A 124,829-nucleotide genomic window follows, 5' to 3' on the forward strand; every position below is an offset into this window, starting at 1 on the left:
GGAGGATACAGAAGCCGTAGGAGGTGACATTCAGCGGACAGGAAAAGGAAGAGGAGGAGAAGACAGAAGAATGGTCCAAGTTCCCCAATCATTCGCCAAATAGCTACTGAGCTTCAAAGATTTCAGATTCTGAGACTTCTGCTTTGCTTTGTCAGCCTGCTTTCAGACTCAGCCAGTGCTGGGGTTCAGGGAATTCCATAAGGACCCTTTTCTTGTGATGGGGCTCTATTCTGCTGCCTTACACATGTCCACCTGGTAACAATGGTCAAAGCAAGGACCCCTTGGGCTTAAGGCAGAAGAACAACCCCATTATCGCTTCTTCATGGGTCTTCTACAGCTACTGTGTGCCCAGCACACGGTGCATGGCGTGATTCCTAGATTTTGGAAGAAAAAGGAAAGAGAAAGTAGAAGAATAGCCCAGCTATACCTCATTTTCTAGAGCAGCACTGTCCAATAGAACTTTCTGCAGTGACGGAAGTGTTCTTCCTCTGCACTGATCAATACGGGAGCCATTAGCCACCTGAGCCTAGAGGTTCTGCTTCCGAGGTGGTCCCTTACATACCTGGTGCTGTTATTGGCAGGAGGTCATGTGACCTCTCTACTGAGCTGCTTAAGCATCCTCACAGCATAGCTTCCCTTGCAGCTAGGACTCCATGAGAGAGCAAAGAGAAGCCCCAAGGGTCTACTAAGCACTTGAAATGTGGTGCCTGCCATAGAGGAGTGGAATGTTTAATTTTATATAATTTTAATTAGAGTATAAGTTTAGGTCGTCATATATGGCTAGCAGCTTCTGAATTGCATGGCATAGCTCTTAGGCCTTGCTTTGGGTTTATAAAAACAGTCTCTCTAAAGATTCATTAAAAACTTTTGGCAGGGCATGGTGGCTCACGCCTGAAATCCCAGCACTTTGGGAGGTCAAGGCAGGTGGATCACCTGAGGTCAGGAGTTCGAGACCGGCCTGCCTAACATGGTGAAACCCCGTCTCTACTAAAAATACAAAAATTAGCCAGGCATGGTTGCGGGCACCTGTAATCCCAGCTACACGAGAAGCTGAGGCAGGAGAATCGTTCGAACCCAGGAGGTGGAGGTTGCAGTAAGCCAAGATCCTACCACTGCACTCTAGCCTGGCCTGTAGAGCAAGACTCCATCTCAAACAACAACAACAACAACAACAACAACAACAAGCTTTTAAATTGGCCAGGCACAATGGCTCACTGAGTGTAATCTTAGTACTTTGGAATGCTGAGGTGAGAGGATTGCTTGAGCCCAGGAGTTCAAGACCAGCCTCGACAATATAGTGAGACCCTGTCTCTACAAAAACCAAATTTTTTTAAAACTAGCCACAGCTGGGTGCAGTGGCTCAAGCCTATAATCCCAGAACTTTGGGATGCCAAGGTGGGCAGATTACTTGAGGCCAGGAGTTTGAGACCAGCCTGGCCAACATGTTGAAACCCCGTCTCTACTAAAAATACAAAAATTAACTGGCATGATGGCTAGGGCCTGTAATACCAGCTACGTGGGAGGCTGAGGCAGAAGAATCACTTGAACCTGGGAGACAGAGGTTGCAGTGAAATTAGATCGCTCAGACTCTGTCTCAGAAAAAAAAAAAAAAAAGACTAGCCGGGCATGGTGGCAGGTGGCTGTGGTCCCAGCTACTCAGGAGACTGAGGTGGGAGGATTGCTTGAGCCTGGGAGGTCGAAGCTCCAGTGAGATATGATCACCCTACTACTGCACTCCAGCCTGGGTGACAGAGTGAGACCCTGTCTCAAAGAAAAGAAAAGAAAAGAAAAGAAAAGAAAAGAAAAGAAAAAAGAAAAAGAATAAATCCACTATAATATTTTTGCATAAGTTTTTGTGTCAACATAAAGTTTTCAGTTCACTTGGGTAAACATCCAGGAATGAGATTGTGGGATCCTGTGGTAAGTGTAGCTTAACATTATAAGAAACTGCCAAACTGTTTTTCTTTTTTTTTTGAGATGGAGTCTTGCTCTGTCGCCCAGGCTGGAGTGCAGTGGCACAATCTCAGCTCACTGCAAGCTCCACCTCTCCCAGGTTCCCGCCATTCTCCTGCCTCAGCCTCCCGAGTAGCTGGGACTACAGGCGCCCACCACTACGCCCGGCTAATTTTCCTTTTCTTTTTTTTGTATTTTTAGTAGAGATGGGGCTTCACCGTGTTAGACAGGATGGTCTCGATCTCCTGACCTTGTGATCCACCCACCTCAGCCTCCCAAAGTGCTGGGATTACAGACGTCAGCCACCGCACCCGGCCCCAAACTGTTTTTCAAAGCTGCTGTACCATTTTGTTTTGTTTTAATCTTTTAAAAATATTTATTTATTTATTTATTTTCAGGCAGGGTCTTGCTCTATTGCCAAGGCTGGAGTACAGTGGCAAGATATAGCTCATTGCATCTTCTACCTCCTGGGCTCAAGGGGTCCTCCTGCCTCCACCTCCCACATTGCTGGGACTACAGGCATGTTCCACCACATTCTGATAATTTTTCATTTTTTTGTAGGGATGGGATTCTCACTGTGTTGCCCAGGCTGGTGTGAAACTCCTGGCCTCAAGCAATCCTCCTGCCTCAGCCTCCCAAAGTGCTGAGATGACAGGCGTGAGCCCCCTCACCCTTCCAGCTGTACCATTTTGCATGCCATTGGCAAGGTAAGAGAGTTCCAGTTGCTCTACATTCTCACCAACAGTTGTTATTGTCAGTTTTGTTTTCTAAGGAATGTTAATAGGCGTGTAGTGATATCTTGTTGTGGTTTTAAGCTGCTCTCTAATAATAATATTGATCATCTTTTCATATGCTTGCTTGTTACCCATACTTTTTTTTTTTTTTTTTTTTTTGAGACAGAGTCTTGCTCTGTTGCCCAGGCTGGAGTGCAGTGTTGCGATCTCAGCTCACTGCAACCTCTGCCTCCCGGGTTCCAGCGATTCTCCTGCCTCAGTCTCCTGAGTAGCTGGGACTATGGGGGCCTGCCACCATACCCAGCTAATTTGTGTGTGTGTATTTTTAGTAGAGATGGTGTTTCACCATGTTGGCCAGGCTGGTCTCAAACTCCCGATCTCAGGTGATCTGCCCATCTCAGCCTCCCAGAGTGCAGGCATGAGCCACCATGCCTGGCCCCATATACCTTCTTTGGAGAAGTATCTGTTCATATCTTTCACCTGATTTTTAAATTAATTAACGTGTTTTTAGAGACAGGGTCTCACTCTTGTTGCTCAGACTGGAGTACAGTGGCACAATCATGGCTCATTGAAGTCTCGACCTCCTGGCTCAAGCAATCCTTCTGCTTCAGCCCCCTGAGGAGTTGGGACTACAGGCATGCGCCACCACACCCAGCTAATTTTTGTATTGTTGTAGAGATGGGGTTTCACTATGTTGGCCAGGCTGGATTTGCCGAGTTTTTAATGGACTGTTTCTCTAGATATTTTATTGCCTCTTTAACAATAAAATTAAATAAACTCCTTCTTTCACACAGCCTTAACTTCGTGTAGTGGTCTTGTGGATGGCTTAATGCCTGGAGTTAGTTTTGTTCCTTCTCGTTTCTGCTAACAGCTTCACAGGCTTCTGCTAAGGTAAGAGCCTGGCTATGGTGGAGCTTGAAAAGGTTGTCTCACCCCTCCTTTGCAAACACTTTTGTTGTTGTTGTTGTTGTTTAGATGGAGTCTCACTTTGTTGCCCAGGCTGGAGTGCAATGGCGCAATCTCAGCTCACTGCAACCTCCACCTCCTGGGTTCAAGTGATTCTCCAGCCTTGCCTCCTGAGTAGCTGGGATTACAGGCGCAAGCCACCACGCCTGGCTAATTTTGTATTTTAGTAGAGATGAGGTCTCACCATGTTGGCCAGGCTGGTCTCAAACTCCTGACCTCAGGTGATCCACCCTCCTCAGCCTCCCAAAGTGCTGGGATTAGAGGCATGAGCCACCACGCCAGGCTGGAACCTTCTTATTTTTCTTTTTTGTTTTGTTTTTGTTTTGAGACAGAATCTCATTCTGTCACCCAGGCTGGAGTGCAGTGGTGTGATCATAGCTCACTGCAGCCTTGACCTCCCAGGCTCAGCCTCCCAAGTAGCTAGGACTACCGGTGTGCTCCACCATGCTTGCCCAATTTTTGTATTTTTTTTGTAGAAATGGGGGAGGGGGGTCTCATTATGTTGCCCAGGCTGGTCTCCAACTCATGGACTCAAGCAGTCCTCCTGCCTCAGCCTCCCAAAGTGCTGGTGTGAGCCACCGCGCCAGCTATGCTTCTTTTTTTGAGCACGTGCTTTGTGAGACAGCTTTCACATGCCCTCTGGACCGGGAGAGAGTGAGAGAAGAACTCCGTTTCTAACATTTTGGTTGGTCAATGCCTTTTTACTGGTCCTTTTTAAACCTTCACTGTGGAAGCTACCAACATATCCAATGACTGACTGCGTAAGGAAAAAGGAATGGCAAATGATTAAATCCATGTCTGGACTTGCCAAGGTCACAGGGAGTTGGCCTCGTGAACTCCTTGCAGTATTATTGTACAGTGTTTTGCTCCTTGGAGAAAACACCATCTAGGTTTGTAGTTTGTGCACAATTCTTTCTTTCTTTCTTATTTAGTTATTTATTTTTTGAGATGGAGTCTTGCTCTGTCACCAGGCTGGAGTGCAGTGGCACGATCTCGGCTCACTGCAACCTCTGCCTCCCAGGTTCAAGCGATTCGCCTGCCTCAGCCTCCTGAGTAGCTAGGACTACTGGTGCACGGCATCATGCCTGGCTAATTTTTTGTGTTTTAGTAGAGACAGGGTTTTACCGTGTTGGCCAGGCTGGTCTCGATCTCCTGACCTCGTGATCTGCTCACCCCCATCCTCCCAAAGTGCTGGGATTACAGGCCTGAGCCACCGCGCCCAGCCTCTTTCTTTTTTTTTTTCTTTTTTCTTTTTTTGACCTCCTGAGCTCAAGTGATCCTCCAGCCCCTGTCCCCTAAGTAGCTGGGATTACAGCCATGCGCCACCACACTTGGCTAATTTTTTGTATTTTTTGTGGAGATAGGATTTCACGGTGTTGCTCAGGCTCTTCTCAAACTCCTGACTTCAAGTGATCTATCCACCTCGGCCTCCCAAAGTGCTGGGATTACAGGCATGGGCCACCTCACCTAGCCTACAAGTCTTTTTTTTTGAGATGGAGTCTCGCTCTGTCACCCAGGCTGGAGTGCAATGGCGCCATCTCGGCTCACTGCAACCTCCACCCACCGGGTTCAAGTGATTCTCCTGCCTCAGCTTCCCAAATAGCTGAGATTACAGGTGCCCGTCACCATGCCTGGCTAATTTTTGTATTTTAGTAGAGACTCGGTTTCACCATATTAGGCAGGCTGGTCTCAATTTTCTGACCTCAGGTGATCTACCCGCCTCAGCCTCTCAAAGTGCTGGGATTACAGGCATGAGCCACCACGCCCAGCCTACAATTCTTTACATTTAATATTGTTAGGCCTGTGGGGCCTGGAGGTACATACATGCCTCTTGTCATTAAATAAATCTGTCATTAAGAAGTCAGAAGTCATCTCAATGAGTCCAAAGGAAGAGACTGTATGAGGAGATTGTATGTAAATCTCTCCCTTTACCATTGTGGTAAAATACACATAACATATAATTTAACATCTTAACCGTATTTTTTTTTTTTTTTTTTTTTGAGACAGAGTCTCATGTCTCACTCTGTCTCCAAGGCTGGAGTGCAGTGGCGCAATCTCGGCTCACTACAACCTCCGCTTCCTGGGTTCAAGTGATTCTCCTACCTCAGCCTCCTGAGTAGCTGAGATTACAGGCGCCTGCCACCATGCCCATCTCTATTTTAGTAGAGATGGGGTTTCACCATGTTGGTCAGGCTGGTCTCGAACTCTTGAGCTCAAGTGATCTGCCTGCCTCAGCCTCTCAGAGTGCTGGGATTATAGGCATGAGCCACCACGCCCGGCCATCTGAATCATTTTTAAGTGCACAGATCAGTGGCATCAAGCACGCTCACAGTGTTATGCAACCAACACCATCATCCACCTCCAAAATGTTCTCATCTTCCCAAACAGAAACTCTGTCCCTATTCGACAGTAACTCCCCGTCTCCCCTCTCCCAGTCTCTGGCACCCAGCATTCTACTCTCGTCTCTATGACTCTTACTGCCCAAGGGAACCCATAGAAATGGAATCACACTGCATTTGTCTTTCTGTGACCAGCTTATTTCACTGAGCATAATGTCCTCAAAGTCCATCCCTTCACATGTCACGTATGTCAGAGTTTCCTTCCTTTTCAAGGCTGAATCATACCCCACTGGATGTGGTACCACAGGGGTAAATGTATGCTTGGATTGCTTCCATCTGCTGGTTCTTGTGAATAAATAACGCTGCTGTGAGCATAGCACGCAAGTGTCTCTTCAAGACCCTGCTTGCAGTTCTTTGGGGTATAAACCCAGAAGTGGAAGTCTGCATTGCATCTTATGGGAACTCTAGTTTATTTATTTATTTATTTGTTTATTTATTGAGACAGAACTTCACTCTATCACCCAGGCTGAAGTGCAGTAGCGCGATCTCGGTTCACTGCAACCTCTGCCTCCCAGGTTCAAGCAATCCTCATGCCTCAGCCTCCTGAGTAGCTGGGACAGGTGCACACCACCACACCCCGGGTATTTTTTTTTTTTTTTTTTTGTATTTTGGTAGTGACAGGGTTTCACCGTGTTGGCCAGGCTGGTCTGAAACTCCTGACCTCAGGTGATCACCCACCTCAGCCTCTCAAAATGCTGGGATTACAGGTGTGAGCCACTGCATCCTGCCTAGTTTTAACTTTTTGAGGACCCTCCATGATGTTTCCCACAGAGGCTACCCCATCTTCCATTCCCACCAACAGTGTGTGTGTAAATGCCTTTGCAGGAGATCAATATCTCCTGCATCCTTTTGCTTCTCTGCACCTCTCTCCTTTCGCTTCTCTTGCTGGTCTCCAGCTTCCTAAGGAACCTCCGCCGTCATTCTGGCCTATTTCAGGTTCAGGATCCCCATGGCAGCGGGAATGATTGCATTTCAGATACTGCACGTCAGTGTGCCTGCCGTCTTGCACTTAAAGCCCCTCAGTGGCTTCCCACTACTCTAGGATCAGCCCCAGATCCTATAGGACCCATCTCGGCCCTTCTTCCCTCCTTAGCCTAACCTGGTTCAGTTGAACATGGCCACTCGGTTCCACACACAGTGGCCACCTGCCTACCCCTCCATGTCCCATACTTCCTTCTTTATCACACACAGTTTCCTGGCAGGGGCACTGCCCTCACAGTCCCTTGCCACTTCTCTAATCAGGCATCCCTTAGACCTCAGGGAGGAGCCCCCGACTCTGTTTACCATCCTCCCCACCTCAATCAAGCAGGTACTCTAGTTACTGCTCCTGCTAAAAATGCGTTCCTTGGCTGGCCACCGTGGCTCACGCCAAAGTGCCTGTAATCCCAGCACTTTGGGAGTCCGAGGCAGGCGGATCATGAGGTCAAGAGATCAAGACTATCCTGGCAAACATGGTGAAACCCTATCTCTACTAAACATACAAAAATTAGCCGGGTGTGGTGGTGCACACCTGTAGTCCCAGCTACTCAGGAGGCTGAGGCAGAAGACTCGCTTGAACCCGGGAGGCGGAGGTTGCAGTGAGCCGAGATCGCGCCACTGCACTCCAGCCTGGGCTACTGAGGGGGACTCTGTCTCAAAAAAAAAAAAAAAAAAAAGAAAAAAAAATGCTTTCCTTGCCTCCCACTTACCTCTGTTTGCATGCACATATTCAAGACTGAGAGATGAGATTAATACCTATTTCAGCCCCAGATTGGAGCACGGTGTGTGCGGGGCAGGGAAGCTCCCGCCTTAGGCCCAGTCTCTCGTCTATACTCGCACATCACCATGCACTAGTCCATCACTGGATGTATCATAGCTGTGACTTGATTTTACTTTTACTAGATGTGTCTTTGATTTAATATCTGCATCTCCCCCTCGACTATAATCTCCATCAGGGTGGGAACTGTGTCTCCTTTCCCACCCTTAATAATTCATAAATGAGGGAAATGTGGAAACTGCACCGCCTTTTTAGGGGGATCTGAATTGGCAATGGAGGACCAGGCTACTGAAGTCCCAAAGGGATCCCAGTGATGCCCACGTTTGCCACTCCCTGTTTTCAGCTAACATTTCTCTCTGGGGCATTCTCTCAGATCTGTCTTGCCTGGATCTAGCATATCGAATGAGTGAATGAAGGGCTCTAAAAAGAAAGAGAGCTAGGCTGGGCGCGGTGGCTCACGCCTGTAACCCAGCATTTTGGGAGGCTGAGGTGGGAGACTGCTTGAGCCCTGGAGTTGGAGACCAGCTTGGGCAATATAACGAGACCCTGTCACTATACAAAATTTAAAAAGGCCGGGCGAGGTGGTTCACGCCTGCAATCCCAGCACTTTGGGAGGTCGAGGTGGGTGGATCACCTGAGGTCAGGAGTTCAAGACCAGCCTCACCAACATGGTGAAACTCCATCTCTACTAAAAATACAAAAATTAGCTGGGTGTGGTGGCAGATGCCTATAATCCCAGACACTTGGGAGGCTGAGGCAGGAAAATCGCTTGGACCCGGGAGGCAGAGGTTGCAGTGAGCCAAGACTGCACCATTGCACTCCAGCCTGAATGACAGAGTAAGACTCTGTCTCAAAATTAAAAAAAAAGAGAAAACTTAAAAATTAAAAATTAGTTGGGCATGGTGGCTCATAGTCCCAGCTACTTGGGAGGGTGAGGTGGGAAAATCACCTGAGTCTGGGAGGTCGAGCTGCAGTGAGCTATGACTGCGCCACTGCACTCCAGCCTGGGTGACAGAGTGAGACCCTGTCTCAAAAGAAAAAGACAAGAAAGAGAGAGAGAGAGAGAAGGAAGGGAGGGAGGGAGGGAAAGAGAGAAAGAGAGAAAGAGAGAAAGAAAGAAAGAAAGAAAGAAAGAAAGAAAGAAAGAGAAAAAAAGGAAAGGAAAGGAAAGTAATAAAAAAAGAAAAGAGGCCAGGCACGGTGGCTCAAGCCTGTAATCCCAGCACTTTGGGAGGCCGAGACGGGCGGATCACGAGGTCAGGAGATCGAGACCATCCTGGCTAACCCGGTGAAACCCCGTCTCTACTAAAACATACAAAAAAAAAAAAAAAAAACTAGCCGGGCGAGGTGGCGGGCGCCTGTAGTCCCAGCTACTCGGGAGGCTGAGGCAGGAGAATGGCGTAAACCCGGGAGGCGGAGCTTGTAGTGAGCTGAGATCCGGCCACTGCACTCCAGCCTGGGCGACAGAGCCAGACTCCATCTCAAAAAAAAAAAAAAAAAAAAAAAAAGAAAAGAAAGGAGGGAGGGAGAGAGCGAGGGAGGGAGAGAGGGAGGGAGAGAGCGAGGGAGGGAGGGAAGGAAGGAGGGAAGGAAGGAGGGAGGGAAGGAAGGAAAGAAGGAAGGAAAGAAGGGATCAGGGATTCAGGTATCCATCTCAAGTGGTCTTCAGTTACAGTAAAGTATGATGACCTTTAATCTGAGGGTTTAAGAATGATCGGGCCTGGCACTGTGGCTCACACGGGTAATCCCAGCGCCTTGGGAGGTCGAGATAGATAGATCTCTTGAGATCAGGAGTTTGAGACCAGCCTGGCCAACATAGCAAGACCCTGTCTCTATAAAAAGTAAAAAAATTAGCTGGGCATGGTGGCACTTGGCAGGCAGAGGCAGGAGGGTCCCTTGAGCACAGGAGGTGGAAGTTGCAGTGAGTTATGATTGTGCCACTACACTCCAGCCTGGGCGACAGAGCGAGATTAAAATATAAACATATGTATTATATATAATACACACATATTTTATCTTCTATCTATCTTACACTTTAGGGTTGGGGGGCTGGAGTGGCTGGGGCGGAGACACAGCTGAGGTCATCTGTTCCTTTCTCCAGTGACCCAGGCTCAAAACTTTCCAGATGGGCATTTCAAGGGTCCCCTGTTCCCCCCATGGAGGAAAGGGCGTCCACCGGCTGCAGCCCCGCGGGCAGGGGGCTAGGTGCGCCGGGTCCAGCTCTCCGGGGGACCCCCCAGCCCTGCCAGCACAGGCCTCGCCCCCGGCCCCCAGCTGGCGCGCGCCGCGTGGGCTGCGCTGGGCGGGACCGGCGGGCCGGCGAGGCGCACGGTGGGCTGGGAGGCTCCGCTCCGCGCTGGCGCGATCTGGTCCGGGTTTCCGCGCCCGCCCAGCGCCCCGGCCTCCCCGCCCCCCGCGCCGCCGCTGCAGCCGCCGCCGCCGGAGGCCGCTCGGAGCCGCGCGAACATGGCCGAAGTCGGCGAGGACAGCGGCGCCCGCGCCCTGCTCGCGCTGCGCTCGGCGCCCTGCAGCCCCGTGCTGTGCGCCGCAGCCGCCGCCGCCGCCTTCCCCGCGGCCGCGCCCCCGCCGGCCCCAGCGCAGCCCCAGCCTCCGCCTGGGCCGCCGCTGCCGCCGCCGCCGCCGCTGCCTCCCGGCGCGATCGCGGGCGCGGGCTCCTCCGGGGGCTCCTCCGGGGGCTCCTCCGGGGTATCCGGAGACTCCGGGGGCGCGGGCGCGGCGCCGGCCCTGGTGGCCGCGGCGGCCGCCTCGGTGCGGCAGAGCCCGGGGCCGGCGCTGGCGCGGCTGGAGGGCCGCGAGTTCGAGTTCCTCATGCGCCAGCCCAGCGTCACCATCGGCCGCAACTCGTCGCAGGGCTCGGTGGACTTGAACATGGGCCTGTCCAGCTTCATCTCGCGGCGCCACCTGCAGCTCAGCTTCCAGGAGCCGCACTTCTACCTGCGCTGCCTCGGCAAGAACGGCGTCTTCGTGGACGGGGCCTTCCAGCGGCGCGGCGCGCCCGCCTTGCAGCTGCCCAAGCAGTGAGTGCCCCCGCGACCCCCGCCGCCCGCACCCGGGGCTCACCCCCGACCTCGATCTCTGAGGCCCAGACCTGGGGATCCCCCTACAGCCTACCTGGCCTGAGCCCCCACCACCCCCAGCCACCCCCGTTAACCCCCGACCGGCCTGGACCCCGGGGTCAACCCCGACCCCCGCCTCCTGGGTCCCTGGGGTCACCTAGACCCCAATTCTGGACCCTCCGGCCTGAGGATTCTCCTCCACTTTCGCCGGCCTGGACACCCCGTCGCTCCCGACCTCCACCGGCCTGTACTCGGGTCAACCCCTACCCACACTTCGCGGCTCCTGGGGTCACCCCTGACCTCATCTCCCACCGGCCTGGGCTCCTGGAGCCACCCCTACCCCAAGCCCACCTGGCTGGGCTTCTTAGGTCACCCCTGACCCAGATCCCTGCTGTCCCCCAGCTCCCACTGGCCTGGACTCGGTGGTCATTCTTAACTCCTACTGGCCTAGATCCCTGCGGTCGTTTACGTCCCCACCCCGCGTAAACACGCAAGGTCAACCATGACCCCCACTTCCTAGGCCCCCCCCCCGGGCCACCCCGACCACTAACCCCACAAGCCTGGGCTCGCAGGGCCACTCCCACCCCAGCTCCGCCCAGCTGGACACTGAGGTCACCCTGACCCCAGTCCCTGTTTCTTGGGCCTGGGGATCACCCTCAACCCTTCCAGGTCACCCCGGACCCCCACCAGCTTGAACTCCAGGGTCACCCCAGCCTGGCCTGGTTTTCAGGACTACCCCCGACCCCCACCAGCCAGGGCCTCAAGTCACCTCAGTGCCTGATCCCTGCGGTCCTGGACCCCAGTGGCCACCTCTGACCCTGTCTGGTCTGGACCCTTGGATCACCCCGACCCCATCCAGTCTGGGTCCTGGGGGGCCCCAGCACACTCACCCAGGACAGTGGGAAGGGTGTTGCTCCGGGAAGTGCGAGCTCCCTAGTAGTTTGCACTGTGCTGAAGGAGCAGAGGCCTGGCAGGGAGAGGAGAGGACAGGAAGCCTGTGCCTCAGTTTACCTCGCCAGTGAGTGCTCCTGGGATGGAGTAGCAGGACCCCAAGCTCAAATTAGATTCCCCTGGGCCCGAGGTCGCCGGGGCAGAGAGACCCAGTTGGGCCTGGATGGCTGCCCAGGCCTGTTGGTGCCTTTTCAAAGCATCCCATGGTCACCTCCTGCCCATTCCGGTTCCCTCCTTTCCAGCTCCACCGCCCGCCCTCCGCACCCTGTGCTCTGCCCCGGACCTCAAGGTCTGTTGATGAGGAGAAAGCCTGTTTAATTACTCATTTCCTCTGGAGCCACTTTCTTTTTCTATTTAGTGATTGCCTCTAACTCATCACCAGTGTTTATATTTCTTCAATGTGGTTCTTGTTCCAGGGTTGTCTGTCTAATTACTCCCTTTTATAAACGCCTTGCGTCTGGGGAATTTTTGCTGGGGTAATTCCCAGGGCCCAAAGTTTGTGTCTGTAAACTTCTCCCCATTTTTAGAGTCTTGGCATGTTTGGTTACAAATATCGCATTGAATAATTTACAATGCAACATCAACAATGACTCACTCCCTCTTGGGGCGTGAGAGGGGAAGTATACCTTTTCCTAGCCATGCTGAAAGGTGTGCATTTTGGTAAAATCAGAACCCAGGAGATAACAAAGTTGTTCTTTGCCTCAGTTATTACTCTGTTCTCTCTTTTCCATAACCAATGTACTCTCTTCTGTTTGGGGCCATTAAATGCATTTGCTGGCCACTCTCCCTTCCAGTAAGAAAATGACAGGTAGGCTCCCCAGGCCCCCCTTAGAGACCTGCTTTACAGATGCACTTTTATGTAACTCAGGTTCACCAAGTACTTCCATTAAACAGTCTTGTTTTCAGGTTTCCTGCTCCAGCCATGGAAACAGGCACACTCCCCAGTCAGACCCAGCTTTAGTGAATCTTGAAGGAGGTTTTCACGGTATTTTTTTTTTCTAACTCAAGGGGAAAAAATTTCGACCTCAGATTGTCTACAAATAGGCCAGTAGCGGGTTTGTTATTTATGAAATGTTATCAGTGTATACAGTCCTTGCACATTTATGCTCCAGGGAGCTCGTGTTCTCAGTGGGTGCATTACCAGGCATCGTGGTGGAGCTGTCAGGCTACACGGATGCCCGCCCGCTGACTTGGTGCATTAGATGTGTGTGAAGTGCTCGGTGCACTGTGCCTGTCTGTTTTTATTTGACTTCACCTGCACATGTGAGCAATATCTATGTAGGCAGCATGTAAAATTTACAAGAACAAAGCACACGTGCAGAAGGAAAAACATTAAGTGGATGTCTATGTCCACCCTCCTAGAAAAGAGCTGTTTGCTTCTTTTGTCTTTCTTTTTTTTTTTTGTCACGGAGTCTTGCTCTGTTGCCCAGAGTGGTGTGCAATGGCTCACTGCAAACTCCACCTCCTGGGTTCAAGTGATTCTCCTGCCTCAGCCTCCCGAGTAGCTGGGATTACAGGCACATACCACCACGCCAGGCTAATTTTTTGGATTTTTAGTAGAGATGGGGTTTCGCTGTGTTAGCCAGGATGGTCTCGATCTCCTGACTTTGTGATCTGCCCCCCTCGGCCTCCCAAAGTGCTGGGATTACAGACGTGAGCCACTGTACCTGGCCTCACTTTTTTTTTTAATTTTAGAAAACTTATACCTAAGTAGTCATATATGTAGCACAGGCTGTTACAAACTTCTTTTTGGTTAGGTAGATTCTTTTTTTTTTTTCGAGATGGAGTCTGCTCTGTCGCCCAGGCTGGAGTGCAGTGGCGCGATCTCAGCTCACTGCAAGCTCTACCTCCCGGGTTCACGCCATTCTTCTGCCTCAGCCTCCCAGGGAGCTGGGACTACAGGCGCCCGCCACCATGCTCGGTTAATTTTTTGTATTTTTAGTAGAGACGGAGTTTCACCGTGTTAGCCAGGATGTTCTCGATCTCCTGACCTTGTGATCCTCCCGCCTCAGCCTCCCAAAGTGCTGGGATTACAAGCGTGAGCCACCGCACCCTGCCTGGTTAGGTAAAGATTCTTAAGTCTGGCCGGGCGTGGTGGCTCATACCTGTAATCCCAGCACTTTGGGAGGCCAAGGTGGGTGGATCACTTGAGTTCAGGAGTTCAAGACCACCCTGGTCAATATGGTGAAACCTTGTCTCTACTAAAAATACAAAAATTAGCTGGGCGTGGTGGCTTGTGCCTGTAGTCCCAGCTACTTGGGAGGCTGAGGCAGAAGAATCGCCTGAACCCGGGAGGCGGAGGTTGCAGTGAGCTGACATCACGCCACTGTACTCTATCCTGGGCGACAGAGCAAGACTCCATCTCAATAAAAAACAAAACAAAACAAAAAACAAAAAATGCTTCTTAAGCCTGTTACGTTGAAAGTCATCAAGAAATTTTAAGGATTTCAGAGCAAGGAAGTTAGATGCTTAAGTTTTTGTCACCCTAAATGGGAAATTCACCACCGAATGTCAGGAATTACTGTGTCTGTTTTCTCTCGGGCTTTGGTACCTGCTATTGCCATTGCTACTGGAAATTGTGAATTTCTTTACTGTAAACTACAAATTTTCTTGCCGCGTTGGAATGTGATTGCCTTGGATGTGCTTGGATTTGGTGGGAGGTCTATGGGAGGTCTATGGACGTGCTTGGATTTGGTGGGAGGTTGGTGCCCACACCATTTTCCAAAGCTGTGTGATCCGGGGCCGCCCTCTTCACCTTGGGACAGGTGCATGCCACACACACTTCCTATACGGCTCCCACTCAGGAAGGATGCCAGAATTCACCCCTATTTGTTACTGGAGGTATATAATTCCAAATCTTCAATATTTTTAATTATTGGTGGGGGAAATAAAAATGACTTGTGACCCAGCTTAGAGCTGATCTCGCTCCACTGGGTGTCTGACAGTATGCGTGGTGGGTAAGCATCTTGCCAGAGCCCCCAGGCACAGGGGAGAGTGCGTGGATTCTGATTCAGGTTTGCTTGGTGTTGAGTTGAAGGAACTGCCCGGGTGTCCGTCATAGCGTTTCTCCTAGACCATAAGCTCCCTGTAGCTGGGGCCGAGAATTTATGATCTTTCACCAGAGACCTAGCGCAGGCACTGGCTGGTATTAGGTACACAGCAACTGAGTTCTGTTTGTTGAGTGAACAAATTAATGACTAAATGAATTTGCAGCTTCCATAGGAGAAAAACAGTGTCATCGATTTAGCCTGGTGTCCTAAAAGCACCATGAGCCTGTCATGGGGGGAATTCAGACAGCCTTCTTCGGTTATGGGGAAGTGGGAGTGAGGTGTGTGTGTGCTGTCATTCTTGATGCCACTTAATTTTTTCTTTTTTTTTTTTGAGATGGAGTCTCTCTGTTCCCCAGGCTGGAGTGCAGTGGTGCCATCTCGGCTCACTGCAAGCTCCGCCTCCCGGTTCACGCCATTCTCCTGCCTCAGCCTCCTGAGTAGCTGGGACTACAGGCGCCTGCTACCACGCCCTGCTAATTTTTTGTATTTTTAGTAGAGACGGGGTTTCACCATGTTAGCCAGGATGGTTTTGATCTCCTGACCTTGTGATCCATCCGCCTCAGCCTCCCAAAGTACTGGGATTACTGACATGAGCCACCGCGCCCGACCTTTTTTCCCCTTTTTACATAGTTAATGTGTCCAACTGAATTCTTGGTTTGTTTGTTTGTTTTTGTTTTTTTGCGACAGAGTTTCACCATGTTGGCCAGGCTGGTCTGGAACTCCTGACCTCAGGTGATCCACCCACCTTAGCCTCTCAAAAGTGCTCGGATGTCAGGCGTGAGCTGCTGCGCCCGGCCCCAACTGAATTCTTGATGCCACTTAATTTTGAATTTCAATTATCCAATTCAAAATTCAAAAAATTTGTTTTTCTCATGAACCTGAGACCCTGTGTGTATCCCATACTTGCTTTTCTCTCTTTCTCTGCAACCTTTTCCCCCAGTATTTTTATAGTAAATGTGGATTGCTTGAATAATTACAATGAGAATGAGACTTCTGTTTGTGGTAACTTTGAGTGGTAAGATTCATATGGGTGTCTTTTTTTCTTTATACTTTTCTGTGTTTTCCATGTTTTCTGAAGTGAACGTGGTTACTTTTTAAAATTATTTTTTAATTCGGTAGAGACGGGGTCTCACCATGTTGCCCAGGTTAGTCTGGAACTCCTGGCCTCAAACGATCCTCCCACCTTGGCCTCCTAAAGTGTTGGGATTACAGGCGTGAGCCACTATGCCCAGCTTCTTTTTTAAAAACACACTTTTTATCATGGACAATTTCAAACATAGACGTAGAGTAACAAGCTTCCACATGGCTGTTGCCGGCTTCAGCAGCTATCATCGTGTGGCAGACTTCTTTATCTTCGCCCCCATTCACCTTTCCCCCTCGCCCCAGTTATTTAGAAGCAAATCACAGATGTCATCTTACTTTGTCTATAAATATTTCAACCAAAATTTCTAGAAGATAAGAATTCTTAAAAAAAAAAAAAAACACAGTGTCATTATCACACCTAAAAAATGAATAATAATTTCTTACTGTCCTCGAATAATCAGTGCGTAGGTTTCTCTTACCGTCTGCATAGTTATTTTCTTTTCTTTTTTTTTTTGAGACAGAGTCTTCGCTCTGTCGCACAGGCTAGCGTGCAGTGGCACTATCTTGGCTCACTGCAACCTCCACCTCCCAGGTTCAAGCGATTCTCCTGCCTTGGCCTCCTAAGTAGCTGGGATTACAGGCATGCAACACCACACCCGACTCATTTTTGTTTTTAGTAGAGACGGGGTTTCGCATATTGGCCAGTCTAGTCTCGAACTCCTGTCTCCAGTGATCCGCCCGCCTCAGCCTCTCAAAGTGTTGAGATTACAGGCGTGAGCCCCCAGGCCCGGCACCCGCTGCTTTTTTCTCATGGGGTCTTTTGTCCTGTGTAGTTCCTCATACCTGCCTTTGCAATTGGGTTCTGCCAGCATCTGTTCACTATGTCCCTTCCCCTTGTCATTTCTATAAACTGGTGACTAGACCCGGGGATTCCATCAGACTCAAGTGTGTTTTGTTTTGCTTTGTTTTGCTTTTTTTTTTTTTTTTTGCCAGAACTGCCTTATAGGTGGTGGTGCATGCAGAGGTGAAAATGTCTGGGTGTCCCCCCTAATTTGTAACATTAGCAGCTTTTGGTGGTCATTGCCTGGGTCCCTTAATTTGTTCTTACCTGTACTTTTTTTTTTTTTTTTGAGATGGAGTTTCACTCTTGTCACCCAGGATGGAGTGCAGTGGCACCATCTTGGTTCATTGCAACCCCTGCCTCCCAGGTTCAAGCAATTCTCCTGCCTCTGCCTCCTGAGTAGCTGGGATTGCAGGCGTCGACCACCATGCCTGGCTAATTTTTGTATTGTTAGTAGAGAGGGGGTTTCGCCATGTTACCCAGGCCAGTGTTGAACTCCTGACCTCAGGTGATCCGCCTACCTCAGCCTCCCGGAGTGCTGGGATTGCAGATGTGAGCCACCGCGGCCGGCCACCTGTACTTTTTTGTAGTTCGTTTTGGCTGCCAGCGTGGATAGTGCCTGGGTTACCATGCCCCAGCTGCTGAGAGGTGCATTGTGAATGGCAGGTGTTATGGATCACAGCCTCTGCACATGTGCCAGGAGAAAAAGTAATTGTAACCACCAAAGCGTTTTACTACATAAATGTTTTAGCCCCTATAAAAACATCCGGAGATCCTTTTGTTGTTCGTGAGCCTGACAATTGGGTGTTTTCACGCGGCGGCATCTGAGATGTGCCACCCTGGAACCTTGTTACGACGTGGGCACATTACCTGTCTGACCTGAAAAACAATTAATAAATAAAACATACAGAAGCCAGTTTTGCGTGGCTATTTCCAACTGGTCACTTGAAGAATATCGAATTATACAATTACTTACACATTGTATAACCATCATAAAATTAGTCACAGATTGACATGACATTATCTTGAAATTAATTGGAAAAGTACCCCAGACCTGGGGAAGTCGAACGCCTCACTACGCGGCATCAAGGATGGTCATGGCATTCCTCTTCTCCTGGGGTTTTCCCACCCTTGTCACTGCCCTCACCCAGTCCCCTTAGGTGACCCAGCGCCTGGGTGGCTCATGCTTGGCTGGTGCAGGAGTGGGCGTATGTGCTGAGCTGGGCTTTGCACTTGGGACAAGAGAGGGTGTCAGATCAGTCTCTTTCCAGCGGGTAGACGTGAAAACTCAGATGGTGCTGTCTCGCTTCTCCATGTGAAGGATCAGCCTGCAGTGCCAAAGGTGACGGGAAGAGCTGTGATTAGGGAGGGTTGGTCTCTTAGTGAAGGAAGCCATGGAGGAGACAAAGAGGGGCATCGGGCCTGACTCCTGAGACCTGGTGGCCCCAGGACCGGAGAGGAGCAGATCCAGGTGCAGGATCTGCTGAAGGAAGGAACGTTCCTGTTGGGTGATGGTTTTGAACCAGACCTGGGGAGAACAATCACTGCTGTAGAGGTTAGTGGGGAGCTGCTTCGCGGAACAGGGTGAAGCTTTAGTTTTAGTCCGGTGGTATCTTGATAGTCAAAAAATGAAATGCGGCATCTCCAAATAAAGTCTTTATTCTGGTTTTTTGCTAGTTGGCAGTTATTGTGTATCACATGTGTTTGTTCCAAGTTAGACTGTCAACTTGTTAAAAGTTACTTTAAAAAGCTCTGTGGGCATGTAGCAAGTACATTGGGTCGATGTTAAAAATATGAGCCACTTTCTAGTATTTGGTGCACGTTGAATTTTTTGGGCTTGCCGCCTTAAGAGAACTTACATAGGATTTTAAAAGTCAGTCTCTGAGGAGGGTGCTGTCATGTAGTATTATTGAACTGAATTTAGAATATTCGCATGAAAGCCTTTGTCATATTGATGGAGGAATAGGGTTTGTGGGTGCTAAAAGTGTAGGATGTAGTGGTGTTCTTATTTAGTATTTTTGAAAAGACGCAGCTATGTTTAAAATTGTGTGCTGAAATGAGACTAAAGCATTTGATTTGGAGATAGAGTAATTTACGATTTGCTGTTTTTGCATCTTGTGAATGTCAGAGGATAAACTTGCTAAATTAATGACAACTCAAATTGCAGCAATGCCTCATTTCCATAATTACCCTACATTTAAAGCATTTCATATTAAAATGAGAGGATTGTATAAAATGTTTTTAGTTTGATTTCCTGGAAATAGGCCCCTGCATCGTGACTCGTTGGGTGATCTTGCACTTAATTTTCATTGCGACTATTACTTTTCACGAGTTTCTAGTTTCCTGGTAAAATGTTGCCGGGTAATTAAAAAGGATAAAAACCAGAATGTGCGTGTGAGTGTAGCTGGTGAGTTTACAAAGCAAAACCAAGAAGGCGTGCGGCTTGCTGCCAGGAGTCGGAGGAACCAGGGTTCAAGAACTCGCCTCACCTGACCCATTTCTACAGTGTTGACAATGTATGTTTTCCTTGGATGCTGTGAAGATGAGTTCGGGCGTGTTTTGCTTTACTTAAACATAACAGTTCCATCATTAAATCATGAACTGCTTGCAAAGCATAGCTTTTCTCTCCTAAGACTACTTTTCAAGAGGTATACAAACTGATCAATAGGCATACAGAATACAGATGGGGAATTTTTTTTTTTTTTTTTTTTTTTTTTGAGACAGAGCCTCCATCTGTCTCCCAGGCTGGAGTGTAGTGGGGCGATCTCAGCTGACTGCGACCTCCGCCTCCCAGGTTCAAGCAATTCTCCTGCCTCAGCCTCCCAAGTAGCTGGCATAACAGGCACGCGCCACCACGCTTAGCTAATTTTTGTATTTTTAGTAGAGACGGAGTTTTACTGTGTTGGCCAGGCTGGTCTCGAACTCTTGACCTCAAATGATCCACCCACCTCAGCCTCCCAAAGTGCTAGGATTACAGGCGTGAGCCACCACGCCCGGCCCTGGTGGGGATTATATACATGATTTGATGAAGAAGAATCTCGTCTGTCCTCAGTCTTGCATCGAACCTTGCTGGGAAAGGTGTGAACTGTCTTTCGTATGTTTCCTCAGAGGACGCTGAGCTCTGATCATGTTGCCGCCCTGCCCAGAAACCTCGGTAGCTCCCATGTTCCCAGGGGGTGAGGCCCTGCCCCTCAGCAGAGACCCCGGTATTCTGAAGCTGCTTCCCTAACCTGTTCCCCTAAGTGTCAAAGGGCATTGTTCTCTTTGGGCAGAATGACTGCTGGACATTCTGTGCTCATACGAGCAATTCCTAGATGTGTTTTAGTCTCAGGACATTTTTATACTCTTAAACTCCTACACATTACTGGGGATCCCAAAGAGCTTCGGTTTATACAGGCTCTATCTGTTGACGCTGACCGTATTAGAAATTAAAATATACATATTTATTCATCTACTCAAAAATAGCAATAATACTCTATTTCAAAAAATATTTTTATGAAAAAAATATATTCCCTCCCCCCAAAAAAATAGAATAAGAGGTTTTTTGGTAGAACTCTGTAATGTCTGGCTTAATAGAAGACAGCTGGAATCCATGGCTGCTTCTGCTTTTAGTCGGCGTTGATGCATGTTTAGGCTGAAGTACATGGAGAAAAGCCAGCCTCCTGAGGATACGTAGTTGGAAAAGGGAGTGTTTTTGTAGCCTTTTCAGATATTGCGGATGTTCCTGGATACCTCACTAAAACCTGACAAGGGATAGTTTCTTTTGTTGTTGTTTTTGTTTTGAGACAGAGTTTCGCTCTGTTGCCCAGGCTGGAGTGCAGTGGCACGATCTCAGCTCACTGCAACCTCTGCCTCCCAGGTTCAAGCGATACTTCTGCCTCAGCTTCCTGAGTAGCTGGGATTACAGGCATGTGCCACCACGCCCGGCTAATTTTGTATTTTTAGTAGAGACAGGGTTTCATCATGTAAGCCAGCTGATCTCGAACTCCTGACCTCAGGTGATCTGCCTGCCTCGGCCTCCCAAAGTGCTGGGATTACAGGCGTGAGCCACTGCGCCTGGCTGGGTAATTTCTTTTTATTTATTTATTTATTTTTTTGAGACAGCGTCTTGCTCTGTCGCCCAGGCTAGAGTGCAGTGGTGCAATCATAGCTCACTGTAGCCTCGCCCTCCTGGGCGCAAACAGTCCTCCTGCCTCAGCCTCCCAAGTAGCTGGGACTACAAGTGAGCACCACCAAACCAGTTAATTTCTTTTATTTATTTATTTAATTAGTTAGTTAGTTAGTTAGTTACTTTTGGTCGAGATGGGGTCTTGCCGCGTTTCCCTGGCTGGTCTCAAACTCCTGGCCTTAAGTCATCCTCTGCTGTAATATCCATGGATGTTTTATACTGTGTTACGTTAAAACCCGTTGCTCTATCTTTCATTTTGAATGAATCTTTTGGCACCTCTGTGTGATTTTGTAACATCATACTTGGCCATTGGGAAGATTATTGATTGAGTTATGCAGATCTTCTAATGTTAATATAATTATACAAAACAAAGTCTGTTTTATCCTGAGGTTCAGCTCATAGTTAAACTTGGTCTCTTCAAACCTAGTAAGCTGTGTTTTTAAAAACAGGGATCTTTTATAGGAAAATGCTTTTTGTAGTCAGTTAATTTTTAAATCTGTTTTAAAAGTTGAATGACACAGCATATTTTTTAATAGACTTTTTATAGAGCAGTTTTAGGTTCACAGCAAAAGCATATTTTTATAGAAATAAAGTTATATAATTTAGTCATTGGCCTTATTAGCATCTTATGACATGACTTGGCTAAATTTAGTGTATTTTTTTAAATGCACAGTAATTTTTTTTTTTTTTTTTTTGAGACGGAGTCTTGCTCTGTCACCCAGGCTGGAGTGCAGTGGCCGGATCTCAGCTCACTGCAAGCTCCGCCTCCCAGGTTCACGCCATTCTCCTGCCTCAGCCTCCGGAGTAGCTGGGACTACAGGTGCCCACCACCTCGCCCAGCTAGTTTTTTGTATTTTTTAGTAGAGACGGGGTTTCACCGTGTTAGCCAGGATGGTCTCAATCTCCTGACCTCGTGATCCGCCCGTCTCGGCCTCCCAAAGTGCTGGGATTACAGGCTTGAGCCACCGCGCCCGGCCCACAGTAATTTTTTGATGATTTAGGGTGGCACAATTCATCCTGTTAGTTACTGCCGTTATTTTCCGCGGGGGCCTCTGTCCCCCAGGCTGCTCTCTGATGGTGCCCCTAGCCTTTCAGCCACTGATGTGGGTGTCCCCTCCCCTTGAGAACAGTAGAGCGATGGGGGAGGTGGGACAGGGTTGGGATGTCCCAGATGAGTCCTAAAGTCAGTAACAGAATTTGTCTTTGTTTGTTTGTTTGTTTTGTTTTTTGTTTGTTTGATTGATTTTGAGACGATCTTGTTCTGTTGCCCAGGCTGGTCTCCAACTCCTAGGCTCAAGTGATCCTCTAGCCTCTGCCTCCCAATGTGCTCAGGTGTGAGCCACCTCACCTGACTGCAAATAATCTCTTTAAAAAAATAACAAAACTTTTTTTTTTTTGTAGAGACAGGGCATTGTTGTCCAGGCTGGAGTACAGTGGCGTGATCACAGCTCACCGTAGCCTCTAACTCCTGGGCTCAAGCGATCCTCCTGCCTCAGCCTTCTAAGTAGCTGATACTACAGGTGCCCACCACCATGCCTGGCTAATTTTTTAAAATTATTTTTATAGAGACCAGTGTCTCACTATGTTGCCCAGACTGGTCTTGAACTCCTGGGCTCCCATGATCCTCCCACATGGGCTTCCCAAGATGTTGGGGTTATAGGCCTGGGCCATGCACCCAGCCAGAATGGGTTTGTATGGAGACAGTGTTGTGTGGGATTTTTCATGAAACTTTTCTAAGTTTTTGTTGTTGTTGTTTTGTTGTTGTTTTTTTTTTAACTTCGAAACATTTACATCAAAATAAGCAGACTTTTTGAAAAACTATGCCACTTTGGATAAACATAAAAATTCATTTTCTCCCTCCCCAGTCTGATAGGAACTCTTGGGGAAATTTCTCTCTCTCTCTCTTTTCCTTCTCACTGGAAATCACAGTAAATCAGCAGTACACCGAGAATAAAAGCAATCTTCTGCCTGTTCTGAAAAAACTTTGCTTTTTGTGATTTGTATCATGAGGGTGAAGGGTCCTTACTGTTTTTTCAAACATACAGTTGTGACAGAGGCTCCTCCCAGCCCCACCCACGGACCCCAACAGTGCCCGGTCTTACAAATGGATTCTGGGGCTTGGTCTTTGTTTTTGTTGGGGGCAGCATATGGAACCCAAAAATAATATCACAGCCTAGATTTGGAGCTTTGTGCCAGCTTTGTCTGTAGGATGACCGGTGTGGGTCTCACCTGGTGGCCGGGAGTCCACAGGGGTCTATTAGCAGCAGGGAGCTGCAGGGCGCCTGTCAGCGGAGACCGTCTCATTCCCCAAACCTAGAAGCCAGAGGGACTGACGCCCGGATAAATGCATAAGCTGCCGCGGGTGGGGTTAGTCGTCTATAGAAAACCTTCCCCAAAATACACCCTCCCATCCTGTGACTTGGATACAGTTTACTGATGAAATTAGGGAATCTCCTACCCCTTACCAAGAAGCTGTGGCTGGAACTTAGTCAATGAAAAATGATTTGTAAACTTAGTAACTCTTTGGAGCTGACTTCGAAAGAATGTTTAAAATGATAGCTGATACTGCCAGACAACAGAGCAGGCCGGCCTTAGCCATGAGGTTCCAGAAGAAGGAAAACTGCAGAGTTTGTGTTCGCTACCTCTGCCCTTGGGATGGAGCCATTCTGTCTGCTTGGCCTTACAGCCCTGGCATTGGGAACAGTGATTCATCGCCGTTTGATGAAAACATCTTTCCCTTAAGAACATCCACCTCCCTCGGGTTGGAGTCCATATTAACCAGGGAACACTTGCAGCCCTAATTTGGTTCCTAACCTGCAGAAAGATTCTGCTAGAATCTCCACCTTCCTTTGCAATTCTCTTTTTCTCTGTAAGTTGTGGTGTGGACAGATTTTACAGGCCTGCCCACCCTTGGATTGGCCAGTCAGGGATTGGCCATGGCGAGTCTAGAACTTTCTGTGGTGGTAGAAATGTTTTATATCTGTGCTGTCCAACATGGCTGCCACTAGGCATGTATGGCTGTTGAGTGTTTGAAATGTGGCTCAAGGCCGGGCGTGGTGGCTCGCGCCTGTAATCCCAGCACTTTGGGAGGCCAAGGTGAGAGGATCACCTGAGGTCAGGAGTTTGAGACCACCCTGGCCAACATGGTGAAACCCCGTCTCTACTAAAAATACAAAAATTAGCTGGGCATGGAGGCTCACGCCTGTAGTCCCAGCTACTCGGGAGGCTGAGGCAGGAGAATCACTTGAACTTGGGAGGTGGAGGTGGCAGTGAGCTGAGATCGTGCCACTGCATTCCAGCCTGGGCAACAGAGCAAAACTCTGTCTCAAAAATAATAATGATAATAAAAATAAAATGAAATGTGGCTCATGTCACTACAGAACTGAATTTTTCATTTGGCTTTAGTAATTTTTTTTTTCTTTTTTTTCTTTTTTTTGGAGACAGGGTCTCACTCTGTCGCCCAGGCTAGGGTACAGTGGTGCAATCGTGGCTCACTGCAGCCTCTAGCTCCCAGGGCTCAGATGATCCTCCCATCTCAGCCTCCTGGGCAGCTGGGACTACAGGTGTGTGCCACTACACCCTGCTCATTTTTGTATTTTTTATAGAGACAGGGTTTTACCATGTTGTTCAGGCTGGTCTTGAACTCCTGGGTGCAAGCAATCCACCCACCTCAACCTCCCAAAGTGCTGAGATTATACACGTGAGCCACCGCCTCTGGCCCCAGTGTTAGTTTTTAAGATAAATTGAAGTGGCCATACACGCTGCTGGTCAGCAGTGCCCTTGAAGAGTTGCAGGTCTGCGAGTTCCCTGGTGACTGGGCGTGGCCACTGCCTCAGTTTATCCCATTGACCTCACTGGCACAAGTATGATTTTCTGCAGTTGGCTTTGAAGTGGAAATAATCGGGAAGGTCTGGTCAAGGCTGTGGGATTTTGCAGACCACCGAAGTTGTCTGTGGTCACAAGGTGTCCTAAGGCAGGAAGCCCGCCCACCAAAGTTGTCTGTGGTCACAGGGCGTCCTAAGGCAGGGAGCCTGCCCACCAGACCTCTGTTAAAGGCTCTTTATGAAATGTCTTGTGGCCTGGCATGGTGGCTCCCACCTGTAATCCCAGCACTTTGGGAGGCTGAGGTGGGTGGATCAACTGAGTCAGGAGTTCAAGACCAATCGGCTAACATGGTGAAACCCCGCCTCTACTAAAAATACAAAAATTAGCCAGGCGTGGTGGCTCATGCCTGTAATCCCGGCACTTTGGGAGGCCGAGGTGGGAGGATCACCTGAGGTCTGGAGTTCGAGACCAGCCTGACCAATATGGAGAAACTCCATCTCTACTAAAAATACAAAATCAACTGGGTGTGGTGGCACATGCCTGTGGTCCCAGCTACTCGGGAGGCTGAGGCAGGAGAATTGCTTGAATCCGGGAGGCAGAGGTTGTGATGAGCTGAGATGGCACCATTGCACTCCAGCCTGGGCAACAAGAGCGAAACTCCATCTCAAAAAACAAAAACAAAAACAAAAAACAAAAAACAAAAAAACCCTATAATAATTAGCTGGGTATGGTGGCATGTGCCTGTAATCCCAGCTTATTAGGAGCCTGAGGCAGGAGAATCTCTTGAACCCGGGAGGCAGAGGCTGCAGTGAGCTAAGGTTGTAGCACTGCACTCCAGCCTGGGCAACAGAGCAAGACTCTGTCTCAAAAAAAAAGAAAAAAAAAGAAAAGAGTCTTGTGCTGACTCTGACACCTGACATACATTAGGAGGGGAGGCTTCCATTTGTCCCTGTTTTAACCCTACTTCTTGAAGCCAAAGGAAAGAAACAAATCATCTGAGAGAAGATTCTGATGATTAATAAAGAAGAGGGACAAGCTTGCTGATGTGGGGGAAAAAAATCGTGGAGGCCCTGTCTAGCTTGGATTTCCTGTGCATATTGGCTGTGGGTGGATTACATGTGAGCTCATAAATGCTAATATTTTGCTTATGTCCTTGCAGATTTGTAAATTCCTTGATAAGCAGGCACGTGTCTGTTGTCTACCTGTCACATGGTTGTACCAGGTAGCCTTTGCTTAATAAGCCCTCAGAGTATGTGCTTTGAGCTCATGGAACTTGCGCAGTGGTGATTAAGCATTGGCGTAAATACCGGGTATCTCCGTCTCCCAGAAGCTGCGAGTCCCTCGAGGGCAGGGGCTGGTTCTTTCGGGAGGCATTTTGTTCTCAGTTCCTCGCCCAGTGCCAGTGAAGACACATTTACAGGTGTCATCTGCTATAACCTGCTAGCTCTTCTAATAGATAAACCCCAAAACCTTGCCCATGGAAAGTCCACAGTGGATGTTCCTGAATGGTGGGCAGAAAATGCCTCCTTCGGGCCGGGCGGGGTGGCTCATGCCTGTAATCCCAGCACTTTGGGAGGCTGAGGCGGGTGGATCACTTGAGGCCAGGAGTTCGAGACCAGCCTGGCCAATATGGCCGAAACCCCATCTCTACTAAAAATACAAAAATCAGCCAGGCATGGTAGCGGGTGACTGAGGCAGGAGAATCCCGTGAACCCGGGAGGTGGAGGTCGCAGTGAGCCGAGATCATCCCGCCACTGCACTCCAGCCTGGGCGACGGAGCGAGACTCCGTCTCAATAAACAAAAAAAGAAAATGCCTCCCTCAGGGTGTGATTCAGGGACCCAGGCCAGCACTGTCTGGAGACCGGCGGCCTGGGCATGGCTGTGCCTGCTGCAGTACTGTCTGCATCTAGAGGAAGAGAGGAAGGCTCAGGGGAGGCCAGGCCCAGAAGCAGCAGATCTCACTTCCACTCAAGCCAGTGACCAGAGCTCAGTCTCCGGCCACCCCAAGGGAAGGCAGCATGCTCAGGAATAAGATGGCAGTGGCTCGCTGAACAGCTCGCCAGTGGTCGTGGCCAACTTTTCAGATCAAGGTGGCCAGCTGCAGCCTGTGGGCCAGACTCTGCCAGCCACCTGTGTTTGTAAATAAGTTTTATTGGAACACACCACACACATTTGGTGAGTGCTGTCTGTGGCTCCTGAGCTGAGCCAGAGACCATGTGGACCCCAGAGCCTGCGTTATTTGCTTCTGGCCATGCCCAGTGGCCCGTCTGCACCCCGCTGCCCTAGGCTACAGCCTTCTTCTCTTCCACATCAGTGCGTTTCACCCAGATTCATCAGCACCTTTTATTACCAGTTTCTCTCCACATCGAACCGCCTGTGTTTCTTGTCATGTTGAGTCCTGGGTTTTGGGAATATGAAGATCTTTTTTTCTTATTATTTTGTAAAGGTTAGTGTTTACATACAGGAAAGGTAGGCTGTGTGTGTGTGTGTGTGTGTGTGTGTGTGTGTGTGTGTGCTTCTTTGGTATGAGTTTTATAATACTAATTTTTTTTTTCTTTTTTTGTTTTGAGATGGAGTCTCGCTCTGTCATCCAAACTGGAGTGCAGTGGCACGAACTCAACTCACTGCAACCTCCACTTCTTGGGTTCAAGCGATTCCCCTGCCACAGCCTCCCGAGTAGCTGGGATTACAAGGGTGCGCTATCACGTCCAGCTAGTTTTTGTATTTTTAGTAGAGATGGAGTTTCACCATGTTGGCCAGGCTGGCCTTGAACTCCTGACCTCAAGTGAACCTCCTGCCTTGGCCTCCTAGCGTGCTGGGACTACACGCAAGAGCCACTGCGCCCAGCCCTAATTTATTAACATTTTACATTTTGAAAAAGTTGCACGCCTCCAAAAATGTTGCAAGACGTGTCCAAATAACTCCTGCATGTCCTCTGCCCAGATTTGTTCATTTTTAGTGCTCTGCCATGTTTAGCATTTTCTCTATATATGTATGTTATCTGAGAGTGAGATTTTATATATGTATATGTGTGTATATATATATATATATCGTGCCCTTTTTCTTAATACCACAAGATGCATTTCCTAAGAATAAGGATTTTTTTTTTCTTTTCGCTTCATTATATGCAAGAATAAGGATATTTTATTCATGCCCACCCCAGGACACCCAAAAAGGGGGTGGAGGATATTTTACATAATCACAGTCTGTTATTAAATTTAGGAACATTAATGATGATCCCATATGATTAGCTTATGTGCAGTCCACCTACCCCTTTGTTGTTGTTGTTGTTGTTTGAGATAGGGACTCTGTGTCACCCAGGCTGGAGTGCAGTGGCACGATCATAGCTCACTGCAGCCTTGACTTCCCAGGCTCAAGTGATCCTCCCACCTCAGCCTCCTGAGTGGCTGGGATTACATCCACATGCCACCACACCCTGCTCATTTTTTTCTGTTTCTAAAAGCTGGGTTTTACCATGTTGCCCAGGCTGGTCTCAAACTCCTGAGCTCAAGTGATCCTCCAGCCTTAGCCTCCCGAGTAACTGGAACTATAGGCCCGCGTTACCACGCCCAGCTTACTTTTTATTTTTTATGGAGATGGGGTCTTGCTGTGTTGCCCAGGCTGGCCTCAAACTCCTAGGCTCAAGCGATCCACCTACCTCGGCCTCCCAAAGTCCTGGTGTGACAGGCGTGCACCACTGTGCCCGGCCCACATACCATTTTTGCCATTTGTCCCAGCATCCCCCAGTGCAGTGCTTTGTCCCCAGCTTGGGCTCCAGCCCAGGATGGAGTTTGGCATGCTGTTGTCCTGTGTTTTTAGTCATCTTAATCTGGGACAATTCATCAGCCCTTCTTTGTCATTATTGACCTTGACATTTTTAAAAACAAACCGATTATGTTGTGGGCTGGCTGTCCATGTACACTTGTCCAATTTGACAAAATCCCGACTTCAATCAGGTCGAGCATCTTTGGCCGTGGGACTCGTGGGGTCCTTATCCACAGGGTTAGTTTTTTTCTTTTTTTTTGAGACAGTCTTACTCTGTCACCCAGGCTGGAGTGCAGTGACACGATTTCAGCTCACTGCAGTGTCTGCTTCCTGGGTTCAAGTGATTGTCCTATCTCAGCCTCCCAAGTAGCTGGGATTACAGGCACCCACCACCATGCCAGGCTAATTTTTGTATTTTTAGTAGAGACGGGGTTTCACCACGTTGGCCAGGCTGGTCTTGAACTCCTGACCTCAGGTGATCCACCCGCCTCAGGCTCCCAAAGTGCTGGGATTCCAGGCGTGAGCACCTGGCCTCACAGGGTTACTTTTGATCACTTGGTTTAGGTGTTGTCTGGCTGGCTTTTCCACGAAAGAGTTACTGGTTTTTTTTCTTTTGTAAGTAAGTAATTTTTGAGATTCAGTACAAGTGTAAAATATTAATTTTGTATCTAGTCACATTACATTTCTGGTAACAGTTTTCTTTAATTCATGTGCTTGCATTTCCTAGGTCATAATCCTCATGTGCAAATAATAATTCTTCTCTTTGTTCCAGTATCTTAGATCTCATTTGTTCGTGTTGTCTGGTTGAATCAACTAGGACCTCCAAATATCATGGACTGGGTACCATGATAATGGGCTCCTTCTTGTTTCTAGCTGGGAAAGAAACGCCTGTGAAGCATTTCAGAGTAAATGTTTCTCTGCCTCCCTGAGAGCCATTTCCGTTGGGAGGCCTTCCCCAGTGCCCGGCTGAGCTTAGGTCCTACTGGCGTGCACTGTAGCACCCCACGGCACCCCATGTGGCCTGTCATTGTTTGTGGTTGTATTTCTCTGAGACACCCTGAGTTTTGTGGGGGCAGGACCACGTTTTTCTTGTTTATTGCATAACCTCAGTACATACCAATATGCTTGGCACATTGTTGGCACTTCGTAAATAATTGTTGGCAAAATGAATAAACAAATAGGAGAGATCTGAATGCAGAAATAACCTGGTCTAAGAAAGTGATCAGAAGTTCTGTTGACTTAGCTTCTAAAGATCTGGCTTTTGCTGAGTGCCCTTGGGCAAGTGGATTGACCCCGAGCTCCTGTTTTCCCATCTGTAAAGCGGGCACACTTCCTTTTTCATAGGTAATGGCGAGAATTACTAGAGATACATTGAACTATTTACTGGGCCCGGTGTGGTGGATCAGTGGGATTATGCCTGTAATCCCCTCCCAGCACTTTGGGAGGCCGAGGTGGGAGGATCGCTTTAAGTCAGACGTTGAAGACCCACCTGGGCAACATGGTGAAACCCCGTCTCTACAAAAAATACAAAAATTAGCCAGGTGTGGTATCACGCACCTGTGGTATGAGCTACTCAGGAGGCTGAGGGGGAAGGATCACTTGAGCCCCGGAAGGTCAGGGCTGCCGTGAGCTATAATCGCACCACTACACTGAAGCCTGGGTAGAGCGAGACCGTGTCTCAAAAAACAAATAAACAAACAAGTACTTACCTCAGTGCCTGGCACAGAGACAGTGCTGATACACAAACATCCCACTTACATGCGTCTGTGCTGTCATCATCGCTGCTGTTACTGGCAAGAATGTATTATTCATTCTGCAATGTCAGAAGCGGGGTTTGTTGCAGGGCAATGGGAAATGGCTGCAGTGCTTTGAGCTGCTCCCAGTGCAGCTCAGGTCTGCTGAGCTCCCTGCCCCAGCCTGTTCCAGCAAGGGCGGCCGCTGACCAGCAAGGCTGTCATTCCTAGGTAGCATCTTGCGCTGGCTGGAGAACGGGCTTGGTATCTCCAAGCTCCCTGCGACTCTGAAGGCTGCACGATCAGAGCTAAACAGTAGGGGTTTGTTTTCTTGTGTTTTTCTGAGCTGCTTATCTAGAGAATGGGAGCTCAAAGGACCAGGGACTGGAATAGACAAACTCAGGTTTTACTTTGAATTAGTTTGAATAACGTTTGTCGGGTACAGAGACTGGCCAAAACTTTGGAAGGACACTGAGATAAGAAGGTCTGATCTCAAGACAGCCCCCAGTTTGAGCCACCATGCCCAGCCAATTCGTATCTATTTTAAGGTATCTTTTAAATGTGGAAAAATAGCAACTACTATTGACCGGGCACGGTGGCTCACACCGGTAATCCCAACACTTTGGGATACTGAGGTGGGAGGATCCCTTGAGCTCAGGTGTTCGGGACCAATCTGGGCAACGTAGCAAGATTCTGTCCCTGTAAAACATAAAAAGTAAAAAATGATCTGGGCATGGTGGTGCTTGCCTGTATTCGCAGCTACTCGGGAGGCCGAGATGGAAGGACTGCCTGAGCCTGGGAGGTTGAGGCTGCAGTGAGCTGTGATCGCACCATTGCACACCAGCCTGGACAACAGAATGAGACCCTGTCTCGGAAAAAAACCCAAAAAGCAACAACAACAAACCCAAGTCGTATTGTACCCACTAAGAATCAGTGCTTATTCACGTTTTGTCATATTTTTTCAAGCCCTTTTTAAAGAGACACATGACAGATGAAATTGACGTCCCCAGTCCTCTGCCTTCCCCTCCCGTTTCTGTCCCTTCTCCAGAGGCAGCTCCTGGAGGAATTTAATCCTAGTCGTCCTGCATACGTCACATATACACATAGATATCTAAGAGGCATTTGTTGTTTGTGGTTTTTCTTTTTCTTTTTCTTTTTTTTTTTTTTTGAGATAGTCTCACTCTATCGCCCAAGCTGTAGTGTAATGGCACAATCTTGGCTCGCTGCAACCTCTGCCTCCCTTGTTCAAGTGATTCTCCTGCCTCAGCCTCCCGAGTAGCTGGGATTACAGGCATGTGCCACCATGCCTGGCTAATTTTTTGTATTTTTAGTAGAGACAGGGTTTCACCATGATGGCCAGGCTGGTCTCAAACTCCTGACCTCAGGTGATCCCACCCGCCTTGGACCCCCAAAGTGCTGGGATTGCAGGCGTGAGCCACCACCCCCGTCAGCATTTATTGTTTAGTTTATGCAAATTTTCAGGTTTGCGTAAGTGGTGTCATGCCATCTTCTTCATGATGCTGTTTGTATTTTCCACTTCTCTGGAAAGATCACTTCATCAGTTAGCGCCCTCAGACATGCGTAACCCTAGTGGGTGTAGCCCCCCATCTTGGATGGGGCCTTGATGGGACCTGTGGCCTCCTCCCTTGCCTTCCTCTTCTCAGCTCTGACCAGAAGGAATGGAAGCTTGTGTCCCTCTGGGTGACAGAGCCAGCCTGCCCGCCCTACCCAGCTTGGGTTCTGGGTTCCTTTGTCCCTGTCCCCAGGGCTGCGTGTCCCGCTCATCCTCCTGAGCTCCTGGCCTGCGTCTCTACCTGAAAGGCCGTCCTTAGCTCCCCTCCGCCAGGTCTGGTTGGGGACCAAGACCCTGGTTGCTTTCAGTGCTGGGTGAGAGCACCTCTGTGTCGGGGGCTGGGCCGGGCTGGGAAGACTGGCTCTCTCTGTATTCCAGGGCAGGCGGGATTCCAGGGCAGGCGACTGGGAGGGCGTTTCTGAGGAAGCCCTGTTTTAGCCGAGGTCTAAGTTACAGGCAGGAGCTGGCGATGGGGAGTCAGGGAGACAGACCTCCAGCCATTAGGCCTCTCAGCTCTGGGGCGAGGGGAGGGAGGGGGAGGACCCGAGGGAGCAGAGCATTTAGGATGTCAAGTGGGTAGGGCGTGGTGACAGCCTGGCTCTTAGGGCACGGGAGGACAGCTCGCCCGAAGTTAGCGGCCCCAAGCCATGCGGAGAACCCGCGTCTGCAGGGCTGGTGGTGTCCAGCACAGGGCAGGGTCCTGGTGTCCTCACCCCACAAGGCTCTTCCAGGGTGGCCCGACCCTGCTGCACAGGAGGGAAAGAGCCACAGAAGGTTGAAGGTGCCCAGGAGACTTGGGTACGTTTTGCTCATCTTAGGGTTGAGGACAGAACATCATTAAGAATTGTTTTTGGCCGGGCGCGGTGGCTCAAGCCTGTAATCCCAGCACTTTGGGAGGCCGAGACGGGCGGATCACGAGGTCGGGAGATCGAGACCATCCTGGCGAACACGGTGAAACCCCGTCTCTACTAAAAAAAATACAAAAAACTAGCCGGGCGAGGTGGCGGGCGCCTGTAGTCCCAGCTACTCGGGAGGCTGAGGCAGGAGAATGGCGGGAACCCGGGAGGCGGAGCTTGCAGTGAGCTGAGATCCGGCCACTGCACTCCAGCCTGGGAGACAGAGCGAGACTCCGTCTCAAAAAAAAAAAAAAAAAAAGAAAAAATTGTTTTTATATCTGACAAAACTAAAAGCTTGAATGTTAAAACCAGATGATCCCGGGGAAAGCCGCAGCAGGGGACTGGTGCGCCATGCAATTCACACAGCGAGGCTCGGGCGACCGGGAGGCCCTTCAGTGCTCAAGAGGCACTTTCAGCCTCATCTTTCAGAGCATCATGACTAGATAAAAGTAGATGAAAATGGAATCGCAGCCTGCCGAGAGCTTTCGAGAGACTCCCCTAACCATGATTTAATCCGGGGAAGGGAGAAAAGTAACACGTGGCAGTCACATTACTTCATGACCATGAAGCCTAATACTCCCAGTCACTATAAATACAGAAAACCAAACCTGGCGGGAAAAAAAATGTGTGTATACGTAGCCCTATGGGTGGAAAACTGGCTACCGCATGCTTAACAAAATAACTTGGGAATGAATTGCTCATGGTGAGGCTTCCGATCAGCGTCTAACCTTGGTAGCGTCTGCCAGTAGCTGCGCTGAAAGGGTCTGCCAAGGGTACACTATGGGCATTTTTCATTTAAAGGTGAAAGATTTTTTAAAATGCATTGCTAAGAAACATCCCTGGCCAGGCGTGGTGGTGCACACCTGTAATTCCAGCACTGTGGGAGGCTGAGGCAGGCGGATCACTTGAGGTCAGGAGTTTGAGACCAGCCTGGCTAATGTGGTAAAACCTCATTTCTACTAAAAACACAAAAATTAGCTGGGCGTAGTGTCACACGCCTGTAATCCCAGCTACTCGGTGGCTGAGGCAGGAGAATCACTTGAACTCAGAAGGTGGAGATTGTAGTGAGTTGAGATCCCACCACTGTACTCCAGCCTGGGCGACAGAGTGAGAGTCTGTCAAAAAAAAAAAGAAAGAGAGAGAGAGAGGGGAAGAAAGAAAAGAAACATTCCTTTCATCAAACAAGAAATAAATATTTTTCAAAAATTAAAAAAAAAATGCTCAAAGGATTACCAGGTCGGAGTTGGATAAGCTAAGCTGGGATCCACACAGCAGGAGGGATTGCCCTGTGTGCTAGGCAAGGCTGCCATCAGTGACACCAGCGGCAGGCTGTGCCCGGATCATGGGCCCATCTATAGTCATACTTTCAAAATTTTTTTCTTTTTTTGTTTTTGTAGAGATAGAATCTCACTGTGTTGCCCAAGCAGGTCTTGAACTCCTGGCCTTGAGTCGGCCTCCCAAACCAATCTATGTTTTATTTATTTATTTATTTATTTTTTGAGACAAAGTCTGGCTCTGACCCCCAGGCTGGAGTGCAGTGGCACGAACTCAGCTCACTGCAACCTCCACCTCTCTGGTTCAAGTGATTCTCCTGCCTCAGCCTCCTGAGTAGCTGGGATTACAGGTGCATGCCACCACGCCTGGCTAATTTTTGTATTTTTAGTAGAGACGGGGTTTCACCGTGTTGGCCAGGCTGATCTCGAACTCCTCACCTCAGGTGATCTGCCCACATCAGCCTCCCAAAGTGCTGGGAATACAGGCATGAGCCACTGCACCTGGCCTAAAAGTTTATTTTCCATCAGTCTACATTCTCCAACTTTTTAAAGTGATAATTTTATTTTTTTGTTGCTGTTTTTAGAGACAAGATCTCACTCTGTCACCCAGGCTGGGGGACAGTGGCACAATCACAGCTCACTGCAGCCTCAAACTCCTGGGCTCAAGCCATCCTCCCACCTCAGTCTCCCCAGTAGCTGGGACTACAGGTGCACGCCATCACCCTGGCCAATTTTTTTTTTTTTTTTTTTTTTTAAAGACAGGGTCTTGGCATGTTGCTCAGGCTGGTCTTGAACTCCTGGGCTCAAGCGATCCTCCCACCTTGGCCTCCCACAGTGCTGGGATTACAGGTATGAGCGATTGCGCCCGGCCTTAAGTGAGAATTCTTATGGATCATTTCCTTCTTTCTTTCTTTCTTTCTTTTTTGAGATGTTTTGCTCTGTCACCAGGCTGGAGTGCAGTGGCGCAATCTCGGTTCATGGCAACCTCTGCTTCCTGGGTTCCAGCGATTCTCCTGCCTCAGCCTCCCAAGTAGCTGGGACTACAGGCTTGTGCCACCATGCCCGGCTAATTTTTGTATTTTTAGTAGAGGCGGGGTTTCACCACATTGTCCAGGCTGGTCTCGATCTCTTGACCTTGTGATCCCCCCTACCTCGGCCTCTCAAAGTGCTGGGATTACAGGTGTGAGCCACCATGACCGGCCCTTACATGTCATTTCTTTTTGTAGGAACGAATTTTAAAAGAAAGCCAATTTTAAGAGCTCAGCTTTTAGGTTATATATCCATATAAACTATATCATTTCAGAGTTTCAAAATAATATATATAGATATATATATGCACAATTGATGCTTATAGAAAATTGAAAAATACAGAAATGTGAGAAGGAGAAAAGCCACATAGAACTCTCCACAAAGATGACAGCAAACACCATTTCAGTGCGGTTTTCCTCCTGTTTCCTTTTAAAAAATCTATAGCAGGGACTTGGCTGAAACCTTATATTTGCATATTCACAACGGTTGGTGATCAGAATCACAACTGGTTAGGGGCTTAAATACTTAAAAAAAAAATGCCCTTTGTCTGTGAATGATCTGTTTAAGTGGGTAAAGTGCTCTGCCACCCCAAGTTAGGAGTTTATATCTGTGACACTCCCTCCCTCCAGCTAAACAGCAAAGGGAGGTGGTCAGGGAAGTTCCAGGAATGCAGGCCTCTGGCCCCAGAGTGGGGTGGGGCCGTGGACGCTGACAGTTGGGGGTCCAGCCGGGACAGTCCCGAGCAGCATGGCTGGGTGTCTATGGTTCCCTCCTATCGAGAAGGAAGCTCTCCACCCTTCTTCAACGTGGATGGAATCCTGACACCACCCCCCACCCCCCGCCCCGCACCCCACCAGCTGGATGAGATAATGCCGACAGTCGCCAAAAAGCAAAATGTGATTTATGGTTCTTTCTGAATCGTTTTCGGAGTGCAGAAATGTAAAGGAGGTCTTCATCATCCTCATGAAAGACACATCACAGGGTGAAACCTGCCAAAGTTACATGAATGAGGAATGATTTCCTTTGTCAGTATCAGCCAACTCATCGTTGACCCAAGAGCTGGGGCTGACCTTCCTTGGCCGCCCGGATGCCAGTCCCCGATGCCCCTGTAGCCTGCGCCTTCTCCTCACCCGCCGGGAGTTCTGAGTTCCTTCTCCAAGGAGGGCTGTGCCCTAGACTTCCGGGCCACTTCCCGCTACCCTTCTCCAGGAAATAACTTAGCTACTTCATGCCCTAATTGAATTCCATTGCATTTTCTTCTTAAAAATAAAAGACTAAAAACTAACGGTTGCTTCCTGCCTTTGTCCGTAACGGCCACCTTCCAATCTTAGAGAAGCGACAATGTCTCCCCTCCAGGTTTCCCATGACGTCACATTGACCACTTTGTTACCACCCCCTGGTGCCGTGGACACAGACATTGCCCAAACGCTAATGGAGAGGGAAGAGGCGCGGGGAGCTGAGGACGTTCGGGGTGGTGTTCTGGTCGGGGCAACGCTGGGAAAGAGCAGGTCTGGCTCAGTGCTTATTTTAGGGAAAACTCTTCTGATGAATGGGCCATCCGGGATAAACAGATGGGGCTGAGAGTGCAATTTACATAACAATTAAGCTAGTTTAGTACATCCTGCAATGCTGCTGAAACCAGGCCTCTCCCTGGGCGGGCTTTCCGTGTTATTAATCTACTTTATGACCCAGTTTCCCCAAATGGATTATTTTGCCTTGCGAGTGTTAAGATACATTTAGCGACTCAGGTATCTGCAGCAGCCAGAGGGTGGGTGTGGGAGTTGGTGAATTGTCTCTTCCGCTGCCTTCTCTGGGTGTGCATGGAGAAGGCTGCCTCACTGGGTCTTTGCAGTTGGCGTGTTCCCCAGTGCCATTCGTATCTGATTGATGCGTGTGCGACCATAGCATGCCAGCAGTACTCCATTTTCACTTTTTTTTTTTTTCTTTTTTGAGACAGACTCGCTCTGTGGTCCAAGCTGGAGTGCAGTGGTGCGATTGTGGCTCTCTGCAACCTCCGCCTCCTGAGTTCAAGCGATTCTGCTGCCTCAGCCTCCCAAGTAGCTGGGATGACAGGGGCCCGCCACCGTGTCCGGCCATTTTTTGTATTTTTAGTAGAGATGGGGTTTCACCGTGTTGGCCAGGCTGGTCTCAAACTCCTGACCCCAAGTGATCCACCCTCCTCGGCCTCCCGAAGTGCTGGGATTGCAGGCATGAGCCACCGCGCTCAGCCTGTTTTCACCTCTTTTCTGAAATCTGAGTAAATGTGGAGGAAGAGAGTGCCTTGGCACTGGGGTACCCCCTGGGAGAGGTGGGGAATGAACTGGAAGGATGACAGCCAGTTCCTTTTCCCAGCCTGGAACCTGCCCCGCCCTCCAGGAGTGCTTGGAATGTGCTCTTTGAAGGGCCAAGTCTTCCATCGAATAAAGGCTTTTTCAGATGCTGATTGGTGCTGATGCTGTGTGGCTTTGTTTGGGTTCAGTTTTTATCCTGGCTGGCAGAGAGGTCTCTAAAAATGAGTCTGCATTGCTTTGTAAACATGACCTGGTTGCCACAATGACCCCAGCCGCCCTTCGGAAAACTGGAAGCACCTGTGGATCCAGGATCCGGCCTCCTTCATCCAGGGCTGCTGGTCTGGGGGAAGCTCACCCAAAGGTAAATCAGAGTGGATCTTGGGAAAGGACCGCTTCCTTGGGAAAGGCTGATTAGGTTAAACTCTAACTTGACCTTCAGTTATCCAACGTCTCTCTCCAGGGTTAGGATGCGATTTTATGTACGGCAGAACAAGAACTAAAGATGATCGAGTTTAATAAATTGATGTCATAAAAGTATAGCAATTTGCCCCCAATGGTATAAACTTGTGTGTGGCCTGGTAAGCAGAGTTCTCCCTGGTGTTTTTGTGGCTGGAGCGGTCGGGAGGCTGTTCCCTTCCCGGGGCTCCCCGCCTGGGGTGACCTTCATTCCTGCCAGCTTCTCGGAGTCTGGGTGGATATCGGTGGCTGTCAAATGCTGCTTTCAGAAAAGAGGCTGGTAAGTCCAGGCTTGGTGGCTCACGCCTGTAATCCCAGCACTTTGGGAGGCCGAGGCGGGCGGATCACCTGAGGTCAGGAGTTCAAGACCATCTTGGCCAACATAGCGAAACCCCTTCTCTACTAAAAATACAGAAATTAGCTGGGCGTGGTGGCGTGTGCCTGTAGTCCCAGCTACTCGGGAGGCTGAGGCAGGAGAATTGCCTGAACCCGAGAGGTAGATGTTGCAGTGAGCCAAGATCACCCCACTGTACTCCAGCCTGGGCAACAAGTGAGACTCTGTCTCCAAAAAAAAAAAAAAAAAAAAAGAAAAGAAAAAAGAAAAGAGGCTGGTGGGAAAATGTAGCCTTGCGTGGCTGCTGCTGTGCACACTGGGGGCCTGAGGCCCCAGGATCCCCTCGTGCCTTATTCACGCTATTTGTTGCCTGGCATCCCCATCCTGTCACCCCGAGAATCCCCGCTGCACGTTTTGGATCTGACCAGGATCCCTCCTTGTTTGACCAGGTCAGCGTGAGGCTGCGTACCATGCCTCCTTCCCCCTGTCATCCGTGAGCCTGGCTTCTGCTTCCATTCTCAGGGTCTGGACAGGGCCAGGCTCTTCCCAAGCACACAGTCCACGTTGGCTGCTCATTTGGACTCGATGTCTCCGAGCAGATCGAGGCTGGCCCACCGCTGCTGGCCCGTGACCACTGCTGGCAGATCGAGGCTGGCCCATGACCTGGGCAGGCGGACCTTATCTGGGAGCCCTGTGCACAGCTGGTTTTGCAGCAGGCCCGTGTGGTGGTCTGCTAGAAAAGGGGAGGTGGCAGAAGATTTTAACTTCGGGAAAATCGTGAACCGATTTTGCCACAATGAAGTGTAATCCACGATGCAAAATGTCAAATTGCGTTTTACGCCACTGGTTTGGACATTGGGGCAGTGAAGTTCCCCGTTGTAATGATAGTTCTTGGCGTTGAGTGACCTCATGATGTGCCGCGCACCTTCTCGCTGTTCAGCCAGCAATTCACTGTCTGTAAAATAGGTCCAAAAGCCGTCCCCACCTCCGAGGAGGGAGAGAGGATCGAATGAGTTCACTTAGAACAACACATGACACATTTGAACATGGAAGAACATGGAAGCCTGTGTGTTAGGCATTAACAGTGTTGATGTGTGAAGGGATAGAAAACCAGGCAAAATCCATGATTTTTCAACATTAAATTGTGTGGTGGCTACTTAGTTCAGCGCCACTTCTTCTTACGGCTTTGACCGTATTGTCCAAAAATTTCACAGTATTCAGTTTCTTGGTTTCCTCATCTGAATGAGAAGGTTGGCACTTAAATAGAATCTGTGACTTACTGTGTTTTTTCAACTTTGGACGAGTAGCTCATCTGTCTAAGCCTCAGTTTCCCCAGTCATAAACAACATACCTGCCTGCTTCCCTTCTAAGATAACAGAGGTCTCAGAAAGTACAGGATAGGCCAGTGCCCTGGCTCATGCCTGTAATCCCAGCACCTTGGGAGGCTGAGGCAGGATTGCTTGAGCCCAGGAGTTTGCAGGCAGATCACCTGAGGTCAGGAGTCTGCGACCATCCTGGCCAACATGGTGAAACCTTGTCTCTACTAAAAATACAAAAATTAGCCGGGCACGGTGACAGGCGCCTGTAATCCCAGCTACTCGGGAGGCCAAGGCAGGAGAATCGCTTGAACCCGAGAGGTGGAGGTTGCAGTGAGCCACAGTCGTGCCACTGCACTCCAGCCTGGGCGACAGAGTGAGACTCCATCTCAAAAATAAATAAATAAATAAATAAATAATAAAAATAGTTGTATATTTTGGAGAAATGGGTGCAGCCAGGTGTATAGCCTTCTGCCCCTTGTGGGACCCCAGGGTACGTTCTTGCTTCGGAAGGGAGGGTCACATTCAGGGCAAAGGTGCAGTGGTGGCTCTGCATCCCCAGCGGTGCCTGTTCTGGCATGTTCTCTGCAGCCCCAGCGGTGCCTGTGTGGCACGGGCCACAGTACTGTTAATAGAAGCTGAGCTCAGTTTTGGAGCCACCGGCTCCCACCACTGGGAATTACAGCCGTTCCATGTCGTGGATTTTCCCCATTTGTTTGTTTTCAGCTTGTTGTGACTCTTGTCCCTTCTCCTCGTCTGTGTAGTTCCTTCTGGGTAGAGATGTGTCTTGTCAGCATTACCTGTCGACACCATCCTAGCCACTGGGTTCTGGGAAGCCCCGTCACGGTGCCTGAGCTTCACAGGGTTGCAGAGCAGCCTGGCTTTAGAGAACACTTAGAGAAGACGGAGATTGATGGAGATGGCTGTCCATCAGCTGGGCAGGGCCAAGCTGGGCCTGGATCCTGCTTAGTCTCCCCGACTTCTTCTATTCAAGCAGGATGTCCATTCCTGATGCCTTGCCCAGGCAGCGTGTGCTCAGCTCAGTTCAGGAAGCGTTGTGTTGGCGTGCCCTCCTGGGTCCCGACACCTGGGGGTGTTTGCACAGGGCGGGAAGGCTGAGGGTCCTGGGAAGCGTCCGTGGGATGTATCAGTCAGGGAGGCCGGGCGCAGTAGTAAACACGCCCAGCGTGGAAGGGCTTCCTGTAAGAGGGTGTGGCAGTTCGGGGGTGGGTCCCAGCCAGCCGCCAACTCTCCTTGGAGTGATACCTGGATGTTGAGGAGGGAGAGATCCGGAGTTAAGGAAGATGTGACCTTCTCAGTGGCCCTCAGATGTCTTGGCAAGTGAAGAGCGTGAAGCGGTGTGCCCCATCCCATGGCCACTGGAGAACTGCTTCTAGAGCAGTCGCTTGGGGAGATCAGAGCGGGTCTCAGGAGTGCAAGTCCTTGGCACCATGCGGATGGGCGTCGTACCCTCTCGTATCTGCATCACCCATAAGGGGTGGGCAGTGATGCTGCCGTGTCTTGTCAGGAGGCCAGCTCTGCGTCACCCACCAGGCTGGGCTCAGCCACAGGTCGGCAACGTAGCGCCTCCAGGGCAGACGTCACGGACCATGGAGCAGCAACGCAAGGTCAGAGAGAAAAGATCACAGCTGGCCGGTGCCGGGGGAGTCCCGTTAGCTGGGCCTGAAGCTGAGGCTGAACTTGGTGGACTATGTATGACTCAAGGTTGGGATGGGGCGGGGACTCCGGAGGGCGGGGCGGAGGGCAGGTGCTGCCGAGCAGGAGGGAGGACGCGGCAGGTTGTAGAGCCCACCAAGTCCAAAGCTGGAAGGTCAGATTCTTTGATATTCAGAGGTGGATCATCTGTGCTTATTTTTTTTTATCAGTCTGTCGTTTTTTTATCCACCATCTAATTGTGACAGCTTATTTGCCTTTATTTCATGCGATTGGGAAGAGGATCGAGATGAAATCCAAGCAGCGTTTCCCTTCCCCGATGGTCGCCTCCCTGGGGTGAGACGTTTGATGTGTCAGACTTCACCCAGAACATCTCCCACCTCGGTGCAGTAATGGACTTGGAAATGATTTACTCCGGCACTTGGTTCCTGTCTCCATAAATACAGCTGCTTTAAAGGGAATGTAAAAAGGGCTGTAAATTGGTATTGATTGCTGGTGGTCTTGAAGAATCCGAACTGAAGATTGACCGTTCCTTGGAGTGAAGGCTCCGCATTCAGACGCCTTTCGACTTACATCATCATCATTGAGAAGGGAAAGGAGACGTGTTAGTTTCGGTTTGATTATTTACCATCAAGGCATAAACACTTACAGAGGCAGCTGAACCCATTTGTCCTGCCCCGTGCACTTACTTGAGAAGGCACATGGAGAGTTGTTAGAATCAAACCGCCGCTCTCTCAATTCTGGGTGTATTATTGCAGTCTCGAAAAGCCTGGTCATGTTTGTGTTTAAGTGTACCAGCGATCAGGCTTCTCATTTTACACCTCAAGGGTTTCCGATCCTCTTACCTCGCTCATCTATTGCTCTTACAGATAGGAGATACTTGGTTCTGTTTATGCCGCAGAGTGCGTTCAAATCCGTTTATGATTAAACACTGCTCAAACAGCCGGGGCAGGGTTTATTGACACACAGCGGTGTGACGGGGACGGAGTGGTAGGGGATGAATCATTGTTCTCTCTTCTGTTTATTTCCAGTTGACAAGAGGTGACATTTATTTTTAAATTGTGCTCAGAGCTCTGTGACTTCTGCAGAACTCCAAACGAGATTTCATTTTTAAAATACAGTAAGAGGGGGGATAATGACCAATACCAGCAAAGGGGGCATGCCTACTTCCTGGCCCCCTTAGGCCGTAACTCCACATCTGGAGCTCATAGTCACGTAACTTTGGTTCAGGTCATTTAATCCAAGTACATTTGTGGCTTGAAAAATGAATTCTTTTCCTGCCCTATTAATTTGCCAGTTACTTACATTTTGAAATAGTCTACAAAGTTCATAGCTCTGGTCACAGCCCATTGTGTAATTTTAAAGTAGTCGAAAAATTATTTCTTTTCTATACTGATCGTAACAGTGCTCTGTGCCAGGCCCCAAGCTAGGCTCTGGGCTTGGGGCAGGCTGGGATTCCCGCTGCACTGGGCTTGGTGTCGCGGAAAAAACGAAGGTAGAGAGAGAATTAGACCACGGTGCAGCCGCCGAGGTCAGCTACCTAAATAAGAGAATTTGCATAACCACTGTGTTTTCTTTTTGTTTTGTGTTTTTTTTTTGTTTTGTGTGTGTTTTTTTTTTTTTTGAAGCGGAATCTTACTCTGTCACCAGGCTGGAGTGCAGTGGCGTGATCTCGGCTCACTGCAACCTCCGCCTCCCGAGTTCAAGTGATTCTCCTGCGTCAGCCTCCGGAGTTGCTGGGATTACAAGCACATGCCACCACGCCCAGCTAATTTTTGTAATTTTAGTAGGGACAGGGTTTCACTGTGTTGGTCAGGCTGGTCTCCGACTCCTGACCTCATGATCCACCTGCTTTAGCCTCCCAAAGTGCTGGGATTATGGGCGTGAACCACCGCGCCCAGCCCCATGTTTTCTTTTGATTTCTTTTTTCTTTTTTTGAAGACAGAGTTTCGCTCTTGTTGCCCAGGCTGGAGTGCAGTGGCGCCATCTTGGCTCACTGCAACCTCCACCTCCTGGGTTCAAGCGATTTCTCCTGCCTTAGCCTCCCTAGTAGCTGGGATTACAAGCATGTGCCACCATGTTTGGCTAATTTTTTGTATTTAGTAGAGACGAGGTTTCACTGTGTTGGTCAGGCTGGTCTTGAACTCCTGACCTCAGGTGATCCACCTGCCTCAGCTTCCCGAAGTGCTGGGATTACACGCATGAGCCACTGTGCTCAGCCTCTTGATTTCTTACCCATCTGTAAGATGGTTTTTTAAGTCGTCTGTTCTTGAGCCCTGGAAACTGGCCTGTAACTCCCAAATCTTGTCACCTTTTGCAAGACAGAACAAGGAGAGAACGGAGATCATCTTTTCATGTTGACCCTATTTTCACTGTGTGTGTGTGTCTGTTTGTTGAGACAGTCTCACTCTGTTGCCCAGGCTGGAGTGCAATGGCGCGATCTCGGCTCACTGCAGCCTCCACTTCAGGGTTCAAGGGGTTCTCTTGCCTCGGCCTCCCGAGCAGCTGGGATTACAGGCGCGTGCCACTGTGCCCGACTTAGAGACAGGGTTTTGCCTCATTGCCCAAGCTGGTCTCGAACTCCTGAGCTCAAGCTATCCACCCACCTCTGCCTCCCAAGGTGCTGGTATTATGGGCATGAGCCACCAGCCTGGCCCCTATTTTCACTTTGAAAGGAAAAGTTTAGGTTTAAAGACATTACTTTTCATGTGTGAAAGTAGGAGTGCCTGCTTTCTTTGTTTTTTCAAGGCACATCTTATGGATTTTGGCTTACATATTTTCTAAGTAGGTGATACATTCCCGCAGTTCAAAACTCAAAAGATATGCAGTTAAAAAATGTGGGTTTTTTTTTTTTCTCTGTGTCTCTCATTTCAGTTTTCCACCTTAGAGAATCAGTTTCCAGTGTCTTGTACAGGAAGGGCATAAAACCTAGATGTTTGTCCACCCGAGTCCGATTTCTCCAGAGAGCCGCGATGAGCATCATGCTTTTATGTGCTTTTGGGAAGTCTGCGTGCACGTGGAGTTGTGCGTATTCAGGGAGCGTCTTGTTGTAACGTGGTTCTGCATCTTTTCCTTGATACAGAACAGAAGCCACACCAGCAACAATCAGAGGCTAATAGGCTTGGGGCATAGCTTTTCTGATCAGATGAGTTTCACAGCTTTAGTACAGAAAATATTCAAAGCAAGTGCAGCTGGAATTGTGATATATGCACAGTGGAATTGTGATGATACAGGGCATGGTGGAACTGTGATGATCCGGGGCATGGTGGAATTGTGATACGGTACATGGTGTTTGGTTTCAAGGAGAGATTGTAAGTCATGGCTTCCGTCTGCTGGCAAAGTGTGTCTCAGAGTGAAGCTGATAGGATCAAGCCCAAGTGTTCCGGGGGGCTCAGCTGCGGGCGACCTGTGTACAGGAGTGGGATTGTACGGTGGTCCAGCTCATCTGTGTACCCATCCCTGCCCTGCCTCCTTCTTTCTGGGGGGTTGGCTGGAACTCGGGCCCCGCTGGCTGGCGGCAGGAGCTGGAATGCCGGAGCTCTGAGAAGCTCTTCATCTATCAGCAGTCAGCTTTCAACTTAAGCAGAGCCAAGTTTAGAATGAATGAATAGGATATTTGGAAATGCTCTGGTGTTGTGAAATACGGAACTTTGCGAGTTCTTGTGGCCGTCCCCTTTGTTCCCTGCTGTGACTGACTGGCAGGAACTGGGGCTTGCCAAGTCAGTCTGTAGTGCACGCTGTTAGATTGCTTGGCGTTGGCCAAGCCAGCACCAGGTACCCTGACGCTCTCTCACAGTGAATCTACCCAAGAGCGCTCCCGTCCACAGCCGGCTCTTTGAATATTTGAGGAAATATAGGAAAAGCAAATCTCACAAGACAATCCTTCCAGCCACTGGTCACAGGACGGGAGTTGCTGAACTTCAGCGTTGGCCACCAGTATCTGCTGTCTGTGCTTAAAGGATCGAAAATGCAGACCTCGGCCGGGCACAGTGGCTCACATCCTAGCACTTTGGGAGGCTGAGGTGGGCGGATCACCTGAGGTCAGGAGTTCAAGACCAGCTTGACCAACATGATGAAACCCTGTCTCTACAAATTAGCCAGGCATGGCAGTGGGTGCTTGTAATTCCAGCTACTTGGGAGGTTGAGGCAGGAGAATTGCTTGAACCCAGAAGGCAGAGGCTGCAGTAAGCTGAGATTGCACCACTGCACTCCATCCTGGGCAACAGAAGAAGAACCTATCTACAAAAAAAAGAAAAAAAAAAAAAAAGAAAGAAAGAAAGAAATACAGACTTCAAGGTGGGAGGATCACTTGAAGTCAGGAGTTCAAGACCAGCCTGGGTAACATAGCAAGACCCCGTTTCTACAAAAAAAAATTTTTTTGGTCAGCTAGATGTAGTGGCACACACCTGTAGCCCCAACTACTTGGGAGGCTAAGGCAGGAGGATCACTTGAGCCTAGGAGTTCAGGGCTGCAGTAAGCTATGATGGCACCACTGCACTCCAGCCTGGGTGACAGAGCAAGGCCCTGTGTCCAAAAGAAAAGAGAAAAGAAATATAGACTAGCAGAATGGGCCACCTCCAAAAAGCCGGTACAGTGGGAGGGGCCCCAGACGTGTCACTGTGGCCCACCGTGGCCACAGGCAGGGCCAGAGCCTGAGGCTGGGTCCTTCTCAAGACCCAGTGCTGGTCTTGGAAGCAGGTGAGTACAGAGGCCAATGAGGGCACGGCAGGCGTGGGGTGGATGTGCTCCTTGGAAGCTGTGTGAGAGGTGCTATGGGCGTCTCCATTTTACTGGTTTGGAGGCGGCTTACATAGGCGTCGCAAAACAGATGTCTTCAAGTTTTCATTTTATGAACTATTTTAAGCTGATTGCTTGCTTTTTCTTTATCTCAGTAGAGATTAAAATTGGTCAGTTTGTGTCTGGCTTATATGTGCAGCACATCCTCAGGTGAAGGGCAGGTTGTACGTGGTGGGAAGTGCGTGGCTGGGAGGTGGTGGCTGGGAGGTGCGTGGCTGGGAGGCACGTGGCTGGAAGGTGGTGGCAGGAGGCGCGTGGCTGGGAGATGTGTGTCTGGGAGGCGGTGGCTGGAAAGTGCATGGCTGGGAGGTGTGTGGCTGGGATGTGTGTGGCTGGAAGGTGGTGGTGGGAAGTGCATGGTTGGGAGGCATGTAGCTGGGAGGCATGTGGCTGGGAGGCGTGCGGCTGGGAGGCATGTGGCTGGAAGGTGGTAGCGGGAGGCATGTGGCTGGGAGGCAGTGGTGGGAGGTGCATGGCTGGGAAGCAAGTGTCTGTGGGGTGCGCAGCTGTAAGGCAAGTGTCTGTGAAGTGCATGACAGGAGGTACTCCACCCTAGCCCCAGAGGCAGGGCCCTTCCCTGCACCTGACCCCACTGCCCTCCTGGTCCTGCTGGCCTCCTTGTCTCTCGGAGCATTGCAGCTTCATCTGCGCGAGGAGGTGCTTGAACCCTGCCTCTAAATGCTGTTTATTCTGAAGCTTTGCTGCACCGTGTATGTTTATTTACAAACACGCAAGTCTGTGCTCCAGTTAAAGACCGACCACCACCGTGTGTTGCCTGCATCTTTGGGCTCTGGTCTCAGGTTGGGTGATGGTTTTCTGTTGTAAAAGTGGGAGAATATTAAGCATCTTTGCCTCGTCACCTTTTCTCCCTGATAAATGTCCACTGATCCTGGTTTATGTTTTTCACTCCTCCTGTGTGCTGTTTCAGTGTTGAAGGAAAGGAGAGTGGGGGTCGCTGCCCCTGGGGGCCCCGTCGCCTGTGTTCCCGCCAGCTCCACGGGCACACTTTCCATTTGGAAACAATTACAGATTCACAAGGAGCAGCAGGTGTGTTGCAGAGAGGTCCCTGCACAGCCCACCAGCCTCCTCCCGGAAGTTGGCATCGGTGCGATGTGTGTGGTTCCATCATCTCATCCTGCGTGTCTCTGTGTGACCGCCACCTCGGTCACCATGCAGTGCCATCCCCACCACAGCGGTCACGCAGCCATTGTGATCCTGGCAGTCAGTAAATGCGTCTCCATGGCTGCAGGCCTGTCATTCTGAGAAGGTTTTGGAAGCGGGCTCGTCTGTAGCGCAGGGCCGTCTTTCTGAGTTGTGGGCCTTAGAAGTGGATTCCTTTTTATTGCTGAGATGCTGTTGGTGGAGGTTCCCCTGTTTGTTTAACCCCCTTGTCTACTGAAGGGCATTAGTTTTTCCATTTTTTGGCGTATTAAAAATACAATAGTTGCTATGAGCAACCACGTTTAGGTTTGGAGCGGACATAGGTTTCACTTGTCGGGGTAAGTACCCGGGAGTGCAGTGGCTAAGGCCTGTCCTCGGCATAGGTTTTGTTTTTAAAGAAACTGCTGACCTCGCTTTCAGAGTGGCTGCCACATTTTACCTTCCTTCCACCTACGTATGAGAAGCCCAGTGTCTCTGCAGCCTCCAGCATTTGCTGTATTTTAAAAAAAATTTTAGCCATTTTGATAGGTATGCAGCTTTTGTTTTTTGTTTGTTTGAGATGGAGTTTTGCTCTTGTTGCCCAGGCTGGAGTGCAATGGCGCAATCTTGGCTCCCCACAGCCTTTGCCTTTGGGGTTCAAGTGATTCTCCTGCCTCAGCCTCCCGAGTAGTTAGGATTATAGGCGCCCACCACCACGCCCGGCTAATTTTGTAATTTTAGTAGAGATGGGGTTTCACCATGTTGGTCAGGCTGATCTCAAACTCCCAACCTCAGGTGATCCACCCACCTTGGCCTCCCAAAGTGCTGTGATGACAGGCATGAGCCACCGCACCTGGCCTTGTTTTTTTGTTTGTTTGTTTTTGAGATAGGGTCTCACTCTGTTGCCCAGGCTGGAGTGTGATGGCACAATCATGGCTCACTGCGAAAGTGTTCCTCCTGCCTCAGCCTCCCGAGTAGCTGGGACTACACGCATGCTCCACCATGCCTGGCTAATTTTAAAAAAAGATTCTTTTAGTAGAGATGAGGTCTTGCTGTGTAGTCCAGGCTGGTTGCAAACTCAGCCTCAAATGGTCCTCCTGCCTCTGCCTCCCAATGTGGGATTACAGGTGTGAGCCACTGTGCCTGGGGAGTATGTAGCTGTCTTAGCTTTGTGTTTCCCTAATAGCTAACTACACTGCACATTTTTTTTTTTTTTTTGACAGAATCTCACTCTATCACCCAGGCTGGAGTGCAGTGGCGAGATCTTGGCTCACTGCAACCTGTGCCTCCTGGGTTCACGCCATTCTCCGGCCTCAGCTTCTGAGTAGCTGGGACTACAGGCGCGCGCCACCATGCCCTTCTAATTTTTTTTTTTTTTTTTTTTTTTGAGATGGAGTGTCGCTCTGTTGCCCAGGCTGGAGTGCAGTGGCCGGATCTCAGCTCACTGCAAGCTCCGCCTCCCGGGTTCCCGCCATTCTCCTGCCTCAGCCTCCCGAGTAGCTGGGACTACAGGCGCCCGCCACCTCGCCCGGCTAGTTTTTGTATTTTTCAGTAGAGACGGGGTTTCACCGTGTCAGCCAGGATGGTCTCGATCTCCTGACCTCGTGATCCGCCCGTCTCGGCCTCCCAAAGTGCTGGGATTACAGGCTTGAGCCACCGCGCCCGGCCCTAATTTTTGTATTTTTAGTAGAGATGGGGTTTCACCATGTTGGCCAGGCTGGTCTCGAACTCCTGACCTCAGGTGATCCGCCTGCCCTGGCCTCCCAAGGTGCTGGGATTACAGGCTTGAGCCACCATGCCCAGCCTGCACTGAACATCTCTTCATGTGCTTATTTACCATCTGCAGAGCCTCTTCAGTGAAATACCTGCTGGTGTGTTTTGTCCTTGTTCTAATTGAATTGTTTAGTTTTTATACTGAATTTTGAGTTTTTCCAGTATTCTAGATAGGAGTCTCTTCTCCCAGCTTGTGACCTCTTTATCCTCTCATTGGACACCTGCGCCCATTCAGAGCTTTACATTTTGATGACATCTGATGTGCTGAGGTTTTTTTTTTGTTTTTTGTTTTTGTTTTTTTTGGTTTGTTTGTTTCTTTTATGGATCCTGTTTTTGGTGTCGTGGCTAAGAACTCTTCACCAAGCCCCAGGTCCTGAAGGATTTTTTGAAATTTGACTAGTTTTTCCCTCATTGGTTTCTCCCTGGCTGCCTTGTTGCTGGTTTTCAGAAGCCTGGTTGGGTTTCTTCGGGTTCATCCTGGATGGGGCTCACTCATCTTCAGTCTGTAGGTTTATCATTCTGGCCAAATCTGGACATTTTTCAGCCATTATTTCTTTGAGTGTTTTTTGCCTCATCCGCTTTCTGTTTTTCTTCTGGGAATCAGTGACATGCATGGGAGAGCTTTTATTATGTATGGTCTAGCGTGTCCCTGAGACTCTTAAGACTTGATTTTCAGCCTCTTTTTCTCTGTTGTTCAGGTTGGGTAATTTTTACTGTTTCAGCTTCAAGCTCGTTGATTTCTTTCCTCTGGCTTTTTCGTTCTGTGTGAGCCCATTCATTGAGGTTTCATTTCAGCTGCCGTACTTTTTAGATCTGAAATTTCCCCCATGCCTCGGCGGGGATGGGCAGCGCGTGTTACAGGGGGCATGACCAACTTCCACGCTGGCAGAGCCAGGCTGGGGAGGCTCCAGCCTCAGCCCCGTCTCTCCGAAGCAGGCAGGTGCTTCCTGAGAATTAGGCAGACTTGTTGGAAACTGGCTTTGTATGCTGCGTCCTCAGCTTTTTACTTTTTGTTTTGTTTTGTTTTTTTGAGACAGAATCTCACTCTGTTGCCCAGGGTGGAGTGCAGTGGCGCGATCTCGGCTCACTGCAGCTGCTGCCTCCCGGGTTCAAGTGATTCTCCTGCCTCAGCCTCCCGAGTAGCTGGAATTAGAGATGTGCACCACCATGCCCGGCTAATTTTTGTGTTTTTAGTATAGACGGGGTTTCACTGTGTTGGTCAGGCTGGTCTCGAACTCCTGGCCTTATGTGATCCGCCCGCCTCGGCCTCCCAAAGTTAACTTTTTATCTAGGTCTTTTTTGTCCTTCAGTTGTTTTGTAGTTTTCTCTGCACAGGCCCTCCGTGCCCCTGTCCCTTTCTTGCTTTACTCCGTCACCATTGCCGTAAGTGCTTTCCCCTGAGTCAGCAGCCTCCCCTTGCGCGTCAGGACCCTGGAGGAGGTTCTCCGTTCAGTCTGCGCACTCGGCTCGATGCAGCAGCTCAGACTGGAGCTTGGATCCTGGGCATCGTGGAGACTTTGCCTATGTGTGGCAGTGCACAGGGGCCTTGGAAACCCCCAGAGCTCCCAGCCTTGAGTTGCTGGCCTGGCCCTGTGTCGCTGCAGCCCGCAATGGTGCAACCTTCAGATGACCTTGGTGAGAAGCGACCATTCACTGCGACCTCCAGCCTGTTCCCTGCAGGCGACAGTGGCTCAGTAAAATGCCTTGAATTCTAATCTCCAGCCGTCGGCTGTCAATTAACCTAAACTGCAGAAAGAACTTTTTCTTAAGCTTTGTGAGTAAGAATAATTCCAGCTCTCCATTGATAAGAACTCACATATGGCAGCCTAAGAAGCAGTTTTCTCTTTTCTTTTTCTTTCTTTTTTTTTTTTTTTTTTTGAGTCAGGGTCTTGTTCTGTTGCCTAGGCTGGAGTGCAGTGGTGCGATCTCGGCTCACTGCAACCTCTGCCTCCTAGATTCAAGCAGTTCTCCTGCCCCAGCCTCCCAAGTAGCTAGGATTACAGGCGTGAGCCACCACACCCAGCTAATTCTTGCATTTTTAGTACAGACGGAGTTTCACTGTATTGACCAGGCTGGTCTCGAACTCCTAACCTCAGGTGATCCTCCCACCTCATCTTCCCAAAGTGCTGAGATGACAGGCATGAGCCACCACGCCCGGCCCGTTTTCATTTTAATATTTGAGTTTTATTTTTCCAAAGTAGATTTCTGAAATGTAAATGCATCCCTTTCTCCTGCAGGAGTAACGGGGACACGCACAGCCACATTACTTTCTCCCAGAGGAGGTGGCTGGGGTGAGACTGGTGACCCCGCTGCATGCCATACCCTCTACCCATCCCAGCAGCCTCCTGCCTGTGGGCGGGACGTGCTTGAAGAGGGGACTTTGGTGAGGCCGTGGGCTCCTGGTCACATCCTGCCCTGATTCAGTAGATGGCGGGGCAGGAGGTGTCTGTCTCAGCAGATGCTGGATTTCACTTCCATGGCTGCCTGGAGATAAATGCCAGCACTGTGCAAGCTGGCTTTGCATTCTCTGCCTTTCTTGTGTACCCCTGCCTCAGATTCCAAAATCTGTTGTTCTAGAAACTCTCTAAGGTTTTTCCCAGATTCCCATTGTTGCCTCTTATGTACTTTGGCCATCTGTATTTCCTAGGCTTAAAAAACCATTCTCCTGTGAAGAGGCCTTCCCTGAGATCCTGGCCAGAGGAGGTCCCGTGGCCAAGTGGCAGCAGTGCCGGGCATACATGGCAGGGCGGTGCGCTGCTCAGTACCAGTGGCCTCAGCCTGGTGCCAGCGTGCTGGGATGGGTACACTTGTGCCTGTTAACTGCACACCTGCGTGCAGCATGTGCACACTCGTACACAACAGGCACACAAGCACGTCAGTTGCATACTCATGCACATTCACGTGCTGTCTCCGGTGTTTTCTGAGAAACGAGATTTTCCTTGGGCGAAACGAGGAAGTCGTAGGAGACCCATCTCAGATGCTCGGGTGCCCGTTTGGGGAGAGTCAACCGCCCAGCGTGGCTTTTGGCTTTGGGGAATTCCATTCCTTTGCTGCCCCCTTGGCCTCAGGCCCTCAGGCCTCCACAGCCCTCTGCTGCGTCTCTGCTCCTTCTCCATCCCTCTCTTGTTTGGGCTCTGCTTCCCGCAGAATTGGCATCCAGGTGAGGTGCCTGTGGGCAGAGCTGTTTATGGGAGATGGTGTGGTCACAGGCGGGGCAGTCGTTGTAGGAAGAACCCGCAGGAGCAGGTGGCTGATGCAGGCACCCTCAGACCTGAGATCCAGACAAGAGGCAGCGCTGGGTTCAGGTCCCCACACCACCTGTATCAGCTTGTGATCCAGAACAAAAACCGGTCTTTCCAAGCCTGGTGACGATGATGGTAACGGCACTGTGCTTCCTCCAACGCCGTGGCTGTGAGCGGAGCAAGCGTCAAAGCACTGGGTGCAGGGCGCCAGCTCACGGTCACCCATGGGGTGGATGGGCACCCAGGGCGGCTTGCACGGTGCACACCCCCGGCTCAGCACCGAGCAAGTGGGCCTGGACCCTGAAGGATGTGGCTGCCGCCTGGCTCCAGAGTGACAAATATAGCAAAAGAGCTTGTTGGTAAATACTGCCTGAAAACATTGGCTTAATTTGTCTTCTCAAAGCTGTTTTTGTTTTCTGTGGGTTTTTTTTTTTTAATGTTCCCAGCTGACTAAATTTGCATTCTTCCCTCAAGGACCATCTTGGAATAATCTTGCTCAGCTGAATAATGTTGCAGACTAAAAATAGCAAACGCAGCCCCTTGCCTTCCTGTCACCTCTCGGGTCCGTCCACGCCGTCAGCCCTGGGGCGCCTCTGCAAACACAGGCGCCTCCTTGCCGTGGTGCAATCACCACGGCACAGGACCGAGCGTGGAGACTTGCAGCAGTGCAGGGAGCTTTTCCTTTCTCCAGATGTTGCTCAAAACAGTTACTACCAATTTTTGTTTGTTTGTTTATGTATTTGAGACAGGGTCTTGCTCTGTCACCCAGGCTGGAGTGCAGTGATGCAATCATAGCTCACTGCAGCCTTAACCTCCTGGGCTCAAATAATCCTCCCACCTCAGCTTCCCAAATAGCTGAGACTACCAGTGTGCACTACCACACTTGGCTGACTTCTTTGTATTTTTGGTAAAGATGGGTTCTCACTATGTTGCCCAGGCCGGTCTCGAGCTCCTAGGTTCAAGCGATCCTCCTACCTTAGCTTCCCACAGTGCTGGGATTACAGGCGTGAGCCTCTGTGCTCAGCCCATTCGATTTTTAAAAACTTAAATGATCCTGCGTTTTCTGCTGCCCACTTTTTCGAGGGCTTTTGGTACTTTGGATTGTTAAGTTGTGTGAGTGAACATGAGAATGACCTTGCCAAAGCAGCTCTTGGTGCCCTGAATAGCTGGGCACCGGGCAGTGCCCGAGACCTCCCTGCTCCCAGCTGGGATTCTGTGCACATCCAGAGTTTGTGTTTTTGGGGTTGTTTCTTTTTTTTTTTTTTTTGAGATGGAGTCTCGCTTTGTTGCCCAGGCTGGAGTGCGGTGGTGCAGTGTTGGCTCACTGCAACCTCCACCTCCTGGGTTCCAGCGATTCTCCTGCCTCAACTTCTTGAGTAGCTGGGATTACAGGCACCCACCACCACACTCGGCTAATTTATGCCGAGTTTCACCAAGTTGGCCAGGGTGGTCTCGAATTCCTGTCCTCAAGTGATCTGCCTGCCTGGGCCTCCCGAAGTGCTGGGATTACAGGCGTGAGCCACTATGCCTGGCCCAGAGTTCGCTTTTTATTCAGTTGGGGAACTCTGACTTACTTTCTAAAGCCAAGCATTTCTATTTTGTCCAAATGTGCCAGTCAGGGGTCTGTGCCTTGTTGTGTGTGTGTGTGCGTGGCATAGCTCCACAGCTCCCATCCTAGACCGTGGTCCAGGCCAGGGCTCTGGGCTCAGCAGACAGCCAGGCTGCTTCCACTGGTCTGTGAAGCTTCCGTCTCAAGTCTCAAGGTGGCCTCAGTGTTCGGCACCGTTGCTGGTGCCCCGGTAATTATGTTTCCATTCCAGGCGAGAGATAGGAGGGAGGGATGGTGGGTGGTGATCTTCTGGATAGCTCTCTGCCACCTCTTCAGAGACTCCCACGAGGGCTGTGCCGTAGGCCACACCCACTTTGCACTGCTGGCTCCCAGCTGCAAGGGGAGCAGGAAATGTCATCTTTTAGCTGAGTGCGTGGCCACACAGAAAAATAGTGGGGACAGGGAGAGGAGAAGTGGGTTTGGGGGGCGCCCCGCCCTCCTAACCCTGCCTGCTGCCCTCTGTCCCCAGCAGGAGCTCCTCTGAGCCCATCCATGCATTGTGCACCCACCACCCCCAGCGCCCTGGCGCCCACCTTGCCCTAAACCCCACTGTGCTGTGCTCGCTCGCGGTTCCTGCAGGTGCACATTCTCTCTCTGAATTGTTTTCATTGCACTGAAAGTTGGGGCCGCAGGGGTAGATCGGAGCTACCTCTTGAGAACAGCAGTGCCCAGGCTTTGGCCCAAGCGGCCAGAACACCCCTTGGAGCACCGACCCCATCGGCTCCGGGAAATGCAGCGAGAACAGAGCCCAGTCCCTTGGAGCAGGTGTGACCGGGGGCGCTGCTTTTGTTCAGAAAGCAGTGGGGTGATGTCATGGGATTCTTTTTCACTGCTGTTGCCCAAAGTGAAACTGGGCTTAGTTGTTGTCTTGGGAGCCCAGCCAGCCAGGGGGACACGGCCTCCTGCCCGCAGGCAGAGGCCTGGGGCCAGATGTTCGCTTTCTTTTTCGCTCGCAGGAGTGAGGAGCAAGGACCTCACTGCCTTTGCTCGGCTGGGCCCCTCCGTTCTGTCTGTGCGGACGGACTCGCTGGGCCTTGCCCGTGCTCCGGGCGTGTGGCTGTGTTGGGAGGACGGGAGCTCTACTGCTTGGCAGTGGACACACCCAGGCTGCTGGCCGGCCCAGTGGGTGGCAGTGCCACTTAGATGTGATTTCTCAATCTCTGTCAACTGCCGTGGCTGCCCGGGCTGGGCTGTCCTGTAGGTTTCAGTTCTTCAGGGAAACAGGCTGGGAGCCAGGCGAGGTGCCCATACTCGGAGGGGTGGGGAGCCAGAGGCACATGTGCTGGGCATGGGCTGGGGCCTCTGGCTGGCGGGGGGCCGGGGGTGTGTGTGTTTGGGCCTGGTGGGATTCCCCATATTAGGAAAGTGAGTGGAGCTCAGCTGCGGTGGCCGAAGCAAGGAAGTGATTTGTCAAGCCATTTAGACACTGTCCCTATTTTCAACATACAGACCTTTTTTTAAGCAGCAAAGACCTTTTGCTCTCTATTGGGGTGTGGTTGAGGTTTGCATTTGGGGGCTCTCTTGAGCTTTGCCGTTGTCTTCAAGGATGGTATCTAAAGGGAAAGTCTTAAAATAAATAACTTTGAATTTGGATAGGAATGTCTGTGCAGTGAGGGCAGGAGGCTTCCATGTGTTTCCCTAGAACATTCTCATTCTTGGCCAACGAATGCTTTTACTTAGGAAGGACAAGACCCATGCTGCAGACCGTCTGTGGGAGCTGGCCGCAGCGGGATGGCAATCACCTTCCTGGCAGGCCCCTCCTGGGCTCTGTCCTCTGCTTCTGAAAGCATTTCCTCCACGAACTTCAGCAAAACTGGGGCTGGCAGATCATTTGAGGTCAGGAGTTCGAGACCAGCCTGACCAACATGGTGAAACCCTGTCTCTACTAAAAATACAAAAAAGTTAGCAGGACACAGTGGCACGTGCCGCAGGAGGCTGAGGCAGGAGAATCACTTGAACCCGAGAGGCGGAGATTGCAGTGAGCCGAGATTGTGCCGTTGCACTCCAGCCTGGACGACAGAGCGAGACTCCGTCTCAAAACAAAAACAAAAACACAAACAAAAACTGGGCCTGGGCATTGGAGGTGCCTGAGTGCAGAAGATCGACAGCGGGAGCTCAGGCCTGCCATGTTTGCTCTCGTTTCTTCTCCCGTCTCCAGGGCGGCAGCTACTCTGCCCTCAAGCCCTCTCTTTTCGCCCACCCTATTCACAGGGGGAAATGATAACAGGCGCTTTCCCTCAAACTCCGTGTTTTCACACATCACCAAAGTGTTCAGAGAAGTGGGATATTTTGGTGAGTTAATTTACTTGAAGTGCTTAGCACACGGTACCTGGTATGTATAATAATAGCAGATATTAGTTGTCAACTACTAATTTTAATTTTTTTTTTTTTTTAAACAGAGTCTTGCTCTGTCACCCAGGCTGGAGTGCAGTGGCACGATCATAACTCACTGTAGCCTTGAATTTCTGGGCTCAGGTGATCCTCCCGCCTCAGCCTCCTGCAGTAGCTGGGACTGCAGGCATGCACCACCATGCCAAGCTAATTTTTTTTTGGTAGAGATGGGGTCTCGCTCTGTTGCCCAGGCTGGTTTTGCACTCCTGGCCCCAAGTGATCCTCCCAGTTTGGCCTTCCAGTGTTGGGATTAACAGGCGTGAGCCACCACTCCGAGCCTAACTATTATTATTATAGAATTTCATGTTAAGGTTTGCAGGTTATTCTTTACTTTATTTTTTTATTTAACTTAATTAATTTATTTATTTGGCAAGGGCATCTTACTCTGTTACCCAGGCTGGAGTGCAGTGGTGCGATCTTAGCTCACTGCAACCTTCGCCTCCTGGGTTCGAGTGATTCTTGTGCCTCAGCCTCCGGAGTAGCTGGGATTACAGACGTGCAGCACCACGCCCAGCTAATTTTTGTATTTTTAGTAGAGACTGGTTTCACCATGTTGGCCAGGCTGGTCTCGAACTCCTGACCTCAGTTGATCGTCCTGCCTTGGCCTCCCAAAGTGCTGGGATTATAGGCGTGAGCCATGGCGCCCGGCCTAATTTTACAGGTTGTGCTAAAGAGTGGTGTTTTCTCCTTTCAGACTTCAGTGCTGAGGGCGGCCTGCTGTCCGTCCCTGCGACAGACTGGGCCCTGCCCCACCAGCCCATCACTCCTCGAGGTCACATGAGAGTGCTTGCTCCTGGGTGGGAACCAGTGCACTGAGGAAACACTTTACCAGAGTAAACGAGATTATAACTTGTTTGCCAGAGAACCTCTCCTATGGCCACACCTGAGCCTCTCCTGGGTCTGTCCGTGGTCTTCACATTGGTGCTTGGACACCCGTCCTTCGGGAGGGGAGGAAGAGTGGCCTGTAAAATGGAGATAGTCGGTGGCATGTGTTTGCTGATTGGATTGGCATTGGTATAGACAGTTATCAATCACTGCACAGACAGTTCCAGGGGCCCTCCCCCAGCCATGTTTAGTGGCACTGACCTCGGGCAGCTGGGCCCCCGGGACAGCAACCAGGGGACTGCGCTGGCCCTGGATGGCAGCCAGGACCGGTCAGAAGCTTCTGTTTGGAGCAGTTCTGTTGGCAGCCCCCCACCTCCAGTGGAGATGTGACATGGCTCTTTCTCGTCTGCCAAACATTCTCTGATTCTTTGGATCATCGATCCTCCCACAGCAAAGGCGGTATTGTTGCTGTCCTTTCAAGGTTAATCCAGGATCAGAAAAGTCTAATCATTTCTCTGTGGTTTTTGGAATTTCCAAAGAGCACCCAGATTTTAACCCTCAGTCCTCCGGGTTGTCCGGCTGCAGCCGTGCTGCTGTTGAGCAGTAAGCTCATTCCACCTCCCATATAAACTTGTTTCTTTGCATTTACCTCCTGGGAGACTCCAGATTCCTGAAAGAACTGCATGGTTATGAACTCTTACTCGTGTGCACTGAAGTGCACGTGCTGTGTGTGTATTGACCCTCTGCCCTGTGGGAGCCACGTGCTGTCGGGAGAACAGACCAGCAGCAGCTGGGACTCCTCCTCCAGGAACCTGCTCCCAGCTAGGCATGGTGGTGCAAGCCTATAGTCCTAGCACTTTGGGAGGCTGTGGCAGGAGGATTGCTTGAGGCCAGGAATTTGAGGCCAGGCTGGGCAACATTGTGAGACCATGTCTCTTTGAAAAAAAAAAAAAAGAAAGAAAAGAAAACGTATTCCTCCTAAGTTGGGCATGAGAGTGAGCCAGGGAGTTCAAGGAAGGCTGCCTGGGGAACAGTCTTAGAGGACGAAAAGTCTATGCGGATAAACCAGCGTCTTGTACTTAGTGTCAATCAGGTGGCCAGTGAATAATGACTCAGTGGAATTATTGTGGACAGCATTTTGAGATCTGCAGATTAAGCCATTTGAACTTCCCAGAAACATTTTCTTAAATCAGCATCGAGACAGAAGATGGACGGTAACTTGAACTGCTCGTCGCGAGCAAGCTCTGGCACTGCGTGCAGCCTGTTCTGCCGGGGTCTGCCCCAGAGGGTTGCAGAACGCCGTGTCTGTGTCCGCTGTCTTAAAGAGTCCTGTCCGTCTTTACGTGGTCTTTGTGTTGACGTGTAAGCCACGCAGCGTGGTGGGGGGCGGAGGTCATTCCGCAGCCTACTCTCTGACCCTCAGGGTCCTCTTTGGGAGCAGCAGGCAGTGGTTTTCTCCTGGGCCAGGCAAGATTGTCTTGGGGAGTGGAATGTCTGCTAGAAATGCAGATTGCTGGGGTCACCGCCATTTGGTCAAGTCAGTCATCTGAGGGTCCCTTAGCCTCCACAGGGTAAAGCTGTGGGAGTCACCGTGGGTCCCCATGGCGGGATTGGGAAGCAGTCACCTATCAGATGAGCGTTCCTTCCACGAACGGAAGGTGGGGTGATTTTGAAGGAGCTGTGAACACCAACGGCGCCATCCTTGCCCGTGCTGCCGTGGGGTGCTCAGGACTGCCGGACCCAAGGAGCCCCACCTAGCAGGACACACACACCTGAGCCCCAGGGAGGGTGGGTGGCCATGGCTGTGCCTGGCTGCCTCTGTGGGCCTCTGTGGGACTTCATCCTAATTCAGTGAGGTCTCTTGCCACCTTCCTCCAGGGTCTTCCTGAGACGGAGGCTAAGACTTCAGATTCAAAAAGAAACCCTGACTGGGCACAGCGGCTCACGCCTGTCATCCCAGCACTTTGGGAGGCCAAGGCAGGTGGATCACCTGAGCTCAGGAGTTTGAGACCAGCCTGGCCAACATGGTGAAACGCTGTCTCTATTAAAAATACAAAAACTAGCCAGGAGTGGTGGTGCACGCCTGTAATCCCAGCTACTCGGGAGGTTGAGGCAGGAGCATCCCTTCAACCTGGAAGGTGGAGTTTGCAGTGAGCTGAGATGTAGCCACTGCACTCCAGCCTGGGCAACAGAGCAAGACTCCGTCTAAAAAATTTAAAGAAAGAAAAGAAAAGGAAAACGAAAGCCTGGCCTTGGTCAGACCATTGTCTGCAGTTTTCACTGCATGTCACCGACTCAGCATATGGGCTTGAGTATCTCACTGTCTTTTTTCTTTTTCCAAATAGAACGTGCTTATTTGCCTGATTACAAAAATAAATGCATTCTCTCTATTTAAAAAAATTAGGCCCAGTGAACACATAAGAACTTATAAACACTAAAACTGCTACCGCGTTTTAATTCGCACACCCCATGCACACCCCCATATTGTTGTCACTGCGAGAACACAGCGCCCAGAGCCAAGTACACTCGGCCAGAGTGAGTGATGGGCAGGCTCAGAGCTGTGTCCCTGACCACACTGCCACCCGGCTTGCCACCGTGGTCAGCCATGGGCTACGTGGGTCCTGGGGTTCAGGAGAATAAGGTTGGGGCACGGACCCAAAAGTGATGTCAGGGTTGCAGCTTTGGTTCCTGGAGGAGGGACGCAGGCACAGCGGAGCGGGCATGATTTGCAGGCACCAGTGCTGGTTCAGTGTAGGGGAGGGGATGACGTTTCTGTTGATGTCAGGGATCTTGGCGACCCAGCCCCCGCCCCGCCTTCGAGTTCATGCCTTATTTTCCAAAACCGCCACACTCGAGACGTCCTTGCTGCGATGTCATCTGTAACTTGTGTCCCATCACTGCCTTGCACTGTTCTTAGCACGCTGGCAAAGACGGGGTCTCTGCAATAGAGAGGCGCCTGTGGCTGCAGCCGCCTGTGTTCGTTTTGGGGGTGTCATAAATAAATGCCTTCCATTTTTAATAGAAAGACAGTATTTTAGGTTAAAAAAATTAAGATTGTCAGAATTCTCTGATTTGGGGATTTTATATGTTAACGTTTCTTTCAAAACCATTTCCTGAGGATGGGCGTGGTGGCTCCCTCCTGTAATCCCAGCAGTTTGGGAGGCCAAGGCAGGAGGATCCCTTGAGGCCAGGGGTTCGAGACTAGCCTGGGCAACATAACAAGACCTTGTCTCTTCAAAAAATTAAAACCATTTGCTGAACAGCCATATTTCTCCGAGGAGTTTAAGTAAACACTGCAGGGCCTCTGGCATTCCAGTTTCAGGCCTTATCTGATGTGGCCCACCGTGGGACCGTCACCTGACTTCCTGTGCCCGCACAGGGAACTCACTGGTAGGAGGCGGTGAGAGGTCTCCGAGGTGGTGGGTGGGCATCCCTGCAAGTCAAGCTCTGCTGTTCCCCAGCCTTCCTTTGAGACTCTTGGGGGCCCGGGCCCTGTGCGACGTTTTCCCCCTGCCTTGGAGCCGGACCACTTAACAGAACCAGAGAAGCCAGGTTTAAAGCTTTATCGGGTTTCCTAAAGACACGTTGCAGCCTGCAAAATTCGAAAGTTCCTGTTACGAAGTATGTAACAGCTTTTGCCTCCCATTCTTAAGTCTTTCATTTCTTCAAGAACATGGTAGCAACATTTAAAGAACCTTTTGAAAAGAGAGAGGTGGCCGGGCACAGTGGCTCATGCCTGTAATTCCAGCACTTTGGGAGGCCAAAGCGGGTGGATCACCTGAGTCAGGAGTTCAAGACCAGCCTGGCCAACATGGTGAAACCCTGTCTCTACTAAAAATACAAAAATTAGCTGGGCATGGTGGCGGGCATCTGTAATCTCAGCTACTTGGGAGGTTGAAGCAGGAGAATCGCTTGGACCCAGAGGCAGAGGTTGCAGTGCGCTAAGATCTCACCACTGCCCTCCAGCCTAGGCAACAGAGCAAGACTCTGTGTCAAAAAAAAAACAAACAAACAAAAAAAAACAAACAACAAAACAAAACAAAACAAAAAAAAAAAGAAAAAAGAAAAGAGAGAGGCCTGCTATAACACCATCCTTATCCAGGGCTGTTTTCATTTCTCCTTCCAGTCCTTGTCTTAGTAACAAGAATAACTGAAGCAAATTTTCAGTAACTGCTTGCCACGTGCCAGCCGTCCAGTCAGGACTCAGGACTGATGTTCACGGCATGGAGACCTGAGGCCACAGGGGGGCCGGGCTGGCCAGGGCGGGGCTCAGATCCAGTGACTTGCCCAGGTGCCTCCAGGGCATCCGAGCAGCCAAGGCTCCAGCCAGGCAGGTCTGACTTCACCTCTCTTGCCGTTAGCCGCTGCACTGTTCCACTTGATCTTCTGCTAAATTTATCAAGCTGTCGTAAACGTTTCCCTATTCCTACACGCGTCAGTATTTAGCGAGGGCTCCTTATGTGTGACACGCCTTGTGTGCCTCTGATGACGTTGCTTGGAATCGTTTGTTCAGCACTTACAGGAACTCTGAATATGCACTGTCATTACCCCAGTTTCGCTGATGAGGGAAACAAGGCCAGTGCATGAAGAGACTGACCAAAGATCCCGGTGCCGACAGTTCTCCATTCATTCATTCATTCACCGTCATAGCCCACTGCAGCCTTCACTGCCCAACCTCAAGCCATCTTCCCTCCTCAGCCTCCCAAGTAGCTGGAACTCTAGGTGTGTGCCACCACACCTGGTTAATTTCTTTAAAAATTTTTAGAGACAGGGCTGGGCACAGGGGCCCACACCTATAATCCCAGCACTTTGGGAGGCTGAGGCGGGTGGATCACCTGAGGTCAGGAGTTCAAGACCAGCCTGACCAACATGGAGAAACCCCGTCTCTACTAAAAATACAAAATTAGCCGGGCGTGGTGGCACATGCCTGTAATCCCAGCTACTCAGGAGACTGAGGCAGGAGAATCGCTTGAACCCGGGAGGCGGAGGTTGCAGTGAGCCGAGATCGCGCCATTGCACTCTAGACTGGGCAACAAGAGCGAAACTCCGTCTCAAAAAAAAAAAAAAAATTTAGAGACAGGATCTCGCTGTGTTACCCAGGCTGATTTCGGAATTACTGGGCTCAAGCGGTCTTCCCGCCTTGGTCTCCCAAAGCGCTGGATTATAGGCGTGAGCCACCGCGCCGGCCAATATGCATAGTTTTAAATGGCCATAGCAACACAGGGCTTCAAACAGAAGTCCTCAGGTCTCACTTTGCAGAGGCAGTAGCTTTTAAAACTTCCCAATTAACAATCTGAGCTACTATTCACTGAGTTTTCGCCCTGTTGTAGACATGCGTGGCTTTCTGTTAGAGAAGATAGGGTCTGACTGTCCTGCTGCCCCTCCTCATCCGGGAGCCGCGGGTCCACGCTGCACGCCCCTTACGTGTGTGCCTCTTTCCCATAGTGCAGAGTTTCTTTATCTTCTTACTCGTCCAGCGTTCTCTGTACCTATTGCGAATTGATCTCTGGACGCTGACGCCACTCTAGAACTCCGCTCAGCAGTTGGGTAACACGACATTCCTGTCCTTCGGTTCTCCTGGGAACCTTCTCCCGAGAGCCCTGGCTCTCTCCTGCACAGCTCTGGGCTCCTGCACAGCTTCTGTTCTGGGACTTTTCACCCTCTTCCTGGATTCTTTCAGTTAGAATGTAGTTTTGATTTTGTGCAAAGGTCAAAATAACAAGGGCCAAGTCTGTTTCGTTTATACGTGACAGTCTTTTTTTTTTCTTTTTTTAATTTTATCATTTTTTATTTCAAGCTGGGGTCTTACTATGTTGCCCAGGCGGGTTTCAAACTCTTGAGCTCAAGCAGTCCTCCCACCTCAGCCTTCCTGAGTGCTGGGATTATAGACGTGAGCCACCATGCCCAGCCACATGTGACCATCTTAATGTCAGCTATGACCTGACGGCACCAGGGTTTTTCTATTATGTTGCTCCGTTATGCAGTGTGGCTTTATGGCCCACTGTGGCTGCTCAGCTCCTGCCATCACAGCCACATCCAGCTGTTGAGAAGGGGAGTAGTGAAGAAAGCCCTTGGTTTCTCGTACAGACATGACCCATTTGTATCCCACTGACTAGCTCATAGTCTCATGGCTGCAAGAGGGGCAGAGAAACATGGTCTTCAGTTGGGTGGGCGTTTCTCTGTCGCCGTGTTTGCTATAGAAGCAGGAGAGAAGGTGCTCTGGGAACCACAGTCTCAGCCACAGTCCAGGAAGCTGCCCAGTGCCCACGTGGGAACTGCATCCTGCAGGTATCGCTCGTGAAGACCAGCCTGGTGTCTTCTGGCCCTTCGCTTGGGTCTGCTGTGTCTCTCACGGGAGTGGTGGCTGCTCTGAGGCACCTGAAGCTGCAGGCTGGGCGGGACAGTGGGAGCCTTTTCCTGGTCTTGACTCCCGCTGGCGTCCTCTCTCTGGCTGTCATAGCCAGCCCCATGGGATTGTGGAAGCCACAGGAACCTCCCGGCATGCGCCAACCCTGGACTTCCCCCGGAGCTCGTCTGGGTGGCAGGTGCTGGCCATGTGGGGTCTGCCCTCCAGGTGCCGCGGGTGAAGCTTCACCTGGCGCAGGGAAGGCCATCAGACTTCCAGCTTGTCACCTGTGTCCTCGGTCCCTAACCACTGAAGCGATGCCTGTGTTTTAACCTTAGTGACCGCGCCACCCGGCTCCTCGGAGACATGCGACTCCACAGCAGTTAGGAGATAGCAGGTGCATTCCCGGAGTTCCTGAGAAGGAGTGGCCTGTGTAGGGTGACTCTAACTCAAGCCATAGGCCTCCTAGACAGAGCCTCTGAAACTCCTGTTTTCTTTGTCCTTCCTGGGACAGGTCTCATCCAGCCTCTTCCTTTTGACATTTTCTGAGTCACTTTAAACTGTGCAAGGTTTCCCGTTTCCCCTGGACGTGGCTCTTGTGGTCCTGGCCTTGGTGGGCAGGTACAGGGCCTTGGTGGGCATCCATCCTTCGGAGGATGAGATGCTCTGTGGCTTCCATCACCCCCCAGATTGTCTGCTTCCTCCGTGCCCCTCAAACTCATTTGCCTCAGTCCCTGTCTTCCTTGTTGGGGACATTCCCCAAGTATCTGTTCCTGTGGAAGGGGAGGCGCCCTCCCCCCCCCCGCTGCCCAAGTGTACGTGGGCATCAGTGCATGGGGTTCCCGCCCTGGGACTTCATGGAGGGGCTCAGGAGGGCTAGGTCTCCGGCTTTTCTCCTGGGCCATCGTCTGCTGACAGCTGGGCTCAGCTCTGGAAGCTTGGGGGGCCAAGAGCCTCCAGTCCTCCTGCAGAATTTCAGGTTGCAAGGCTATTTTCGGCATGGGGTGTTGCTCTCTGCTGCTTCTGTGTCACGTGCCCTCGTCCAGGCCTTGTCGTTCGCCGCCTCCAGAAAGTAAACCCGTCCTTCTGCTGGGAGAGTGGGAGAGACACGGGGCGAGGGGACAGCTGTGGACAGGAGCGATCCGTCACATTCATTTTAAAAATTGCCTCTGGAAGCTTTCACGGCTTCTTCTTTCCCTCTCTGATTATTTCTCTGTGTCTGAAATGATGGCAATTGTATTTATAAATACGAGAATTAAGTGAGCTATTTTTATTTTCCTGACAGCTTTCTGGTTGGTCAGGCAGGTGGTGGGATTCGTGGCCTAAGGAGGGGATGGGAATGAAGGCACGTGACATGCCCCAAGTCACGCGGGCTTATCACTGGTGGAGCAGTGGCCGGTGCCAGCTCGCTGTGTAGAGGGGACTCTGTGGTCTGAGGCTGAGCCAGGCAATGTCATCTCCAACCAAGTCACCAGTTTGGCCCAAATTCCAGGAGCCATCAGCTTCCAGGTGGACCTGGGAAAAACCCAAGGCTGGAGTTAGACCCTCAGTGTGGTGGCTTTCGGGCAAGAATTCTCCCCACAAACAGCTGGCCTGAGATAGACTGCACACACCCTACAACTAACCCTTTCAATCGTTCCAGTCCGTGATATTCAGCACATTCACAGAGTTGCGCAGCCCCCAAGTCAACCTCGGAACGTGGTCATGACTCCAGAAGGAAGCCCTGCAGCCCTTAGTCATTTTCTACTCCCCTGCCTGTCCCACCCGTCACTCTAGCCCTAGGCAACCACGAATCTCCTTTCTAAGTCAGGCAAGAACGTTCTGGAGAGATTTCCTCCAAAGATGGGCACTTGCTAGTACAAGAACCTCCCCGCCGGGCTGGTGGATGGAGATTTCTACCATGTGGGCACACTTAACCTTGGCAGAATCTCCACCAGTCAAGACCGGCAGTGTGTGTGGCTGGGTTTAAAGCACCATGCAGCACCGTCACGATGCAAAATGTGTGCTTTGAAACTCCAGCTAGAGCCCTGCACCTCTATCAAGATATTACAGGGAGAGATGTAACTGGCAAACTCCGTGAGCACGCTGGGGAAACATCCATTTAAAAATCAAACTGGGTGCGGTGGCTCACACCTGTAGTCCTAGCACTTTGGGAGGCTGAAGCAGGTGGATCTCTTAAGGTCAGGAGTTCAAGACCAGCCCGGCCAACATGGTGAAACCCCATCTCTACCAAAAATACAAAAATTAGCCGGATATGGTGGCGCACGCCTGTAATCCCAGCTACCCAGGAGACTGAGGCAGGAGAATCCCTTGAACCCGGGAGGTAGAGGTTGCAGTGAGCTGAGATCGCACCATTGCACTCCAGCCTGAGCGACAGAGCAAGACTCCGTTTCAAAAAATAAATAAACTAAAATAAAGTAGCATGCTTCATAGCATTTTATCCACCTCCTAGTAACGAGGCCGCCTGCCTCAGTACAATCACTGTTACGGCAGAGTCTATGAAAATATTTATTGTTAAACTTTAATTGGAAAACTACTATTACAGTAGGAAATTGTCTGTCATCTATAGATGGGATTAGATCCCTGCCTGTCCTATAAGACATTGTTTTGTTTTACTGAAAACTCAATATATATACATATCATCTAGAATCAGTTTTTTTTTTTTTTTTTTTTTTTTTAAGATAGTCTTGCTCTGTTTCCCAGGCTGGAGTGCACTGGCACGTTCTCGGCTCACTGACATGGCCGTCTCCTGGGTTCAAGCGTTTCTCCTGCCTCAGCCTCCCGAGTAGCTGGGATTACATATGTGTGCCACCATGCCTGGTGAATTTTTTGTATTTTTAGTAGCGGGGGAGTTTTGCCATTTTGGCCAGGCTGGTCTCAAACTCCTGACCTCAGGTGATCCACCCACGTGGGCCACTCAAAAGTGCTGGGATTACAGGCATGAGCCACCACGCCCAGCCTAGAATCAGTTTTTTGAACTGGAAAGCACCTTAGAGATGGTGTCTTCTATTCCAACCATTCTGTTTTATTAGCAAAGATCACGGAAGCACAGAGAGGTTAGGTCGAGTGGTTCTAAACCAGTTTTGTCTTTTGGTGGCGTTCACCGTTGTCACAAATCCCCACACCTTACACCTCTCATTCCTGCCACAGTTTGCTCTTTGAAGGGGAGAAGTGAAGCCTGGAAAGGCCTTTCCAGCCCCCGGAGTTGGGGAGTGATTTAGCCCAAGGTCAGATGGGCTCTGCTTGTAGCTGGCTTTCAGGTCCCAGTCCAGAGGGGGACCCAGCTCCTCTGTGCGTGTGTGCATGCATGTGTGGTGTGTTTGCGCATGTGCATGTGCAAATGTCTTACCAAAAAGCACTTCTTCATGTCTTCCAGTTTTTAGTACATGTGCTGCCGAAGCGAGCACTCTTCATGTCTTCGTATCCAAACCCCGATCTCCAGGATCCCCTTCTTCTTGTGACCTCAGTCATGGGCCGGAAGCCACATCTTCTTTCTCTTTGGCCTTGATAGCTCCAGCGTGATCCGATCCCATATTAACATAGGGACTTTCATGACACAAAGTCAGAGGTCTCAACTGTGCCCTTCTGACAAGTCGGAGAACATGCTTTGTTTCATTGATTTGCAGTGGTTCAGGGAATTGAGGGAATTGGAAAAAAGAGACAAATGGCAAGGGCCATAGAAACTATCTTTAAACATTTGGCATCATGACTGCCATCGTGTCCAGTGCTGGTGGAACAGGGGTATGTCTGTGTGTGTATCTGCATGTGTGCGTGTGTGTGTGCATGTACACGTGTGCGTGCATGTGCGTGTGTGTGTGCATGTGCATATGTGCGTGCATGTGTGTGTGCGTGCACGTCTGTGTGTGCATGCATGCTTGTGTGCATGCATGCGTGTGTGCGTGGACGTCCGTATGTGCGTGCATGCGTGTGTGCGTGTATGCATGTGTGTGTGCGTGCACATGTAGATACACACACAGACACTGTTCATTCAGCACTGTCGTTCACAGGTGGAGCTCACCTTAGCTCCCCTGCCTGGACCCTCAGCCAGATGCTGGCCTCAAAACTCTTTCCTTGCTTCCCTGGGTCAGGGACACCCGGCCCATCCTCAGACACCAGCTTGGGTAGACAGCGGCTCTGGGACCCACAAAAACTAACAGCCCCCAGAACTGAAGAGCCCTTGGGCTTCATAGAGCATCTTAGAAAATGGGTGATGCGAGGCCAGGCAGGGTGGCTCACGCCTGTAATCCCAGCATTTTAGGAGGCCAGGGTAGGAGGATCACCTGAGGTCGGGACTTCCAGACAAGCCTAACCAACATGGAGAAACCCTGCCTCTACTAAAAATACAAAATTAGCCGGGCGTGGTGGCGCATACCTGTAGTCCCAGCTACTTGGGAGGCTGAGGCAGGAGAATCAATTGAATCCAGGAGGCGGAGGTTGCGGTGAGCTGAGATTGCGCCATTGCACTGCAGTCTGGGCAACAAGAATCAAACTCCGCCTCAAAAAGAAAAACAAAAAAAAGAAAATGGGTGATGCGGCCAGGCACGGTGGCTCATGCCTATAATCCCAGCACTTTGGAAAGCCGAGGTGGGTGGGTCATATGAGGTCAGGAGTTCGAGATCAGCCTGGCCAACATGGTGAAACCCTGTCTCTACTAAAAATACAAAATTAGCCGGGCGTGGTGGCACGGGCCTATAATCCTACTCGGGAGGCTGAGACAGGAGAATTCCTTGAACCCAGGAGGTGGAGGTTGCAGTGAGCCGAGATTGCGCCATTGTATTCCAGCCTAGATGACAGAGCAAGACTCTGTCTTCAAAAAAAAGAGAGAAAAAAGAAAGAAAATGGGTGATGGACCTTTCTAGTCAAAATACTGATGCAGGAAATCTCCATTGGGCTGGACTGAAGAAAGTGTAAAGGACATCAGACGTTCCTCTCAATGTGACTTAAGAGGACAAAATTGTGGAGTATTTTCAAATGGCCTCGGGCTGCCCTTCTGAACCTTGGGGGTGCCTGACCACCCACCCTTATCCCCCAAGATTCACTCGCTGGGCCATGCCTCCCAGACAGCATCTCATCCTGGAAACAGTCTCAGAGTCCCCTTTGTGTTTGGAAATAGAAACCTGGTGCCCACAGGCCCGATGGTGCCTGGTGCTGAACGATGCGGTCCGGCCTCCTTGGGGAGGCCCAGCCTTCTCTGCCCAGTATCTCGGGGAGAATCAGGACTGGCCCAGTTGAGCCAGTTTAAGTGCCTGATTTTCTCTCTTCGATGTGGGCAGCCTGGCTAGCAGAGCTATGGGAGGAGCTGCACATTTGTAATGCTGAGTCACTTCCTTTGAAGCGGGTCCCTGGGAAGAAGACTGACGCAAGAGGACCCCCTGCCGACAGCCAGGCACCCTTCGTCACCCTCTGACCCGCTCCTCAGTCCTATCTTTCAAAAACGCTTTGACGAAGAGCAAAGGGGCTTTCAAATGAAAGAGGGGTGTTTGCGCACGTCCAGGCAAGGTTTTAGGTAGATTTACTGTTTAAACACTGCCGCAGATGTAGTCAGGCATAGACCCAGCAGTCTGGTGCTTGGAGACTTCATGCAGGTTCCACTACAAGAGACCTTAGCGTCTCTCAAGTGTTGAGTCACTTCGCCTGTTCTGAATGCCTTCTGGAACTCTGAAAAGTGCATTATCACCGGTGGCTTCTCTACATTCTTTCTAACCCCCCTCCCACATTTTTAAAGGAGAGCCTTTTCCAAACAGCTGCGCAGGCGGTTATCTCCGTGTGGGCAGGCTGCTGCTTTACATTGCTTTTATTTTTGTTTTTGTTTTGTTTTGTTTTTAACTGAGTCCTGCAGTTAGCAAGTTGATAGTTGCTGCCTCATCAGTTTAGAAATTGAAAGGGCAGCCAGATCAGTAATGCTCAGCTTTGTAAACGGTGGCAGTTTCTTCAAGCCAGGTGAACCTTGGATGCTGTTCACGGCACCCCGGTGTTGACTCTGAGGCTTGCCGCTGGCTTTGTTTGCATTTGGTTGTCTCCAGTAGAAAAACCGAGGCTCATGGTTTTAAGCCCGGAACTGATGGTGAAGCCGGTCCGTTAAGCTCTGGGTGGATAATGCACGCTCTCTGCGACTCCCGCCTGCCCGAGCAGGGTTGGAATTGCTCCTGCTGTCAGATCTTCTAGGCAGTGGCAGAGAATCATCTTGAAAATGTCTGCATAGGTGGCTGCCGTGCTGTTTCAGTCTTCCACTATCTCCTTTGAGAGGTGGCAGATCCCACCTGGGTGCCACGGCAGTTGCCCTGGCAGACAGGAAATAGCCGTGTCTGTCTGGAGCCTGCGTGGGAGATGGCATGAGTGGCACTTGTCTGGGGATATTTATATCTCTTCTGTCTCACGCACAGTGAAAGACAACTGACGGCCGGGCACAGTGGCTCTTGCCTGTAATCCCAGCACTTTGGGAGGCCGAGGCAGGCGGATCACCTGAGGTCAGGAGTTCAAGACCAGCCTGACCAACATGGTGAAACCCCGTCTCTACTAAAAATGCAAAAACTTAGCCAGGCGTGGTGGCGGGTGCTCATAATCCCAGCTACTCAGGAGGCTGAGACAGGAGAATTGCTTGAACCTGGGAGACCGAGGTTGCAGTGAGCTGAGATCACGCCACTGCACTCCAGCCTGGGTGACAGAGCAAGACTCCCTCTCAAAAAATAAAATAAAATAAAATATAGAAAGACAACCGACGTCGAAATAAGCCTAAGTCTCAGTTCCTAAATGTCTTCATAAAAGCATCGAAACTGCTCTCTGGGGCCCAGGTTTGAGAGTTAGGGTCTGGTTACGTTGACACATGGACATGTACCTTCCCTGGATGTTGGCGTCTTCTGGAGTCTCCTCCTGCACCTCACATCTGCTCCTCCTCCCGTTGCAGGTGTACCTTCCGGTTTCCCAGCACGGCCATCAAGATCCAGTTCACGTCGCTCTACCACAAAGAAGAGGCCCCGGCCTCCCCGCTCCGGCCGCTGTACCCACAGATCTCCCCTCTGAAGATCCACATCCCGGAGCCGGACCTCCGGAGCATGGTCAGCCCCGTCCCCTCCCCGACTGGCACCATCAGGTAAGCAGCCCCCCAGCCTGCCCTTGGGCCCCCAGGAGAGAGGGAGATGGTGCGAGCATGCCTGTCGCATGCAGCACTGGGGTCCAAATCTCTCTGGAAAATTGCACGTGTATGGAAACACAGAAAGTGGTGTATGTGCATCTGGGACCTGGCTGAAATCTCTGTGAATTCTCTTACAAAGGGAAGAATCACTGCCTGGTCATCACTTTTCCCACTGGAAGTTTTACAAATTAGGGCTTGTTAAAGCAAGCACAGGTTTTTTTTGTTGTCTTTTGTTTGTTTTGTTTTTTTTAAAGGACATTAGAAATGGTGTTTTTGTTTGTTTGTTTTGAGACAGTTTTCGCTCTGTCACCCAGGCTGGAGTGCAGTGGCGCGATCTCGGCTCACTGCAACCTCCACCTCCCAGGTTCAAGCCATTCTCCTGCCCCAGTCTCCCAAGTAGCTGGGATGACAGGTGCCTGCTACCACGCTTGGCTAATTTTTTTGTATTTTTAGTAGAGACAGGGTTTCACGATGTTGGCCATGCTAGTCTTGAACTCCCGACCTCAAATGATCTGCCTGCCTTGGCCTCCCAAAGTGCTGGGATTACCGGCGTGAGCCACCGCGCCTGGCTGAAAATGTTTTAAAGTAATATTTGTCTACCAGGATTTGGTGAACTTTGTTTCTTGAAGCTTCATTTGTGAAAATTCTCTATGACCTTTCAGAAATTAATCTAGATTTTGAAGAAGTTCTTCAAACTTCCTCATCTCTGGTGTGTTATACAATGATAAACTCCTGAGTAGGGGTTGCAGGGTGAAAAGTGTAAACAGCTCTGTGTAGGGAGTGCCAGTGAGCCCTGGACTGAGTTACACACGAACCTCAGGCGGCAGCCTGGATGCATGGCACACAGCCCTGGCCCTGGTCCTGTCATACAAGGATGCAAAAACAGACGTGTGCTTGAGGCTGGAGGGTTCATACGTTCTTTAATGATTTACCTCTTCATCGCGGACATTTCCTAAACATGGCTGGCTTTTCTCTCTCCCAACTGTACCTCTGTGGCCCTGAAGACGTGTGGCCGCGCACAGTTTGGTGCCGGAGCTGTGACTCCTCCGCAGCACCAGCAGTTTCCGCATCGCTTGTGCGTCACCAGCAAAGGTCAGCCCAGTGGAAAAAGCAGATCGAATCTTAGGACTGTTGTGAACATGGTGTTGACCTTACCTATACCCTGAAAGGGGCTCAGGGGCCCTCGGGGACATCTGTGAGGCACATTCTGGGCATGCTGGTCTGTTGGAGCGAGTGCCGTGGCAATCCTGGGCCAGCCACGTCAGTCCCTCCCTGCTGACCTGCGCACTCTGCTGAGCCCCAGCTGTACCTTTGCTTTCTTTTTTCTTTTTTTCCCCTTGCAGCTGTAGGAGAAGAGAGGGCTGTTGTTTGTTTTTCAGAGACAGCGTCTCACTCTGTCTCCCAGGCTGGAGTGCAGTGGCGCAATCATAGTTTGCTGCAGCCTCCAGCTCCTGAGCTCAAGCGATCCCCCCACCTCAGCCTCCCAAGTCGCTGGGAGCACAGGCATGCACCACCACACCCAGCTAATTTTCTTATCTTTTGTACAGACAGGGTCTTGCTATGTTGCCCAAGCTGTCTGGAACCCCTGGGCTCAAGAGATCCTCCCTCCTCCACCTCCCAAAGTGCTGGGGTTACAGGTGTGAGTCAACACAACCAGCCCATACGTGGCCTGCACCTTTTCAGGGTCCACAGTTAGAATTACACACTGGCTTCTCTTGGAACAGAGCCATCAGGGGCACAGCTCCTCTACCCTGCTTTGCTGACAAGTTACCAGTGGCCTCCTACAAGTTACAAGGTGGGAATCATCTCCATTTGAGTTGCCTGGAGTCGGCCTCCTTTTTTCCAGAGCCAGTGGGTGGGCGAGTCTCTCGTGGAGAGAGAAGTTCAGGGACAGTGCTGCTGCGGAAAGGCGAGGCCCTGGGCTCAGGCCGGGCATGGTCGCGTGTGTGACTCTTTGCGGTCACTTCAGCCCCCACCTTCCTGGGCCTGGTTCCCGCCTGCGGAGCCAGTGCTGTGACGTCATGACCCTCTGGGATGATGATGATGGTGAATCCTAAGTGACTGAAAGCCTGGTGTGTGCCCGCCTGGCCCTGTGCTGAGCAGTGCACATGCAGTATTTTGTTTAGTTCATACAGCTTTATGAGAGAATGTTCTGGAAGTAGACAGTGATGATAGTTATTCAATTTTGTGAATATCCTAAAAGTCACTTTAAAGAGTGACTTGACTGGGTGCGGTGGCTCACACCTGTAATCCCAGCACTGTGGGAGGCCAAGGCGGGCAGATCACTTGAGGCCAGGAGTTCGAGACCAGCCTGAGCAACATGGTGAAACCCCGTCTCTACTACAAATACAAAAATCAGCTGGGCATGGTGCCACACACCTGTAATCCCAGCTACTTGGGAGGCAGAGGCAGGAGAATGGCTTGAACCCAGGAGGCAGAGGTTGCAGTGAGCTGAGATTGCACGACTGCCCTCCAGCCTGGGCGACAGAGCGAGACTCCATCTCTAAGTAAATGAATAAATGGTGAATAGAATGTTACGGGAATTGTATCTGAAGGAAGCAGTTGAGCACCGCATATATCCTTAAGTCTTTACCTAATACCACCTTAAAGGCACTGTAGAAACGGTGGCCAAGACCAGCTCATGTGCTGCTGGGAGCTCACCCCAGAAGAGGCTGCTCCTGCTGCTTTTGGGGTGGGCAGCAAAGGCCTCAGGTCCAGAGAGAAGCAGGCCAGGCAGCGATCCGGGGCTCCTGGGGAAGCGCTAGGCCAGCGCCCCTGCCTTAGCCTGGCAGTGGGTTATTAATCAGCAGGTTGTAATCCAGCTAAAGAGAAGCTTTATTTTATTTTATTTTTATTTTATTTTTTGAGACAGAGTCTTGCTCTGTCACCTAGGCTCTGTCACCTAGGCTGGAGTGCAGTGGTGTGATCTCGGCTCACTGCAACCTCCACCTCCCTGGTTCAAGCAATTCCCCTGCCTCAGCCTCGAGAGTAGGTGGGATTACAGGCACACGCCACCAAGCCCAGCTAATTTTTTTTTGTATTTTTAGTGGAGACGGAGTTTCACCATATTGAAAGAAAGAAAAATGTTTTGGTTTGCTCCGGGAGGGGGCTTAAAAAAATAAAACTATTTCCCAGTGTTAATCCAAATTTGCACATTAAAGTCGCATTTGTATGACAAGAGAGGTCGTGGTTTGCAAAGGAGTTAATAAGCGATACCTGTTTTTTAAACTAGGGCAGAGAAAATACTGTTTATTTTATCTTAGCTTCAGGGGGTACATATGCATGTTTGTGACATGGGTATATTACATACTGTTGGGGATTGGGCTTCTAGGGTGCCTATTACCCAAAGGGTGAATGCGTACCCCCTAGGTCATCTTTCACCCCTCGCCCTCTCCCGCCTCCCTGCTTTGGAGTCCCAGTTTCTTGTTTCCATCTTCCTCTTCCTGGGTACCCAGCATTCAGCCCCTGCTTATAAGCAAGAACAGGCGCTGTGCGGTATTGTTTCTGAGTGAGTTCACTTGGGACAAGGGCCTCCAGCTCCCTGGCGTTGCTGCCCAGGCCAAGATTTCGTTCTTTTTTATAGCTGGGAGTGAAGAAATTTCGTACTGAGCACCTGAAGCTCTTGCGGCTGGAGCTGTTCTGAGAAGCTGGGTGGCGGCCTCCTGTGACCGCCAGTCCCCATGGGCGATGCGAGCAGCTCCCTGGGCCTGCACCCGCCCTGATCTTGCTGCGGGAGCCGGGAAGGTGGGGGGCCACCCCGTTCCCCTCCTTCCGCCCAGTCCTGTTCTTTGAAACCGCCCTGTGCAAAGACCGGATTCCTGTTAGGGGGAATTCTGTGCGGAGAAAGTAATAAGTTAGGGACTGGCTGTCTGGCTTTTTGGCCTTCCATTGTTACAATAAAAGCCTCTCTGTTTACATCCGTTTATCTTAGCACCGTGGAATTCAATTGAGTGTTTAGAAACCTCAGAGGCCCTTGAGGTTTTGCCTGCCAAGATACTTTTCAGTTTGAGTTTCTGCTGTAGGGTGGAGCCGGCGTGTTTACAAACACTCCCTGCCCTTCCCTGCCCCCTCCCCACTCTCCTCTCTGGCTGGCTCCCTAACAGATCCGGGGTGGGAGCGGGGCCAGGCCTGGAGAGCTGGCTGCCTGCAAGGCTGTCCCCTCCCGGTGCCGCCCCGCCCCCGCGGTGCCTGCCTTCCTAATTTGGTGTGCATTCGCCTCGCCAGTCCTCATTGGCCGTGGAGTGGCTGCCTTGGTGTAGGCCGGGCTCGCCCAGAGCCCCTCATTCCCAGGAGTCGGGAGTGGCTTGGGAGCGGCTTTTTCCTGGGGGGCCTCCCTGATCAGCTGCCCCTGCCCCCGCCCCCCGCCCCACCCTCCCTCCTTCCTTTCCGTTCCTCCTGCTTTGCTCTCGAAGGCCCTTGCTCCTTTTCCCAGGATGGGTGGGTGTGTGGGTGTGGGTGTGTGGTTTTGTGTGTACGTGTGTGTTCTTTTCTGATTTATTTTTTTCTGCCCTGAAGTACTCCACCCAGAAAATGAATGAACTCTCTTTGAAATAAATTCTGCTATCTTTAGCAGAAGTTTGACCTTTCTTTCCTTTTTGCTAAGAAGAGTTTTTACAGGCCAGGCAGGGTGGCTCAGGCCTGTAATCCCAGCACTTTGGGAGGCCGAGGCAGGCAGATCACCTGAGGTCAGGAGTTCGAGACCAGCCTGGGGTCAACATGGTGAAACCCTGTCTCTACTAAAAATACAAAAATTAGCCAGGTGTGTGATCCAAGCTACCTGGGAGGCTGAGACGGGAGAATTGCTTGCACCTAGGAGGCAGAGGTTGCAGTGAACCAAGGTCGCACCACTGCGCTCCAGACTGGGTGGCAGAGCGAGGCTGCATCTCAAAAAAAAAAAAAAAAAAAAAAAAAAAAAAGTGTTTTTAGGAAGGAATTGAAGTATTTAAGGAAAGAATTAAAGTAGTTAATCATTTTCTAGGTTCTACCAAACAGACACCAGTCTAAAAAGTGTTCCTTAGAGGGAGAGTTTGAAGAAAACTGCTGAAATTCAGTGAAAGGACATTGCACAGAGAGGGACTGTTTCTGCTCGTGAGGGCAGTACTTCAGGAGCTGTTTCTCTTAAGGCTTTTCCTGATGTCTCCAACGTGGAGATCAAAAATGAAAGTAAGTTGTACAATTCGGCGAAGGTCAGCAGTATGTAAATATACAGTAGAAATGCAGCAACTGACTTCAGAAATCTTTCCGTTTTAATCATGATCTTTACACAGTTCTGCCTCACTACTAGATACCATTCAGTCCTAACTTGGTTTATGTTGTTTTGTAAAGTTAGAGGTCTTTTTTGTTTGGAGTTATTGGATCTACGTTAGAAATACTCTCCTTTTTCTGACAAACTTTGGTTGCTTCCTGCAGGGTGATTCATCTGTTTCAAAGTTTCTGGTTGGCTGGGCGTAGTGGCTTACTCCTGGAATCCCAGCACTTTGGGAGGCTGAGGCAGGAGGATTGCTTGAGGCCAAGAGTTCCAGACAAGTCTGGGCAACATAGTGAGACCCTATCTCTAAAAAAAAAAATTTCTTTTAATTAGCCACGTGCAGTGGCTCACGCCTATAGACCCAGCTACTCGGGAGGCTGAGGCAGGAGGATCACTTGAGCCCAGCAGTTGGAGGCTGCAGCAAACTATGATGTCACCGCTGCACTCCAACCTGGGCAACAGAGCAAGACCCTGTCTCAAAAAAATAATAATTAAAAAACACCAGTTTGTGGCTGCAGCCTTCCCTGTGTTTTCAGCAGGTCTGCAGGAGGATTGTGGTGTGAAGGTGTGAGTCACCCCTAGCGGGAATCCTGCGTGGCTGATCCGGGCTGGCTGTGCCAGCATTTGCAAATCTAACGAGGGTCCCTCTTCCCTTGTCTCCCTGTCCCTGTCCCCGTAGGCTCTGCTGCCCCTCCCCAGCCCACCCCACCCTCTTACATCTTTTCCCAGCTGAGAACTCTGGGGAAGTAACTGTTGCTTCCTCCACAGGGGAAGGTTGGGACTTTCTGTCTTCCTTTAATTTTTCCCTCCTGCCTAGATCCCTTCGAGGGGTGACTTTGGTGCTAAAGTGTTGGGAGTTCGGAATGAAGCTTGGTGGGGACGTCCTTGTGTTTGTCCCAATCTGTTGAAAGGACATCCCCACCCCCGCCTTTCCTGCAATCTCAGGGAGGGTCCTAGCGCCCGCCTAGCGGCTTGTGTGGAGTAGGTCTGTTGCACAGCTTCTGTGCAGGCACGTGACGCACGAGGACAGCCCTTCCCGGGTTCCACGAGCCTCGGGGGAAGCAGGAGGCGCCTGCAGACGTGGAGCTGACCCCAGAACCTGCCTAGCTGCAGGGCCGCCTCTCAAGCACCCACACAGCTCTGTGAGGTCTATGCCTCACATGAGAGCAGCTCCTGTTCAGGCCACCATGCTGGCTGTTCTCACCGGGGCAAAATGCACTTCAGAAACAAGTTAATTTTATTTTTAAAATTATTATTTTTAATGGTGGTTCCAATTTGGGTTTGGGGGGTTGATTTTGTTTCTCTTTGTTTGTTTTTTGAGACAGGGTCTCTCACTGTGTTGCCCAGGCTGGAGTGCAGTGGCACAGTCACAGCTCATTGCAACCTCGACCTCCCGGGCTCAAGCCATCCTCCCACTTCAGCCTCCTGAGTAGATGGGACTACGGGCACCCACCACCACACACAACCCAGCTCATTTTTTATTTTTGTTGAGATGCTGTCTTGCTTTGTTGCCCAGGCTGATCCTGAACTCTTGGCCTCAAGCAGTCTTCCCACCTTGACCTCCCAAAGTGCCAAGATTACGAGCATGGACCTGTTTTGTTGTTATTGTTTTGTTTTGTTTTGAAGCAGAGTCTTGTTCTGCCACCCAGGCTGGAGTGCAGTGCTGCGGTCATGGCTCGCTGCAGCCTCGACCTCCTGGACTCAAGTGATCCTCCCACCTCAGCCGTGACTACGGGAGTGATCCACTAGTTAATTTTTAAAAATAGCTTCCCAGCATTTTACAATGTCAGATTTATCTTAAAGGAACACATTCTTTAAGATCGTTCTAGGAATTCGCCTCTGAAAATTTTCTTTCCCTATTTATTTATTTTTTCAGATTACGAAGAGACTATCTATCTATCTATCTGACTATCTATCTGCATCTTACAAAATGCAAACACTTCAGAAAGTGAGAATCCCCCCACAAGACACTCTCCAGAGCTGAGCCCTTCTGTCTTCTGTCTCTGAGTCGTATTTGTACGTGACTGTCTCTTGGTTTTTCCATGGTAGATATTACACATGAGCTTCCTATATGGAAATTAAGGATTTAGCTTCCTCCCTCCCCATCCCAGTAAAGTTACATCACCATGTTTGGTTTACCTAGTGTTAGCATTTTCTGTATTAGAACTGTGTAGTGATTGTAACACTTAGCCATTTCCTTCCTTGTACTTTTGGCTTATTTCCGTCACACTCCCCCCGCTCTTGGAGTTAATAATGGCCCTTTCTCCCTTTACTGTGAAGGCCTTCCTCTGGGGCCCCTCTGACCACAGGATCATCTTCTCCATCATCCTGGGAATCCCCTCGGGAGGTGGTGGTGGAGAGAGGGCTGTTTCCTGACTCCCACGTCTTCCTCTTTCCTGATTGGTTCCTTTGTTTTACTAGAGTACATCCTCCAGTCGCTTCCTGGGAAAGGGCACAGGAGAGAGACTTTGCATTTATTTACTTATTTAAGAGACAAGGTCTCACTTTGTTGCCCAGGCTGGTACTTCTAGGCTCAAGCGAGCCTCCTGCCTCAGCATCCCGAGTAGCAGGGACTACAGGTGTGCACCACCACGCCCGGCTAATTTTTGTATTTTTTGTAGAGATGGGGTTTTGCCGCGTTGCCCAGCCTGGTCTTGAACTCCTGTGCTCAAGTGATCTGCCTACCTCAGCCTCCCAAAGTGCCGGGATTACAGGTGTGAGCCACCTCACCTGGACCCCTGGTTCCTGTCCACACTTTTGGGACTGGCTGTGCCTGCAGGCCTCTGAGCTGAGTCTCTCATGCCTCTCCTTTCCTTTCTGTCTCTACTTTCCGGGAGATTTTCTCCAGTCTCTCCTTCCACCCTTTCTTGGATTTGTATTTCTCCTCTTTTGAATTCTTATTTTTTGAGAGTATGTTCTTGCTCTGCAGGTGTGCTTTGCGTGCTGCTCTCACTGTCTTACAGAGATGGCGTCGTTACCTCCCTAGGGACGGGAACCACGTCTCGTCTCCTCCCGGGCTCCCATAGGTTGCCCTGGGTCCCTCTTCTCTTCTCTTTTGCACCATGTCCCACCTGTTAGAAGCTTCGTCAATCCACAGATGTGCCTTGGCCGGCTGTTCTGTTTAACAGCGAGGTCCTAAAAACCCTCTTAGAGTGGCTAGTGTTGGAGCAGGGGCTGGGACAGGGACCCCGAGCATTCTCCTCTGCAGGGAGGTTCCCCCAGGAGGCTTCAGGTGCTGCCTTGGGACATAAAGGACATCGCAGACCCCTGCGGCCTTCTTGCCCCTCCACTGCCCACAAGGCTCCGTCCCAGCCCCTTCCTCCAGCCCCTCCAGACGGGTCCCATCTGTGTCTCTAGGGCTTCAGGAGGGATCAGGTCCCTTCTGACAGAGCACTGCCCTCTCTGGGCCTGCCAGAAGCGATAACGGTCCCGACCCCAGGCCTCTCAGGGTGGCCTCCACCTCAGCGTAGAGCCAAGGGCATTGAGGGTGGACTGGAAGGACCACAGCCCTGTGCCCCAGGGAAGGCTTGTGTTGGGCTCTGGGGACAGAGCCCACCAGCTGGCAGCTCCAGAGGTGGCTTTAGGTCTGTCGTTGGATTTGCCTTTCTCAGCGTGACTTCTCATGATAACGCAACCCAGCGACCCGTGTGTCCCACAGCCCATCCATTCCTTTCCAGTCTCCCTGCACTGGCGTGTCCTGGGTGGTCCCAGAGGCGCCTTCTAGGCCCGGTCCCTGGGCGTGGTGGAGGCTGCACGTGGTGGGCCAACACAGGGCTGTCCCCACGAGCCCGGCTCCGGGAGTCCCCCATGCAGGATCCTCCGGCTCTCTCATCTGAGGCAGAAATGTGACTTGGGAATTGTCCTCCCTATAAAGGAAGCAAAATCGGGGCCTAGGGGTGAGCTGCCTACTGTGCTTCTTCCCACTCTCAGCCTCCAATCGGGGGCACAGGCATTTGATTCCCGCGACATCTGTGGGCTGTCGCTGTCCAACCTCTGCGTCCCACACTCAGGCAGCTAGGGACTGGGGGTGCCTGACTGAGGCCTGGGGTACTTACCCCAGAAGGAGTGATTCCCTGTTTCCTAGAATTGAGCTGGGGGTCCCTGTCGGGGAGCAGTGGGGTCCCCTCAACTTTCTGCTCTCTCTCATTCCCGCAGGAGGAAACGTGTGCATGTGTATGCCGTCATTTTCAGCATTCTTTTTTTTTTTTTTTTTTTGAGACGGAGTTTCGCTCTTGTTGCCCAGGCTGGAGTGCAATGGCGCAATCGCGGCCCACCGCAACCTCTGCCTCCCAGGTTCAAGTGATTCTCCTACCTCAGCCTCCCAAGTAGCTGGGATTACAGGTGTGCGCCACCACGTCCGGCTGATTTTGCATTTTTAGTAGAGACAGGATTTCTCCATGTTGATCAGGTTGGTCTCGAACTCCTCACCTCAGGTGATCTGCCTGGCTCAGCCCCCCAAAGTGCTGGGATTACAGGCGTGAGCCACTGTGCCTGGCATTCAGCATTTTTTTTTTTTTTTTTGCGGGGGGAGACAGAGACTCACTCTGTTGCCCATACTGGAGTGCAGTGGCGCAATCTCAGCTCACTGCAAACTCCGACTCCCAGATTCACACCATTCTCCTGCCTCAGCCTCCTGAGCAACTGGGACTGCAAGCGCCTGCCACCACACCTGGCTAATTTTTTGTATTTTTTAGTAGAGACAGGGTTTCACCGTGTTAGCCAGGATGATCTCCATCTCCTGACCTCGTGATCCACCCTCCTCGGCCTTCCAAAGTGCTGGGATTACAGGCGTGAGCCACCACACCTGGCCCAGCATTTTCTTTAGATTGCTAAGGGAGTGTTTCCGTGGACTCTTGGCATCAGACACGAGATGTCTTGATTAGTTTCCCAGACGGCTCCAAGGCCCCTGGCTTTGGAGCTGGGTGTCCCATCCCACCTCGGCCGGGCACCCTCGGACCTGTCTTCCCCCAGAGCACTTTACCAGCCCTTAGCGGCGACGTACCTTTCCCAGCTGGAATGACACCAGGATCCGGCAGCCCAGGCCGGGTCCGGTGCTGGGGAACGTGGTGGAGAGACCCCCCTCCTCTCTTCCCTGTGTTTGAGCCAGGTTTTGCCAACCTGTATTATTTCCACTTGAAATTATTATCTGGGGAATGACAGCCTTTCCTGTGGGTTTTACTCCGTGAGGTTTTTTGTTTGTTTTTTGAGATAGGGTCTTACTCTGTTGCCCAGGCTAGAGTGCAGTGGTGTGATCATAGCTCACTGCAGCCTCGACCTCCTAGGCTCAAGCCATCTTCCTGCCTCAGCCTCCTGAATAGCTGGAACTGCAGGTGTGCACTGCCATGCCCAGCTAATTTTTTAAATTTTAAAACTTCATTTATTTATTTATTTTTAGAGACAGGGTCTTGTTCTGCTGGAGTGCAGTGGCACAATTATAGCTCACTGTCGCCTCAAGCTCATGGGCTCAAGCAGTCCTCCTGCCTCAGCCTCCTGAGTTGCTGAGACTACAGGTGCACACCACCACACCTGGCTGATTGTAAATTTTTTGTAGAGATGGGGGTGTCACTATGTTGCCCAGGCTAGTTTCGACCATCTGGGCTCAAGCGATCCTCCCGCCTCGGCCTCCCAAATTGCTGGGCTTTCAGGCATGAGCCACCGCGCCTGGCAGACATGAATTTTCTAGGATCTTTTGCAAAATAACTGCTGGGAACAGGAACGGGTCCCTGCCACCCGTGCTGGGCCATCACTGTTTGTTGTGGAGTGGCGGGGGGGGGGTGCCCCTCATTGGTCCTCAGGAAGGATCCAGAAGCCTGCCACCTCATGGGCCTCGGACAAGATTTTCCGAGCTGATTGGCCATTCCCCAGCCTGTGGCTGGAGATCAGAGTGTATCTGAGTGACATCTCGGCTCAGTGGTCCCAGCAAGGCCTGACATTTCAGTTCTTCCTGCTGAGTCCCAGGGGGATATCCAGTAGCTTTGGGTCTGGGACTAGGTGCACAGGCGCGGTCTGCAGCCCCTCCAGCCATGAGGCCGTCCTGCCTCAGCAGGGAGGCGTTTGGTTCCCAGAGGCCCTTGACAAAACTGATTTTGAGGGCTGTGTGCTGTTCTCAGTCAAAACCTTTCTCTCCCCTTCTCACCTTCTTGTAAGCTTGGGTTTTGTATTTTGGGTTCAGAACTAAATTCAGAAAAAGTTTCCTTTTGACCGTTGCTACCTCTATCGAGCCATTTGTGGGTGTTCATTTAAGTTTCGACGTGTGCGGAACTTACCTATCTCTGCCGTATTTGGGGAGCCTGTTGGAAGAGAGAACAGGAATTCCAGATCAGAGTCCTTAACGTTCCATGTGGGTGACACTGAGTCATTCCTGAAAATGCCCCAGGCCTGAACTGCTCATTAATGTCAGCTGCCAGGTTTTTCTCAGCCACAGGAGTTTTTTTCATTCATCCCCCTGCTCCATCCAAAAAATGTTTCTTGAGCCCCACCTGCGCCGAGGGGGGCTCCTGCTTAGCCTGAGGTTTGGAGATCTGAGTCTTGTGCCTGGACAGTTGGGGAAGGATGTTCCAGGCAGAGGAAGGGGCAGCAAGGCGGGAGGAGGAGAATGGACCTTCTGGATGGTTCTGGGTGGCCTGCAGGGCAGTGCAGCCAGGGAGCGTCCTGCCCGCCATGGGGGCTCTAAGGCGGCTGAGGGGGGATGTCAGCATCACAGGTGGGCAGGGTCCATCCCAGGACGGGGCCAGGTGGGTGCCCATGAGCTCAGGACAGTGGGAGCTCTTTCTCTTGGGAGGTTTTGCACCCGCTCTTGGTGTTCTCATTGGCTTTCTCTGAATACCTGTAATAGAAATCATTTTCAGAAGCAAAACATCGCTGTGGTTTGCTAACTGAAGCCTGCCTGAGTGAGTTAGGAAAGCAGGCCAGGGCGCACCCCTCAGCCGGACGGACACAGCCTCCTGCCCACGGTCCCGGCCTCAACCCAGAGCCTCACCTGCAGCCGGGGGTGTCGGTCACTCCCGGCCACCTGGGTTGCTCCAGCCTGGGAGGGAGAGGGGATGAGGGCAGGGGCATCTCAGCAGCTCAGGGCAAAACCGCAGGGGTCGTCTCTTCCCGAGGGCGGTGTCTTCAGGAGAGCCACCTGCCATGCCTTCATCCTGCGGGGCGATGGCACCTCCACAGCCCCTTTCTAGCATCTGCCTCTGACTGCACGGGGTTGTCCTGGGCCTGAGCCTTTTCCCACAGCGCCACCTTGTGGACACCTGTGCAGCAGCCAGCAGCCTGCAGAGGCTACCTGCTCCGGGTGCATGTCCTGTAGGGTGCACGTCCTGTAGGGGTGTGCGTGGGGGGAGCTGAGGAGGGGCCCGCACAGAGCTGCCTGACCAGGTGCTGCCCTGGGCCCTGCACAATGGCAGGAGGAGGGCCTGCAGCACTCTCAGTCCCCGAGCAGGAGTCACCATTGGAAGGAAACTTGGCTGCCGTCTCCAGCATCTTGTCCCTGACGCTGTGTGGCCTTGGCCGGGCAGCGTGATGGCACTTACGATTGGAAAGTTTGAGCTTCTTCCCCACAGCCCCACCCTCTGGGTAGGTCCTGAAGCCCTGTGCCCCACAGGGCTTTTTCAGAGCCATGAGCTTACAGTGTCCTTCTCTCTCCTCAGCGTCCCCAACTCCTGCCCAGCCAGTCCACGTGGTGCCGGCTCCTCCAGTTACCGCTTTGTGCAGAACGTGACCTCAGACCTGCAGCTGGCAGCAGAGTTTGCAGCAAAGGCCGCGTCGGAGCAGCAGGCAGACACGTCCGGAGGAGACAGCCCCAAGGTCTGAGCCCACCCAGAGCCGTGATGCACGTGGTGACCAGGATCGGGCCATGGTGACCCAGTGTGGGCGGCACAGACAGCCCAGGGCCCGTGGGCGTGTGCTTGAGGTGGTCTCAGCCCACAGGGAATGGAGCCACAGCTGGCCGTAGAGCTGTCGGCGCTTTCTCCTTTTCGTGCCCAAATCATCCCCGTTGGTCATTTGCTGGTGACAGGGGTGGCACCGTCACCAAGGGCCCCTCCCGCTACGCTCCTTGTTCATTTGCTGCTGGCATCCTGGCATCAGAGCCTTCATACAGCCCTTGAGAAGGATGGCACTCTCCTTACAACTTTGTCTTAGTTCGTTTCTGTCCAACAGCTGTTTTCAGATTGATTTGTGGAAGAGGTGAGAAATTCCAGAATTAAATTATAATAAAAACAAAGTTTTCCTTCCCACGAGGCAAAAATGGCCGTTCCTAGTTGAATGCAAGCACATCAATGGGATAGTTGGAGGGCACCGGGATGGGTGCCGTCGAGACATGCACGGTCTTGTGGGAAGGTTCCTCCCTGTCACCTGTGACAGGTGGGTGGAGTGGACTCAGGGACCTTGCTGGAGCTCATCCCGTGAGCCCTGTCTCTCCGCAGGACGAGTCAAAGCCGCCGTTCTCCTACGCGCAGCTGATCGTGCAGGCCATCTCCTCCGCCCAGGACCGGCAGCTGACCCTGAGCGGGATCTACGCCCACATCACCAAGCATTACCCCTACTACCGGACGGCCGACAAAGGCTGGCAGGTGAGGCCAAGTCCCTGGGGCTGGACCACCTCTGAAGGCCCTTAGAACGTGAAACTAACAGGCGCGTCGCTTCCCTTAAAACAGAAAAGAGGGCCGGTAAGGGAGCTCATCCCTGGAACCCTAGCACTTTGGGAGGCTGAGGCAGGAGGAGGATCAAGACCAGCCTGGGCAGCATAGAACCTCTTTTCTACTAAAAATTAGCTGAGTGTGGTGGTGCACACCTGTGGTTCCAGCTACTCGGAGGCTGAGGTGGGAGGATCACTTGAGCCCAGGAGGTGGAGGCTGCAGTGAGCTATGATCACACCACTGCACTCCAGCCTGGGAGACAGAGAAAGACCCTGTGTCTAAAAAGAAAAAAAAATATTTTTTAAACTAAGAAGATAGATATAAAAGAGGGATGTTTTCACAGATGGCCTATGATACATCTGAAAGGCACTGTGATACCATTGTATCTAAATACTCTTTTTTATTAGTTTGCTTCTTCTGAGCCCCAGAACTGAGAAGATGGGTCTATACCTTGTTAGATTTTGTGCTTGCTGTGCCCTACGATCCCATGTTAAGTTGGAAAAATGCACCGTATACTGTTAATAAAACCGTCTACATGTCTGAATTGTGGATGGGATTGTAAGAGCTTTGTCCACACCAGCCATGACTGATGCATGTTGCATTTGCCTGTATTTTCTCCAAAGTCAGTGTAGCATATCCACTAGTTTTGTTTTGTTTTGTTTGTTTTTTGAGACAGGATCTCACTCTGCTGCTCCAGCTGGAGTGTAGTGGCACGATCTCAGCTCACTGCAACCTTTGCCTCCCGGGTTCAAGCGATTCTTCTGCTTCAGCCTCCCAAGTAGCTGGGACTACAGGCGCCCATTACCACGCCTGGCTTTTTTTTTTGTATTTTTAGTAGAGACAGGGTTTCGCCATATTGCCCAGGCTGTCTCAAACTCCTGACCTTAGGTAATCCTGCCCACTTTGGCCTCCCAAAGTGCTGGGATTACAGGCGTGAGCCACTGCGCCTGGCCAAGACCCAGTATTTTCTTTGTCCCAGACATGCTCCTGGACCAGGATCTGTCATTCTGTTTCACTTTTTCTGTAAAGAATGGTAATGGCAGCCAGGCACAGTAGCTCATGCCTGTAATCCCAGCACTTTGGGAGGCCGAGGTGGGAGGATTGCTTAAGCCCAAGAGTGTGAGACCCCATCTGGACTAAAAATACAAAAAATCAACCAGACATGGTGGCCCACGCCCATAGTCCCAGCTACTCAGGAGGCTGAGGCAGGAGAATCCCTTGAACCCAGGAGGCGGAGCTTGCAGTGAGCTGAGATTGCACCACTGCACTCCAGCCTGGGCGACAGAGCGAGACTCTGTCTTCAAAAAAAAAAAAAAAAAGTAAAATGGTCATGATGCTGTGTCAAATTTTGATAGGAATGACCTGCCCTGTGCCTCAGTGCTGCTCCCATGAGGCCCAGTCAGCGCAGCACCAAGGGCTCTGCACAGCGGGACGGCCCCCCCCACCCTGGTCCCGCGTCTGTTGCAGATTTGGGGCGGGTGGGACTCGTTTTCTGATTTGCTGGTGACGGGTGAATGTCTCTGCTTCCCTGCAGAATTCTATCCGACACAACCTCTCTTTGAACCGTTACTTTATTAAAGTCCCACGTTCCCAGGAGGAGCCTGGGAAGGGGTCTTTTTGGCGAATAGACCCCGCCTCTGAAGCCAAGCTCGTGGAACAGGCATTCCGGAAACGGAGGCAGAGGGGCGTCTCCTGCTTCCGCACCCCCTTCGGGCCTCTGTCCTCAAGGTAAAGCTCTCTGCGCGGCCGTCCTTGAGCTGTTAGGAAAGCTGAGCTGCCCTGGAGCTTAGAGATGCCTGATGCAGTCTGCCCTCTGGATCTGTGGGCGCAATAGCTGCAGGCTCAGCGTGCGGGCATGCAACTGATCACAGGTCCAAAATATTAAAAAAAAAAAAGGGCTGGTGCGGTGGCTCACGCCTGTAATCCCAGCACTCTGGGAGGCCAAGGCAGGTGGATCACCTGAGGTCAGAAGTTTGAGAGCAGCCTAGCCAACATGGTGAAACCCCTGCCTCTACTAAAAAAAATACAAAATTAGCTGGTTGTGGTGGCAGGTGCCTGTAATTCCAGCTACTCGGGAGGCTGAGGTAGGAGAATCACTTGAACCTGGGAGGCGGAAGTTGCAGTGAGCCGAGATTGTACATACCACTGCACTCCAGCCTGGGTGACAAGAGCAAAACTCCGTCTCAAAAAAAAAAAAAGTAATACAAATGAAACAATACACACTACAACAGCTATTTACATAGCATGCATAGTGTGTTAGGGATTATAAGCAACCTGGCGATGATTTAAAGCTTACAGGAGGATGTGCGCAGGTTGTATGCAAAGGTGGCACCATTTCTACGAGGAACTTGGATAAGCATCTGCAGATTTGGTACCTGCAACCCCCTCCCCTCAAGTACCGAGGGGTGACTGCTGGTTTTGGCACTCAAGGCTCCACCATTTTCTGTTCGTGTTTTTGTTTTGAAAGAATACCTCAGGACCAAGAACTCCTAAAATAGTAGGGTTACTAAGTAAGCCACTGACTGTTGTATGAAAAATCACATTTTAGTTCTTAGAAGTGGAAATGTGTGTAGCAATGGGAACAGTTCCTAAGGCTGAGAATAAATGGACTGCAGCTTTCGGTGCTTTCGGTGGCACTGAGCTTTCCGTTGCAGTGTGAGAGGACCCAGGGAGAGCCGAATATTTGAAGGGACAGGCGAGGGGTATGACTTGGGGAGCCCACAACCGCCTTTGCTTTTCCCAGATGCTGGGAATGCAGCCCTGCTGCAGGCGGGGTGGACAGACCCTCCCCCAGCCGCCACTGCCCACCTGGTGGGTCAGGGCCTCCCCTGCCCAGCTTGGTCTTGGTCGAGCCCAGTCTGGAGGAGCAGCACCTCCTGTGAGTGGCCTGGGCAGCTCTTCCCAGGTTGCGCTTCAGATGAGCCCATCCCAGGTGTGGGGGAGGAGATCTCCTGAGCGGCACTCTTGGAAATCCTTCCCAGTGGAAGGACACGTTAGCATCTCGTGCTTCCCATTTCAAAATTCTGTTTCCAACACCATTCGATGAAAGATTGAAATATCTGAAAATTCATTCCAGGCAAGGGTCTGGCCTTGTGGTTCTCAGGTGAACTGGGCGTATGGTTAAGGTAGGACTTCAAAAAAGTGTTAGAACATCATTTGGAGCATTTCAACTGAGCATTTCAACTGAGCTCCAAGTGATATTCAGACACTTTTTTGAATTCCTGCCTTAACCATACACCCCATTCACCTGAGAATCACAGTGCCAGACCCTGTGCCTGAAATGAATTTTCAGATACTTCAATCTGAACACAACATCACTTAAATGGAACGTGAAGAGAAATTTTGTTAAACCATTAAGTTGCTAGAGCTGTTGAAACAAGTACCACATACTGGGCAGTTTGAACAGGTGATGATTGTCCCACAGTTCTGCAGGGAGGCTGGAGGTCCAGGGACAAGGTGTCGGGAGGGCTGGGTCCGTCTGAGGCTGCGAGGAGTCTCCCCAGGCCTCCGCCCTGGCTGCCGACGGTCTCCAGCACTCCTCCGCCTGTGGGTGTGTCACACCACCCTCTGCCTTCATCTTCAAGTGGCACCATCTGTGTGTGTCAGGGTACATTTCCCCTTTATATGAGGACACCAGTCATTGGATTCGGGTCCACTCAAATGACCATGACCTTTTGACTTGATCACCTCTGTTAGACCCTGTCTCCACATAAGCTCACGTTCTGAAGTACTGGGGGTTAGGGTGCCAGTGTTTCTCCTTTGGGGGACACAGGTGAACCCCTGATAGCCACCAATGTCATTTTCAATGACACTGAAGATGTCCATCTTCAAGGTCGCCCTTGGAGCTGTGGAAGCAGGTGTTGTGCTGATAGAATCTGCTTGGGTGGTGGAAGGAGGGAAGACCCTCTGGGCCCTGAGGACTGTACGGCAAGAGCTGTGTCTTCCAAAGAGGGAGGAGGCTGGCTTGACTTCCAGAGCCTGGATGGATTTAAAGGGAGGCAGGTCCTAGGAAATGGGGTGACTGGGTAGAGGAAGGGGAGATTAGAGAGGGCCCTGACAGGCATTTGGACTCTTGGTAAGAATTAGAGCCGTGGCAGACTCCAGAACTGGGGAGCGGCCTGGCCACATGGGTTTGGGATTGAGTCCGGTGTGCGCTGGAATCCGCAGTCAAGGCCTCCAGGCCCCTGGATGAGGAACAGACGGGGAGCTAAGTGGTCTGGAAGAGACTACACAGGGCAGCAGGGAGGGGAGGGATGGAGAGGGAGCGCCCGGGCCCCTGCCCATGGAGCCCAGGAAGGGCCCAGCTCAGCCACCCGTGGTAGACATAGCATATGCAAAGTGACCAAGGATGTTTGTAACATGATGAAGACTCTGGCCAGGCACGGTGGCTCATGTCTGTAATCCCAGCACTCTGGGAGGCTGAGGCGGGAGGATCACTTGAGGCCAGGAGTTCAAGACCAGCCTGGGCAACCTAGCGAGACCCCTGTCTCTACCAAAAAAAAAAAAAAAAATTATATATATATGTACGTATGTGTTTGTCTGTGTATCTATGTGTGTGTGTGTGTGTGTATTTAAATAAAGACTCGCTCCTTACCCCAGCCGCCCCGGTGAGTCCCAGCTTCCTGCCTCTCTGGTCTATGCTGAATCCTCCTGCTTTGCGTGTGCAGCGGCGTGGCTGGGCTGCATGTCCTGCCTCACGTGTGTGTTGGGTGGTCCCAGAGAAGAAAGCTGACTGCTTCCAGGCCTGGGTCTTGGCTGTGTTGCAGTCGCCCACGCCAGGCCCTCACAGGTGGCACCTGGCAGGAACGCTGTATTGTAGAGCCTGGGTCGATGGTGGCGGGGAGCGGGCGGGGAGCAGGTGGGGAGTGGGCGTGCTTGGACTGTTAGTTGTGCAGGAAAAGGTTGTGCTCCCAAAGCTCGTTTTACTCTCAGGGGTAGAGTTTTCATGGTGTAATGGTTGTGCCCATCAAACAGAAGCTTATGTTTTTGGCACAGAAGGCCTGAGCCATTTTCACGGACATGTGGCTGGACCTCGGTGGAAGTGAACTCTGTAGGTTGTCGCGTTTACTGCAACACCTCAGATGATAACGTCCCCTCCCATGGAACGGAGCCTCCCCCGATGCAGCCCCCACTCAAATGGAATTTTAAACACTGGGTTCGGGTTTCAGGGGGGCATTTCTCACTGTCTGAATGGGGAGGACAGAGACAGCTCCAGGGAGCGTGGGCGGGTGATGGGGGCGACACTGAGATGCCTGGTGTCTCGGAAACGTCCTCCTGCCCCTCAGCGTGGGCGCTGACTGCCACGACCCTTCCCTCTCTTCCAGGAGCGCTCCAGCTTCGCCCACACACCCCGGACTGATGTCCCCTCGCTCCAGCGGCCTGCAGACCCCAGAGTGCCTGTCTCGGGAGGGCTCCCCCATTCCACACGACCCTGAGTTTGGGTCCAAGTTAGCTTCTGTCCCAGAGTACCGGTATTCCCAAAGCGCACCCGGTAAGGAGCGGGCAGCCCTCTTGCGGGGTGGGGTGGGACTCGTGGGGGCGCGGGAGGGGTCACCATCTGCTCTCCGCCCTCCATGCAGGCTCCCCCGTCAGTGCCCAGCCAGTGATCATGGCCGTGCCTCCCCGACCGTCCAGCCTCGTGGCCAAGCCCGTGGCCTACATGCCCGCCTCCATCGTAACCTCACAGCAGCCCGCGGGCCACGCTATCCACGTTGTGCAGCAGGCCCCCACCGTCACCATGGTCAGGGTGGTCACCACGTCCGCCAACTCGGCCAACGGATACATCCTCACCAGCCAGGGCTCGGCGGGGGGCTCCCATGATGCGGCGGGCGCAGCCGTGCTGGACCTGGGCAGCGAGGCCAGAGGTAATGCAGCTGCGGCTGGCAGCCTTCGCAGGACCCTCCGTGGTGGTCTGGGCCAGCAGATCCGCAAGGCAGTGCCATTGGCCTAGGCCTGGGGCTTGAGGAGGATGATTCTCTGCTTCTGCCTCCGCTGCCTTGTCCTTTTAAATCAGCATGAGCTGGGTGGGTGGCTCATGCTTATAATCCTGGCACTTTGGGAGGCCAAAGCAGGTGGATCACGTGAGGTCCGGAGTTCGAGGTCAGCCTGGCCAATGTACTGAAACCCTGTCTCTACTGAAAATACAAAAATTAGTCAGGCATGATGGTGCGCTCCTGTAGTCCCAGCTACTCGGGAGGCTGAGGGAGGAGAATCGCTTGAACCCTGGAGACGGAGGTTGCAATGAGTTAGATTGCGCCAGTGCACTCCAGCCTGGGTGACAGAGCAACGCCCTGTCTCAAAAAAAATAAAAAACCATGACTCTCCACAGATGCATCCTTCCTTGTTGAATAGGGCCCTCGGATGCACATAGCTGTGTCCTTGCCCTTAAATTCAGTTGTGCTGCGGCCTTGCGTGCATTTGGAATTCAGTATTTTCTGCAGGAGAAAGAATGAGCCTGGGAAGACTGTTCTTTTCGACTCCCTCGTAAGGAGACTTTAGAAGTCATTTAGGGAAACTGTTCTGAATTGCTAAAAGAAATCCAATCCCAGGGCTTGATGGGGTAGACACTGAACACGCAGCTGACCCCAGAAGCCCCTCTCTGGAACACCTTCAGTTAGGCAGCACCCCCTGACGCCACTCTCCACCCTTGACTTCATCTCCGTGGTGGTGTTTATTTCAATGTTGCCGTAATGAAACTGCAGTTTGGTGAGGGAAGGCCAAGTTACAGCTCTAATCAGGATCGTTTCATTCCAAGTAATACATTTTCTTTCTCAGGCTAAATTTGGGTTTGTTAAAGCTAAGGTATTTAAAATACTGTTCTAGGCCGGGCGCGGTGGCTCACGCCTGTAATCCCAGCACTTTGGGAGGCCGAGGTGGGCGGATCACTTGAGGTCAGGAGATCGAGACCAGCCTGGCCAACATGGTGAAATCCCATCTCTACTGAAAATACAAAAATTAGCCGGTTGTGGTGGCGGGCATCTGTAATCCCAGCTACTCGGGAGGCTGAGGCAGGAGAATGGCGTGAACCCGGGAGGCAGAGGTTGCAGTGAGCTGAGATCGTTCTGCTGCACTCCAGCCTCTGTGACAGAGCAACAAAACCCGTCTCAAAAATTAAGTAAAATATTGTTCGAAAACCTTAGTAATTGTTTTCTTCCCAAACCTATTTCGCCCGTGGGATTTTCCTCTAGCAAACCAAGTTTTTCCCAGTGCCGACCTCACTTTCCCCACTTGGCAACCTGTTGCGCAGGTGTCGAGGAAATCGATTGTCTCGTTGGCCCAGTGTGGTGCTGACTTGGTTCCTATCCCGCAGGCCTAGAGGAGAAACCCACCATTGCGTTTGCCACAATCCCCGCGGCCGGTGGAGTCATCCAGACAGTGGCCAGCCAGATGGCCCCCGGGGTCCCCGGACACACAGTCACTATCCTGCAGCCCGCCACACCTGTGACCCTCGGGCAGCACCACCTTCCAGTCCGGGCCGTCACTCAGAATGGAAAGCATGCGGTTCCCACGAACAGTTTAGCTGGCAGCGCTTACGGTGAGGCCCTGGCCTTGTTCTGCATGCCACATCCGAAGGTCTGTGGCTCCCAGTAGTCAGTGCAGCACGAGAATGTTCTCCCAGTATCACCCGATCCTCCACTCAGTTCAGTTTATTGCACACCTGCTATACTCCAGGCACCGGGATAATGCTAAGAAAAGAGGGTGGAAGGGGCTGGGCTCTGTGGCTCACACCTATCATCCCAGCACCTTGGGAGGCCAAGGCAGGCAGATCGCTTGAGCCCAGGAGTTTGAGACCAGCCCGGGCAACATAGCAAGACCCCATCTATACGTAAGATTCAAAAACTTAGCCAGGTGTGGTGTCGCGCACTTGTGGCCCCCGCTCGGGAGGGTGAGGCTGTAGTCGGCTGTGATTGCTCCGCTACATGCCAGCCTGGGTGACTGAGTGAGACCCTGTCCCTTAAAAAAAAAGGGAGAAAGAAAAGAGGGTGGAAGGAAAACCCAGACCTGCCCAGTGTCTGGAGCTCACGCTCCATGGGGTGAGGCAGGAGGTCGAGGGAAGGAGGAGAGTTGGGGTGCTGGGGTGCAAGGGCATCGGGCAGGGTGTCAGTGGGGTGGCTCAGGGCGGTGCATCTGTGTAAAGGAGTGGGGCGAGCCATCGATGTCCAGCAGGATCCAGACAGCAACAAGAGGGGCCTCCACCTGATAGGCTGGAGCCAGCAGAGACAGGGCAGATGAGGTGGGGAGGGGATGGCAAGGCCCACAGGGCCTGCAGGGAGCAGAGCAAGGGGAGCTGGCCTGCCTGGCAGGGGTGCACTGAGCTCCAGTTCCTGCTCAGCGGCTTAGCCCCTGTGTAGGTGACTTGAAAAAAATAGCTGGGTCCTAACCAGATCCCAGAGTAACCCTCTTTTTCCTCCACTCCAGCCCTCACCAGCCCTCTGCAGCTCCTTGCGACCCAAGCGAGTTCGTCCGCGCCAGTGGTGGTCACCCGGGTGTGCGAGGTGGGGCCCAAGGAGCCAGCAACAGCCGTCGCGGCCACGGCCACCACCACCCCAGCCACTGCCACCACCGCCTCTGCCTCTGCCTCTTCCACTGGAGAGCCTGAGGTCAAAAGGTCCCGGGTGGAGGAGCCCAGTGGGGCTGCAACCACACCGGCTGGAGTGATCGCCGCCGCTGGCCCCCAGGGGCCAGGCACCGGGGAGTGAGGTCCCCTGCAATGTGGGGGAGTGGGACTCACCCAGCGGCGACCCCGAAGCTGGACACGGCAGCTCAGGCGGCCGCACCCACAGACGGAGGAGAACAGCCCATGGCGGCCCGCGGGCATCAGCAGCACCTGGACACACCCAGCCCTTTCCATTTTATCGCCTGCCCTCCCGTGGTTTAAAACAAAAACACATAAACAAGTTCAGACAACTGATTGTATGATTCTGGGAATTCTTTGCTTTCATTTCCTTCTCCCTTGGCACCACCTCCTCTCCCCAGGCCTCCCTGTTGGGCGTGGGGAGGAGGTTGGAGCTCAGCATCTCGAGGAATGTGTCAAGACAGCCCCTCTGCTCCACGCTGCATGGCCAACTGCCTTTGTCCCGGGAGGAGGGACAGAAACGCAGCAAGGCACACACCGAGGCTGCCGGGGAGGCCTGGGTACCGGACGGATGCCTGTTGGGGAAGCCAGGAGCTGCCTAGCCATGGACTGCCTAACAGCCTCTCTGCCCAGAACGTGACATAGAAAGTGTTGGCATTAACTCGGGGGGTGTCCGGTTTCACTTCGGACCCCAAGTTTTTCTTTGTTTAAACTTGGAATTCAGACTTCATTGTACACCTGAGGCAAACACAAAAGGGATCATGTATTTTTGAGGATTTCATCTGTTGACGGTCTGATGACTGGCTGTAGGTCTGGGGTTCCCGCTGGGTTTAGTCCCCTGGAAGAGTAAACCTGCCGCTCTGATAACTTCAAGTAAGAGGAGCGGCTTCCTGGGTTGGCGTTCGCGGTGGAAGCTTCCTAGGATGCAAGATCGACCTGGATCCGCCAGCCGCAGACATCGCACTGCCGGGGACAGTCGGGGCCACTGCTCTGCAGGCCAGACCTTCCCAGATTCTCCCGTGGCTCCGACGTCCCAGTGCTGACGGCCACAGCGGGACCCAACGGTGCCAAATGCCATCTGCTCCAGCTGCTGTTTCACTCAGTTACAGCGTCCGTGCCACTCCCACATTGATCTGCTGTTTTAAATTGGAAGCATTTCTCCTGCCTGAAACTCCAGGGCCCCTCCGTGAGCAGAAGGGAGACCCCACCATGAGCAGAAGGGAGGTGGCACGTGGCCACCCTCATGGGGGAGCTCTGTTTGCTCCTGGGCCACTGCTCAGGTCCGTCCGTGAGCAGAAGGGAGACCACACCCCAGCAGCAGCAGCGAGCAGGCCTGTGCCTCCACACCCAGCCCCAGCCAGCGCGACTGCTTTCGTTTGCCACACGGTGAGAACCGGAGGACGGGATGCTCCAGCAGTTGGGTGGCTCTGAGGTCCCTGAGGAAGCCCCTCCTGCACTTCTATTAAGACGGCCAGTGGCGCCTGGATCTTTTGTCATCAAGCGGCATTGAGCCAGAGCTGGGTAACGCCGAGCCCAGCTTGAGGAGGAAAGAGGATTCCTTCCGTGTGTCTTGGAGATGCGAAGTACATCCCTGTAAAGGTCAGCTGTCAGTTTTGCTGGCCGCTCCGGCGCTGGCTGTCCTGTTGGGGAAACAGCAACAGATTCGACATAGAGCTCCGGAAGAGCCTGAGGAGTAGTGGGTCTTGGAACTCGCCCATCCTCTGTGTCACAGCGTCTCACCAGCAAAGCAGCCTCCGCCCGGGCCCTGGCGGGAGAGCCACAGAGGGACCCAGGCGCCTGGAAGGCGTCTGAGGGAGGTGGCTGGGCAGGTGTCTCCCTGGAGAAGAAGGGAGAATGCTTTTCAAAGTGATTCCGAGGCAGTGCGGGAGGACACGCGTGCTGTGCGGCGGAGTGGAGTCGCCCGTGGCCCCATTAGAGTCCCCGTCCCCCAGGACAAGTGCAGGACCTTTGTGGGCCCCCTCCTTCCACCTAGAGAAAACCCCCGTTCAGTTTCCTTCTCCCATTCTGTTGTTTTTCTAAGCCCCCCAAAATGAGTCGTTTCTATGGCACTAACCTTTCCATGAGAAATAAGCTCTTTGTGGAAGTCCATACCTGTGGCCCTGGGTGAGGTTTCAGAGAAATGGGGGCGGGATGAACACAGCCGGCCATCCTGGGTGCAATTCCATCCGTGGAGGGTGAGAGATTGCGCCCCGTACCACACTGAAGCCTCCTGCTGTTGTCTGTGGGCCTTTTCTTTCCGTGGTGCCTGGTGTGTGCGTGCAAGGCTGAGAGAACGGGGTGTGGTGGTTGGAGATGGCTCCCTGACACCGGTGCCTGTGTGGCCTGAGCTGGCACCCTCCCGGGAGCGCCCGTCACAGAGGGCCTCTGTGACCACCTGCTGCTACTCTCTCCTCCATGGTGACTGTGTGCCCCCAGGGCTGCACGTGGCCACCCTTATGGGGGAGCTCTGTTTGCTTCTGGGCCACTGCAGTTGGCCTCCTCGTGCAAGCTGATGTCTGCAGGGAGCGCCGCGTGCCGGGATTGCACCACGTGTTGGTCACACAGTGAGGTCGCCTCTTGGCCTGGTCCGCTCAGGCTGGCTCTGACCCACTTGCTTTCCTGGTTTTTGAGATGGAGCACATTCTTCCTGTTAGCGGTAGCGTTCTCTGATTTTACTGCTTCAATGCCAAGGGCATGGAAAGGGAGTGGTGGATGGAGCCGGAAGGTGGCGAGCACAGGATCCCTGGGCTGCGTTCTGCCGCTTGGGAGTCCTCACTGTCTGGCTTCTGCGGGGACTGCAAAGAGGGATGAAGGGACGTGGTCCTAGGGGTCGGCTCAGACTCAGAGCAGGGCAGGGAGAGGAGGCCTGGATCCACTGCTCTGGGCTCATAACCATGAGATTTTGAAAGAGTTTTTGCTCATCTGAGCAGGTACCATGCCTGGCTCATGCTGGAGCTTGTCTTGGAACCAGTAGCCAGAGGCCCAGGAAGGGACAGGGCCCAAAAGGCTGCACATCCCGGCCACAAAGTCCTCCCGGTGTGCCCTGAGCCAGCCCAGTGAGCGCCTCCCAGCCAGGCGCTTTTGCAGAAGCAAGAGCATAGGCCAGGAGGACCTGGAGAGCCTCAGCCCCCAGCCTGGGCGGCCTGGGACCCTGAGCCGTGTCTGGTTGACCCAAGAACCTTCTCTGGGTTCTCCAGGGTGAGCTGACCCTAGCATGGTGCAGAAATGTGGGGAGAAAAGTAGCTTGATTCCAGCCCCGTTGTGGGGTCACTGCAGAGGCAGAGGCTGAGGGCCTGCTCTCTGGTCACCAGGGGCTGGGGGCATGGTCCACAGCGGATGAAAACAGGTCACAGTGGTGGCTTTGGGAAGGGCCCCTCCTGCTTTGCCCTGTTCGGAAAGGGGCTCCCTGAGAGCCCCTGGGCTCGGTAACCCGCTTCTGTCTTCTGCTTCCTGCTGGATAATTGCCAGGTTTACCAAATACAAGAAAACACCCACTTTGGCTAGGAGGTAAGTCCCAAAAACAACATCTTAAGTGGTTGAGCACAGGCATCCACCGAGGCCATCTGGTGGCCCTTGGGAAGTGGGGAAGCAGGGCCTGAGCGTCCCCCGGCTGCTACAGCAGCAGCTGGCTCAGGGCACCCTCTCCCGTGCCAGCTTCTGCCACCAGCCCAGTGTCCACGGAGCTGCAGGGCTGGAGGAGGTCAGGGAGACCTGGCTGTCAAGGGCATGGTGCCCGGTGTCCCGGTGTGTGCCCGTCCTCAGCCACTTGTGTCTTTCTTTCCACGTGGAAGTTCTCCCGGTGACACCTGCCCTCTGTTGAGGGTGGAATCTGTCACTCATGCCTTTGAGGGACCCAGATAGACTGTCCCTCTTCTGCTTTCTTTACATTCCTAAAAACCTCAACGTTAATCCCTCACCAATCGGGCCGAGTACGGCCTCACAGCTCTGCAGCGCCCCAGCCTTCTCCCACTGGCTTCACGCTAGAGGGCGCCACGTGCTCTGGGTGAAATGAGACGCTGGTGTCAGGTCCCCATGCAGAGACCCTCAAGGCAGCCCTAGGAAGACACTGGGGCGGGGGGGACCGTGACCAGGCAGGTGGAGCCATGTGTGTCTCACACCTGCCGCCCCTCAGTTTCCTTCCCGAGGTCTGGTGTGTTCTCTTTGGGATTTGCTGTTTATTTGTATTTCCTTTTTCTTTGATTTAAGAACCATGCCAAGTGAAAAAGGTGGGAATGAATTTCTGAGTTGCTGAGGGTTCCCTGATCCTAGGTACTGCGCTCTGTGCTTCTCGAGCAGGGAGGGGATGGATTTGGTGGAGTTGGGCCAGGCCGGGGGCTTCACCCTGCCCCCTCCAGACTGCCGGAGCCCCAAGAAGTTTTGAGTCCAGCTGGGCCTCGCCACCCGCCCCGCCACCCGCTCCTGGGTCCGTTTACTGGTTTAAGATCAGAGGCATCATTCAGCGAATGCTCTTGTGTTCTCTACATAAAGAGGGCCCTCCCTGGAACACTCCAAGGGAGCTGGGACTCTCCAAAAAGCCCCCACTAAGGGCTCCCTCTGTCTCTCGAGAGAAATTCCTTCTTTGGGCGAATCAGCGAGTTCAGGAGGAGGAGGCAGCTTTTCCTTGGCTTTGAAATCAGTGTTAGAGACAAAGAACAGACCTCAGTGGAAAAATGAAAACATAACTGAACATGGGGAAGCGTCGGAGAAGAAAGGATTTTCCCCTTCGCTTTCAGAGCCGGCGGGAGTGCAGGTCTGTTTTGCTTCAGAAGCCTCACATTCTGCTTTGCCTTTGAGTGACTTCATGCGGGATGAGGAACTGTAGAGCTCTCTAGAGCGGATGCCCCAAGTCCATCCTGGGCTCCTCCTCACCCCTCTGAGAAAGCCCCCTAAAAAAGGCTTTAGAATCACCAGCGTGCCGCCTCATGTTTCAGGGCAGAATCGCACGCTCCTCACGCTGGAATAAGTTACAAAACATGATTGTAAGGCTGTTTGCAAATGCAGAGCCCCAGAATGCTGGATGGAGACCTCCTCGGCCCTGCGGGCGGCCTGACTGCAGTAGGTCTGCTGTAAGGGGCGACCACGGGGACTGCGTCACACTCCTGATGAAAACGTGTTTACCCACAGCCTCGCCTCGAGCATCCTTGACGTTACCGCTGCCTTGAAGCAATATTACTTAATAAGGATACTTTACATTGCTCACATGTGCTGCTATGAAGACAGGATTAATCTTTAGACAGGACTCAGCTCCGGAGGTTCCCGGGTAATGTATTTTGGCTCTTGGAAGTGAGGGTAGAATTGAGAATATAACAAATGGTCTCTTGCCTGGTTCTGTCCCTTATTTTTAGATTGTTTTCCTGCATCTTACAATTTTCTTTTCCTTTCTCCAGGCCTGTTTTTCAGTGCTCAGGACACAGTTTTCATCACATACTTACTGTTTTGTTGCTGGGTTTGATGCAAGCCCTTTGCAATTCACATTGTCTTTTAATACGAAAAGCTGCTACATTTGGTGACCAGAGGGAGGGTTTGGAATCTGTGCTTTGCAGGGGATCTCGGTGGGTACCGCAGCCCCTTGCAGGATGGGGAGCTGGGTCCGTGCCTCGAGAGGGGGGCCCTTTCCCACGCCATGCGGCTTGAATTCTGTCAGAGTTGAATCTGTGGAAAGGATCGTCCCGTTGGAGCTGCTGCATCCTTTCCTCTGTCCTCCCTGTCTCCCAAACCCCGAAGTCACAGCTGCTTGCAAAAATGGGATTTTGGGGATCCAACCACACACATTTCCCTCTGAACTGAAATTTTAAAAACAGACCCATTTCACTGACTTCTTTAAGGAAAATAGTTTCACTCTTGGGTTGCCTTGTCACTGTCTCTGCTGGGCTTTTTCGGCCCCATCCCAGCTCCTCCTTCTCAGGCAGAGGCTGCAGCCCTCAGCTCTGCTGCTGGATGGAGCATTCGAGAACCCCCTCCTGGAAGGCAGACAGGGTGGAGGGCCCAGAGCCAGCCCTGCCATGCGTCATGACCAGTGGTGCTACCTGGGGGTGTGAAGCTGGGCTGGCTTTTCCTGGAGGTGGGTGAGAAGTCTGTCTGGGCAAAACAATCAGAAGGCCATGAGAGAAAGGGGAGTAGGGAGAGTGGTGAGGAAGATTCATCTGTGACTGATGAACCTCGCCGTGCTTGTCTGTCCCATCCAAGTCTGTGCCAGCTGCTGGAGGTCAGACTCCTGCCCTGAGAAACAGCCCAGTCCTTGGAGAATGAAACCCTGAGGGTCAGTGCGCTGAGGCCTTCCCTCGGGGCCAGCCATTCCCGGGAGGCCTGAGTGTGACCCAGAAGCTCTGCGGGTCGCCAAGACTGGCATTTTCCTTGTATTTTTGTGCAGGGCTGAAGTGAGCATTCCTCCTTTGAAAGTGAGCCTTTGGGGTTTTTTTTGTTTTTTTTACTCATCGTAATGGCTGGTTATGGCTGCTCAGAGTATCAGAGAATATTAGTAAGAGGGCAGTCAGTTTATTTTTAGGCATCTTTCTTTCTGTCCAAGGAGAAACCCCTCGGAAGAATCTTAGTCACTCTTTGCACCTGCCCTGTCATTCTCGCCATGGGGAAAATGCGTTGAAAAGAGAAATACGGGGACCAGGGAAAAGCCGTGAACGTGTTTATTTGCTTTGGTGAAGCAGCTGAACACTGGCTGCAGAGGACCCCCAGCCCCCACCCCGCTCCAGGCCCCAGTGACCCAGCTTCGTCTTAGGTTCCATCCTCCAGATTTCAGTCAACCAGAGGCTGCCAGAGGTGACTGAAGAGGTCTCCAAGTCACTCTGTCACCTTTTTTTTTTTTTGAGATGGAGTTTCGCTCTATCACCCAGGCTAGAGTGCAGTGGCCTCATCTCGGCTCACTGCAACCTCCGCCTCCCAGGTTCAAGCGATTCTCCTGCCTCAGCCTCCCAAGTAGCTGGGATTACAAGCACCTGCCACCACGCCTGGCTAATTTTTGTATTTCTAATAGAGGTGGGAATTTCACCATGTTGGCCAGGCTGGTCTTGAACTCCTGACCTCAGGTGATCCACCTCAACCTCCCAAAGTGCTGGGATTACAGGCATCAGCCGCCGCGCCCGGCCTCTGTCACTTTTTTTGCTCCTTACCCAGTTTTTTTTTTTTTTTTTTTTTTTTTTTCCGAGAGTGAGACTACAATGGGAAGACTCCTAGTTGGTTATTCTTTATCTCAGATTCTTTTTTCTGGAATCGTTTGCTCATTTGAGTCGTTGGTGATTTGCCCTGTGTCAGACACAGCGAAAAGAGTGCAGGGAGGCTGGGGCCAGGGGAAGCGAAGCGGCTTCAATCCGGGCTGACAGCCAAGAATCGTTCTCCTCCCTTCGGCGACAGGACCTGCCCCTCCGAGTCTACAGTTAAAAGCAGCTTCTAGAACCGACCCCTAAGTTTCCAGATGTATTGGCCAAGCTGAAATGAGGTCTGTGACTCTGAATTAGATGTTTTTTTTTTTTTGTTTTTGTTTTTTTTTTTTTTTTTCCTGCATGAAGTTCATAGGCCTGGATGTTAAATTGTGTCTGTGGCCTCTAAATCTCCAGGTTAACTGGTCCAGATTTTTTTTCTTTTAATCAATAACAATGGGGATTTAAAATCAAATATTTGGCCAAGTGCGGTGGCTCAAGCCTGTAATCCCAGCACTTTGGGAGGCCGAGGCGGGGGGATCACCTGAGGAGTTTGAGACCAGCCTGGCCAACATGGTGAAATCCTGTCTCTACTGAAAATACAAAAAAATTAGCCAGACGTGGGGGTGGGTGCCTATAATCCCAGCTACCAGGGAGGCTGAGGCACGAGAATCGCTTGAACCTGGGAGATGGAGGTTGCAGTGAGCGGAGATCACGCCACTGCACTCCAGCCTGGGCAACAGAGGGAGACTCTGTCTCAAAAATAAAAATCAAATCAAATATTTTAAGTTTGGTCCTTCTCTCCTTTCAAGAAAGGCTTTTTGGATACCTAGAATACCTTCATGTATGTGGCTTGATTTCGGTTTCAGGAGAAGTGGGGGCAGGAGGAGAGACTACACCTGTTTTCCAGAGTCTGTCCTGAGATGTCACTGAGTCCAGACACTTGAGCTGCACGTGCCCTGCAGATGACAAAGGCTGGCAGCTCAGCACACGTGCGGGAGGGGTTAAAGCCAATACTGAGTTTTTGTTGTTGTTTTAATCTGAACAATTATTCTCCTGTAAAAATAATTTGGGAGGGGCGGGTGTTGTTCGGTGTGTGTGTGTGTGTGTGTATGTGAGTGTGTTATCTTTTTTTTTTTTTTCTTACAGTGGCTGCCTGTCTAAAGTATTTTTCACAACATGTTTGATAAGCAGTGCTTTAAAAAGCAGTGGTATCCTATAAAGTGGAAATGTCAGTTCTAGAGCATTGGATGTGAAGTTCCGGTCGTGTCACCTTGCGTGTCCCGCCCTGGAGGAGTGAAGGTGGGCGCCCCGGTGGGGGTGTGGCTGCACCCCAGCACCGGGAGGGGGCACGCATGACACCAGAGGAAGGAACAGCCCCACCCATGTCAACAGCAGGCGGCCTGTGTTTTCATTTCAAATGGGATACAGTATTTTTTTAATAAGGAGCCATACTTTTTTTTAAGAGTTTGAGATCTGAATGTGATTTCTAATTGTATCAGACGTTAATGTTTTAAAGCTATAACAAAGTTTAAAATTTCTACTTTTTGTTTTTCATTTATTTTAACTGTTCTTTTATCTATTAAATTGTTGTATGTGGATGGGGAAGTTTTGTTTCTCCTCTTAGCATTTGTTTCTATAACCAGAAATAAAATTCTATATTAAAGAAATGATCCTGAGGCTCCGGCATGGTCCTTGTACACAGGTGGCTGCTGAAGGCGGTAGACGGACAGACGGCCTGGACACACAGGCTCCTGGCCCCTTGGACACACGGGCTCCGGACGCCCTGGACACATGGGCACCTGGTTCCCTGCTCCGGAGGCTGAAGGGCAGCTGCTGCTAAGGGAAGTTGCCCATAGGTCCTTGGTATCCTGTTCCTGGCTCACACAGGAGATGCTTCTGCAGGTGCCTGTGGCTCCTGGACTCGGTGACCACCCACCGAGAGTGTTCTCAGCGAGGAGGTTTGCAGCTCCAGGAATGTGAAGACAACGTGTGTCTCCCCTCAGACATGGCAAAGGCAGAAACCAGCTGAGCCAACCCCCTGCTCCTGGCACATGCCCAAAGCCTGGCTGGGGGGCACTTGCAGGTACTTGTCACTGCCCCAGTGGCTCCTGGGCAACTGTGGGTCCCTCCTGCTGGCCCTTGGCTAGATGAGAATTTCTACCCGTGTACAAGATGGGTAGAAATGTATATGGGAAGAAGTTATCCCAGGCCTTGCTTATTGTAGGTGTGGGGCCCGGGGCGTGGGGATGGCATTGACTTTGGAACTACACAGACCTGGGTTCAAGTTCCTACTGTGTCCTCACCAGCTGTGGGACTTCAGCCTGCAATGCGCTGCACGTCTTCATGTGCCGCACAGGCACCCCCACCCCACAGGCCTGGCGCCCTGAAGCTCAGCTGCGATACAATCAGCCTCTGTCTCTTCTGAGAGTTCCCCCAGACTTATGAGACCCTTGGGTGTGTCTGTGTGACGACTTCCGACGGGAGACTTAACAGCGGTGCGTGCTTGTCACACGTCTATCTTCTGTCAAGGTTCTGTAGTGTTTGCGTGTGACTCACTCAGCTGAATAACTTGCATTTTTGCGATTGTACAGTTGCCCGCAGTTGCAGCTAAAGTTTGACTGCTTCTCTGTCTTCCTTCCAGTTACTCCATTTCCATTGTAAGAATCTAATACAACTTTAACAGATTAGTTCTAGTTTAGGATGTCAGCCCAGGCTGGGCGCGTTGGCTCACACCTGTAATCCCAGCACTTTGGGAGGCCAAGGCAGGTGGATCATTTGAAGTCAGCAGTTCAAGACCAGCCTGGACAACATGGTAAAACCCCGTCTCTACTAAAAAAAAATACAAAAAATTAACCAGGCATGGTGGCATGCACCTGTAATCCCAGTTACCCGGGAGGCTGAGGCAGGAGAATCGCTTGAACCCAGGAGGTGGAGGTTGCAGTGAGCTGAGATCACGCCACTGCACTCCAGCGTGGGGGACAGAGCTAGACTCAGTCTCAAAAAAAAAAAAAAAAAAAAAAAACCTATCAGCCCAACAGCAGGCATGAGTGAGAGGCGTAACCTTCCTCCAGGGAGCTGCGCTGGCTAATTATTAATTGCATCGTTTTTAAGGTGTTGTAGTTGTGTTTGTTTGTTTGCTTGCTTGTTTAGAGACAGGGTCTTGCTATGTTGCCCAGGCTGGTCTTGAACTGGGCTCAAGCGATCCTCCTGCCTCGACCTCCCAGTGTTTGGATTACAGGCATGAGCCACCATATCTGGCCTTTTTTGCTTTTGATTAGGACAACCATTTTTCACTAGTGAGACCTTAAAATGACATTGGACACTAATGTAAATATTTTGTAAGAAACAAGTCAAATATTACCCCTGGTAAAATTGCCTGGGTTGTGTCTGTGTGGAGAGAGAGAGAGAGACAGAGATTGAGATTCCCGGCACATAGTTAGAATCTCAGTTAAACTTAGCTGCCCTATGAACCTGGGTATCTACACAACAAAGAGGGGTGCATCTCTCAGAACCCCAGAAGACATACAATTATGCACTGCAGCTCTATTCATTATTGTCAAAATCTGGAAACCAACCAAATATTCATGGATGAACAAGAAAAGCTAAGTACGGTATGATTCCATTTGCATGAAGTATAAAAAGAGGCAAAACTAATCTCTGGTGAGAAGAGACTAGCAGTTCCTTCTGGGGGAGGGGAGTGTGCGTTGACTGGGAGGGGGCCACAGGGGGACCTCTGGGGAGCTGGAAATGGTCTAGATCTTGAATTCAAGCCATGGCAAGAGTATTCACACCACAGAAATTATGAAACACAAATCACCCCCCGACTCCCCACCACCGCCCATGGAGCCGAGGCTTAAGACATTTGCCAATTTACCACTGGTTTCTAGAAACGTAAAAAATCGAGTTCATTTAAGGTTTGTGCGCTTTGGTGTGGACGTTTTACCCTAGTAAACGTTAAACACTGGCAGTAGGCTTTCCATAGACTACCTGCCACCAGTTTTCCTTTGCCAATCTTCAACCTGCAGCTCCAGGGGCACCCGCCGCACTCCACCGACTCCCATTCACTGCTCACCATCCACCAACTCCCATCTCTTCATCCTCTGCACCAGGTGCTCTCAGACATCACTGGGCGCCCTAAGGCATCTCAAAGTCATAGGTGGAGCTCCTGCAGGAAGCCCTCCCTCCCTCCTCCTTCCTTCCATCCAGGTGTCTTCTCGGGGCTTATCCCTTCAAGGTCTAACCTTGACGCACCCTATCTACGGAACACTGATTCCCACCCCCTACCCTATTCCCCAGAACCTTCAGCATTACCTAGCACAAATAGGACTCAATCATCGCTTGTCCACTGAATGACTGACTTGGCACAAATTTCCTCGTCCTTTTCTGCCCCAGACAGACACCCCACAAACATGAAGTTATCCTTGATTTTTTCCATTTTCTTCCTCCTTCCTGCAAATTCCTCAATCACAGGTCTTACAAATCCTACCTCTAAATGGTTACTGAATCTGCCTACTTTCGGGGCAACCTCCCTTCCCTGGACCACAACTGCACCAGCCTCCTTTCTCCCTCCGGAGCTTCCCAATCCATTCTCTCCCCTGTGGCCAGAGGTCAGTTCCCCCCTGGGGTGCATTTAAGCCACAGGGAGCCGATCACTGTCCTAGGCCCGCCCCTCCCCACCCCTTGGTCTGGACACCCTCTGGGCTTATCTTAGGCCACAGTCCCCGAAGCCTTCCTCCTCCGGTTGGACCCCCGCCCAGGTCAGGCTGTGACAGCGTTTATCATGACGCTGGCGTGTTGCCCTGTGTCCCCCTGCCGTCTGCAGGGTGGCAAACATCGCCAGGGCCCGGCACATCCTGGGCATCCAACACGTCTGTTAGAATGAACAGAAACTTCCCCTCTCTGAGCCTGTGGCCTCATCTGTAAAATAAAGTTCGCGAGATCCCATGAATATCGTGGGGATTGAATAAGGGATTTTTTGTTTTGTTTTGTTTTAAGCAGCAGGAAGAGCGGCGGGATGGGTGCTCAATAAATAGCTCAAAAAATCCCCAAAACTGCCCAGAGCCGCGGCTATTCCTTGCAAACTGCCGTTCGCTGCTGGGCTCAGCCCAGAAGTGGCGGAGTTTGTGTCAGATTTTCAGGTCGTACTTAGCATGGGGACTCCCGCACCACAGAGCTGTTTACGAAACAGAAACCAGAACTGGGGCAGTGACACTTCAGGGCCAGCGATACCCTCTCCCAAGGCCCCAGGCGCCCAATATCCGCCGGAATGGTTTCCGGGGTCGAAGGGCGCCGGCGCTGCAGAGTACCGAGTTTCCAGGGTCGCGGAACTCCGCAGCTCCCAGGCGCCGACCCGGACCCCCAGCCAGGGCACCTACGCCCCGCCCCGGGGGCTCCACGTCAAAGCCCATTGGTCGGCAACCTGTCCCTCCTGTCCATGTGATGCGGCACGTGACGCAGCCACGTAAGGCCGCTGCGCTCACGTGATGCGGTCCCGGAAGTTGAGCGGCCTGCGGTGCTGCTGCGCTGCAGCTCGTGGAGTTTCTGCGGTTTGTGCGCGCCTGGTGGCGGTGGTGGCGGTGGTGGCGGCGGCGGCGGCGGCGGCGGCAGCGGCAGCGGCGCGATGTTCTCGGCAGGAGCGGAGAGTTTGCTCCACCAGGCCAGGTGCGGGGCAGCTGCGGCCCCGGTCCTCCTTCCCGCACCTCTCCCTAGGGGCACAGGGGGGCGGGTCTCACAGGGCAGGGGGGCCCGGTCGCCCGCCTTGCAGGAACCCGACTGGACCCGCCCTCGAGACTTGGGGATCGGAGGCAACACGGCGGCCAGGCGTGGGGTGAGGAGGTCGGGGAGGGTCATGGTGGGTCTCCGGAGGAGGTGACACCTGAGCAGAGTCTTGGTGAGCGAAACCAAGTAGGGTGGAACCCGGTCGACAGTTTAGTCAAAGGCTTGGCGGTGAGAACTCCGCGTCTGGCAGGAAATCGAGCATCCAGGAGCTTTCGTTGCCTCACAGTCAAGAACACAAAGTCACAGACAGCCCGGAGGGCTGCTTAGGAGTAAGGCTGTGTGCCAGGCTGGCAGCTGGAGGCCATCTGAGGGCTTTGGGGAACCGTGGGAGGGTTTTGTGACTTAGAAAGATCGCTCTTGGCCGGGCGTGGTGGCTCAAGCCTGTAATCCCAGCACTTTGGGAGGCCGAGACGGGCGGATCACGAGGTCAGGAGATCGAGACCATCCTGGCTAACACGGTGAAACCCCGTCTCTACTAAAAAATACAAAAAGCTAGCTGGGCGAGGTGGTGGGCGCCTGTAGTCCCAGCTATTCGGGAGGCTGAGGCAGGAGAATGGCGTAAACCTGGGAGGCGGAGCTTGCAGTGAGCTGAGATCCGGCCACTGCACTCCAGCCCGGGCGACAGAGCAAGACTTCGTCTCAAAAAAAAAAAAAAGAAAGATCGCTCTTGGCACGGATGTATTTGCTAGGCTGAGAAATCACCCACCAGCCTGCTTCCAGGCTGGTTCCAGCCTGTCTCTGGGCTCCCACTAACGAGTGGGTAGCCCCTTCCTCACCAGCTAGCCAGTCATGGGGGGAAACAGTGTAGGCGAGGACTGAAAAGACTCACGGTCCACCAAACAGGCAAAGACTTCATACTGCATGTTTAAAAGAAGAAAATGCTGACCGGGCGCGGTGGCTCACGCATGTAATCCCAGCGCTTTGGGAGGCCGACGCGGGCGGATCACCTGAGGTGGGCGGATCACCTGAGGTGAGGAGTTGGAGACCAGCCTGCCTAGCATGAGGAAATCACGTCTCTAGTAAAAATACAAAATTAGCCGGGCGTGGAGGTGGGCGCCTGTAATCCCAGCTACTCGGTAGGCTGAGGCAGGAGAATTGCTTGAACCCGGGAGGCGGAGGTTACAGTGAGCTGAGATCCTTCCACTGCACTCCAGCCTAGGGAACAGAGGGAAACTCCGTCTCAATTAAAAAAAAAAAAAAAAAAAAAAAATACAGTCAGAACTACAGCCCCTTGGTAAACGTAAATAAACTTGGTGAGGCTGAGGCAGGAGAATTGCATGAACCCAGGAGGCGGAGGCTGCAGTGAGCCAAGATCGTGCCACTGCACTCCAGCGTGGGTGATAGAGCAAGACTCTATGTTAAAACAAACAAGCAAACCTGGCTTCAGAGCTAGACCAATTGGTGGGAAAGATTCGGGTGGTTGAGAGTGAGTGAGGTCTTGAAGACAGGACAAAAATCTCTGATCCAAATAATCCTTAAAATTCCACTCATTAGGAAGGGGACTGGTGAATATGCAGCACCATCTCCCAACAGCTCAACATAGGCAACCTTCCCTTCAATCCTGGACAGATATGCCATTCATGTGAATGTAGGGACTGTATGAAAATGAAAAATACTCGCATCTCAGCATGCAACATGTTCATCCTAAGGTCCTTGCCAAGAGACAAGGAAAAATACTCACTGAGAACTTCATTCCCAGTCACATTCTGCTCCAGGTCATAAACTTGTGACATGAAAGACAAAATGAATAGCCCTCACTCCCTCACTAGATATTTATTTTTATTTATTTATTTTGAGACAGTCTCCCTCTGTGGCATAGGCTGGAGTTCAGTGGCGCAATCTCAGCTCACTGCAACCTCCGCCTCCCGGGTTCAAGCAATTCTCCTGCCTCAGCCTCCCAAGTAGCTGGGATTACAGGTACCCGCCACCACTCCTGGCTGATTTTTTGTAACTTCACTAGAGATGGGGTTTTGCCACGTTGTCCAGGCTGGTCTCAAATTCCTGAACTTGGCCTCTCAAAGTGCTGGGATTACAGGCATGAGCCACCACACCCGGTCGAGCCACCACTATTTAAATACCTGTTCCTCTGCCTCCCTGGCTCGGTAGGTAGGCGTTTTTGAGGATAGAGTGTGGTTGAATTTTCCTACGTAACATACATGAGTTCTGCAGTTGCCCTCTGTTAGGGTTTCAAGAAGGCTAGTAATCTATCAGGGCTTACCAGTTTTCACAATATACTTAAGCCTGTGATTTCTGGTGATATTTTAAAATAAATGACTATAGTTTGAGGGTTAAGGTTTGGAGCAGACCAGGCATAGTGACTGGCCCACACCTGTAATCCGAACACTTTGGGAGGCCGAGTTAGGAGGATCGCTTGAGGCCAGGACTTTGAGACCAGCCTGGACAACATAGTGAGACCTGTCTCTACAAAACAGAATTTTTAAAAACTTAGCCAGGTGTGATGGCATGCACCTGTAGTCACAGCTACTCAGGAGGCTGAGACAGGAGAATCACTTGAGCCAAGGAGGTTGAGGCTGCAGTGAGCTATGATCGTGCCACTGCACTCCAGCTCGGGTGACAGAGGGAGAACCTGTCTCCAAGGAAAGCCAAAAAGATTTGGAGTGAACTTGAGTTTCTCTGTAAATGTGTCAGAGATACGGAAAGCAAGCGTAGAAAAAGTGATCGAAGATGGCTCTGTAAGGTGAAGGATAAATGGAGAAAGTGGGAAGCGAGTGAAGGATGGGGGCATGGAGGGGTACCCATCAGGTCAGGGGTTTCCAGGAGGAAGAGCTGCAGACTGGAAGCTCAGGAGCTAGTGGGGCGTGTTTCAGGCAGAGGGTCCATGTGAAGGGGGAGAAGCAAGAAAAACAGGACGTGGAGGCTGGAGAAGGAAGGCGGGGCCGGGGTCTTGTAGGCAGCCTTAGGGTCTGTAGGAGTTTGGATTTGAAAGCAGTGGGGAGTGATTGAAGGGTTTGGGTGGGTTGGCTTTTAGAGAGAAGCTTGGGATTTGGAGAATATGCTGAGGGGAATTAAATCGGGGTGAGGGGTTCCACCTTTCTGGGAAAGATTCTCCATTTTGTGTGTGTGTGTGTATACATATATATATGTATACGTACATATGTATACGTACATATGTATGCATATGTATGTATGTGTACATATATATACATATATATTTATAGAGATAGAGTCTTACTCTGCCACCCAGGCTGGAGTGCAGTGGCGCAATCTCAGCTCACTGCAGCCTAATCTTCTAGCTCAAGCAGTTCTCCCACCTCAGCCTTTCAAGTAGCTGGGACTACACCATGCCCAGTGAATTTTTTTTTATTCCTTTTTTTGTTTGTTTTTGAGACAGAGTTTCGCTCTTGTTGCCCAAGCTGGGGTGCAATGGCGTGATCTCAGCTCACTACAACCTCCCGGGTTCAAGCGATTCTTCTGCCTCCGCCTCCCGAGTAGCTGGGATTACAGGTGCCCGCCACCACACCTGGCTGTTTTTTTGTATTTTTAGTAGAAACAGGATTTCTCCATGTTGCCCAGACTGGTCTCAAACTCCTGACCTCAGGTGATCCGCCCGCCTCATCCTCCCAAAGTGCTGGAGTTACAGGTGTGAGCCACCGTGTCTGGCCGAATTTTTTTAATTCTTCTGTAGAGATGGGGTATCACTGTTTTGCCATGGATGGTCTCAGACTTCTGGGCCCAAGTGAGCCTCCCACCTCAGCATCCCAAAGTGCTGGGATTATAGGTGGCCTGGGGAGGGCACAGCCACGTAGGGGGCCCTTCTCAGGGAGTCCCCAGAGTCCCCTGGCACGGCAGCCCCTTTGCACATTATCGGTTCTTTCTTTTAAACTGGGATAGAAACCTAAAAACAGGCTTTCATTTGGGACTGTATTCAGTATCTTACCTGTGGCTTACTAGAGAGATTTTTAAATTAAGCCAATTAGTTATTCGAGTAAAAAATTATAATGGGCTTACCTTACAATATATCATAACATTTGTTCTTTAATATATAAGATTTTATTCTCAGGCCAAGTGTAGTGGCTCACGCCTGTAATCCCAGCACTTTGGGAGGCCGAGGTGGGCGGATCATGAGGTCAAGAGTTTGCGACCAGCCTGGCCAACATGGTGAAACCCTGTCTCTACTAAAAATGCAAAAATTAGCTGGGCATAGGCCGGGTGTGGTGGCTCACGCCTGTAATCCCAGCACTTTGGAAGGCCGAGGCGGGCGGATCACGAGGTCGAGATCCAGACCATTCTGGCTAACATGGTGAAACTCTGTCTTTTCTAAAAATGCAAAAAATTAGCCAGGCGTTGTGGCCAGCACTTGTAGTCCCAGCTACTCTGGAGGCTGAGGCAGGAGAATGGCGTGAACCCAGGAGGCGGAGCTTGCAGTGAGCCGAGATCGCGCCACTGCACTCCAGCCTGGGCAACAGAGCGAGACTCCATCTGAAAAAAAAAAAAATTAGCCAGGCGTGGTGGTGGGCACCTGTAATCCCAGCTACTCGGGAGGCTGAGGCAGGAGAATCGCTTGAACCCCAGAGGCAGAGGTTGCAGTGAGCCGAGATCGTGGCACTATACTCCAGCCTGGGTGACAGAGCCAGACTCCATCTCGGGGAAAGAAAAAAAAATATATATATATTCTTGTTCCCATAAGCGGAAGGCTTATTGAAGACTTCTTTTGTAAAGCACCTTATTCTGGAGTAAATTTCCTACTCTTGCATGAGGCCCCTAAAAAGAATCGGTTTTAGTCCTTCTGCCCCTGGAATAGCAAAATCTAAGTGCGTGGGCCTCCGTGAGTGAGTTTCGTCATAGTGCGCTGCAGCGACGGCTCGCGAAATCCCGGGGTGAGAGGAACCAGCTCGGGGAATCAGCGAATTTATCTGGACAGCCGTGAGCGGTGCAGCTGTGTTCCTCCCACACACTCGGCTTCTCTTTTCTGAAGAGGGATTTTCCCTGCTCCAGGAGTTATCCTTTTTTTGGTTCTGAGCAGTGAGTGCTTCTGGGTCCTGAAGTCCTCTTCTTTGTTTAGGGAGATCCAGGACGAGGAGCTGAAGAAGTTCTGTTCCCGGATCAGTAAACTGCTGCAGGCGGAGGACTTGGGGCCGGACACCCTTGACTCCCTGCAGAGGCTCTTCCTCATCATCTCAGCCACGAAGTACAACCGAAGGTGAGTGCGGCCACGGCTCAGGTCGGCTCCTCACGCAGCGGCCCCAGGAGAACCTGGCCCGCACCCGGCAGGTCGCTGCAGATGATCCTTGGGGGGTTGAGTCATTTGCCCACTTAAACCAGCGCTGAAGGTCCGTCCTCACGTAAAACGCTTTGTCCACCGGCCCAGGGGTGCCTGGCCAGGTGCTCTGGGGTGCGGGGTGCTCCTGCCACGGGTGTGACGTGTCGCTGCCCCCCACGGGCATCTCACCTTCCAGGCTGGAGAAGACATGTGTAGAACTGCTGCAGGCCACTCTTGGCCTGGCCACGTGTCCCGAGCAGCTCCAGGTGCTTTGCGCCGCCATCCTGCGAGAGATGTCCCCCTCCGACAGCCTCAGCCTGGTCTGGGACCACACCCAGAACAGCCGGCAGCTGAACCTGGTGGCCTCCGTGCTCTTGGCCCAGGTAGTGCAGCAGTCACCACCCCAGTTGGCCGTCCTGCCCCAGGGGTCCCGGGGCCTCGGGTGCAGCCAGCAGGCCGGCCTATGTCCCCTCACGGGCACCAACATGCTACGTGGGCCTGCTGGGCTTGCGTACCCATTCCAGTCAACAGGGCATGCTCCAGCCTCAAGTGTGCCAGGCACTCAGCACCGACATGCGTCTAGAAGAAGCAGACACCTGCCGGCTCCGGCGCCCCTGCTTCCTGTCTCCCCTGTTCCGTGGGAAGCAGCCATCCGGTGCTCTCTTGAAGACTCCGTGAGGGTACAGAGCCTGGGCTGCTCTGGTGACATTCCTAGACACGTGTAAGGGTGGCACTGGTGATGCTGATAGAGCAGCAGGCTTCAGCTCCCCGGGCCCCATTCCAGGAGTTTTCAGACCACAGGATTTGTTGGTGTAAGCGGAGCTCAGTAGAGGTGGTGGAGTTCAGTTTCTCAGACACAGCCTTGAGAGAGTGAGTCAGGGGAGGCTGGGCCTCCAGACCTTCTTTTTGGAGTTTTGTTTTGTTTTTTAGAAACAGGGTCTCCCTCTGCTGCCCATTCTAGAGTGCCATGGCGTGATCAAAGCTCACTGCAGCCTCGACCTCCCTGGCTCAAGCAATTCTCCCGCCTCAGCCTCCTGAGTGGCTGGGATTACAGGCATGCATCACCACACCCACTAATGTTTGTATTTTTTGTAGGGTCTCATGGTCTCACTGTGTTGCCCAGGCTGGTCTCGAACTTCTGGGTAGCAGCCCTCCCTCCTCGGCCGGGAGTTTTTGCCAAGTCCATGTCCTCCCTCCCTCTGTGTGGTGAGCAGGCCTGGATGCTCGGCGTGGGGATCCAGGGGTTCACAGGCTGTCTGTGGGCATGGGTTGCCAGGGGTGCAGAGTCTGCTGGAAGGTTGCGGTGGAGCCGGGGTTTTCCCTCCGTTCCCAGCCTGCAGCGTCATGAGCCGCCTCCCGTGCTGGGGTGCAGCCTGCAGTTGCTTTAGTTCTGTGTGGGCGAGAGCTTGTGGGCCCCAGCGTACCCAGGGCGTCCTGGTTGGTGCCCAGCCCCCTCACCTCACAGAGCCGCTGCAGGCCACCTCCAGGCCTCCGAGATGACCCCGGTAATGCCGTGGTGGCTCTTCGCCTTTGGGACAAGATGACTCTGGCTCTTGTTCATTTCACCAGCCCTTTTCCTCATGCAACTCTCACTTTTTTTTAGTGGAAGATGATCTTGCAAAACTGCTGCCAGGCACCAGCGGTGCACCCCCCGCCAGGCACATGGCCTCCCAGCCACCAGGCGCCCTCCTCCCTCCCCTGATGGCCCTGCCCCTGTGCTGGCTGTCTCTGGTGCTGCTCAGATGTTTCAGCATCTGGGTGTGTGGAGTGAGGCGGGCGGTTTAAAGACTGGGACTCCACACTGGAGGCCCCGCAGGACGGGGTGTCCTGTGGCTGTGACCAGGCCCATGGTGGCCACCATTGTGTTTTTAGCATTGAATCAGCCATGCCCCTACCCAGGCCCCCTCCAGCCTCAACGATGCAGCTCCCAGAGAAAGAGGCTGGAGGTGGAGCAGGCACCTTGCGGCCCTGGGTGGGCCTGGGCGTGACATCCTCCCTGCCACCTGCTGGACCGGGGTATCGGGGACCGATGCTTCTCAGGAGTGTCACACAGACTTCCGAAATTGGGGGAGCTGGTCTCCGGCACAGGCCAGTACCCCAGCGCTTGCCCTGTCTGATTTGAAGGGTGATAGAAATGAGGAGGTCAGTGCTGTGGGCCAGGGCGTGCTGCGAGCACTGGAGAGCCGGCAGCCTGAGGGGCCCAGCCTCAGATACCTCCTCCCCATCATGGCCAAGGTCGTGGTCCTCAGCCCGGGCACCCTCCAGGAGGGTACGTGGGGCCCCTCCCAAGAGGCTCTTCGGGGTCTGCCTTCCCCGGTCTTTCCTTGAGGGCCCGTGGTGGGTTGGGAGTGGGGAGCGAGTTGGGGGCATGGGGAGGCCCAATGACCTGGGACGTTGTAGGATTCTGTTTTCTGAGAAAAATCGGCCAGCATCCCAATGGCCCGGGCATCCATAGGATTTAACCTCACCTCCCCATGCCACTCTACCCACTGCAGACCAGGCCACCCTGCTCAGCAAGCGGCTGGTCGACTGGCTGCGCTACGCTAGCCTCCAGCAAGGGCTCCCGCACTCCAGCAGCTTCTTCTCCACACCCAGGGCCCGGCAGGTGAGCGCGTGAGGCCGGGACTGTTCCGGAACCATGGGGAACAGAGTCACAGACAACCCCTTCCCGGGAGCTCCTGTGCCCACTGTGGCCAGCCCTGCCTAACAGGTCCCCGTCGGCGCCTGTGCCCGCTCTGGCCAGCCCTGCCTAACAGGTCCCCGTTGGCGCCTGTGCCCGCTCTGGCCAGCCCTGCCTAACAGGTCCCCGTCGGCGCCTGCTGTCATTCCATAGGGTCCAGGACAAGCCTGCCTCTGCTGCAGGAGGCACTTGGGTCAGGCGGGGCCGCAGCCACTGACCCGCATGGCTCCAGGAGTCTGCGCGTGGGTTCACTCCCCGGGCCGGCGGAGAGGATGTGCGATGTGCGTCTGCCTGGGGTCAAGTGGGGATGGTGTTTTTACATCACACAGGGCGGGCCGCTGCCTGGGCTCACATGCAGGCAGCTTCCCCTCCACATCCTGAGGAGCTCGTACTAAAGGCTGGCATTTTTCCCAGCCTCGGCCCCTCCACCCACTCCCACCTGTCCTTCCCGCAGCCGGGCCCCATCACCGAGATGGACGGGGCGGTGGCCACAGACTTCTTCACGGTGCTCTCCACCGGCCACCGCTTCACGGAGGACCAGTGGCTGAACGTGCAGGCCTTCTCCATGCTGCGGGCATGGCTGCTGCACAGTGGCCCCGAGGGCCTGGGCACCCTGGACACAGGTGTGCTGGGGGTGGGCCGACGTCAGACAGCGGTGGGAGGCAGGCGCACTGTGGGTTGGGCGCGACGGGGACACAGGTGGAGGTGGGAGGGACACAGGTGTGCCCAGGACACAGCAGAGGTCAGGACTGGGCAGTGCAGCCTGCTGACCTGGAGCTAACCCGAGAACACTCCCAGGCCAGCATCGTTGGGGCCCAGGGTCAGCACTGGGGATCCTCTGGACACCTCATGACCCTCACGCGATGTGCAGAAGTCAGAGCCGCCGTTTAAGGCCGGCTCCCTTAAGGTTGCTGGGGTGATGCCGGTGAGCTCCTCCCAGCTGCTCTGTGGACTTGTTGGGGAAGAAGCCTCAGCTACCCTGAAGGGCGGCTGTGATGGGGAAGCTGCTGGGTGGGTGGACGTCCCAAGACAGTGACGCCTCACGTCCCCTGGGAGGGGCTGTGGCCTGTGCTCTCCTCCTGCTCTTCCAAGCAGGGCAGCGGGCATGTCCCAGCCCGGGAGCCACACATCGGCCTGCTGAGGTTCCCTCCTCCCGCAGATGACAGGTCAGAGCAGGAGGGCTCCACGCTGTCGGTGATCTCCGCCACCTCCTCCTCTGCCGGCCGCCTGCTGCCGCCCCGGGAGCGGCTTCGGGAGGTGGCCTTCGAGTACTGCCAGCGCCTCATTGAGCAGAGTAACCGACGTGAGTCCCCGGCCCAGGGCACTGGCCTCCACCTGCTCTGCAAGGCGACCTGAGGCTGCACATCTTCCCTGAGCTGCTGCTCCACAGAGCGGGATCCTGGGTGGCCGGTTTGGAGCAGGCCTGTTTTGACTTCTGGGGTCAGCCCTGAGTGTTCTTCGGGCTCCACCCCAGCCCCCAGCCTGGCCCTGTCCCGCCTGGGCCCCTCAGCCTCAGTCCCACTCAAGTCCTCCTGGGGGCCTGTCCCACTGCTCTGCTCCTGGTCCTGCCTGGAGCTTCCAGGACACAAGCTGCCCCTCACTGGGCTGCTCCCAGGCTGAGACAGAGCCGGCTGACTTCTTCCCCTCCTTCCAGGGGCCCTGAGGAAGGGGGACTCCGACCTGCAGAAAGCTGTAAGTGGCTGGGGATGGGGGGATGGGAGGCAGTGACTCGGCCCTTCTGATGTGGCGTGTGTCCCACAGTGCCTGGTGGAGGCTGTGCTGGTGCTGGATGTGCTGTGCCGGCAGGACCCGTCCTTCCTGTACCGAAGCCTCTCCTGCCTGAAGGCCCTGCACGGGCGGGTGCGCGGGGACCCGGCCTCTGTGCGGGTGCTGCTGCCCCTCGCCCGCTTCTTCCTGAGCCACGGTGAGCCCGGGGCGGGGTGGCGCTGACTCTCGGGGCTCTGCTCCTGCCTTTAGTTTTAGGATGGAATTTCTTCTTCCCTTTTTTTTTTTTTTTTTTTTTTATTGTGATTGAATAGAGACAGGGGTCTTGCTATGTTGCCCAGGCTGGTCTCCTGGCCTCAAGCGATCCTCCTGCCTTGGCCTCCCAAAGTGCTGGGATTACGGGCATGAGCCACCGTGCCCAGCTCATATTTATTTTTTATGGATCACTGTGCTAGATGTTGGTAATTTTTAAACTTTTAAAATAGGGAAATAAACAAACTCTCTCTGCTGAGTCCCTAGCCTGGGAAACCCGAAAGTCTAGGAACCAGCACCTTCCAAAGAATGTGCCATAGTCTGTGTGACTCATGAGCTGACCGTGTTCCTGGGTGAGGGAGACTGAGTGCCGCTTCCCAAGCGTCCCGGTGTAGGATGCCTCGGAGCCCTTGGTGTCCTGGAGAGCAGGCCCAAGACTCAGGGGCCCTAACCAGCCATAGAGAAGCACGGCCAGAATGAGGTCAAGCGTGTGTCCAGCAGACGTGCACCCTGACGGGCCCTGGTCTTGCAGGGGAGGCAGCTGCAGTGGACTCGGAAGCCGTCTACCAGCACCTGTTCACCAGGATCCCGTTGGAGCAGTTCCACAGCCCCATGCTGGCCTTTGAGTTCATCCAGTTCTGCAGGGACAACCTCCACCTGTTCGGCGGGCACCTCGGCACCCTCAGATTGAGCTTCCCCAACCTCTTCAAGGTACATTTGGGCGTCCCTGGGTGCCAGGGTAGGGGCGCAAGTGCCTGGGACTCCTCCCCTCTTTCCAGCGGGGTTCAGGGTGAGTCCTGGCTGAGCATAGAGCCCTGTGAGTCCCAGGCCTGGAATGCAGGGTGCAGGGTGAGGTGGGGGTCCGGGGTGCAGCATCATGTGAACAATGGTGCCGTCCAAGAACTCCCTTGTGGTTGTTTTGGGGAGGGGGGTAGTGCCACAAGATGGTGAGTTTGTTCTCACAGCACTGGGGCAGGGCTGCTGGCTAGTTGGATCCCTCCCCCAGGAGCCCTGCCTGGTGCTTTGGGCCCTTGGGCCCTTGGGTGCCATTTGCCTTTTTTTTTTTCTTTTTTTTTTGAGATGGGGTCTTGCTCCTGTCACCCAGGCTGGAGTGCAGTGGCTCAATCTCAGCTCACTGCAACCCCAGCCTCCTGGGTTCAAGCAATTCTCCTGCCTCAGTCTCCTGAGTAGTTGAGATTACAGGCATCCACCAACATGTCCAGCTACTTTTTGGTATTTTAGTAGAGATGGGGTTTTGCCATGTTGGCCAGGCTGGTCTCGAACTCCTGACCTCAGATGATCCTCCCGCCTTGGCATCCCAAAGTGCTAGGATTACAGGCATGAGCCACCACACCCAGCCTGGTGCCATTTGCTTTTGAAATGTCTTTTGCAGCCTCACCTCGCTGTAAGGTCTTTTCAGCCCAGGTGGGGAATCCTTTTTCTAGAGAAAAACCAGGACAGTGGGAAATGATTGACCTGTTGGTACGAAAGTAGATACAGGCCGGGGGCGGTGGCTCACGCCTGTGATCCCAGCACCTTGGGAGGCCAAGGCAGGAGGATCTTGAGGCCAGGAGTTCAAGACCAGCCTGGGCAACACAGGGAGACCTCTTCTCTACAAAAAATAAACAGCCACACATGGTGGTGTGTGCCTGTAGTCCCAGCTGCTCAGGAGGCTGAGGTGGGAGGATCACTTGAGCCTGGAGGTTGAGGCTGCAGTGAGCTATGATTGCACCACTGCACTCCAGCCTGGGCGACAGAGCAAGACCCTGTCTCAAAAAATCAAAAGCAGGAGGAGGCAAATGTAGAAGCCCTCCTGGGGACTGCAGGTCTGGGACAGCAGTGGGGCCCTGGCCAGCTGCTCCCTCTGCCGCCCGCTCCACAGCTCCGAGCCCTGTCCAAACCCCTGCGCTGTGCCCGCAGTTCCTGGCCTGGAACAGCCCACCCCTCACCTCCGAGTTTGTGGCGCTCCTCCCGGCCCTGGTGGACGCCGGCACGGCCCTGGAGATGCTGCACGCGCTGCTGGACCTGCCCTGCTTGACGGCGGTGCTGGACCTGCAGCTCAGGTGGGCCCCTCACCCTCCGCCAGTGCTGCCTCTCCAGACAGCTGGTTCCACACACGGGGCCCCCTCCTCACTCCTCCTGACCCTACACCGGGGACCCTCCTCCCTCCTCACCAACACCTGACCAGTCCTCCCCTGCAAAGCCACCTCCAGGACAGGGCGTGTCTGTCACCCTTGGCAGCCCCTGCGCCCCGGAGTTCCTCACCTGTCTTCACACACAGGCCTGAAGCCTCCCGTGTCCCCAAGCCCTTCCCAGCACCCGAGGCGCTCTGATGTTAGGGACACCTGCCATGTGTCTCCTTGATGGGGGTGCCCTGGAGGGCAGGGGCCGCATTCTAGCCTGGCCTTGGGCATCTGTCCACGCAGGTCATTGCCGGCTCCATCCGAGAGGCCACTCTGGGACACCTCTCTCAGGGCCCCCAGCTGCCTGGAAGCCTTCCGGGACCCGAAGTTCCAGGGCCTTTTCCAATACCTGCTGCGCCCCAAGGCCAGCGGCGCCACCGAGAGGTAGGGGGCCCTTGGGCCAGGGGACCACCAGGGGCTCAGAGAGCCAGGCTACAGCCATTGGGGTGGGGCTCGCTGCTGGGCCCTGGGCTGAGGCCAGGGTGCTTTGTGCCCAGACAAGGCTGCGTCCCTGACCTGGGGAGCAACTGTCATCGCCACTGCAGAGGCCTTGCTTGTGCAACACAGGTCTGCCGGGTGCGGGGCCTGCTCTCAGCTCTCTGCTGCCCACATCAACCCTTACAAGCCTGCGGGTCGGCCCTGTGGGTGCTCCATTTTGCAGATGGAGAAACTGAGCCTGAGCCCAGAAAGCAGGAGGCCTGGGACCAGCCCACAGGCCTCTTGCCCTCGGCGCACATCAGCCTTTGCCCCGATGGCTCTACTGTCCCGGGTGTGCTGACACCAGGGTTCTCCCCAAACCCAGGGGAGCAGGAGGTCCTGAGAGGCGACGAGCGAGGATGGGAGTGGGCTCAGCTGTGCAAGAGGGAGCAGTGGCAACGTGGCCCTGGCGCCTGGCCCTTGCCTGTGGTCACCAGGTAGGGGAGCGGGCGGCTCTTACGGCTACGCCTGTGTTCTCAGGTTGGTGCCGCTCTACCAGCTGCTGCAGCCCATGGCCGGCTGCGCCCGTGTGGCCCAGTGTGCCGAGGCCGTGCCCACGCTGCTGCAGGCGTTCTTCTCAGCGGTGACCCAGGTGAGCTCGCCATCTGGGGCCCCCCATTCCCATGGGCCTCACAACCGAGGGGCAGGCCAGAGCCAGCACCGTGGGGTCCTCCTGAGCTCTGCAGAAGGCTCATCCCACCACACCTGCCATCCACAGCCACTCTGAGGGTCAGGGAGGCACAGGGACATGGCTGCACGGGCCACAGTCCCAGCAGGCCCCGGCCCCCGTCCCATCCCCTTCATCCCCACAGGCCCCGTCCCCCGTCCCCCGTCCCATCCCCTTCATCCCGGCAGGCCCCGTCCCCTGTCCCATCCCCTTCATCCCCACAGGCCCCGTCCCCCGCCCCCCGTCCCATCCCCTTCATCCTGGCAGGCCCCGTCCCCTGTCCCATCCCCTTCATCCCCACAGGCCCCGTCCCCCGTCCCCCGTCCCCTCCCCTTCATCCCGGCAGGCCCCGTCCACTGTCCCATCTCCTTCATCCCGGCAGGCCCCGTCCCCCGTCCCATCCCCTTCATCCCCAGAGGCCCCATCCCCCGTCCCATCCCCTTCATCCCCAGAGGCCCCGTCCCCTGTCCCATCCCCTTCATCCCGGCAGGCCCAGTCCCCTGTCCCATCCCCTTCATCCCGGCAGGCCCCGTCCCCCGTCCCATTCCCTTCATCCCGGCAGGCCCCGGCCCCCATCCATCCCCTTCATCCCGGCAGGCCCCATCCCCCGTTCCATCCCCTTCATCCCGGCAGGCCCTGGCCCCCATCCCATCCCCTTCATCCCCACAGGCCCCATCCCCCGTCCCATCCTCTTCATCCCCACAGGCCCCATCCCCCGTCCCCCATCCCATCCCCTTCATCCCGGCAGGCCCCGGCCCCCATCCATCCCCTTCATCCCAGCAGGCCCAGCCCCCATCCCATCCCCTTCATCCCGGAAGGCCCCGTCCCCTGTCCCAGCAGGCCCTGTCTCCCATCCCCAGGACAGGGTGAGTGAGTGGCCTGGGCGCTGGTGGCACAGCGGGGGCCGGAGCAGTTTGTCCCCCTGCTGCCCCTGATAATTCAACATCTGCATCTGAGTCCAAAATAAAGGCTCCCACAGGCTGGTACCCCGCCCTCCCCAACCGTTGCTGCTTCCCACCTCGGGGAGCTCTACAAGCCGGACGCCAGTGCAGGAGAGCCTGGGAGGTGGGCAGGCCGGCAGGGCGCTGGGCACAGGGCTGGGTGTCGCCTGGGCGCACCCTTGGCGGAGCAAGACGTGTCCCCAGCCTTGCAGAGCAGAGGAGCCGCGGAACAGAAGCAACGCCTCTGCGGGGGGCACGCAGATCTGCCCGGGGATTCCCTCCCTGTGCCCGGATGCTGCCAGCTGAGTCTCTGTGTCCCTGGGTGTTTGGGAAGGCAGTGGACGAGGAGTCTCCAGTCCCTCAGCTGCCCCCCAACCCTCACCATGGCTTCATCCCCCACCCTAGGGCTTGCAGTGGGGGTGGGGCTGAGCGTATCTCCCACTCCTTATCCCCAGGTGGCTGACGGGGCCCTGATCAACCAGCTGGCGCTGCTGCTCCTGGGCAGGAGCGACTCACTCTATCCGGCCCCGGGGTATGCGGCCCGTGTACATAGGTGGGTCCCTCCCGCGCCACCTCCCCATCCCTGGGCAGGTGCCTCCTGGACCCCTTCCCCTCCCCTTCCCCTTTCCCCTCCCCTTCCCCTCCCCTTCCCCTTTCCCCTCCCCTTCCCCTCCCCTTCCCCTTTCCCCTCCCCTTCCCCTTTCCCCTCCCCTTCCCCTCCCCTTCCCCTTCCCCTTCACCTCCCCTTCCCCTCTCCTTCCCCTTCTCTTTCCCCTCCCCTTCCCTTCCTCTTTCCCTTCCCGTTCCCCTTACCCTTCAGTGGCTTCAGCTCCATTCCTAGGTGGGCCCTCAGCAGCCTCAGACCCTGCCACCCCCACCCACAGCCCCATGTCCAGCCCCGGTGCTTCCTCTCTGCCTCTGAAGAACATTCCCCTGTCCCTCCCTCTGCCGAGCCTGTCATCTTCAGGGTTGGCTCAAGTCCCTCTTCCATACCCTGTCCCCTGGGGTCCTTCTGTCCAAAGGCCTGATGCACGCAGGCCCATCCTGGTTCTACTCTGAGCCCGGGCCTGAGGCCAGCGCCAGTGCCAGCCTTCTCCCCAGTGAGGAGAACAGTTCCTCTAGGGCTGGCAGTCATCTGCGTCCCCCTATCTGAGGGTGCAGCCTGCACCTGCCACTCACACGCTTCTCGGGTCCCTCCAGGCCCTTGGCCTGAAAGGGGTGGCTGGGGTGGGGATGGGGTCAGAGGTCTGTGTGGAGCAGGCGTGGGGACCGGGTGAGAGGGCTGCATGGAGTCTGCATGGGGATGGGGTCAGAGTCTGCACAGAGCAGGCATGGAGCAGGCATGGACCCGGCTCTCTTTGCAGTGTGCTGAGCTCCCAGTTCCTGGCCCTGTGTACGTTGAAGCCCTCCCTGGTGGTGGAGCTGGCAAGAGACCTGCTGGAGTTCCTGGGCAGCGTGAACGGCCTCCGCAGCAGGGCGAGCCTCGTCACCAGTGTGGTAAGGCGGGTGCTGGCCTCCCCTGGCCGCTCCTGACCCAGGAGGCCTGGGTGGGGGCTGACCTCTGTCCCTGGGCCTAGGTGTGGGCCGTCGGCGAGTACCTATCCGTGGCCTACGATCGGAGGTGCACTGTGGAGCAGATCAACAAGTTCTTTGAAGCCCTGGAGGCCCTGCTGTTCGAGGTCACCCAGTGCCGCCCCTCTGCTGCCCTGCCCAGGTGTCCCCCCAAGGTGGTCACCGCGCTGATGACCACCCTGACGAAGCTGGCCTCCCGGAGCCAAGACCTGATCCCCAGGTGCCCGGTCGGGGAGGGAGAGAAGTCTTCGGGCTTTCCTGGGGAAGAGATGTGGCTTCTGAGGTCTTCCCGTCCAGGTGTCTTGAAATGGTGGCAGCAGCGCAGGTCCTGAGTGGGCCCTGCTGAGCGAAAGCCATTGTTGGGCGCTTCAGGGCCTGGTCCCTCCACACAGACCCCTGTCCCTGGGAGGGGAACATCTGCAGCTGACAGTAGGGACCCTCTTCCCCAGGGCCTCTCTGTTGCTGTCAAAGATGAGGACCCTGACTCAGAGTCCAGCCACCGGCTCCATGCACGGCGAGGAGGGTGCGGAAGCCATCTGCACCCGGGCCACGGAGCTGCTGACCCTGCTGAAGATGCCCAGTGTGGCCCAGTTTGTGCTCACACCCAGCACGGAGGTGTGCAGCCCCCGATACCACCGCGATGTCAACACGGCGCTGCCCCTGGCCCTGCGCACGGTCAGCCGGCTGGTGGAGAGGGAGGCCGGCCTCCTGCCGGGATGAAGGGACAGCGGCCAGGGACGCCGGTGCAGATGAAGAGGGCGAGGGAGTTCTGGGAGAGGAGGCAAGGCCCAGGGTGCGCTTGGCACCCTCAGACCCGTGGGGCTGGCCCCTGCTCACCTTCTGGGCTTTGTCTCCGAGCCTTTTTCTCCCGGGCAACGCTGAGCTGAGCTGAACTGGAGCCATGGAGCGGCTCTGATTGGCGGCTGAGGCTCTGATTGGCGGCTGAGGCTCTGATTGGCAGCTGAGGCCCTGTGGCCGGGCTGGGTGGAGGCTGCTTGGGCTGTTACCTAGTCTTTGTTTTTGGACAGTTTAGGGGCAGAAAGAGCTGCAGTAAAAATAAATCTCCTTTAATAAGCGTCTGTGTGAAGAGTGCGCAGTCAGTTCCCTTACCTGCCTTGCACCCTGGGGAGAGGGCCAGGGATTGGAGACCCTGCAGCTGCTGCCAGTCCTGGGGGCTCAGCCGAGTGCGCCGCTGCTGCTGCAGAAACCAGGTCATTTGTGCACATCCCAGAAGGCAGTGACGGGAGTTCCCAGGGGTGGTCACTGCGCTGAGTGGTGCGCTTGGTCAGTGCCCTTTTTGATGCCCTTGAATAGCTTGAAGATGAAGGAAAGGGGCCGGGGAGGGCTGCAGGCGCTGTCGCCTGTGCAGGCTGCAGCCTCTGGCCATTCTGAGGGAAAGTCCCAGGGAGCCACCTGAGTGGAGCTCAGAGCACTGGATTCGCGCGAAGGGGAGGTGCCTGGTTGTGCGGCCCCGGCCCCGCCACCTTCCTGGGCCTTGTGCTCCTACCCGCCGGGCCAAGGAGGCACAGCTGCGTCCCACGTTCCGCCCGGTGCCTGGGACGGGCTCAGCCGCCAGGGGGCGCCGCCGCCCCGCGAGCCTCGCGCCCCGCCCCCAGACTCACTCCCGGTTCTGGCTCCGCCCTCGGTCCCCGCTTTTGCTCTGGCCCCGCCCGCCTCCCTCCAGCCTCGGCCCCGCCCCGGGTCCCCCATCGCTCCGCGGCTAAGAAACCACGCACTGAAGGCGGCTGCGGGGTCCTGCCCCTCGCCTAGCCTCAGGACTACGGGGGGAGGGGGCGAGTGACGCGCAAGGGGCGGAGCAGGGGACACCGTGCGGGCACAGGACCTCCCCAGACGCCCGGGCCGAACCCGCGGGGTCCTCACCGCCAGGTTCCAGCCCAGGAGGCGCTCGCCCGCCCCGCAGCCTGGGCCTGGGGTCGCGTTCCGAGCTCCAGGGCGAGTGGTGTCCCCCGCGGCGGAGCAGGCTGGCCCCAGGACAGCCCAGGGTCGCTGAGCTGGGGTCGCAGGAAAGGCTGGCGCTGGCAGGCGCTTCCTTCGGCAGCGCTGTGTTTGTGTTTCCACGTGGAAACACAGCAGTGCACGTGTAGAACTGTGCACACCAGGGCGTGCGTGCACACGTGCATGCACGTGCGCGGGTCTCAGGATCGCTTCCCCGCGCGGTGCACGACCCAGTCTGCAGCAGGGTGTCTGGGGGAGCTGCTGGGCCCATCCTGAAACTCAGAGAGCGCGGGGCTGCCCCTAGCCTAGCCTCGGAATGAGTCTCCCACTGAGTCCCCAGCTCCCCTCCTGCCCTGGGGCGGGGCTTCCCTGACCGGAAGGCGTCGGGGCTGTCCTGGCTCCCAGCTGCCAGGCATTCATGGGGCCACCGCCCAGGCCAGCTGGTGCTGAGTCCGCAGCCCATGCAACTGCGCCGGGCTTAGGACGGGGAGTGTGGTTTGCGGGGCCGTCCCACTCATCTGAGTGACAAGAAGGAGCTCATGGCCACAGGACTCCGAGGGCACGACCCCAGCCTAGGGAGGAGCGGCCTCCAGGTGGCCTCCAGGAGGCAACTGGGAAAGGGGCAAAGCTTACCAGCTCTCAATTTTTAAAAATAAACTTTGAAATTTTAGAATAGTCTCAGATTTGCAGAAAAGATGAAGCTTAGAAACATTATATGCTAAGTGAAAGAATCCAGACCCAAGGCCACATACTGCATGACTCATGTCAGAGGCGTGGGAACCAGAGCAACTCCATCTTGAATAGGGGTTGGGTAAAACCAGGCTGAGACCTGCGGAGCTGCATTCCCAGGAGGATAGGCGTTCTTAGGGGATGAGACAGGAGGTCAGCGCAAGGTACAGATTCAAGATACAGGTCTCGAAGACGCTCCTGATAAAACAGGATGCTATAGAGAAGCTGCAACCACGGTGATCTCCAGTCATCCTCGCTGCTCATTAGCCGCTAATTATCATGCATTAGCATGCTAAAAGACACTCCCACCAGCGCACTGACAGTTTCTAAATGCCATGGCAACGTCAGGAAGTTATCCTATGTAGTCTAAAAAGGTGAAGGACCCTCAGTTCTGGGAAATCTTCATCCCTTTCCTAGAAAACTCATGAATAATCCACCCCTTGTTCAGCATATAATCAAGAAATAACTATAAGTATACTCAGTCTAGCAGCTCATGCTGCTGCTCTGCCTATGGAGTGGCCATTGTTCTTTTTCTTTTTTGTTTTGAGACAGAATCTTGCTCTGTCGCCCAGACTGGAGTGCAATGGCACGATCTCAGCTCACTGCACCCTCTGCCTCCCGGGTTCAAGTGATTCTCC

The 124,829-nt window shown here is 52.8% G+C and overlaps 2 protein-coding genes and 1 non-coding gene across 11 annotated transcripts; all 3 read left to right on the plus strand.

Moving 5' to 3' along the window:
- The first annotated feature begins 10,260 nt into the window (after nucleotides 1-10,260).
- Nucleotides 10,261-94,931, plus strand: FOXK1 (forkhead box K1). Of its 2 annotated transcripts, none has more exons than XM_005549048.5 (9): nucleotides 10,261-10,846; nucleotides 70,173-70,358; nucleotides 83,292-83,448; nucleotides 84,069-84,215; nucleotides 85,816-86,009; nucleotides 89,606-89,772; nucleotides 89,861-90,145; nucleotides 91,591-91,815; nucleotides 92,700-94,931. In XM_005549048.5, the coding sequence occupies exons 1-9, from the start codon at nucleotides 10,275-10,277 to the stop codon at nucleotides 92,978-92,980; spliced, it is 2,214 nt and encodes a 737-aa protein (XP_005549105.3). In that variant the 5' UTR covers nucleotides 10,261-10,274; the 3' UTR covers nucleotides 92,981-94,931. The 2 variants fall into 2 exon arrangements, with proteins under 2 accessions (XP_005549105.3, XP_073890432.1); XM_074034331.1 differs by lacking the exon at nucleotides 10,261-10,846 and adding an exon at nucleotides 68,797-69,208.
- Nucleotides 17,583-17,690, plus strand: LOC123572675 (small nucleolar RNA U13). Its single transcript, XR_006697224.2, has one exon. It is a non-coding gene; the product is annotated as a small nucleolar RNA U13 (small nucleolar RNA).
- A 10,564-nt stretch (nucleotides 94,932-105,495) lies between the features above and the next one.
- AP5Z1 (adaptor related protein complex 5 subunit zeta 1) lies at nucleotides 105,496-122,580 on the plus strand. 8 transcript variants are annotated; one of them, XR_012432179.1, is made up of 17 exons: nucleotides 105,496-105,671; nucleotides 110,812-110,949; nucleotides 111,206-111,392; nucleotides 113,134-113,278; nucleotides 113,505-113,614; nucleotides 114,144-114,312; nucleotides 114,849-114,992; nucleotides 115,344-115,381; nucleotides 115,451-115,613; nucleotides 116,199-116,377; nucleotides 117,549-117,729; nucleotides 118,093-118,233; nucleotides 118,807-118,918; nucleotides 120,390-120,487; nucleotides 121,299-121,431; nucleotides 121,512-121,726; nucleotides 121,956-122,580. XR_012432179.1 is itself a non-coding variant. In XM_074034328.1 (17 exons), the coding sequence occupies exons 4-17, from the start codon at nucleotides 113,236-113,238 to the stop codon at nucleotides 122,224-122,226; spliced, it is 1,959 nt and encodes a 652-aa protein (XP_073890429.1). In that variant the 5' UTR covers nucleotides 105,496-105,671; nucleotides 110,812-110,949; nucleotides 111,206-112,215; nucleotides 113,134-113,235; the 3' UTR covers nucleotides 122,227-122,580. The 8 variants fall into 8 exon arrangements, 7 of the variants coding, with proteins under 7 accessions (XP_073890429.1, XP_005549106.3, XP_073890427.1 ...); XM_074034328.1 differs by having other exon boundaries at nucleotides 111,206-112,215; nucleotides 117,587-117,729; XM_005549049.5 differs by having other exon boundaries at nucleotides 117,587-117,729.
- Nucleotides 122,581-124,829: the final 2,249 nt, after the last annotated feature.

The sequence above is a fragment of the Macaca fascicularis genome, chromosome 3 (assembly GCF_037993035.2).
Source record: "Macaca fascicularis isolate 582-1 chromosome 3, T2T-MFA8v1.1".
NCBI lineage: Eukaryota > Metazoa > Chordata > Mammalia > Primates > Cercopithecidae > Macaca > Macaca fascicularis.

Bases quoted from the DNA above. Each gene is read 5' to 3' on its own strand.
- FOXK1 (XM_005549048.5), top strand. From the start codon at position 10,275: ATGGCCGAAGTCGGCGAGGACAGCGGCGCCCGCGCCCTGCTCGCGCTG. The intron at 84,216-85,815 runs GTGAGGCCAAGT...GCTTCCCTGCAG, and splicing joins CGGCCGACAAAGGCTGGCAG to AATTCTATCCGACACAACCT. The intron at 90,146-91,590 runs GTAATGCAGCTG...CCTATCCCGCAG, and splicing joins CCTGGGCAGCGAGGCCAGAG to GCCTAGAGGAGAAACCCACC.
- AP5Z1 (XM_005549049.5), top strand. From the start codon at position 105,631: ATGTTCTCGGCAGGAGCGGAGAGTTTGCTCCACCAGGCCAG. The intron at 105,672-110,811 runs GTGCGGGGCAGC...TTCTTTGTTTAG, and splicing joins AGTTTGCTCCACCAGGCCAG to GGAGATCCAGGACGAGGAGC. The intron at 120,488-121,298 runs GTGGGTCCCTCC...CTCTCTTTGCAG, and splicing joins TATGCGGCCCGTGTACATAG to TGTGCTGAGCTCCCAGTTCC.